Source organism: Aethalodelphis obliquidens, unplaced genomic scaffold (genome assembly GCF_003676395.1).
Source record: "Aethalodelphis obliquidens isolate GAN/ISIS:26980383/991018 unplaced genomic scaffold, ASM367639v1 scaffold2, whole genome shotgun sequence".
In the NCBI taxonomy this organism is placed as follows: Eukaryota; Metazoa; Chordata; class Mammalia; order Artiodactyla; family Delphinidae; genus Aethalodelphis; species Aethalodelphis obliquidens.
The window spans coordinates 55,609,638-55,753,816 of NW_020837946.1; the positions used below are offsets into that span (position 1 = coordinate 55,609,638).

The 144,179-nt window shown below is 39.3% G+C and overlaps 1 long non-coding RNA gene across 2 annotated transcripts; it reads left to right on the plus strand.

Moving 5' to 3' along the window:
* Window positions 1-5,980: 5,980 nt before the first annotated feature.
* On the plus strand, window positions 5,981-70,023 carry LOC113624822 (uncharacterized). Of its 2 annotated transcripts, XR_003434472.1 has the most exons (5): window positions 5,981-6,103; window positions 6,454-6,573; window positions 46,998-47,104; window positions 50,087-50,161; window positions 70,000-70,023. It is a non-coding gene; the product is annotated as an uncharacterized LOC113624822 (long non-coding RNA). The 2 variants fall into 2 exon arrangements; XR_003434469.1 differs by lacking the exon at window positions 70,000-70,023 and having other exon boundaries at window positions 50,087-50,197.
* The last annotated feature ends 74,156 nt before the right edge of the window (window positions 70,024-144,179 follow it).

The window sequence follows — 144,179 nt, forward strand, 5'->3', positions numbered from 1 at the left end:
AGTAAAAAGTCCATCTTTGCGCTTTCTGTTACTCGGTCAACAAAGATCCTCTTTGTTCATAAAAAGGAGACTTTAAGAAGAAGCATTTCTAAATCACTACTCAAAACAGTTTTTAGTAAAAAGTTATTTTCAAGGGAATAATCTACATCCTGGATCCTGAGAGTGCTGATTCAAAAGCAAAACAACAATTTTGGAGACTTGGGAATGTCTCATCTTAGAAAGTTAGTATTATCAAGCAGAGAACCATTTCTTTCCAGAGACCAACTTATAACCTCAGCCTGGGAAATAAGGGGCTTCCACTGGGTTCACAGTTTTCAAGTAACCATTTACTCGCAAACATGCTGACTCAGTGAATTGACTCAATCCATGGAGAGAGTGGCCATACTAGCCTCCGTTAGCTCCAGGAAATGTTTGTCCGCTACTTTGGAAAAAAGAGTTTGGAATGTTTGACCCAAACTCCTTAATTTCTATGTGTCTAGATGGATTTTTTGAAGTGGACAGACAGAATCTAGTTTATTATATTTCAGGATGTATTTGACAATGCCTTTGATTGAACAGTAGCTGGTCAACACACAAAGGACTACACACACACACACACACACACACACACACACACACACATGCGCGTGCACACACACACACACCCTCAGTCAATAGGCTAAACTAAAACTAAAGTTTTGCTTTATAATCAAATGGGGAAATTTTATCTAGGTAAGAGTGGGGAAGTCAGGCCTGTTGGCGAAATGAGTTAGGCAGTGAATTGAAACAGAATATAAGGTTATGTACTTTTAGCTAATAGGTAATTAAACTATATTGTTTGTGACACCTCATAACTTTGAATCCAGGTACAATTACATGGCTTGGAATCCTCCCACCCCATACTATCTATTCCAAAGTCATTGCAAATAAAATACAAATTAAATAATGCCCCAAATGCTTCCAACTTAAAATCTTGTTCTATAAGTAAGTCTAAAAACTTTAGGAGTCTGTAATGTCTGGGGTATGATGCTTAACAGAATGGATCACCTGCAAAAATATGGTGGTTTGGGACATGTTGGTATAAAGCAAGTAGAACTTGTTTGATTGGTGAGAACTAGAGAATATTGATGCAACTTTAAATTTCAGATAGTCTCAACTTAAATCTTCAGTTAAATCAAATGATCAGAACTCAGCAAAATATATGCAAATGTGAGATGAAAGGTGCCAAGATTTTTTCCCCTGTATTTATTTTTTAAACAACTCCTTAAAGAGTTACTACTCTTTGAGGATAAGGATATCATATTCTTTTTGAAGGGAAACATTGTACTCTATAGTGAGACTTGTACTGTCTTTTGTGCCATTATTAATACATTTCCTGTTTAAGGAAATGACTTTTTTTTAACATGATAGTTTAAACTTCAAAATAAGTGCTATTGACTTTTAAAATGTCTTATCTTACCAATGTCATTCTGGGCATGAAGAATAAAGTGTGGAAAATGGTTGTCACATTAATCCTATTGTCATGAGAGTCTCCTTTTTGAATGAAGTGGTTTATGTTTGGTGTCTTTTTTTTTGTGGGGGGCAATTAAGAGAGGGAAAGTAAGTTTTGTAGCTAAAACAAACAGACCCTTTACTTTTAGATTAATGACATTTAAAAATACAAATATATTTATAATATAAATTAAGATCTTGTCCTCATATTTACAAAGATCATACAAGTGTCCTCATACAATTCTATCTAATCAATTCTATTTTCTTTCACTTCCTTTTTTCTGTTCTTACTGCATTCTTCAAAACCATAATTTTATTTTATTTTATTTTATTTTTAAGAACTATTTTAATTTTATTTTTTTTGGTTGTGTTGGGTTTTCGTTACTGTGCGTGGGCTTTTCTCTGGTTGTGCCGAGCGGGGACTACTCTTCGTTGTGGTGCGCAGGCTTCTCATTGCAATGGCTTCTCTTTTCGCGGAGCACAGGCTCTAGGTGCGCGGGCTTCAGTAGCTGTGGCACGTGGGCTCGGTAGTTGTGGCTGGTGGGCTCCAGAGCACAGGCTCAGTAGTTGTGGCGCACAGGCTTAGTTGCTCTGGGGCATGTGGGATCTTCCCGGACCAGGGCTCGAACCCGTGTCCCCTGCATTGGCAGGCGGATTCTTAACCACTGCACCACCAGGGAAGCCCAAAACCATAATTTAAAATTTAACAAAATTTGAATTGCAATATTAAGCACAGAAAATAGGAATAGCAAAGGTTTTGTGGTATCAGATTTTTCATGTTATCTACTGAAAGCACATTTTACCAGTGAATGACATATATGATTAATGAGTATTTAATATTATTATTTAATAATAATAAAAGATGGATTCCACTGTGAAAATACTAACATTTGCTGACTGGAATCTACTTATATTTTCACTTAATTTATTCTAGTTCAGATATTTTTCAGTTATAAAATAAGCAAGGTAGTTATACTGTTAAAGTATACAAGTGTATTCTTTAGCTTTTTCCCCCTGTATATTTATATATTTAAAAAATCTCTCTCTTCCTCTCATTATTGAGGTCTTAATCTTAAAGGTTAGGTGACCCTTAGTTCTGAAAAGTACAGAGCATTATAATGAATAATAAATTATAGTCTGTGGAGTAACTGTCTTAATTGTGCATTAATAGTAAGAGCTAATATTTATTGCATACTCATTTGTGCTAGGCAATGTGCTAAGTGCTTTAGGTACGTTAGTTCATTTAGTCGCACAAGAAAGCCATGGGTTACTTTTACCCTCATTTAATAGGTGAGAAAACAAACTTGCGGTTGAGTGACTTACTGAGTCTCCCACAGCTGTTAGTGGTAGAGCAAACCAAGAGAAGAATATCAAGGAGTAAGGAACAGTCAACAGTGTCAAATGATGTAGAGAAAAGTTGTTCACTGGATTTAGTAACTAGAAGGTAGGTCCCTGGTGACTTGCTAGAGCAGTTTTGGGTGAATGGTTCAGGAAGAAGCCAGTGGGATTGAGGAGTGACCAGGGATGAGTGGGAAGGAAATACTGTGAGTGCAGTCTCTGCATTTTCGCCTTTTCTATTCCCTGTGGTGATTTCTTCCTCTGCTTCCAATCTCAGGGAAAGAAAAAAACACTTCTTGGGCAATTACTGGAAAGCAGTACATTGTGTAAGCTTCATAGTGACCCTGTGATATAACTATGGTCTTCATTTTGTAGGTGGAGAATGGAGGATTTGAGTGGTTTATACACCAACCCAAGGCCCACAGTTGGCAAGTAGCAGGGCTCTAGGCCAAATTCACGTCTCATTCCAGAGCTCACATTCCAACCACTGCATTTGTCTAGAATTTAGTTGTCTTCATGCTTGCTCTTTTCTCCTTTCTTCCCAAATCTGCCTGCAGTCATAGAACTAATAAACTTATTCTCACAGAAGTACAAATAATAGATAAAGCTTAACGTGTTCTCTTTCCTGATGCATTTTTGGAATGATCATTGGATGTGCTCATTTTACACTTTAATAGTGTAATTTTAATTTTACATTTAATATGTTACATTGTAGGAAATATACAAACAGAAAAGTGAACACAGCATGAGTGTACAATTTGAAGTATTGCCAGACCTCCAGAAATTTCCTGGTCTCCTTCCTTATCCCATTCCCCCTCCTCTCAGAGGCAACCACTAGCCCAACTTTTGTGGCATTATTTCCTTGTGTTTCTCTGTAGTTTTCTCATCTTAGTTATACATCCCTAAGCAACATAGTTTAGCTTGGACTGTTTTGGCACTTTAGGTAAATGGAGTTATGTGTATTCTTCTGTCTTGCTTCATTGCTCAAAATTATACTTTGAGATTCATCCATGTTGTGTGTGGTATTACTGCATTAATTTTCAATGCTGAATAATATTTCATTGTATGAATTTACCATGTTATTTATCCATTTTATTGTTTAGGGACATGTGAGTTCTTTCTAGTTTTGAGCGATTAAGACCAATGCTGTCCTTTTCTTGATTAAATTGAAGGCAAGAAGCTCTAAGAACGCACTTTTAAACATTTTAAAATATTTTAGGAGGTTGGGAGCCCTTTCCAATTCCCTTGAAATGAAACCCCACAGGTGGTTCCTGTGGGGTTCCTGATTTCTTACTCATGCGGCCAAGCTTGAGGACTGAGGGGCATTTCTAAATTAAAATGTTTAAAGAGGTCAGGTGAACTGAAAAAACAAAGAAACAGTTATTACCAGATCTCCCATTTCCCCTAGCTCTTCCACTTCATTGTTGCAATCTTAGCTAAATGCAGTCAGCTTGCATATTTTCCTACATCAGTCCTTTGATCAGCAAAGTAATTTCTTTTCCTTCCTCTGTACAGATCTTTTAATTATAGTAAGCTCATTCTTTGAAGAACAAACATGGTAAAAAATACGAACAACTTGAATAATTTTCAGTAACTATCTAAAATAACTGATTTTGCATGGGATCAAATAACTACTTAATTTTTGCAAAATGAATCATCCAAATATAATACAACCAGTAATAAGATCACAGTGTATCATATATTTAATAACATAGACAAATAACAAAATAACAAAATAGGCAAAGTATAGTGGAGTGGTTCAGCATATAGGCTCTGGAGACAGACTGAGATCAGATTCTGGGTCTCCCTTTTTACTACCTATAACAACTGGGTGAATTTCTCAACCTTTCAGACTCAGCTTTCCTGAGCTATAAAATAAGGACAGTAGCAGTACTTATTTCATAGGGCTGTTGTGAGCATCCAATAAGAAATGTATTAATTGCTTACCATAGTGTCTACTTTAGCAAAGTTCAATGAATGTTAGATACTGTTGATACATTTAGCCTACCAGAAGGGCAGAATAACCAGAGGATTTATTAACAGATCTTTACAGATAGTCACCTACTTATGTCATAGCTATTATTCAACATTTAATAGGCTCCTCTACTGTGCTAGAGGTTGTGGGTCACACAAAAGAACGATTTGTGGAGATAAGCATTAGGAAATCAGAGACAAGTGGCAACGCTAAATAAAATACATTTGGAAACATAAAGTAGGAAGTGATGGTGGATCAGTCAGGAGTACAGCTTTCCAGGAGTTGTATTTTGAATCTGATATTAAACTGAGTAGTAGACATAACTTTGCCAAGGAGAAAGTTGAAGTTCTGTCATCCAGAAAATATTTGTGTGCAAAGAACAGAGAGGAGAAACAGTAAGACCTCTTTTCTGAGGTGTTAGGAATAGGTGATGTTGGGCTGAAGAAGGGAGAAATACTTGGTGGAGTATTTTATGAGCAGCATCTTTAGGACTCATGTTATATATTAGGTAGTAGGAAAAATAAGTTTCAATTCTATTTGGATTGGCTTAAACTATAAACCCTTAAGGTAAAATGTAACTGTACAGTATCCAATTTGGCAGATTATAGGAAAATGGTAATATTTTGGCAAAATAAACTTTTCATATTTTCCTTTTCATAATAAGTGTATAATTAATGAAGTACTTGACATTTCAAAGACTTAAGATTCATATTGAAAAACCAGTTGTGAAATTCCTGTAAGTCATTTGAGTTTATATTCTTCTTTTCCTTTATCTTTAGAAATGCCTCCTTTCCTACTGCTTCGATTGTAGTTTGAAGAAAAATTTATTTTATAGTTTGGCTGTAGTAATTGTTGTCCAAATTTTATATAACCTCCATATTCTCTTGACGACTCCCCAGATCAATAGAATCCACTAGATGGCGCCCAGATCTGCCGCTGTGTCTTGCCTCCGCCGGCGGCAGATCTGGGAACAGCTGTGGATTGTCTAAGAGTGGCTGGAGAGGTCAATACGATCCATGTGTAGCAGCTTCCTTAAGGTCTGCTCCAAAATGCTGTTAAGCCTGGTGCTCCTTCAAATTGTTACTGTAATGGAATCACCAAATATGGTCAACGATGGTGTGGTTTTGAGTATGAGAAAGCCTGCAATTTTGCCCTCTGAGACTTAGCCACAAGCAGGCAGACAGGCATGAGCTGTAGTCCACAGCCTGCTCACGGGCAAATAGCATGCTGGCGATTTAGAAGCTACTCCTTGATGCCAAAGTATTGATTTAGGCAACAACACTTCCATCTATGGGAAAGGGAAAAAGAGACAAGAAGAAGGTATCTAAATGGGAGAGATTATTTTAATATTAGCTTTCATGCAGGCAGTAATCCTCTCATTTCTGTCAGGCAGTTGAACACTCTGCTTGATATGCAAAATCGAGGATATATTCTGATGTAGATTTCAGAGAGTAGGAAATGAGGTTATTTTGTTTTTCTTTTGAAATAGCACTGGGCAGTTTCATTTATTTCACATACGAAATGCTGAAGGCTTTGTAAAATTATTTTATACTTTATTAATATTCTAAAAGGGACAGATCTCTTCTTTCCAATTCAAAGTAGTGGATAATGACTTTGGCAACATTTCCCTGCCTTTTTCAAGTTTATGGAAGCCCATTTCTCATCATTAGGCTGAAGATGCAGAATAGAAAGGATGAGCCTTATTCTGGAGCTTGTCACATCACATCAGTGTTGCTACTTAGGTGATTAAAAAGAAGCAGCGGGATCTTGGAGAAAACGTCTGACAAAAGGTAATGGAAACCCAGTAACGGATGAAAATCCTTGATAGATTAAGCATAACTGGCCCGGAAAACGCTCTCTACGAAGTACAGGTGTGCCTTTTAGCTCAAGAGCAAACATAAGACTCTATTCTGAGGCTCTTAAAAAACTTGACCTGCTCTGGCCCCACAAACTAAGGTTTATTTGAAGCTCCCTGAAGTTGATTAGACCCAGGAGGAGGTGTTTTTCTGCAGTTTAGTTTAGGAATTCAGTGGCAGCCAAGTGCTTAATGCAGCTGCTAGTTGGCAGGTTCAATGGTATGGAACTTCTTTCATTAAAAATCGGCAGGCTCCTTTTAATTTTGGTCAAAATAGATATTGTTATTTTTCAACTTCCTGTGGAATAAAACAGAATTATTTTCCTTTCTTGTACTTGCCCAGCACTCTTATACCCATTCCCATCCTCTTCTGTCATAACAATGGAAGGGTTCAGTAAGTATTCTTAAAACTCTCCCTAGGATTATAATTTTGCCTTAGGGGTATACAATAGTTCAGTATAATTTTTAGAAAAAACATAATTTCGGGTGTATGGAAATTGTGTAGTAGTCACAGAACCTTCTCTTAAAAATGTATTAGTTAATAATTTTTGTAGGCTAGAAGTAGACAAGGGGCATTATATTCAATTCTAGAAAGTATTTTGCCTGGTTGTTCAGTTTGTTTATTGTTTTGAAGGGGGAAAATTGATATACAGTTTAACCCAGAAGTAAAGTACTTTTTCTAAAATAAAACATTTATTTTTATTCATTAAAATATGGTATTTCAATATGCAACTAGGAAAATAATGATTTCTGGTACATTACTCGTGAAAAACCTGAAAGTGACAAAAATGATGGCTGAAAAGCAGATTATGGTTAACCATATAAATCTCTAGAAGTAATATACTTTTCACCTCTGGGTGACACTGTTCAACTGCTTCTTGTTTTTTATGATTGTTTGAAAACCTGATGCTTCCTGTAGATGTATTCTTAAAAGAATCTATTAAAGAGACATTTCCTCTATCTCTAGTTATCTGCTAAATAACTTTTTGGCACATGGATGTAAATTCAGTATGGTTGTGATTTGCCATTTTAATTACCAAATGATGACCAAATAACATTTAAGATTGTTTATATGGGCAGTTGGCCAGGTTAAAAGCCTGACTTCATCTCCCGGGGAAATGAATCTTGTACTTACCTTTTTGGTAGCTGTTTAACTAGAAAAAGCCATTGAAACACAAGGGAGTTTTGGTTTAAATTTGTTGCCATTTGTAGACATGATTTTAATTCTACACATATGTTTCCATAGAAATCAATTTTATAAAAGGGGAATAATAGGTAGACTTTGGAGGGATTAATCTATTAAAATAAAAATTTAAGACTCTAGCATTGTTAATTGAGATATTTTTCACTTAATTTTTAAAGCTTAACTGCTTCAGTAGTTCCATTAAAAAAGCCCTATAGGGCTTCCCTGGTGGCGCAGTGGTTGAGAGTGCGCCTGCCGATGCAGGGGACAGGGTTCGTGCAGCGGTCCGGGAAGATCCCACATGCCGCAGAGCGGCTGGGCCCGTGAGCCATGGCCGCTGACCCTGCGCGTTGGGAGCCTGTGCTCCGCAACGGGAGAGGCCACAACAATGAGAGGCCCGCGTACCGCAAAACAACAACAACAAAAAAAACCCTATAGAAATCTTTCTATATTTTTTCAGGAATCTTAATTCTTAAGTGATTATTTTAATAATTAAATATAATAACCATATTTGTAATTTTACTAAATGTATGAGTAAGCTTTTCTTTTTACAAACTAGGCAGAGAGTTAGTATTCTGTACCAAGAAACAAATGCACACGTTTGGTTGGTTTTTAAATCTCCAATTATTTATTTTAAACTTGGGGTTCATCTGAAATGCCAGAAGAAGGGGTTATAATGCCAAAGTTAATTTTGTTTTGTCATATACAAAGTAGTTAATCTAAAAATTATTGATTGATATTCTACCTCTTTTAACTCTTTTAGGACTCAATATTTAAAGCAAAACTAATTTATCTAGGTGTTCTACTGCACAAAATTAATTCTACTGGGACTGGTCCAGGCCAAGCCTCATTATGGAACAGTTCTTCTTGCTGAACTAGCCTAAGCCTGATTCTTACCGGGATACTTTTTCAAAATTATTCACAACACAGAACTTAACCCTTGAGATGCTGTAGAACTGACTTCAGTATTACGCTTATTAGGCCATTTGATGGTATCAGGGGTACATTAAAATGAAAGTATGTCTTACCCTTGTTGGCGCTGAGACTCTTACATTAGGCAACTGTATTTGTGTATATTGGAGGGATTTTTTAGTTTTGTGATTCATATACCAGGGCTGAGGTAGTCATTAAAAAACTTTTTTTCCCTTGTCTAGTATGTTTCACCATAAACATATTGCTGACCCTTTTTTCCTTTATACATAAATGATGAATTTACCTCTTTGCCTGGTTGGGTGTATAGTTGTTTAGATCACCCAGCATGTTTGATGGACTTTCTTTGCTCAAATGTCTGGCTGAATCAGTTGGTTATTTTGGTGTTTTGTACATACATAGAGCCCAGGAGTATTGCTGTTAAACATCAGTTTTTGCTACAGCTACAAAAGTAGTTCAGCATCATGTACGCTTTCCTTGTGTGTGTGTGTGTGTGTGTGTTTGTGTAGTTTTCTTTTAATATCTGTGCAAAATATTGGGGAATGGATTTTTTATTTATTTTATTTTTATACATTTTATTTGGAGTATAATTGCTTCACAATACTGTGCTCATTTCTGTTGTACAACAAAGTGAATCAGCCATATGCATATATATATCCCCATATCCCCTCCCTCTTGAGCCTCCCTCCCACCCTCCCTATCCCACCCCTCTAAGTTGGGAATGGACTTTTTAATGTCAATTTTTATGTTCACTTTTTGCCTGTTGTGTAGTGGCTCATGAGGATTTTCCACTGGAGAATCTCTTGCACTTTAAGGTTCTTTGCTCATTATGGGCGTCTCACCAAATTTTTTCATTAAAGTAGTTTTCCTTGTTCAAAGGGCCTCATTTTCTGTTAGAATGTTACTAATATGGCACTATGTATGTGTATGTGCATGTGTGTGTATATATATATATATATTTGTGGCTGGTAAAAATATTTATTTGGTGGTAGTGAGGAGGCACTGAGCCCCAATCTACCTGTGAGGTTTTCCACAGAGAATCATATGGTGCAAATTTGAGTACGGGTAGGTGTCTTTATGATGGAAAAGCAATAATTTAGTCTCTAGTTGGCTGCTTGATCTATATGCTAGTAAATCAACACCTTTCCCCCCACACCCAAGAACAGACAGATTTCCATTAAATTAGTAAATTGACTTGTTGCCTCAGTCTCACATAGATGTATACCAAGAGCAGGTGTTGCAGTTATGTTGTGAGATCTAATTCATCAATTTAAACTCATTTTATCTGAAATACAATAAAAATTCCTAAGTTTTCCTAATGTAAAAATAGCCTAAATCAATTATTCTAGGCTATCATTAAACCACACTAAAAAACAGGATTAATAAGTAAACCTTTAGGTAATTCAGTGGTGCTTAATAAGGATATCCCATTGGTTTACGTAAAATTAAATTGTAAAAATCACCAATAGAGATCCTATTGTTTAAAATAAAGTAAGCTTCTTAAAAAAGCTTTGTAAAAACATAGATTGGCCAGTGAATTCTCCGTCATATAAGAGACTTAATAGAAACCGCTGCCTTGTGAAACTGAATTCTCCATCTGTAATGTGCTTCTGTTATAAATCCATTATAAAAGGTATTTACTTAGGTAAACTGCTAAGGTAAACTGCTTAGATTACCACCCCCATGTTCTTATTAGCCTACTACATTCACTAAGAAAGAATAAAGCTCTATACTTTGTGGACATTTAATAAATGTTAATTTTTTAATTAACAGTTTAAGTATAATCTCCAAATAGATGCAGATCTATTTTCTTTCAAACCCTTTCTCAGTAAGTAACAGATTTATGGTTCTCCAAAGAAAATGTGCTTAGAGCTTGGAAGGGAACATTTTACAATTATTTTTCCCCTGCATCTTCCTTTTGCAGATATCACTAATCCCAATCAACAGTGAAGAGAAAACTGAAAAAAAAAGAACACCCCCCTGCCCAGTTTTCAATTTATTTTTTATTTCAGTTGGAAAATCCCCACTGAATGAGTTAAAAAAAATTTAAATGTATCCTGGGAACATGCCGTTCAGGATTTTGGAATGGGAACTTCAAACGAAGTTGGTAAAGGAGTCAAATGCGTAAGTGGAAACTCTGAGGAAACTGGCAGTGAGAGACTGGAAATCAGGCAGTCATTTACGTTTCACTCCACCACCCTCGGCAAGAGCGAGTACAAAGCAGGGAGCTGGCACGGCCTTGAGTCAGAAGTCTCAGGAACTGAGCTGAGAGAGATTCCCAGCATCTGTTTCCTCAACTATCACCCAGAGGATACTGGTGGTAAATCACAGGGAATAAAAATAGCCTTAGAAGTCTAGTTCCAAACAAATGAGACATGGTGGATATTTGATAGTGGTGTGGAGTCTCTTCTCTCAAAATTCTTCATTAGCTAATTAACAAATATATTTTTATTTTTACATTAATGAGTTATATTGCTTAAGCCATTCATCAAAATGTTGAGCAAAATCTTGATATTTTTATTGATCTGAATTGAACTATTACCGAAATGACACGGTACTTGATATTAAAATCTGAACCTTGTAGTTGTGTAAAGGTTGGTCTATAACCAATAATCACAGATGTTAAAGCTTTGCCTCAGACACAAAAAACATGTATTTCTGAAATTTTAAAAAACCCTGCAAGCTTCTTACCATAATGTCAATTGCCGGTAGACTGATAAGATCGCTCTGCATTTTGGCTGCAGGAAATTTTATGGCTAGACTCTTACAATTTAACACAACTTAAGATCCTTTAAGGCTGTATTTCACATATAAGGAAGTATTTCTCAGGTCTGGCTAGACTTGTAGTTTGATATTAAGTTATAGCTTCAGATTTTCAACAAAACAGCTTTAATAGATGAGATTAGCAAATGGTGAAAAGTTCAAAGCATTTAATGGAATTGATCTACTAAATTAGCATTGAAAATTTTTAGTGGCTATCTTAAATATACATTATTATCATGAAAGAATTAGTCCAATTAAGCCTTTACATTTGGAAGATGCCCAGTCTGACCTTGTTCTATTCAATGTGAAAAGTGAGAGGGTCTCTGGGCTTATTTAAATTTGGTGCTAAATCAATAGGTTTGGGGACCCTTTCACTGCTTTTTGGAAAGGAAAAGAAACCCAAAGGCTCTTTATGTTGACCAATGGGTCATTAGATGTTATATATTGCAAATAAAAACAATGGCCAAAAAATAGAAAAATATAACCTTCAATAAATAGGTCAGAAGAATCAACAAGGGTTGGGTTGTTTTCTCACTATTTCTCACTACAACTGTATATTACTGTGTATACTGAACACATTAGTTTCATTTTGAAACTGAAATAATTATATCATGTTTAATATCAGGTTTTATTTAGAACATTCTGAATTAATAAATAACCAGCTAATTAAAAAAGAATCGAAATCTATGCAAATGTATATAAAGAAATAATTATGGCATTTTCCAGAAATCTGCTTTCTATACATCCACAGTGTATTTTATATTCTATTGATATAGACCTCTATGACACCTTGAACATAAATATCATGAAAATAAAATTGAGTTTTGCATTTTCAGCTTAATTGTGCAAAGCTTCTGATGATGGCTGATTACTCATACTTATCATGAAATTGTGGGGTCCTGGCTCTGGAAGGGGCTTGCTTTCGAGAGGCCAGCTCCTTAATTCACAGGGGCTCATGTGTAGCCTTCATCACTGGAACCAAGGAGCTAGCTCTTTTGTGAAAGCGTTCAGCAAAATATATTTTAGTTTTGTTGTTGTTGCTGTTATTGTTATTATCCATTACAATATTTAATGGTTCATTTCCCTAATCGAGGTCTCAGACCCAGCCATTTTGGGACATTTCTAGTGGAAAAAGATATATCCTTTGTGTAAGATGTCTTTAGAATTTGAGAATTGTAACTAATATACCTCCGGCTTTCTCTTCCAGAAATTGAATAATTCAGTTCTATAAACTGAAAAATCCCATTTCATTTATCAACCCCCCAGCATTTCTAACTTCTCCCCTGAATGGTCAGCGAATTATTCATATCCATCTAAAATTACAGAACTCCAGGGGGGAGATTAGTGCTTTAGAGGGGTATACTGAGGAAGATGGGAAGATGATTTCATTTGTTCTTAAGGATTTATTGAAAGACTCCTCTTGCCAGAATCTGCTAGGTGCTGGGAATACAGCAAGGAAAAAACAAACTTGAGGGAGAGAACGACTTGCCAACAAATAATGGCAATACAATGTGCTACTGCTAATGTGAGTGTGTACAACGTGCACTTGTATGTCATAGTCTTAATTCCATATCCATTGTCAGAACAGTATTTTAAGCTGCTATTTCAGTGTCTATTGGTAGTCTGATTTCTATCCAAATACTTTATTTCCCACAATCCAGGTATACTTGCAGCACATTTTTCATACTAAGTTGAGGTCTGAATTTTGCTTCTGGATGTTTGTACAGTTTCATCTTCAATTGTTATTTTACCTTCTGAACACCCTTTTTCGCCTGCCCGTTGTTCAGTTTGTTGTTACAAAACATCATCTGTGATCTTCTACATTTAAATGTGTTGCTTATTGCTTGATAGCCAAAGCTGTAGTTAGCTAATGGACAGTTGTCTGCTCCTGGTCATATTTTCCCAGCCTGTCTTATAGGACAGGATCAAAAGCCTTCCTAAAGTCAAGCTAGGTTTCATCAATTTATTTCCTGTGACCTGCCAGGCCTGCCACTTTGCCATATAAGAAGATGGCTGTCTATTACCAAGACAGGACAAGTTCTTTGTGAAGTCATATTGGTTATTCATGATCAGATAATTGCAAAAACCCTCAAGAGTTCTGGTTATTTTGGTCCTTTTTTCAGTCTTTAGGCATCTACTCAGTTCTCTGATTGTTACAACCAAAGTAGAGACAATAATTTTGTCATTCAGTGTTGTCAGATGGAAAAAATCAGAGCAAGGGCTATCTGAGAAGTGGACAAGCTTTATTCATCCTGGTCACAATCTGTGACGTGTCCACATTAGCCTCTCATAGTCCAGCACTATTCATGGCATGATGCAAGCTTTTATTTGGTCACCATGGGCAGGTTTTCTACATTTATTGGTATGTAATACATAAGTCAGGTTTATTGTAGTAAAATAGGACATAACAGATAACAAATTGATAAACAAAACAAAACAACACACAAACCACCTGTAACACCCCTATCTAAAGATTAGGATTGTTAACATTTTGGTATACATATTTCTGAGTTGTATGTGTGGGTCTTTGTGTGTAAAATGCATATATTAAACATGCATACTATTTTGGAGCTTCCTTTTTTTCACTTAGAACTATATAGAGTTCATTATTATAAGGTAATTATATCAAATAACCATAGAAATTCAGCTTTTTAGTACCAAATCTCAATTGTGTGTTTTTTTCATTGTTTAATAATACTTCCCTAATTCCCTGAGTAAAAAGAAACCCCTCCTTCATACATACCTTTCTTGTGGCATTATCTCTTTTTAAATTTAAGTAGATCCCTCTTAGTAACTGTGGTCTCTTAGAGGAGGATCTGTACATGATTTATTCTTATGTTCCTTAAATTTTAGCTGCATAATAAATATTTAATAAATGAATAACTGAAATCTAGCAATGGGAATTGAAATCCTGAAACTTTGTGTTTTGATTCTTAGAGTTCTGCCTCTGCTTTTATTTGGTAATTCAGTTTACTCAGGGACAGAAGGAAAATAAAGCAATTTCTCACTTAGCTGGTATGAAGTATACTGCAGAAGGCAAGACCACATGGCTGAAAACAGTTTCTTAATATTAACCTTTTTGGATGAAGCTCTTTCTGATATACTACAAAGCTTTATTACTCTTTTTAACAAGTGAAACCTTAGAGTAAATGTTTAGAAAATACAAAAAAAGAAAAAACAACCAACCTATAATTCTACTACCCAGAAATAAACCTTATTATTATTTCAAGGTATGCCCTTCTAACTTTCTTTTCTGTGTATTCTTATGCATGTAAAATATCATTTTCACTTATATTTTTATTAAAATGGGGTCATAATGGTTTACTATTTATAACTTCTTTTCTTCACTAATGTAAACATCTTTACATGACAAATGTATGCCTAATAACCAATGTTGATGGTTGTATAGTATACTAGTATGGTGATATACCATAATTTATTTACTCTATCCTCCCCTAATTGGGTATTTAAGTTGCTATCTACTTTATACATTATACATTACAAACAACATTGTAACAAATAACCTGGTTCCTACATCTTTGGGCACTTGTCAAGGAAAGGTTTTAAATATCCTCTTTTAAACTACCAAAGGTTAGGTAAGCTTATAGTCCTTTTTCCTTTCATCTCAAAATAAAGATAAAATATAGCTTATTTAAATTTCATCAGTGTATAAGACAGCCTGAGATTTAAAAAATTATTATTGAACCAGGGCATGCTACCCTAATTTATGGTAATAGAATTATTTTCTGTCTCAAATTGATTCTAGAAGACTTGTTTGGCTACATTTGATCTTTTGTGGCATGCAAAGTGGCCTTCTTTCTCAGTCATATAAGAATCTAAATGTTCACATTTCCTGGAAGAAGTTGATACCTAGCTAAATCTTTGTGTAATTTTATAAAAGTATAGGTTTGTGGGGAGATTGGTTTCTGTGATCAGCTCAGTTCCCCAGTTTTCATTTGTGAGTGGGGACAGCAGGAATCACTCTTCTCATAGGATGGTGAGAGTAACACTAATGGGAACAGCAAAATCACCATAGCTGGCTATGAAAATGTGGGCAGTATTACAGCACTGCCTTCAGTTAGAAAATGTGATGCAAGTTGCATCCATACTTGTGGGAGTCTTCTGTTATGCTTTTTTTTTAAAATTTAATTTAATTATTTTTTTATACAGCAGCTTCTTATTAGTTATCTATTTTATACATATTAGTGTATATATGTCAATCCCAATCTCCCAATTCATCACACCACCACCCCACCCACTTTCCTCCCTTGGTGTCCATACATTTGTTCTCTACATCTGTGTCTCTATTTCTGCCTTGCAAACCGGTTCATCTGTACCACTTTTTCTAGATTCCACATACATGCATTAATATACGATATTTGCTTTTCTCTTTCTGACTTACTTCACTCAGTATGACAGTCTCTAGGTCCATCCACCCCACTACATATAACTCAATTTCATTTCTTTTTATGGCTGAGTAATATTCCATTGTATATATGTGCCACATCTTCTTTATCCATTCATCTGTTGATGGACACTTAGGTTGCGTCCATGTCCTGGCTATTGTAAATAGAGTTGGCAGGCAGATTCTTAACCACTGTGCCACCAGGGAAGCCCACATGACTCTTTTTGAATTATGATTTTCTCAGGGTATATGCCCAGTAGTGGGTTTGCTGGGTCATATGGTAGTTCTATTTTTAGTTTTTTAAGGAACCTTCATACTGTTCTCCATAGTGGCTATATCAGTTTACATTCCCACCAACAGTGCAAGGGGGTGCCCTTTTCTCCACACCCTCTCCAGCATTTACTGGTTGTAGATTTTTTGATGATGGCCATTCTGACTGGTTTGAGGTGATACCTCATTGTAGTTTTGATTTGCATTTCTCTAATGATTAGTGATGTTGAGCATCCTTTCATGTGTTTGTTGGCAACCTGTATATCTTCTTTGGAGAAATGTCTATTTAGGTCTTCTGCCCATTTTTGGATTGGTTTTTTTTTTTTTAATTTATTTATTTTTTATTTTATATTTATTTTTTTTTGCTGTGTTGGGTCTTCGTTTCTGTGTGAGGGCTCTCTCCAGTTGCGGCGAGTGGGGGCCACTATTCATCACGGTGCGCGGGCCTCTCACTATCGTGGCCTCTCTTGTTGCGGAGCACAGGCTCCAGACGCGCAGGCTCAGTAGTTGTGGCGCACGGGCTTAGTTGCTCCGCGGCATATGGGATCTTCCCGGACCAGGGCTCGAACCCATGCCCCCTGCATTAGCAGGCGGATTCTCAACCACTGCGCCACCAGGGAAGCCCGGGTTGTTTGTTTTTTTGATATTGAGCTGTGTGAGCTGCTCAAGGAGATTAATCCTTTATCAGTTGCTTCATTTGCAAATATTTTCTCCCATTCTGAGGGCTGTCTTTTCATCTTGTTTATGGTTTCCTTTGCTGTGCAAAAGCCTTTAAATTTCATTAGGTCCCATTGTTTAGTTTTGTTTTTATTTCCATTTCTCTAGGAGGTGGGTCAAAAAGGATCTTGCTGTGATTTATTTCATAGAGTGTTCTGCTTATGTTTTCCTCTAAGAGTTTTATAGTGTCTGGCCTTACATTTAGGTCTCTAATCCATTTTGAGTTTATTTTTGTGTATGGTGTTAGGGAGTGTTCTAATTTCATTCTTTTACATGTAGCTGTCCAGTTTTCCCAGCACCACTTATTGAAGAGGCTGTGTTTTCTCCATTGTATATCCTTGACTCCTTTGTCATAGATTAGTTGACCATAGGTGCATGGGTTTATCTCTGGGCTTTCTATCTTGTTCCATTGATTTATATTTCTGTTTTTGTGCCAGTACCATATTGTCTTGATTACTGTAGCTTTGTAGTAGAGTCTGAAGTCAGGGAGTCTGATTCTTCCACCTCCATTTTTTTCCCTCAAGATTGCTTTGGCTATTCAGGGTCTTTTGTGTCTCCATAAGAGTTTTAAGATTTTTTGTTCTAGTTATGTAAAAAATGCCATTGGTAATTTGATAGGGATTGCACTGAATCTGTAGATTGCTTTGGGTAGTATAGTCATTTTCACAGTATTGATTCTTCCAATCCATGAACATTGTATATCTCTCCATCTGTTTGTATCATCTTTGATTTCTTTCATCAGTGTCTTATAGATTTCTGAGTACAGGTCTTTTACCTCCTTAGGTAGGTTTATTCCTAGGTATTTTATTCTTTTTGTTGCAATGGTAAGTGGGATTGTTTCCTCAATTTCTCTTTCTGATCTTTCGTTGTTAGCGTAGAGGAATGCAAGAGATTTCTGTGCATTAATTTTGTATCCTGCAACTTTACCAAATTTATTGATTAGCTCTAGTAGTTTTCTGGTGGCATCTTTAGGATTATCTATATATAGTATCATGTCACTTGCAAACAGTGACAGTTTTACTTCTTCTTTTCCAATTTGTATTCCTTTTATTTCTTTTTCTTCTCTGATTGCCATGGCTAGGACTTCCAAAACTATGTTGAATAATAGTGGTGAGAGTGGACATCCTTGTTGCTGATCTTAGAGGAAATGCTTTCAGTTTTTCACTATTGATAATGATGTTTGCTGTGGGTTTGTCGTATATGGCCTTTATTATGTTGAGGTAGGTTCCCTCTATGCCCACTTTCTAGAGAGTTTTTATCATAAATGGGTGTTGAATTTTGTCAAAGGCTTTTTCTGCATCTAATGAGATGATCATATGGCTTTTATTCTTCAATTTGTTAATATGGTGTATCACATTGATTGATTGTTATTCTTGATAAAAGCACTTGCTTTTGCCTCAGCTGTTGCTTTAATGCTAAGCAATGTTTATAGGTAAGCTCGTGTTTATACCAGATCAAAACATTTACTAAATCAAAACACTTGCAAGAAGGAGGATGGCATAGTAGGGTCTCTGGGTATGGAGTAGGAAGATTAGGAATTCCAGCACATTTTGTGTTGTCATACTGACTAAGTCACATAGCCTTCCTGGCCTTAAAGTCTTAATCAATACTACAAAAAACTAATATTTATCAAGTGTTTACTAAATGTTAGATTCTTTCTTAGTTCCTCCCAAATCCCTAATGAGTATTTATATTATTTTATTTAATCCTCAGGAAATGAATGAGGTAAATGTCATTGTTACCCTATTTTACAGATGAGAATATTGAGCTTTAGGAGATAGTCTACTTGATCAACTTAACATAAAAGAAGGTGATGGAGTCAGAATTTGAATCCTGACCATCAGGTTCCAGAGTGTGAGTTCTTAACCACGACACTGGGTTGCCTGTCTCTTTTTTAAATAGAGGGGTAGAACTTCTCAGTCCCTTCTGTCTGTAACTCATATGAAGCTCTAACTTCAAGTATTTCTGTTAAAAGTGAAAAATGAACTGACTTTTGGATGGATTATATACACCCCCAAGCATCCACATAATCTGCCCTTTTAAACTTTTAATCCAGATGCTTTACCTTCTGTGTCTCCAGCCTCTGTGTTCTGACACTAGTCAGGTCCAGTGGGCTCTTTGGCCTCCACAAAGCAGGCAAAGCCTCTGCTTTATAGGTCTCATTGGGAAGACGTTCGTGCAGTAAGTGGTATTGGATTCGAATATATCTACCTTAGAAGGAGGCTACATGAACCTTGCTTGAGACTGTGATCTGATGGCTCCAGGGAGCCAGTGCATAAGAGGATGAACTGTGGTGTCGAAGAAGAAGCACGGGATGGGGGATGGTTGGCTGGGCTGTAATGCCAATGCTATGGCTCACTGGCTCTGTTGCCTGGGCAGGTCTTACCCAGTCTGTGCTCAGTTTCCTCTTAAATAAAACAAGGAGTTTGATATTGGTTGCTGGAACAATGATCTCTGTGGTCATTCCCAAATTTGGGGTGTCTTGGTCTCAGGTAGCCTGGGTCCCTAGGACTGGGAGTTTTGTTTGCTCTGAGTGACTACAGCCACAGTGGCTAAAGGAAAATCTTTGTCCTGAGGCTATGCTTTATATCATTGTGATGCTCAAGGGCAGGGCTAGGGGGTGGGTGGGTATTGACATTAATGCTGAGATTTTTTTTTTAAAGCTTATTTAGATATATTGGTACATTTTATTCTTTCTTAAATTCTTAAACTGGTCTTGTGTTTGTACAAGCAACACGCATTCCTGTGAACCTATTTATGTTTTGGAATTTCAGTAGAAAGAAATGCTGTCAGTTAATATTTGAGGTCGATAAGGCATTCTGATAAAAAGGAGTTACTTTTGTTCTTGATACGATTCTAGAGTAATTAAGAAACAAATACGGTTATGCTAATATAGTCATCAGGAAACTACCTATAAAGAAAATTCTTTTTTTTTTCTTTTGGCTGTGCCACACATCTCGTGGTATCTTAGTTCCCAGACCAGGGCTTGAACCAAGGTCCCAGCAGTGAAGGCGCTGAGTCCTGACCACTGGACCACCAGGGAATTCCCCAAAATTCTTGATATTTGGTTTCATAAAATATGATTCTTAGCTATTTGCCATATTCTTTACGTTTTCACTATTGGAGTTAAGATATTTACAAGCCTCAGAAAACAGTAACCTTTCTATAACAAAATGATAAATTGTTTAAAATATTTAAATTTTATTTAAATTTATTTAAATTATTAAAAACCAAACCACACTAGTGTAATATCTAACAATTCTGTTGACATACTCTCTTCTATGAGAAATTTGGAAAACAAATTTCCAAATAAGCAAGTGTTTGGAAAGCAAGTATTTCCTTACTTGCCTGTGTACAAATGGCTAATTAATCATTTGTTTTTGAACTGGTGTGGATCCAGAAATGCTTCTTAAGAGAAAATTCTGGCTCAGCCTGTAGGTTCTCCTTGATCCAACTCTGCATGTAGTGGACTGACCAGAATCTTGTTCAGACTCCTCAGTGTTTCCCAAAGATATCAATTTTACCATCAGCTCATTTGGTTGCTGATGCCTACAGATTCACTTCAACCACCAGTCAGGAATATTTGTGTTGCAGGTCACTGCCTAGGAGTACCTCTTGTTTAACGCTTATCAATTCTTATCAGTTTAAAGGGCGGGTTGGCAAACCTTTTCTATAAAGGGCGAGATAGAAAATATTTTGGCTTTGCCAGTCATATGCTCTCTGTTCCAGCTGTTTAACTCTGCTGTTGTGTAGTGCAGAAACAGCCATGGATAATATATAAGCAAATGAGTGTGCCTGTGTTCCAATAAAACTTCATTTATGGAGACTGAAATCTGAATTTCATATCATTTTCATGTGTTGCAAAACATTATTCCTCTTTTAAGTTTTTTTTCAACCATTAAAAAATGGAGAAATCTTTCTTACCTCATGGGCCATATGAAAACAGGTGGTGAAGTAGACTTCACCTGCAGGCTGTAGCTTGCTGAACTTTGATTTAGAAAATTGAAATTATGAAGAAATGTTTGAAAGACACAAGTGATCATTTGTGGATGAAAGCGTTCTAGGTTCTAGCCAGTGGCATGTGAGCAGAAGTGATGTATTGTTACTTCCGGGCTTGGCCCATAAAAACCTCTCATACATGATTCTCTGTGCTTTTTCTCTACGTGTTGAATATGGCAGGGCCTCAAGATGGAAGGAGCCTGGTTCTCATTTTGGATTTACATGAGTAACAAATAAACTTCTATTCCCAAATTTCCCAAATCTCAGTGTTCTGAGATTTTAAGTGTTTCTGTTTCAGCAATTTGTGTTATCTTAACTAATATGTCATTAATTCTAACAGATATTTTTGGTTTGATTCTTATACTAATTTGGACTCCCAAAGACTACGTGCTTGGATGAACTTTTTTTGGGGTCTCCTCCTCTCCTCTTCGTTTTCTCCTCACATCTAACTGGGTAATGATAGACTGGGTTACTTTCCATGTTCTAGGTGATGATAGTTTGGGGCCCATTAGCTTTCACTGAGAGCTGTTACAAGAAACAAGACACATGGCTTTACCACAGAGATGTTGGTGAGGGAACTGTCCCTAATTTGAAGCCCACCTGAGAAATTCCTTTGGCACTCAGGGCCAGGAAAAGCTTATCTTTCCCTGAGAAACTTGTATGTTTTCTTATCAACAAAGAGAATATCATTGAATGTGCCTGATTGTATTCCCTTTTCCCTTTTCCCTCTGGTTGCCAAGAAGCTCAGAGCCAAATTTTTGGCTCAACATTAATAACTTTGTGGAACCCTGTGGCCTACATATCTGCATTCTCAGTTTCCTCCTGGTCTTGACCTTCTATTCTGCTCTGTGTTTTCCTTGTTCCTGATTTTTTGGTTATTTATATTTTTCAGTTTTATTGCTTGTTTTCTTGTAAGCTTCCTCAGATCCTTTGTGGAACAAGGTGGGGTAAATAAAAAATGGCTTCAGCTTAATAATAGAATACAGCAAAAGCATTCCTTAATCACCAGTTTAGTCATCTGGGAACTAGAACTTCAAATTTACTTTTCAGGCTCCCTGCTGAGTCATTGTGTCTCATAGTTTGGTGAAGGGATGCTTTTGCAATTATTAAAGCTGTAGGCCTTCACATTTTTCCATTCTGCCATAAAGGAAAGAGAATGTCATTTTACCAAAAGTTCTTATTTACCATTTAAAATGTAGAAAGATGACAGATAACTTGACTGACAGATGATAGACTGGGAAAGGATATTTGCAGTGTTTAAAGGAAACAAATAATTAATATAAAGAATTATAATTTGCAGGCCTACTACAAATTAACATGAAAAAGATAAGAAACCCAACAGAGAAATGGTGAAAAGATATGAATAGGTTATTTTTGCAAGGGTATACTGGAAAATATAACAAGTATAATGTGAACACATGCTGAAACTTAACAGTGATCAGAGAACAGCAAATTTAAACAGGTTATCACTTTGCAAAATTAAAAGGTGGACAGTAACAAGCATGGGCAATGGAAACCCCCAAGTACTGTTGGTGGTAGTCTGGACTGTGTAGCCATTCCTGGAGAGCAACCTATCAGTATTTAGTTAAAGTTTGTAAATGTCTTATGACCTCTCCTAGGTATATATTCCAGATAAATTATGCCATAAGTCCAGTAGGGGATACACACAAAAAAGTTCCTCACAGTCTTGTTTGTGATAGCGGGATGTTTGAGGCATCCTATGTGTCCATCACAAAGGGAGTGAATGAATAAAATGTGGTAGTTGCAGATTTTGCAGTAGTTAGAAGATGTCTATATAGATTTACAGTAACATCCTATGATTTAAAAAAATGGTGTTCAGTGAAAACTGTATGAGAGAGTGATATCTTTAGCATAGTACTATTTATACGCATTTAAAATAGCCACAAAGAAAATAACATGACATAATTTAAAGGGATTCAGACAAATCAAGTTAATGTATCAAACCCATTGGAGTGTGTATGTATAGAGTAGAAAGGAGTAGGAGGGACAGATGATCATCTACCATGAACTCAAGTAACTGTACTGCAGTTAAAAAAAGAAGTATGTGTCTTCCTGGTAGGAAGTGGGCACTGCAGTGCTGCCTTTCTATATCCTAAGATATCCAAGTCTTCTATGAGAATTCACTGATGACAGCAGCACAGATTTTAAGAGTGCATTCAGATTCACCCTGATGCCCCATCCTGCTATTGAAGGGCATCCCCCAAATCTTCTATTTTGGGAGGAAGGGTTTGTATTCTTTCTTTTTCAGAACCATGACCCTGAGAGAGTCTCTCCTAGATCTGGTCAGGATCAAGGACCAGCCCTGGTTCCAAAACATCAGATGTGGGTGAACAAGCAGAGAGGAACTGAGCAGTTGGGGCTGAGTCACCAGACAGTGCCTGAACCAAGGGTAGCTGCAGCTGGGGATGAGATGAAGCAGACAGAGGGGGGAGGAGGGTGAAGGTACAGGCTAGAGTCCAAGCAGCTTGGTCATGATTTGAGGAGAGGGGTGTGAAGGGCTGGAGTAGGCAGAAGGGAGAACAGAGGAAGACTGAAAAACCTGACCGGGTTTCCTGCAATCCTTCCCTCAAGTCACAGATGGGCTTTTTTACTGACCCAGTTTCTCTTCCTGATGAGGCCAGTCACCACAAAGACCTTTTCAGAATTTAATGGTCTCTTTAAGCTGGTGGGCCTCAATCTCATTAGAATCATCTGGGAAGCTTTAAAAAAAAATAGAATGCCTGGTTCCACCCACCTAAGACCAATACAATGAGTCTCTAGGGGGTTGAGGTGGTTTAGGGTAGGTGGGCTTGGGCCCAGACATATGTGATTTCTTTAAAAGTTCACCGTGTGATTCTGACGCACAGTGAGGCTTAGAACCACTGCTTTAAGTGCTCTTACTCCAAGAAAACAGGATCATTCACACCTTTTGAAATTATTTTAAATTAGAGAATTTTGCAACCAGACAATACTCTGGAGTAGTGCGTGTGAATTGCCTGGGGACCTTGTTACAAGGCAGATCTTGGTTGAGGTGGCTGGAAGTGGGGCCTAAGCTGTGGTATTTCTCACAAGCACCCATGTGATTTGGGGGCTGCTGGCCCGAGGGGCACCTTGAGCACAGCAAAGCTTTAGATCTAACAGTAGTGGGATGGAGGGAGGGCTGACTCTGTCAGGCCCCAGGCTTAGTGCTTCACAGGCATTGAATGCTCGTAAGCCTGTGAGAGAAGTACTGTCTATATTTCCATTTCACAGATGAGAAAACTGAGGCCTAGGGCAGTTCAGCAACTTGCCCAGGATCTGTAATGCTGGTAAGTAGCAGAGCCAGAATTTGAATGTAGGCTGACCGTTTTCAGAGGTCGTGAGCTTAACTACAGTGTAATACAACGGCAATGGCAGGATGGGGCATCAGGGACTTGCCTTGAATCTGTGTTTGTATAACAAGTACATTGTATTTACAAGCTTGAATATTTGAGATGGTGCTGGAAGAGGGGGATAAAAATGGAGATTACAGACGGGCTAGAGAAGGTATGAACAAACCTGTAAATACATCTGTCTATGCACTCGGTTAGTAGTTGTCTACTACTTAAATAATGTGCTACACATGGAGAAAAAGGATAAGTCACATGAGTCCTTCCTCCCAGGATTTCACATTCATATATTTGAGTAGTAACCGTGCAATGTATTGTGCTTCAATAGAGTTCCAGTAAGCACAGGATGGAAAACATGTCAGAGAAGGATTCACATGGAAGCAAGCTACATGCATAGAATACAGAACAATGGTGTCAGAGGACAGGGATAAGATTTCAACGGTACTGAAAGGACAGCTCCCGGCAATGGGGGTGCAGTGTGTTTTTGTAGGAGGAGATCCAGAGTTTTACTGGAGACCCACTCTCAGGAAAAGCTCTAAAAGGTATTTCTAAAGGTGTCTAACTGACAAACACATCGAAAAATCTGGTTTCATATCTCTAAGTAATAGTAACAGTTTGCTATGACAGCAGAGAAAGATTATGTTGGTTATGGTTTGGTGTACTAGTAAGGATAGGCTAGTTGTGCTTGCAATAAAAATAATGCCAAATATCAGTGGCTAAAACAAGAGAGGTTTATTTCTTGCTCACCCTTCATGTCCAATGTAGATTGATGTGTCAGTGGGCGGGGCATTCTGCTCCATGTAGTCATCTCCTAGAGAGATGGCGATTTCACCATCTTGAGATGTGACCTGACAGTACAGTACTTCCTAAAGTGGAGAACGGCTGAATATTGGGGAATGTTACTAATGTCTGCTAAAGCCAGTCACTTCAGCTCCACCCATGTGACTTGGAAATAAAAGGGTTGTGCTTTTCATGCATAAAGAAAAAAATAACTTCATTACTATTAGTCATTATTCTTTTTTAATATTTTAATATGTGTAAGATTGTTGCCAACCAGCTTTTTACTTAAAAGAATTAGGAAGATCAGTCTTCATTAATATTAAAACTATTGTTTTTAATAGCTTCACTTTGAAATTAAACTATCAAGGCTATTACTTGATACAGCATGAATATGAATTCCAACCACCAACCAGTATGATGATTGTATGACAAAAACAATTATAACCGAATAAATGTGCCCCTGCTGAGCATCTAGGGATTATAAGAGCAACTTCCATTTTGAACCTACCCCAGTGAGCTGGTTTACTGTGTGGGACAGCAATACAAATGCAGGCATAGCACCACATTTTGAACACAAGATGTATTTGCTATTTTTTTTTAATTGCCCTTGAAAACTCTCACACACTATTACCCCATTCCTCCTCTGTGCTCAGGAAACATGGGAAAAATTTGAGGAGCAGAAAGGGTAGAATCTATGGAGGAAGAAAAAGGAGATGGATTTGTAGGACTGAAAATATGCTAGAGAAATAGTGGACTGCCCTATTTCTTCCTTCTCTCCTTGGTTGACACTTCAAGTGGTAAAGGAACCATTATTTCCCTGCCCTCTGGAGACTAGTTCTGCCCAATAGACCTTTCTGTGTCTGCTGTTAAATATGATGGCCACTAGACACAGATGGCTATTGAGCACTTGAAATGTGGCTAGTGCAATCGAGGAATGGAATTTTAAATTTTACTGAATATAAAAAACTTAAATAGCCTCGTGTATCTAGGTGATAGGGGAGAGAGAGGCTGTTTTTATTTCTGCTTTCTTGGTGTAGATTTATCTGCATATTATGACTATTTTATCTGTCACACAGGGAGTTAAGGATGAATTTGGCCAGTTTTTGGGTGGGGAGTCAGGGATGTGTGGACCTAGCTGAGATGTGAGTTTGCTGCAATGGTCCCCTCCCTTAGCCTGTGCAGCCCAGGCTCCCATCATGAACAGTGGGGTCTAGGGGACCAAATGGTGCCCAAAGACTTTGCAGACATAAAAGTTGGGACTATTACATGGCTCTCAGACCTGGTCCTTTTTAAGGGAAGGCTGCATGTTTGTTTATGGGAAAAAAGGAAAGAGGCAAATGAACCTAGTGTGGTAAACTTTTAATGTAGCATCACATCTATTTCTTTGTAAATATATTTGGGTATAAAGTCTTTATTGTGCTTGAAATTCTTATTAAAAATGCAGTGAACTTTAGTTTGCACATTTGTAGCCTTTCTTTCCTCAAATCATTCTTATGTAAGAAATGATTTTTTTGATGATAGTTGTTTAATGAAAGACCTGGGCAGTTATTGAAGGGAAGCTAATATCATCAAACATTTATTCAGTGACTCCTGTGTGCTGGTGATGTGCTAATAATGAATGGCACTTCGCAACACTATTTATTTTTTAGAAAAATGACTCCTTAGCTGTAAAGTCCTCATGAGTGTGCTTCCTGGAAGCCAATATACTTTTCTACTCTTGTTTTCCGTTCGTTTTGGAAAGCATTTACTTTTATTACACAAGAGTAAAAATTAGTGCTCGTATTAAACAATTTAATGATCCAAAGTGCTTCAGACCTCACATAGCCTGACTAGCCTCCCCTAGACCCTTGAGCAGAGGCTAATCAGAGTGCTTTGGTGAGATGCTTGGATTTTATCTTGGGACTTAACATGAAGGCAAGAGAGTGAAGAGAGGTAGGAAAGCAAGTGTGATTCCAAAATAATTTGATTTAAAAGAAGGTAGAAATTCTTGCTTTCTGAATTAAAGCTCTAATTCACCTTAAATAAACTTAGCGCAAAGGAAGTTCTTTCCAAAACAACCAATGACATCAAATTTTTTTTTCCACCAAAGCATACATATAAACAGGAAAATTATTTTTCATTGGAAGGTTAATTGTTGACACCACCATATTTACACTCAAGTGCAAGACTATTTCTAGTTCCACCCCTTGTAACATTCCAGAGCCTACTTTTGTTTTACCCTGACATTGTCCCAGCATAAGATTCTGATATGCTAATTACTTCTCCAGATCATACCCTTGGTTCTGATGCCATAAGACAAGTAGTAAAGGTTTAGTTTTTGAGTTCAGAATAATTGGATAATTGGCATCATCCTGTGACAAGTTTCCCCTTTTCCTGAGGCCTTTTGACTGATGTCCCTATTGTTATTGTTGGAGTGGCTCAAGCCCCATAGAGCTATGACGCAAAACTTGATCTTTGGTAGAAATGCCTTACACATTTATTGCCTCCAGGAAACCAAAGGGCAATAAAGCCATGTTCCAGATTGAGATCCTGGCCTTTTGCATCATGACCTAACCTGTTCCAGGTGAAAAATAATTTCATAAGAAAACTTCTACTTGGGTTCTTGCCGTGATTCTTAGTCCTAACTGTACATTAAAATCTCCTGCAGGACTTAAAAAGACCACCATCCGAGCCCCACCTGAAGCTTGTTAAAAAGACTGATTTTGCGGTCCCATCACATACCTACTGATTTTGGATTCTCCATAGGAGGGCTTTGGGTATCTGAATTTTAAACAAGACTCCCAGATGATCAGGGAAATCTGGTCAGCTTGTTTTTGGGTGTTGATCTTAATATATTTTCAGATGAATTTAGTTGTCCTAAAGACATTTCTAATGTTGGTGTCTTTTTTTGTCTTCTTTTACTTATTCACGTATGAATGCTATCAAAGAGGAGTTGTTTAACAGAAGAGAAGGTTTAACATTTTTATCTCTAGTCAAACCAAGTCTGTGATCCTAGGGGGTGATTTTTTTTTTTTTTTGCGGTACACGGGCCTCTCACTGTTGCGGCCTCTCCCGTTGCAGAGCGCAGGCTCCGGACGCGCAGGCCCAGCGGCCATGGCTCACGTGCCCAGCCCCTCCGCGGCATGTGGGATCTTCCCAGACCGGGGCACGAACCCGTGTCCCCTGCATCGGCAGGTGGACTCTCAACCACTGCACCACCAGGGAAGCCCCTAGGGGGTGATTTTTATGTATTAAAAATAAAATTTGTATTTTCATATAACAGCTTTCAGCAGTGCTAGATAGTGTGCTACAGCTCAGAGCCCAGCAGAGTGGCCCTCACCCTCTGTTTAAGAGGAGCTTGATACTAATGGAGGATTGTCTTGGATTCTTATACTGTGAGACCAATTAGTCATTCCATCTCCAAATGAAATGGCAAGGGATTCATGATTTCACCCATTTCTTCCATTCAGCAGATATTGTTTGAATGTCTGCGATATGTCAGTCTCTGTGTTATGTACTAGGGATACCAAATAGAAGAAATTGGGGTTCTTCTCCCTAAGGAACTGGTAGACTAGAGCAGGGGTTCTCAAGGTGTGTTCTTGGACCAACAGTATCAGTATTCCTGGGAACTTGTTGAAAGTGCAAATTCTTGTGTGCCACCCTAGACCTTCTAAATCAGAAACTGGGGGTGGGAGCCAGCACGCTGGTTTCACAAGCCCTCCAGGTGATTCAGATAAAGTTTGATACCCACTGGTCTCTGGAGGGAGCATCCATTTAGCAGACAATTGAGTACACTGTGACAGGTGCAGTGGATATGGGAACGGGGTAGAGGCATGAGGGGAGGCCTCCGGGAGAAGGCAGTGTTTGAACTCTCTCAGGATAGTTGGTGCAGAGAGGAGGAGAGGTGCTCCTGGAGAGGTCAGCAGGGACCACACTTAGGAGCTGGAATTTTGCTCTGAATGCAACGTGGAACATTTCTGAACCTATAGTTAGGTCATTTGCACTCGGTATCATCTTTTGGCCAAACTTTCAGCTGAGCTGTGCTGGGTTTGAGCTCTGTGCTTCAAGTACTCCCTCAGAAATGGTAAGTTAGAGAAATATAGGCATAAAAATTCCTCTTACGTTAAAAAATCTAACATACTAGGAGTTAAACATTTGTTGAATAAACAAATAAATGAAAGAATGGAGAAAGCTAGGACTTGTGAAGGTAAGGAAAGTGTATGATGGCAGCATAGCAGTGTAAGCACTGGTTTCTGAACTAATTGAAAATCCCATGGTATTAGAAAGATTATGTAAGCTTTCAGTGGCTTAATCAAAGAAAATAAGTATCTTCCCCAGGAGCCAGAATACGAAGGCTCAGAATCACCAGGTAGGAGGGCAATGGTAAGAGTAGCAGTGAATCTCTCTGCAGCTCCACCTGTCACATCCGCGGTTTTCCTGAGTTTGCCTCCACATTTGCACAGTACCGTTACTGAGAACTGATGTATTCCAGGTACTGGACATATAATATTTTTAATATAGTCACCAATGCTAAAAAGTAGATGTTGTCACCCCATGTTTTGAAAAGAACTAAGAATCACAGGACGCTAGAGTCTAAGGAAGAAAAGGATTTCCAGAGATGACTGGTATAAACATTGCTGTTCACTCAGGGTCAAACTGAGTTCAGGGTCAAACTGGGGTGTAAGGAGGGTAAGTGACTTCTTCAAAGTCAATATGCTGGTGACTGGAACAGCTGGGATCCAAAACCTGGTCTGTGGAAGGAGAATTTGTCACACTGCTCTCTGCAACCAGAGGGAGACTGAGTGTCCTGCCCCAGGAGATGGCCTGTTAAATGTCCAGACCTCTAGGATGCCTTGTTCATTCTTCACTGACACCACGAGGCACTTTCCTTTCTGGGCAAATTCAATTTTCACAAAAACCTGCCTCATTCTACTACACTACACATATATCTAAATTCATGCAAAAGACACAAATTGTTTGTTCTCAAGTACAATAAACATTTTAATTTAACCTTTTCCTGTGTTGTAGTTAACCCAATGATTTATAGAACTTGTTTTTACTTTCTCCATCCAAACAATAAATGATTGTTTTATATTTATAGCAACATAAGGAGCCATCTTCACAGATCTCAATAGCCAAATTTTTCATTTAATTGCCCCTAGTGTTATATGACTTTTTATCTCTTCAAATGATATGTGGACCAGGTACAAAGTGGGCTGACTTCTCATGACTAAGAATTTTATAAACTGAATTTAATGATTGGGTTTAAGTCACTGCATATGTTGAAAAAACAGAAAGGTATATACGTACGTATGTATGTATGTATATGTGTGTATACCAAAAGTCTTTTACTGCACATTCTTTTTATTTATTTATTTATTTATTTATTTATTTATTTATTTATTCATTCATTCATTCATGGCTGCGTTGGGTTTTCGTTGCGGTGTGCAGGCTTCTCACTGTGGTGGCCTCTCCCGCTGCGGATCCCGGGCTCTAGGCGGGCAGGATTCAGTAGTTGTGGCACGTGGGACCAGCTGCTCCGCAGCATGAGGGATCGTCCTGGACCAGGGCTCAAACCCGTGCCCCTGCGTTGGCAGGCGGACCCCCAACCACTGTGTCACCAGGGAAGTCCGTACAGCACATTCTTGTACCTAGCATGGATTATGTACCATGTATTATAGGTTTTTGTCAAAACTGAAAGAGGAGGGTAATAAATCACATATTAAAAAAGCCTTGCCCATTTAATTCTGTGTTTTTCTTCCTATAGTTAGAATAAACAATGAAAGAGTTAGATTTTGGTTAAAAAATAAAACCTTCTATAGTTTTATTTCAAAGACTATTGGCAAAATTTTATAGAGACATGTTTCCTAACTTTTCATCTGTGTTCTGGTTTATTTAAAAAACATGGCATGATACAAGATAAACAATAATCACTTTCTATCTTTTCAATTGGATTGTAAGCTTCTTTTTTTTCTCCAGACAATTGTAAATATGTTTGCTTTTCTGTAATCTTCTACTATAGCAAATTGTGGGGAAAATATAAGAGACTCAGAGGAGGAGGAAATCAAGAAAAATAACACCTCTTTCAAATATGGGGGCAGCTGTTTCTTGTATGTATGATGGAGTCTCCTGGGGACCAAGGAAAATTTGAGAAAGTCTGCCCCTGTCTCTAGCAGCTCTTGTCATGATGGATAAACTACAGATTGACTCAGCACAGCTCAAGAGAAGAGTTTCCTCTCCTTTCCTTATCCTCCTTGCCTTCTCTTGGTTAAAATCAGCGGACAGTAACTCAGATTAAAACCCACTATCTAGATATAAACAACAGTACTGATTAAATGGATCACTTTGCCAAGGGAGATGCAGCAGGAGTGCCCATTTTTCATTCAAATGTTCCAGCCTAGTAGAAGTAGCTTCCAGCTCTAAATATATTGAATCACCATTAACCTACTGGAAAAATAGGAACACAAACACATACTTTCTTATTAGATGAACATGGCAGGTTGTCTGATAATGCAAACAATTAAATGCAAGAATTTATTTATAGCTCTCAAAGGGTCTTGACAAAATTTCTTCTGTCAGAGAAACACAATTCCTTTCTCTTAGAGCAGCCCAACTAGAATCTTGAGATTCGAATCCTTTGGAGTTTGGAGATGTGTGTCGATTTGTTTGTAATGGATATTGGTTAGGATGATGCATAAAAAGTAAATGTTCTAGGTCCTTGCAGCCCAAAGAATGACCCAAGACCAGCAGCATCTAACATCACATGGGAGCTTGTTAAATCGCAGAATCTTGAGTTCTGCACCCTCCACCTACTGAACTAGGATCTGAATTTTAAAAGCTCCCCAGGTGATTTGTATGCACACTAAACTTTGATTAAAGTTGTTCTAGCAATGGTTCTCAAACTTTAACCTGGATCAGAATCTTTTGGAGGATTTATTAAAATGCAGATTGCTGGGTTCCATCCCTAGAACTCAGACTCAGTAATTCTGGGGTACGGTACGAGAATGTATGTTTCTCACATCTTCCTAAGTGATGATGATGCTACTGGTCCAGAGACCACACCAAGAACCCCTGCTCAAGGCAGTGCTGTCTGTTAAAATTATGCTGTGAGCTGCATGTGTAATTTAAAATTTTCTGGTAGCCACATTTTAAAAGTGAAGTGTGAAATTATTTTTAATAACTTTTATTTACTTCAGTATATACAGAATGTTATTTCAACATCAGATTAATATAAAAATTATTTCTGAAACATTTTGCATTCTTTTTTGGTAGTAAATCTTTAAAATCCAGTGTGTGTCTTATACTTACAGCATATCTCAATTCAGGTTAGCCATATTTCAAATGTTCATTCAATAGCCACATATGGCTGGTTAGGGCTACCTTATCAGACAGTGTACTAGGGCACTGGTTTTCAAATGTTACTTCAAAGACTTACCGTTTGTGAAACTTTTACTGACCTTGGGAGAAATGAGAAACATAAGCTCAATTTACTCAATTTAAATGATTCTCCTTTATTCTGAGATGATCTTTCTTCATTTTTGCTGCTGAAATGGACTCTTTAATGCCATGATTGTCAAAGTGTGGTCCCCCAGACCAGCCGCATCAGCATCATGTGGGAACTTGTTAGAAATGCAAATTCTTGGGCCCTAACCCAGACCTACTGAATCAGAAATTGCCAGTGGGGCCCAGCAATCTGTGGCTTAACAAGTCCTCCAGGTGATCCTGATGCATGCTAAATTTTGAGACCCACTGCTTTAATGAAATGATGGTGATAAAATGTGGTAGCTTTTAATTATTTTTTAATAACCATAATTGGCAAAATAAGAAATTGTCGGTTTTATGCTAGTCGTTAATTAAAACATGTATTTTTTTGTTGGTTTATGAAACCTGAAAGTCAGAAAATCAATGTACTGAAGGTTAGTTAAATAATATTTTCTGCTTCTGTGGATAAAATACAGTTTAAAAAATAGGGAAAGACCAAAATAGGAAAATAGGGAAAATAAGTGTGTATATAAGTATACAAATGAGTCCTAGAAAGTCAGTGCTTGGTTCTTATTAGTAACACCTTTATGCTATTACTGCTGGAAAATGAATACACTTGCTGAACAACACTTGCTAAGAAAATTCACATTTCCTATGCAAAATAGTGAAAATGAGTCAGAAAAAAAATCCCATAAATATTGATGATCTCATTCTCTAGCTCTCTGGTAATTAGTCAGTATTTGGCTTTTATTGCTACAAAAGTTCTACAAAAATTATAATGTCTGGTCCTTAAAAAGTAAGGAAACAAAACCTTTTACCAGTTGTTCATTTCCTTTTAGAAACATTATATAGCATGAAGTTAGCATATTAAATTTAGTTCCTGCCACCAATTTAGTGGGAGAATATTAAAATGAAGTAAAGTGAAATATGAAATAATATAAGGAATTAAGCATGAATGATTAGACAGGTGGAAGCAAAAGGAAATCTAATAACCTAAGGAAACATGTATGTGTGCCCAGGGATATTAGCTCAGGGACTCAGAATCCCAGACATGGGTTCAGTTTCTGTCTCCATATGTGATGTTAGCCATTCTTTTCTAAGGCTCAATTTTTCTAAATATACATGAATTGCAATGGCAGAATATGTCAAGACTGTCAATTAGTGAACCAATGTTCTTGAAATGTTTTATTTTTTAAAAAGTATTTATTTATTTGGCTGCATCGGGTCTTTTTTAAAAAATTTTATTTATTTTATTTTTGGCTGCGTTGGGTCTTCGTTGCTGTGCGTGGGCTTTCTCTAGTTGTGGTGAGCAGGGGCTACTCTTCGTTGCAGTTCACGGGCTTCTCATGGCGGTGGCTTCTCTTGTTGCAGATCATGGGCCCTAGGTGCATGGGCTTCAGTAGTTGTGGCTCACGGGCTCTAGAGCGCGGGCTCAGTAGTTGTGGTGCATGGGCTTAGTTGCTCTGCGGCATGTGGGATCTTCCTGGACCAGGGCTCGAACCCGTGTCCCCTGCATTGTCAGGCAGATTCTTAACCACTGTGCCACCAGGGAAGCCCTAGTTGCATTGGGTCTTAGTTGCGGCATGCGGGATCTAGTTCCCTGACCAGAGATTGAACCTGAGCCCCTTGCGTTGGGAGCCCCAAGTCTTAGCCACTGGACCACCAGGGAAGTCCCTTAAAATGTTTTAGATTCCTGAGGAAAATGGGCCTAAGAACTCCAAAGCATTATTATTTCCCTTTTACAAGAAGCTCCTGTTAGGCCTAATCCAGAGGAAATTCAGGGATATAAAGAGAAAATTGACTAGTTCTATTGTTCTGTGTGAATAAGGTACTTACTTCTACTTAAAGCTAAAATTAGAACTCTCCTTTGTAGTTTGGAGGTCTATTAGACCTCTGGATTTGGTGAGTGGCCATTTCAGCAGCAAAAATTTCTAAAGCTGGTGCCAAGTAGATCATTCATGTGGAGACTATGAAATGGTGCTGTCCAGCATGGTAGTCACAAACCCCAGGTGGCTGCTGAGCACTTGAAATGAGTCTAGTCCAGATCGAGATGTGCTGTAAGTGGTAAATACACACTGAATTTTGAAAATTTAATATGAAAAAAGAATATAAAACATCTCATTAATCATTTAAAAATACTGATCAGATGTTGAAATGAGGCTACTACAAAGTTTAATATTACATATTTGGCTTATGCTATATTTCTATCAGACAACATGGCTGTAGAGTAATATTTCTTGAGTATTATGAATGCTGTTAAGAATAAAAGGGATGTGATATAAGTTTTAACATGCTTTCAGTGACTATAAAAACCTTCACTGCTTAATTGAAACCTATTGCTAAATAAACAGGGATTATGCATAAAAATACTTCTTTCAGTTTTATCATAGAGAGAAACCTCAAGTTCTGTGACTCCCTTTTACAAGTGCAAAAGACAAAACTGGAATAATTATTATTCTAATTCAGGAAAAAATGTTTTTGTCTGAAAAATTCAGATAATCAAGGCATATGTCAAATGTTTTTAATCTTATTTTTATTATAAAATATAGCAGGCATACAAAAAAAGTATAAAAATGTATGTGTACAGGTTAAAGGAAAATAAAATGGATTCCTCTATTTTTAGCAGCCAGGCTAAGAAAAAAAACATTACCGTATCCCAGAAGTCCCCTGTGTGTTCTTCTCCTTCTCTGGAAGTAGCCAAAGTTCTGAACTTTGTTAATCCTTTACTTACTTTTCTTTATGGTCCTCATTGCCTATTTGTATGTTCCTTAAACATTGTATTATTTAGTTTGAACCATTTAAAAACTCTTTATAAATGAAACCATACCATACATATTCTCTGATGACTTGTTTCTTTTAATTTAACATTTTATTTTTGAGATCCATTCATGTTGGTTTATAGCTATACTAAATTTTTATTGCTGTATGGTATTTGATTATGAAAATATACCACAACTTATTGATCTAGTCTGTTGAATGCATTGAGATTGTTTTCCAGTTTTCACTGCAATAAACAATGCTGTAATACACGTCTTTCTACATATCTCCTGGTGTCCATATACAAGATTTCTCTAGGGTATATACTTGGGAGTGGATCACAGAGTATATATGCAAGCTTAATTTTACTAGGTAATGCCAAGCTATTTTCCAAAAATGTTGTACTAATTTACATTCTCACCAGCAGAGTATGAGCATTTTCATCGCTCCTCAATCTCATGAACAGTTGGTTGTATCACACTTCTTAAGTCTGGCAGTTTTGGAAAGGTCTTCCATGTGTTTAATTTCCCTGATTTGCCATGAGGTTGAACATCTTGTGTTTGTGGGCTATTTGTGATTAATTTTTCTATTTGGTTGTTTGTCATTCTTGCTGATTTGTAGAAGTTTAAAAGTACATTTTGCATTCTGTTACATAATGTGTTACAACTATCTTCTCTCAGTTTGGACTTGTCTCCTCACCTTTTATAACACTTTTTGATCAATAGAGGACATTAATTTTAATGTAGTCAACATTTCCCTTTGTAATTTGAACTTTTTATGTCTAGTTTAAGAACTCTTTTCCTACTTTGAGACCATAAAGATGCTCTACTATATTGTCTTCTGTTTTATTTTCTTGCCTTTCACATTTAAGTCTATAATTTACCTTGGACTGATTTTTGTTTACTGTGTGAGGTAGGAGTCTAATTTAAGTTTTTCATATTGAAAACAAATTGTTCTACCACTACTTACTGAGAAAAATATTCATCATCTACCGCTGATCTGCAGTAGCACCACTGTCATATGTTAAATGGCAATTTATGTGTGGGTTTGCTTCGGAACACTCTATATTGTTCCATTGATCTAAGGTTCTATACCCCCCTCCCTTCTTAAAAAGTATCATATTGTATAGCTCTTCATTAATTAAAGTCTTCTTTAATATCTGTCAGTAAAGGTATATACTTTTCTCCTTAAAGGTCTTATATATCTTTTGTTAGATTTATTTCTAAGTACGTCATATATATATATATATATATATATATATATATATATATATTTTTTTTTTTTTGGTACGCGGGCCTCTCGCTGTTGTGGCCTCTCCAGTTGCGGAGCACAGGCTCCGGACGCGCAGGCTCAGCGGCCATGGCTCACGGGCCCAGCTGCTCCGCGGCATGTGGGATCTTCCCGGACCGGGGCATGAACCCGTGTTCGCTGCATCGGCAGGCAGACTCTCAACCACTGTGCCACCAGGGAAGCCCAGTACGTCATATTTTTGATGCTATAAGAAATGACATCTAATTTTTTTCTGCTCATTACTGGTATATAGAAATACAATAGACTTTGCATAATTATCTTACATTTAGCATATTTAACAAACTTGTTATTTTAACAATTTATATTTGTAGACAGTCACATAATTTTGGAATAATGATAGGTTTGTTCTCTTTCTGAAATTCTTTGCTTTTCTTTTTTTTTTTAATAGCATTACTCTGAGGTATTTTTAAAAATTAATTAATTAATTTATTATTTATTTTTGGCTGTGTTGGGTCTTTGTTGCTGCGTGCAGGCTTTCTTTAGTTGTGGCGAGCGGGGGCTACTCTTGGTTGTGGTGCGCGGGCTTCTCATTGCGGTGGCTTCTCGTTGCGGAGCATGGGCTCTAGGCGAGCGGGCTTAGTAGTTGTGGCTTGTGGGCTCTAGAGCACAGGCTCAGTAGTTGTGGTGCACGGGCTTAGTTGCTCTGCGGCATGTGGGATCTTCCTGGATCAGGGCTTGAACGAGTGTCCCCTGCATTGGCAGGCGGATTCTTAACCTCTGCGCCACCAGGGAAGTCCGTCTCTTTCTGAAATTCTATACATTTTATTTCTCTTGCTTTATTGGACTGGGCTGGACCTCCAGTTTAATTTTGCATAGGAGTGGGGATATTAATGTTTACTGCATGTCAGGTCATTGCCAAGTAATTTACTTGTATTTTTTTTCAATTATCACCATTTTATAGATGAGGAGTCAAAGGTTTAGAGAGTTACTTGCTCAATGTCACTCAATAGCCACCAATCAAATATCCAGAGAGTGCGTTTAGATTTAGGGTAAGATAATGGTGTTTGGTGTCCTGTCATGCCTGCTTTGCCTCCTCATGTACTCAACAGAATAGTTCTGAAGTATTAATAACAACAACTAATGCTTGTTATGTACCAGACACTCTTCTAACTGCTTTACATCCATTACTCACTTAATCCTAAAAACAACCCTGCAAGGTAGGCCCTATTATTATCATCATCCCCATTATGAAAATGAGGAAACTGGAGTTTAGAGAGTTAAAGTAACTTGCCCAGAGTTATACAACTATTGAATAATATGTGGAAAATCTGGTATTTGAAGTCTGCGTGATCTATTTCCATTGTCTGTGTTCTTGCCTACCATGCTATACTGCTTCTCAAAATGCGAACCAAGACTTTTTTGAGAATGTAAAGGAGATTCTGCTTTGTGATGAAATCAGGATTTCTTGCTAACAAGTAGCCCAGTCATATTCACCAGAATCAGGGGGTGGTTAAACAAGTGAGGGGATAAGGAAAGAATTGGTATCATGTTTCAAAACTGTTGATCTTAAAATGAATTGTGGAATGAAAAGGCTGTCTGTCATTGCCAAGATTGATAACCCCTGAGAAAACTGTTGTGTGGGGGAACAAATGTACAGAATGAAGAGATCAGCAGAGAAAAACAGCTCTCCTGAGACCCACTGTCAATTTCTTCTTGTGCTTCCTTTTAGACAGGTGAAAATTATCTGGTGGGACAGAGGAGAGTTACTAGAACTCTTGTGTATGTTACTAATCTTAGAAAGAGCATTCCTAAACTACTCTCTCATTCCTTGTTTGTAAGGGCCCAAAAGATTAAAAATGGTTAAATTATTTTGCAAGCCATTTGTGACATCTTTAAATATAATTGGTTCTGTTTGCCTGGTTTACTTACTCATTTACTCTGGGAGAGTGGACAAATGGGAATTTTAGGGTCATAATTTAAATTATTTTGGTGAAAATTGATACCAAAGGAAGAAATATAATAACTTGTTCTAATTAAAAAATTATTTCTCTTAAAATAATAAACCCAAAACTTTAACCAAAGAGCCCTTCTCTAGAGGAAACTAAAAAGGTATTTTTCTTCTTCCAAAGTTAGTGCCTTTGTTTAGCTTTTCAGTGGGGTGATGAATGTATATGGGGATCTCTGCTTGAGCCTGGGCTAGAGTTTAAATATACGTGGACACATTTGGTAGATGCATGGGACAGCCCTAAAGAAGATTTGTAAGGGGGACTGGGGAGCTTCCAAGGAGAGAACTCATTTTAAAGAAAGGAGGAGCCAGGCATGCCTGTCCCAGTAATAGAGTCTCACTACACATCTCTGGCACCTCTGGTGGCAGAAGAGCAGCAGTGTGGTCTGGTAGAGTGCAAGCTTGGTGACATGACAGCAGTGCCTGGTGAAATGGAAGTGCTCAGCAGATGTTGGAGAGAGCCACCACAGATGTTGTGAGATTATTCAAGAAAACACCTGAATTCCAGAAGTACCTGACTTCAGAGAGCACTTGGACCTCCAGAGGACTTGAGAACACTTTAGAGGGTATTGAGGTCCTGCTGGATGGAGGCTGGGGAGGCCTGGGGAAACTCAGGGTGCATTCATATTTGTACAAGAAGATTTTCAGTACAATTAGAGGTTACTATATATATATATATATATATACATATACATATATATAGTTGATATATATATATATCATGTTGCTGAATATGTAGATGTCTTACCATTTAGAGTCTTTAAAGAGCTTTTTTAAATGGTTAAAGCTGGTCAGAAGGTACAAACTTCCAGTTATAAGAAATAACAAATAAGTTCTGGGACTTCCCTGGTGGCACAGTGGTTGAGAATCCGCCTGCCAATGCAGGGGACGTGGGTTCAAGCCCTGGTCTGGGAAGATCCCACATGCCGCGGAGCAACTAAGCCGGTGCGCCACAACTACTGAGCCTGCGCTGTAGAGCCTGAGAGCCACAACTAATGAAGCCTGCATGCCTAGAGCCACAGGCTCTGCAACAAGAGAAGCCACGGCAATGAGAAGCAGCGCACTGCGACGAAGAGTAGCCCCTGCTCACCACAACTAGAGAAAAGCCCGTGAGCAGCAATGAAGACCCAACGCAGCCAAAAATAAATAAATAAATTAATTAATTAAAAAAAGAAATAAGTTCTGAAGATATAATGTACAGCATGGTGACAGTATAGTTAACAATATATATTAACAATATGGTTAACAGTATAGTTAATGATACTGTATCATACATTGCAAACTTGCTAAGAGAGTGGATCTTAGAAGTTCTCACCACAAGAAAAATAAATTGTAAGCATGTGAGATGATAGATGTTAAACTTATTTTGGTAATCATTTTGCAATATATACATATATCAAATCATTATGTTACACATGTAAAATGAATACAGTGTTATACATGAATTATATCTTAATAAAACTGGGGGAAAAAGTTTCTAAGCATTCATTAATTGACACCTCACTGATTTGAAGTTTAGCATTGTTATACCGTATATATTCTCAAGCTCTGTACTTGAAAATAGAATCAGAAAATATGAGTAAGTTAAAAACTTTATGGTAATGATCTTTTAACATTTGGATTTTATTACTTTTCATATGTTATTGGGTAGAGAAGGCTTTGAGGAAGAATGGCTAGTGGGCAACAAAAAACAAATAAGTTGTTTTAAAATTGCCACTGATTAAATAAATGAATATTTTTCAACACCTGTTTATTCAATAGTGCATTTCACAGAGTGACTGGTTAATAAATATTTGCTAAATAAATTTTTCTGATAAGGCCATGGGGCCTCAGGATGCTTAATCGGTCAGTTTCAGGTCACCTAGCAATGCAAAGGTTTAAATACAAATTAGGAGGACTAAGCTTTCTAGCGTGAGATCAGAAAAAACCATGAACATGTCAAAGATTGCAAAAACATATAATATGAATTTTTTTGTTAACCCCTTTCCATATATTATGCATCCTTTGCTACAATAGAAACCAATGCTCTGTAGATTGTGGTATAAACTTTTCTTAGTAGTTACTTTTTATCAGTATTTCTGATTTCCAGAGCATGTCTGATTTATATTTAATTTTATTTGAGCTTCACATAATTATCCAGGGAAATTCTTGTTAGCGTTGACAAGAAGATTTGGGAGGTCCACAGGTGCCCGTTTCTCCTGGGAAAGTTGGGAGCAGGGAGGAAGGCCACAGTCAATTCCACATGAAGACTGTGGGCGGGACTGGGTTAACTCTGGCCACATCAGGCATTGTAAATTTTCATTTCATTACCATTTGGTTTAACTGAAATAATAGAAATAGAAATTTTATTGCAAAATGAAATTTACCTGTTGACTATTTTGACAGAAAGTGGAGACTGCTAATTTAGGAGACTCCATGTTCATTTTTACAAATCATTATAGTAACGTTATAGTCCAATTAGCATTTATGAAGTAGCTGTAGTGTCGAGATCTATAGAATGATGATTTGAGAACTTGCATAAGAAAAGGATGGGCCTGAACTCAGTGTCTTTCAGAACTGTCACAGCAATACTGTGTATTTTCCTTTTTTATAACTTGTGTTTTGCTTGTTTTGGACTAGTAATTGAAATTTTGAAATGTTCTTGTATTGCATTATTATACTGACAGTGCTGATTGAAAGCCATCTTAGAATTTTGAGGAAGATTTGTTAGAGAGATTGCACTGTTTCACTCTTCTACTTTATTCTACACAGAGTCTTTGGGAAAAGCCCAAGAAAATTACCTACCTAGGTTTCTTTAATGTCTAAAATGTCTATAATCCTCTTTATTTGGAAAGTCTATGAAATATGACTACACTGTAAACTATATTTTATCAAGCCTTTATATCCTGAATCGGAAGGCATTTCTGAATCTCTTTTGGTTTTTCTGTTCTTGCACTCCACAGTCTTAAGCACTGGCTCCTTTATTTAAACAAACAAACCCAATTAAACAAAAACATTTTCCCATAATTATCAAAGTGACACATGCCTATTAACATAACAATGAAATAAATTATCCATAGTGCCATTTCTCAGCGATAACTACTGCTATGACTGTGATTTCTTTCTTTCTAGATGGGGTAGATGTATAATTTTTCATTTTCTTTTGAACATTGGCTTTGCAAGGGGTCCATGAGCAGTCGCTGGCTCCCCACTGGTTCAGTGTTACTACATCAGAAATGGATGTTACTTTTCATTGGCTTATTTACTCCTAAGACCTACTCAGAGAAGTGGAGTCCAATTATTATTGACTCACCTCCTTTCTTATGCTTAGGGAACTAATAGTAGGAATTGAAACATTCTTTAAGCCAAGTAATGCTGATACATGAAAGTTTTCTCTAATTTATTTGCTGAAAGCAGAGCATTATCAACTAAAACATGTTCATTATGACTAATGGTCTCTTCCTAAGGGAAGATAATCACAACAGTATTCTTAAGAAAATTCTCTATCTAATTGGGGTCAAACTCATGTACAGTTTTGTGTCAGCGTTTTCACTCAACATTGCATTACCAGCATTTTCCATGTCACTAAATATTTTTCAAAAAGATTATTTTTAGTGGCTTCGTGAAATTTATTGAATTGGGAATACCATCATTTACTTGACTAACTTTACTATATTTGGATATTTTGGTTGTTTCCATGTTTTAGAAACATTTTTGCTTTTATAACACTGTGGCAAAAATACTTGTATATAAACCTTTGACCTTATTTAAGACTACTTCCTTGAGAATATATGCTTTAAGGATCCAGTAACCTCTTTTTTTTAACATCTTTATTGGAGTATAATTGCTTTACAATGTTGTGTTAGTTTCTGCTTTATAACAAAGTGAATCAGCTATACATATACATATATCCCCATGTCTCCTCCTTCTTGCATCTCCCTTCCACCCTCCCTATCCCACCCCTCTAGGTGGTCACAAAGCACCGAGCTGTTCTCCCTGTGCTATGCGGCTGCTTCCCACTAGCTATCTATTTTACATTTGGTAGTGTATATATGTCCATGCCACTATCTCACTTCGTCCCAGCTTACCCTTCCCCCTCCCCATGTCCTCAAGTCCATTCTCTACGTCTGCATCTTTATACCTGTCCTGCCCCTAGGTTCTTCAGAACCATTTTTTTTTTAAGATTCCATATATATGTGTTAGCATACGGTATTTGTTTTTCTCTTTCTGACTTACTTCACTCAGTATAACAGTCTCTAAGTCCATCCACCTCACTACAAATAACTCAATTTCATTTCTTTTTATGGCTGAGTAATATTCCATTGTATATATGTGCTGCATCTTCTTTATCCATTCATCTGTCAGTGGACACTTAGGTTGCTTCCATGTCCTGGCTATTGTAAATGGAGCTGCAATGAACATTGTGGTACATGAGTCGTTTTGAATTATGGTTTTCTCAGGGTATATGGAAAGGGCATTGACTTTGACATCAAAAGGATCTGGATTTGAATCCTAGCTCCACCATTACTAAATCCTGTTATCTTAGGCAAGTTACTTGACCTAGTTAGTCTCCATCCTTATACATAAAAATGAGGATAATAGTCTTTGTCCCCCTGGACTATCTATGTGAATGCACCCAAGACAATGCCTGATACATAGTATGTTCTCAGGAAATGTTAGTTTCCTTTCTTCATCAGTAACTTTGATTCATGAAAGGTGTACTTTAAAAAGCAGCAAATGCTATTTTTTATATTTATACAACTATAAAGGAAATTCAGAGAGAATTTAAAACTGAGATGTGATAAGTATGAATATGTGCAGAGAGTTTGTGTAATCCTTGCTCTAACTGTACACTGGAATACAGAGCCCCATAGGCCTGTGTCTTCTTTTCTTTCTTATAGGACTTTAGGTTGTAGCCACTAACAGAAGGGTTATAAAAGTCAAGTGCATCTTTGGTGCCATATAATGTGTTGGTTAAGGTAGTCAACAACTAGGAACCTTAAATGAAATACTATAGCTCCTCTCATGCTTTCAGGGCCGACATCTATTAGGCACAGTAGATACAGTGCCGAGGGCCCACAATACTTCTAGGGGCCCATGAAATTGTTTTAATTTCTTTTAAAATCAGAAGAATAAAATAAGGTTTTAGGTTGAAGAAAATATTTCAGTATATAACATTAGTATATACATCCTTATACCAGTGCAGTTGAAAAGTATAGTTATTATTATTTTTTTTTTTATTTTTAATAGAGGGGACCACAAAAGTCATAAATTAGCCCTAGACGCTTTAATAACGTTGTAGACTTTCTCCCAGAAAGCACATCTCTTGAGCATGTCAGACTGAGTAGTTCTGAGATACACCAAGAAAGGAGGCTCATTGGGGTGGTCAGAGACCTATCCACTGCCCGGATCTTTTTGTTTTTATTCCTGGCTCCACGAAAAGGTAGGAGATAAGTCAAGCATGAAAACAAAACAATAAAAACAAATATTTATAACAAGCCTCAGAGCCTCCTAATGTAAGATTAGAATCTTGGGAGCAGAGACTTCCCTCTTATCACAGACTTATGTAAATTTAATATATAAACTCCATGAATATTAATGAATTTGTAAAGGAAGGTTTTGGGGAAAAAACTTCAACCACAATCACACATACGCAAAAAAATTGGTAATCTAATTTTGGCTGAACAAAAGAGAAAATATGAACTGCTTGAAATAAGATATGTAGAGTAGAGCTGACTTTCTGAGATATGGAAAAGCAGTTATTATGAGAAGAAAGCTGTGGAGCACAATATCTCAGTATAAAGGACACCATGTAAAGTAGGACATTTGGTCAGTAAATTCAGTGACCTCAGCTCTGCCTCTTAGGAAATCTTGTAGCATTAAAGGTGGAATAATGTGGAGATCAGCCACTGTAATTCTAAATCAGCCATTCCTGAGAACTTGGCTCTGAGAGTCCACCTTAATCTAAAAGGCAGCCTAAGTAGAGGGGGCTGTAAATTGGTGAGAGAGGAAAGCTCGAAACTGTTTTCTCCCACCCTTGGGTTTGTGAGCTTTACTTTTCAGTTTAGACTGATCATTTTAGGTTAATAATTCATGCTAATAGTTGTGCAGTGGAGGCTACACAATATTGTAAAGCAACCATACTCCAAAAAAAATTAATTTTAAAAAATTCATGCTAACAATAGCTAGTGTATTAGGAGCACTTACTATGTGCTAGACACTGGGCTAAGCACTTCACGTGGTTGACAGTTTACTCCTCACAGCCACCCTGTGGGGTAGGAACTATTATCATTCCCATTTTACAGGTGAAGAAATGGAGCTTAAGGAGGTTGGGTGACTCTTTTGAGGTCTCACAGTTAGCCAGGGGCTGTGACTGGACACTGGAGCTTGCATTCTGACCTTTGCCATTACCCCAGTGGAACCCATCTTTGCAGATAATATAACCAAAATGCAAGAGTGTTAGGGAGTGTTATGGGTTGAATTGTGTCCCCTTCCAAATTCATATGTTGAAGTCCTTACCCTAGTACCTCAGAATGTGACTTTATTTGGAGAGAGGGTATTTACAGAGGTAATCAAGTTAAAATGAGATCATTAGGATGCACCCTAATCCAATATGACTGTTGTCCTTACCAAAAGGGAAAATTTGGACACAGAGACATGCATAGAGGCAAGACATTGTGAGGAGACGTAGGGAGAAGGTGGCCATCTGCAAGCCAAGGAGAGAAGCCTGGAACAGATCCTTCCCTCACAGCACTCAGAAGGAAACCACCCTGCCAACACCTTGATTTTGTACTCCTGGTTTTTGGAAAATGATACAATAAATTTCTGTTGTTTAAGCCACTCAGTCTGTGTGTGGTACTTTGTTATGGCAACCCTAGCAAACTAGGACATCTTTTGTGTGGAGTAGTCCTATAACAAGATAAGGTCCTCTATTACTATTTTGGATGGCCTGAGCAGACTCCTTATTCTCCTTGTAGGTAGAGAATTACCACATGTAAGTAATAGATTTTTTTCGAGAATTTTTGGACGAACTGAAAATAAAAGTAGTCCAAAGATTTGGGGTTAAGAGTGTAAGCACCTTGAACTGCTAATTCATGGCAAGTAAGACTTGGTACATAGCAGAATTAAGTTGTCTTCTATGCTTTTCAAATAAATGACTTCTTTAACATCAGATATTATGTTATCCAAATACTTAATGGTGGTAATGGTGATGGTAGTTATGGATGGAGTTATCTGTCCTTAAGGACATTTGGACACCCTTGAAGCAGAAAGAAATTAGACTGAGCTGAAGTGTTTTAATCACAATTAAAGATATGTCCAACAATACTGGTTCAGATTACATCAGATGCAGAGTTATTCTGGCCCAAATAATTCAGTAGAAAGTTTGGTAGGATAGTAAAAAAAAAAGCTTTTTTTCTTCCCCCAGGCAGATGAATTTAAACGATTTCTTTGTAAGACCAAGTATTATAACCACAGTGCTGCTCATATTATTTGCATATAAATAATTTATTTGCATACTAATGAAGGAAGTAATCTGTTCTTCCTAAATTTCTCCCTCCTTCTCCCATAACAGTGGACATGATACTCACATTTTGTTAAGGAAGTTAGAGTCATCCCTAACCACCTTCCCATAGGTGACCACCTAGAGAACTCACTTGATTTTTGAATGTTTCCTTAGACGCTTCTGTTTAATATTTATTAATTCTGCTAGTCTAGAGAGGCTTCAGCAGTCTTCTCTAGAAAAATCAACTGTTTTTTCTTTGATTGACGTTTATTGTTTAGCAATACTAGAAATGAAATTCACAGGTAAAAACAATTCCTAAAAAAATTATATACTATTACATATGTCTTCTTCAAAGGCAACCAGTGATCAAAAGTTACTTTTTTCTTAGTTGTGATTTGAAAATACAGGTAGGATATATTTAATTTTAATTTTGATAGTCATATTTGACTAGGAAATGTACTATAAAAGGACTTTCATTGTACATGATAAATGTATCAAGACACCTCTTTTGTGCCACCTCAGATTCTCTGGCCTTTATGTCTCTCTAGAGCTCTGAATTTCTTCTTCCACTCCAGTTGCTAGATGGCAACTTATGGTTGCGGGATATAATAGATGGGAGGAAGCTAATGGTTAATTTATCTCTCTTTTCCACCCCTTGATGGACAATACCAAGAGAAAGCTTTCTGTATAGCTTATCCCAAGAGACTGTGTCTCTTTGTGAAATGACTAATTTTGTAACACAATACCTTGTATGTGCTTCCCAATCTTACCTGCTTCCGTTCTCTTTTCTATCACTCACACTGCCCTGGAATTATATCTCCCAGTAAAGCTTAGAATTTAAGACTTGCCCCAGGCTCAATTTTCAAGGAAACTTATTCCAGGACACTAAAAGTTCTATAAATGTTTAACAAATTGAAATGAATAAAAAATAAAATCTGAACCAAATGGGGGCTTTTATTTAATCATTCTTATCTTTCTGTACTTCAGAACTTGATGTGCACCTGGTGACTCATTCGTCTTGTGGCTGCCTCTGGATTCGTGAGTTTGGTGCCTAGAAAGAAATAACCAACAAATCAAAGTCTATTTCTTTGATGGTAAGTGGTCTACCAGATGACTCAAAGAGAAGTAACATTTCCAAAAGGCTGATTTAATAAGGGAAGAATATGGTGAATGAATCTGGGTGAGAAGAGAATAGTCCAGACTGTGGGCCTGAAGCCCAGCTTTTTCTCAAAGACATAGCTTACGTCTCCATAAGTCATGACCATTTTCTCCTGTTAGAAAAACTCCTACATAAATTAGGTTTTTATTCTTCCTTGAGAAGAAAACAGAATTATTTCTCTAATAACATTCAAATTTCAAATAATTTGTGATGTGTATATGAGACTTGAAAGATCGAAAATGTGAGGCCGCTCTGTTAAAAGGACAAAAGGAAAGAAGGAAAATTTAATTTTTTTTTTTACCAATCTCTTGCCTTTAGTAACTGGGATTGTTAGGAACTTCCATAGTAACTAAAGGAAAATTGTTTAAGACATTCAAGATGCTAAAAAAAAAAAAGAAAGATACACAGCATCTGTCATATATTTTAGTGCATGTTAGTACTCAGAGCCAAGACGTTTGTGCTCTTGGGAAAAAAATGCAGACATTATTATTACTTTTATTGCCATCACCTTATTAATAATAAAGAAGATTGTTACAGAAATGAAAGTAAGGAGGCACCAGCAATGCTGACCTGTGTGAAACCTTTTGTAATTCAACGAAAAACGACAAGATGAGATAGCATTTAGAGTATTATCTATTTTTTGTGTGTATATGAAATTGGGGTCAAGTAATTTTAATTGCAGGTAACTTTTTTAAGGACTATGTAGTCAATCATATCCATAGTAAATGAGGAAAATTATAACTTTATATAATTTGGCAACTGAAAAATATGAAAAGGAAAGCCTTGATAGGGAACTTAAAAAAATCCTGAAAAGTCTGCTTTTATCAAGATACACATAGGGGAGATTTATTATAAATCAACTGATCAGACTATGACTTATCTTCAGGGATGTTACTGGAACTGGCTATTTGAATCTTACCATCACTGGAGGTAATGATCTTTTCACTGACCATAAAGATGTTTCAAAACAGTGACATAAGCTGCACCTTGGCAGAGTCCACAGCGGCCACTGCAGCAACAAATGTATTTAAGTGTTTAGTCCAGCAAAGATGTGATGTTCTTCTTGCTTTTACTTCTGCTAGAAGGGCAGAAATGAAGAAACATTCATTTTGGCTACATAAAGTCATTACAAATGAGGCAAGAGGGCAGAAGAGAATAAAGAGCGGTCAGCCCATCCCTGTCAGGGGGAAAATTAAGAGAAGTTGTGGTGCTTCATGTCCGCAGAGGTGGAATAAGTAGGATTTGCATGTGCATCCACCACTGTCATTTCTAGACTGGCGGGAACCCTGGACTCACACAGCTGATCTGGGCAGGGATTGTGCTCCCGAGTTGCATCAGTGTGTTGAGTTCTAAGAGCCATATGTGGGACAGAGAACAGACAACATTAACAGATTTCAGGTTCAGGTAGAGGAGAAAGAAGAAGAAATAAAATATAAAGGCAGACAATTCAGTCCAGACTCCTCTTTAGTGAAGAAATCCCTCTCATTGTGTCCTGGAAAAAAGTATGGCCAAGAGTATAGCCCAGTGGGACCCTAATATCAGCCTGTGAATTAGCTGTATCAGAATCTATCAGGGAGCTTTAGAAATACACCTCCCAGAGGTTCTGATCCAGTAGGTCTGAAGTAGGACTTGGGACTCTGTATTTTAATAATTCTCTTCAGGTGTTAAAGCCAGTCATGTTTGGGAACCTTTGATTTGAACTCTACTTATGCTACCAATAGCTCATTACTATTCTGTTCCTGGTTAGCTGACCTGGTTATAAATTGCTATCTTGTGTCAACAAAAATCTGCGTCTTTAAGACTTCCATCCATTTTTTGGTTCTCTCTGGGTCTTTTGAAGTAATTTAAACTTCTTAGATCAAGCTGAAGAATTTGAATTTGTGGTGGAACTAGTCATTGTAGGTTTATGATCTTATCTAGCAGCAAGGTAGTCTGGGAGCAGAGAATGTGAACAATGAAGTGACCTGGATTTGGGGATTGGAATGATGGACGATCAGTGAACTGAAGGATTTTAGGATGCTAGAGAGGGTGACCATCCATTGCTGAGGAGACAGTTGAGGCCTTCAGAGCAGGTGTGCACTGGTGTATAGTGAGCTGCTACCTGAACAAGGGGTCCAAGAGGGCGCTAGGCCCATGGTTAGCTGGCCTTACACTGATTTCCCAGGCCTGGGTGCAGTAGGTTCTCAGTTGGTATTCTTTTGACTGACTGATTATTGCAATAGGCAGATTAAGTAGATATGTGAGAGGAACGTGCCAGAATTGTGCCAGAAAAGGAAAACTGACTAGAGATTTCAGAGGTAAGCAGTTCTTAGTGATGAGAAAATCCAAGTGTGGCTGAAGTGTGATGGAGTTGAGGATGAGAGTTGTTGAGAAATTTTCTAGTCATCAGCTTGGATGATTCTGTTACTGAGAATGATGGCTGAAGATTGGGGAGAGAGAGCAACTGTGACTCAGATGCTGAAGTATTTGAGCAAAGTGTTTGGAGGTGATATGGATGTGAAATAGAAATGGAAAAGAGGATGCAGAGAGCATGGAGGGCAAGGTCCTGGCTCTGCCTTGTGGGTGAGTTTGGGCAAGTCACACATCCATTCTGGACCTCCGTATTCTTTTGAGTTAGTAACCTGAGATACAGTGATCATGTATGTAAAAGCTACTTTGAAAAGATAGACAATCTGTAAGGGCTGTCCTAGTTTTGAGATCATGTAACACAACTGTAGTTATTACACCATATCAATGTTATGAGATGCCATAAAATGTATTACAGTAAAGCTACAATTTCACTTGAAAGAAAAATATCTAAAGCCACTACTCTAGCCCAAGCAGCCAAACAACCGTTAAGCTAAGTGACTTTTATCTCTGAAATTAGTAGGTCAGGTTTGAGGAAGATGATTCTAATATTTCTTTTTCTTTCATTTAGCACATGTTGGCACCCTTTGAAAGATCCAGAAATCCACATATTGAACATGAATCTAGGGCTGCGATTGCTGCAAAGGTATCTTCCACAACTTGATTTTCTATAATATCAATTACTCAGGTAAAAATATGATACCACTATATGGTCCTCTGATTCTGGTATTTGGTTTTCAAATTTGTTAGAATTAGTTATAATTCTGTTAACTCTTAGTTCTGGAGACTAGACATTTTCTTCCAAGGTTTCTTTACATATCTCTTGAATCGTGGCTCCTCTTCTGACTTTGGAATATTCAAAACTCCATCCAATCTAGGGGGAAAATGCAGTTACAAAGATTAGTCTAAGCATTTCTTACATTGGCTCTACTTTATATGGTATTGCTTCTACTGTAGAGTACAATCTCAAAATCTCACACATATCCAAAATTGGATTCAGATATGATTTCTATTACTTGGTCTCTTGTCCTACATTTCTCATACAGTATTTGCCGGCTAGTCCTTTAGGAGGTTCCAAAGCTTAAAACATATACTTTTGGCAAAGGAAGGAGATATTCCCAGATTCATAGTGTTCCTCCTTGCAGTATACTTGAGAGAAAGCAAAAGTCCATTTCTAAGAGCCCAGTCCTTGGCAGAGGCATTATTTATGGCCTAAGAACATCATAAATGCTGTAGATTCTTTATTTAAACCCTCCCTGAATGGTGTTGGTTCTAAGAAGCTGGAGGCCAGAGGTGAAGAGAGGAAAAACATTCTTCTGAGAAAGATGAGATCAATTTTCCAATGTTTGGAAGGATTTTGTCAATTTATAACTAACTCAAGTCTAATGATAATCACCATACACATCTATTATTCTCAGCAAAATATGATACAGAACTGTTGACTGCAAGTTATTCCAAACCCTTTTGCTAAAGAAATAACAAATATAGAAAGCTCAGGGAAATCCTGTACCTAACAGAAGAACCTATTTGGGAACCAGACATCCCAAGACAGATCTGGGAAAAAAGGTTATCAAATTGTTCTCTGTGCTTTGAATTACAGAGATTGAAAGTGAAACAATGGTAGCTTGCATAAAAGGAGACTAAACAATGGAAAAATAATTTTGGAAGGCACGAATGATAATCTTTTGTATTACTTTGGCATTTTTCCTGGTCCTACATTGCTGTAATATGGCTGTGCCATTTCCTTGCTCTGTTTTGCTCTCAATTTTACATATTGAATGTTAGGGGTTGAATTGTGTCACCCATAAAACATCTGTTGAAGTCCTAACCCCCTCAGAACATGACCTTATTTGGAAATAGGGCCTTTACAGAGGTAACTGAGTTAAAATGAGGTCATAAGGGTGGGCCCTAATCCAATATGACAAATGTCTTTGTATAAAATAAATTTGGACACAGAGGTACATGTACATGGAGGGAAGATGATGTAAACGCACAAGGGAGAAGACAGCCATGTGAAGATGGAAGCAGAGGTTGGAGTTATGCTGTCACAAGCCAAGGAATACCTGGGGCCACCAGAAACTAGGAGAGAGCCATGAACAGATTTGCCCTCATAGCTGTTAGAAGGAACCAATCTTACTGATACTTTGATTTTGGATTTCTAGCCTCCAGAACCATGAGCCAGTAAATCTCCTTTAAGCCACCCAGTTTACGGTACTTTGTTATGGCAGCCCTAGGAAATTAATACACTGTACTTATACCAAACCTAGGAACTTTCAATGTTTCATCCCATCCTTTGCTGCCTATTGGGAAGTAAAATTTCAGACCCTCTAAAATGCCCTTAACTCTATCCTCCACCCAGTTTCTTCTGCACAGTTGTAGATGAATGGCAGGTATATATAGTCTCTGTTGGGTGGATTTTCACTTGTTCAGAAAGATTGAACTGTATAAGTGATGTGAATTGCATGTGAATTGTGATACAGATTACTTCATGTCAGGACCAGTAAAACCTTAGACCTTAAGCGTCTCCCGGATGAAGGAATATTGACAGATCTTAACTATGGGGATGATGTTGTGATAATAACCAATTCAGAGTAGAATATTGCTTTTCTCCAAAGAAGATTCAAACAGGGAGTCAATAACATGAAACTTTACAACATCTAGTCCAAGATGAAATATTAGTTCAGGCATCGTCTAATCAAGATTGTCTTGCTCCCTGTGTTCTTGTGTTGGGAAATAACTTAGTTCAATATCTTTAAGATTTATTCATCTTGTGAATTTGCACTGATCACATTCATTGAAGTGCAGAGTGGAGCCAAGAACTGTATTTCAAAACTGAACTGGTGATAGGCAGACTGTGTTTCAGCCCTTGGAGTAAATCCACCCGTATTAAATATTGAAGTGTTTCTTTATGATGCTCTAGAGACATTTTCATCATGCTGTATTCTTTGTGATATGCCAAGCCCAACCATAGCATTTGAATGCTTTTTTAAAATAGGTAGATTCTCTTGGTAAAAGTTACTTGAAAAGCTGGTATGAATGAATGACAGAAAATACCCATGTGGACATTTAAAAAATATAAATAAAATATACCTAGGGAAAATATAAATATTTTAACTTATACATGTGTATGTATGTTCATACTCATATCCATACATATTTTAAGTCCAGTTTATATATCTGTAGAAAAAGGAATTCATTTGCATGCTCATGAGTCCTTTACTTTATGTCATCATAGTCCTTTGTCAGATATTGTTAACCACCATTGCTACTACTGGTAGTGCTACTCTTACTGTAGTTACCATTTAGTGGGTATTTACTAAGTACCAGTGATGTGATAATTGCTTTGTCTACATAGAACCTTTTAACCCCTTTGACAGGAAGTATATATCTTTGTCTCCATTTTTCAGACTAGGAAACTAAGGCTCAGTGATATGAAGTAGCTTGGACAAGATTACACAGTGGTGGAGCAGGGATTAGAAATCCAGAGCTTTTTGACCCCAAAGCTTGTGTTCTTATCTACTTTGCAATTCGGTCTCAACTGTACTGTTGGGAACACAAAACATCCTATTAGGACAGGTAAAGACCCTACTCTGAGAGCTCAGTTCTAAGTTGGCAGAGATCGGTGCACAGCTGACATACATACAAGGAAACAACAGGAGTGCCTCAGGGACTGAATGATGCAAAAGTAGCACTAGTGGAGAGAGAAGCCATTCCTGGCACTAAACAGCCAGCACCAGCGCCTTTTAATAAAAGTAATGAGGACTCAGTCCCTTAGTGTATACCTCATGCAGCCATGGATGAAGGCTGAGAACCTTATGTAACGAGGGCCCTGATCCAGGAAATGACCATCCAACACAGCACTGCAGGGGACAGGAACATGCCGAGCGTGCAGAACAGACAGAAGGCTAGCAAATTTGGGTGACTTGAGACGAGGAAATGGGTGGCATGGGAACAGAGACAGCTCTCTTGACCACCATTGGCTAAGAGGAGGAATTATAAGTTAATATAAGAAACGCATATGGAACTGTTTAAAATCATGGCCATGAATCCTTTAACACTCTTCTCATGGAGAGGTAGGGGTCTGTGTCTCCTCTCCTTGGATCTGAGCAAGCTGGTAACTGCATCGGCCAAAAGAATATGATGGAAGTGATGCTATGTCACTTCTGAGGCTAGTTCACAAAAGACCACGCAGCTTCTACCTCATCACTCTTGAGCCCTGAGACTCCAGGTAAAAAGTCTGATTACCCTGAGGCTGCCATACTGGAAAGGTCGCATACAGGTGCTCTGGCCGATAGTCCCAGCTAAGTCCAGTGTTACAGCCATTTTCCTTCCCCTGTAAGGTGTCAGACATGTGATTGAGGCCATCTTCCAGCTAAATATAGCTGAGTAATCACCATCAACATCACGTGGAATAGATGAATCAATAGATGATAAGCTCAGCCCGAATTCCTGATAGATAGAATCATGACTCATAGTAAAATTGTTGTTTTAAACCATTGGGTTTCAGAATAATTTATGTAGCAATAGATAAGTGGAACCCCTAGGTATGGAATTCATAGTTCATTAACCATTTCTACTCATTAACCTGGTGGAATAATTGCATGTGGAACTTTGGGGTGAGATGTAGAACAACAGGGGTCTCCATCATGAGTTGGATTGTGAGGTCTCAGAATAGGTATCGCAGTGTTATTGAATGACGTTGGTTATATAGGAAAGCAGTCTGCCTGGAAAAGGAATAGATCGTGAAAGTGGAGACTCAAGTCCTGGGCCAGATCTTTGTGGTTTGGACTCTAGCTTTAGTTCTCCTACTGATACACTGTCAGAACTTGGGCAAGTCTTGCAAACTTGTTAATACTTGGTAATTATACCTGCTCTACCTACCACCTAGGGGAGGATGTGACCTTAAGAAAAATATGAGCTAGTATTGTGAAAGCAATTTAAAAAGTAGGAAGCACTGCAAAAATGAGTTACTTCTCGGTTGATTCAGAGAGCTTATTTATACTGCTGCTTTGACTTATCACATTGTATTCCCTACTCCTTGCACCTAGAATAGGACAGAGTTTATAGTAGGTGCTTGATAAGTAGTTGCTGAAATGGCTTCTTAGAGTTAACACTAGATAAGGGAGAAGGTCTAGTTAGAGACTAGTGGAGACTTTTTATAATGTTTGTAGTATAAAAGATGTTAGACATAATCCATTCCCATCCATCTTAATTTTCTAATGCACTCAATAGAATACCATATATTTGAACTTGACAAATATTAGTAAAAAGCCAGATGAAGCCTGTCATCCAGTGGTTGCAGTGGGTACAATACTTACCAGTTCTGCCTTAAAATAGTAGAAAGCGTGGTAAGAGAGAAGGATAATGAGAAGAGATAGAGATGTGCATCATTTCAGTGATTAATGAATACAGCATTGTCCAAAGTTTATTGCCTGGAAAATCAAGCTGCTAAAAACACTGGGTGTCCGATACTGACAGAATGCCTTGGATCCTCTAAAGAGCTACAGAGGAAGTTCACAGGCCAGTGTTGCCTTGTATGGTTAAAAGAATCACTGTGAGCCTCTCCTGTTTCAGACCCCATTCCAGCTGCTCAGGAGAGTAGATGTGTAAAAGATGCGGTCCCTTCCCTTGGGGAGTTTACAGTCTAGAAGGAGGGCGCTGCCTTCAAGTTGTTTTTGTACTTCATCTGTGAAACAATGTTTTAGATGCTCTCCTTTCCCTGCCCAGTACTTTCTTCCTTCTAGAATTTGGGGAATCTGCTTATAACAACAGAAAGCTACTGGGAAGTTGTACAGATGGGGAGAGCCCTTCCTTCCCTTTTCTTCATCCTTTTGGCACTCAGTTCCTACTCTATCAAGTAAGGATCATAGTTTCTTTACTGTCTTTGGAGTAATTAAAAAAATCCAGAATGCATCTAGAACAATGCTTGCAGTGGCAGCTGGGTAAAATATCCTCCCCACAATCTCCCTTTTCCCTTCAAAAGTACTGAAGCGTTCTGTTTGTCCACAATGTTCTGAAATTTGTGCAGCCCTCACGAGGATTAGGGATATATTTCTGTGGTTTGATTCAGTTCCTTATCTCTCTGAAGTAGGGAGGTGGATGAAAAGAATTACTTGTATTGCAAAATTGAAAGAGTGTCTAAAGACTCTTTATCTCCAAATAGCTCTCTTCTGATGCCCTGAAATTCCATCAGAAATCTATTTCTTGGAGGTATTTGGTTTTTAGACTCCCTATTAAAATGCAAAATTTCTCCAAACCAGAAGGGGGCAGTGGAGTGTAGTGAAAATGGGAGTAAGTTTTAAGCCATACAGACCTGAGTTTTAAATACCGAGTCTTCCACTTTGTTGCCTTGGGCAAGTTATTTAACCTCCTGAGCTTCAGTTGTGTTTTTTTTATTTTTTCCATCAAATGTCTTGGACGGTTGTCATAAGGCACATAAATAAGGTATGCAAAATGGTAGACAGTCAATGAATGGTGGTTATTATACATGAGCTATGCTATCACAACAGCTTATCAAAACTACCATAGGGTAGGTATACAGGGAAGGAAGAGCCAACCAGAAGAGTAAAGAGGGCCAAAAAAGGAAGGTGGGCAGGCCTTCAAAATATTGCCTGAGTCATAATTTGTCTAGAGCAAGGGATCTGTGAATTTGAATGGGAAAAACGTAAGTATTTTCACTAAATTCTAACTGAAATTTAACATTTCCTTTTATTATGTATATACGCAGCAAACCCCAATTATATCAGCAGTATCTGTGAATTTTTCACCAAATCATAAATTTTCTAATAACATATTATAGTCGTTGCAGATATTTCAAAATACTTTGTATACTAATCACTACTTTAAACTTATGATAAATATTATTCTTGCTCCTGACGCTTGCTATTTAATATATTAATAAAAAAGCACAAATACTACTATGTCACAAAATTGCTTTTAAAAATGTTTTTATAACAGTATTTCTAGATGATTGTCTCCTTTTGCAATCTTACTCATTTCTTATGTGTATTCTGCAAAGGGGTCCATACAATCCCACTTCCAAAAGAATTGAAATCAGGATACTGAAGAGACAGTTGCACTTCCAAGTTCACTGCAGCACTATTCACAATAGCCAAGATATAGAATGTCCACTGATGGATGAATGAGTAAAGAAAATGAGATTTATATATACAGTGGAATATTATTCAACCTTAAAAAAGAAGGAAATCCTGCCATTTACGATGACATGGATGGTTCTGGAGGGCATTATGCTAAGTAAAACAAGCCAGACACACATGGACAAGTACTATATGATCTGACTTATCTGGGGAATCAGAAATAGTCAGATTCATAGAAGCAGAGAGTAAAATGGTGGTTACCAGGGGCTGGCAGAGGGGGAAATGGGAAGTTATTTTTCCACAGGCATAAAGTTTCAGTTATGCAAGATAAATCAGTTCTAGTGTCTATAGTTAACAGGATTGTATTGTACAGTTAAAAATTTGTTAAAAGGGTAGATCTCCTGGTGGTCCAGTGGCTAAGACTCCACGCTCCCAATGCAGGGGGCCCAGGTTCGATCCCTGGTCGGGGAACAAGATCCCACATGCCGCAACTAAGACCAGGTGCAGTCAAATAAATAAATAAATAATTTTAAAAAGGGTAGATATCCTGTTAAGTGCTACTACAATTTTAAAAAAAAGTGGTGCAGCCACTCTGGAGAAAAAAGGGGTTGCATAGACATTACTGGATGGCTAAAGGCGGCCATGGCACAAAAAAATTAGAGAAATTTTGTCTAAAGCAAAACCAGCTGGCTAGTATAGCTAATCAGAGTTACTGAAGAAATTATCTCCTTTTCTGAGGTTTATTGGTAACAATAGAGATTCTTACCACTCTGGCCTTCTATAAATCAAGCAAAGGGAATGGGAGCTATTCTATATATTTCTATCTCTATCTCTCTGTCTCTATCTCTATCTCTCTGTCTCTATTTATCTCTGTCTCTATCTCTCTATATCTATGTAGTTTTTTCTTCTCATTTTCACATCCAGGAGTGATCATTGTGGACAAATATGAGAATTGTGTCAATTAAATGCATTACAAAGAGAAAGTTAAAAAGAATTGTTGCTGTTTGACGTTGAATATCATCTCTCTTTCTTATGAGTGGGAAGTAAATATTAAGTTAGTACTGTGGGGAGATTGGGACAGACCAGTTTATTATTTTTACCGATACAGTTGAGATGCTCAGTCTGTTCATTACAGTCCCCTCATCTGTAAGATGGTCAAGACATATGGAAAGTGCTTTGGGGACTTTCTGCCTGGCTCCCATAGCTTCTCCCTCGACTCTTCTGGGTCTTTCAGGCTAGTTTTATTTGGGGGTAGCTGAAGGGATACTGAACACTAGAAACAAAGTCTCCTCTCAAATACTGTGATTGATAAAGCATTATGGCAAGGCTAGGAGACTCAGGTATATGGCTGGGTGCAGAGAGAGGGATAAAGAGAAAAGACCAAGAATTTCCACATGCAGTTGACCTGGAAAGAGCTCCAGACTAGTGGAATTCCTTCCTAGACTAGTGGCTTCAGTCTTTTTTGCTCATGTAGTCTGTAAAATAATTTGGAAAGATCCTTTGTGAGTTGACATCTAAAATTTTTATCATAAATTTAAATAGTTATAAAGTATATTTTAGCTGATATACTGAATATTATATCCATGATTAAAACTGTATTTTCATCAAAACTTTGGAGCTGCAGATTTAGCTCATTAAATTTATGGAGAGTGTCCATCATATAAATTAATTGGCAAAGCTAGTCCTTATTGTCAAACCATTCTGCCAAATTGGACTTACTTTCTGTCAGAAAAAAACATCTTATTTCATTTTTTAATTCAAATGAATGTGTTAGTATGTGACCCTTTGGAACCTTCTTGCTTCTGGATTCCTACTGTAAGAAACGAAGGAAGGAAAGAAGAGAGTGAGGGAAAGAAGAAGCCAAGAAAGAGGCTTGCCGTGAGTGTTTCACCTCCCCTCAGTGTTTCTTTTTGAAACGCTCCTGCTTTTCTCTCAAAGGACCCTCCCTCAGGAAGAAGCTCTGGAGGTTTTCACACCTCAGGACAATGCACCCGAGTAGGACTGTGGTGGGTGAAGAGTGTGCTTTTCTTTTGCAAAGTAGGAAAAGGATTACTGGAGGAGTGTGCTTTTCTTTTGCAAAGAAGGAAAAGGATTATTGGAGGAAAAAGAGTCCTTGAGACATGATTTTAGCAGTTTCATTTCAGGAAAGAGGACATGTGGAAGTTGAAGATTTGGCAGTTGATTCCCCAAAGCTCTCCCTTCCCCTGGAAAGCCCTCAGAAAGTCTTCATGCACTAGGGCAGATGTCGCTGCACCCCAGTTTGAAGACCACTGAGCTACTTCAACTCATTTATTGCAATTTGCCCCAGTTCATCTTGATAGTTAGTGGCAGAGACCAGAACAATCTATGGGTCTTGAACTCTGCGCCACTGTATCCATCACTGCCCCAGCGTGGCCACAGGCCATTGGAATTGAGGTGGGTGGATTGAAACACTGTCACCCCAGGAATTAACCAAATTGAGTAAATTATTATTATTTTTCTTTGTAAACTCCACATGGTTAACCAACATTTTTTGTTTCACAAAACATTTTTTGTTTTTCTGATTCTTTCTGAAAAACACTGCCTTTGTTCTTACAATCCCGCTGAGAAGGAGGGGAACACAACTTCTCATTTCTATGCAATCCTTGCCACTGAGCAGCAGTGTGGAGCGAAGGCCTCCTTTGCAACACAGGAGTCGTTTATGTTTGGCACGCGCAGAGGCTGAACAAACAGATAGATCTCTTCCTTCGTGTTTCCACACCCCAGTGGAGTGGGAAGAGGGTGTCCCATCAGTACAATAGTTGGACCAATTGCATTTTTCCCCACAGGTGCGAATTTGCATGGAAATTGCTGCTCTGTGTTGGCAGGACTCTTCTAAACATTTCACCCAAAGAATTATACCCAACATGGGAGTGTGCCCTCTGAGCTGTATCTCTGTTGGATGAGGAAAGTGAAATTCCTCAATGAGAAAGGACTTGCCTCAAGTTTTCAGATTCAGGAATTACCAGCGTAACACTCCAGCAGATTTTATGGTCTCCTGAGTTGTCTGTGTAAACGTTGTAAATGCTGGGGTGGTGCAGGAGTCAATGGGGGTGGGAGGTGGGTTAAGGATTTTGATCTTGTGTTAATGACTGGAGGATGTGTTAAAGTATTTCCCCAAATTCTCTGATTGTGGCAGGCAAAAATACTGACTGTGCTGCAGTTTGGAGGAGGAGCAAAGTGGGAGCAGGGTAGGAAGGAAAGTCAGGCAAAATAGTGCAGTGACTGCCACGCCTCCCACCTCAGGTACCTCGTCCCTGCCTCGGTGGGGCCTCCCGCCAACGACATGGCCCCAGGTCTCTCCTTTCTCCTACCACCTAACCTTGCTTTGAGGAGTGTGCCCAACATCCGACATCCGGTATTTATCCCTCAGTATGGATTGAAGTTTACTGAAGCTTTTCCTGGGACACAGTCTCCTGTACCTCGGAGATGGAATGAAAAGCTTGGCTTGAGGTTTCAGCTGTTTTGAACAGGTGGGGACATTTTCAGTTTTTATTGTATTTGGTAAATCTCCGTATGTAGGTAATTGCCTACTCTCTCTAGACTCAAGATTGGCCCTCTTTTGACACCTCAGTCTTATGAAATGACCAGAAATTGGGTCTAATCCAGAAAATGAGGGGTGAAAATGTCTCAGTGTTGGTGGAGTGTCAGGTTGCTGAAGTGCTAGATGAATATCTAGAAAATTCCTTCAGAGACCTTCCAGCCATGGCCATGGTTCCTCACAGAGGGTTAGAGCCCCAGGAGGTCCAAGGAGGGCTCCAGGCACCACTGTCAGCTAACTCCAAAGAGAGAGGTCTGAAATGTTAGCAGTTTTATGGAGTTTGTGGAGAGGAGGAGGGGCATTTGGGAGCTGGAGTGGTTTGAACAGGGGAAGCTGACAGGGCTCTTCACTTCAAGAGCTTAAAGAGAAAACACAGCATGTATATGAGGTAATATTAAATAGGAATAAAAAAATAAGTTCAATCAAGTATGAACCTTTGAATTATTAATACGCCTGAAGTTCCCTCGGGACAGAGGAGTCTACTGGGTGGCTTTTAATCCGAGGTTTAAAAGTTTTGCTCATTTTGATTTTTCATAAATTGCTTTATTTGATGGGGGGTTGGGTCTTTTTATATAATCATTATAATGGAATTTGGATAAGTGGACAGCATTAGAGAAGGGAGTGAGGGTTTGGATTGGAGGAATTAGGATGATGTGAGTGGAAGCAAAAGAAGAGAAGGTAGAGGAAAAGCCAAGGAGGAGGGGTAGAGGCTGCAGGGAGGGTACAATTTAAAGGAACAATCTAGTGGAAGGAAAGAAGCAGCTAATCTTAACGTTCAGGCATCAGGCAGGGGTTGCAGTCCATAGGTCACATCTGCATGTCCATAGGCAAGGGCACACATAGTTTAAAAATATATTAAAATTGTCAATAACATTTAAAAATTGAGATATTTCACATTAAAATGTGGGTTTATGAGTTCTCTGGGAAAATCAGAGGAGCTGGCACCACTGACCACAATCCCACAATGCAATGAGAGGTGGCTGGCTCCTTCTGCTTAGGCAGGAGTTCTACAGTTTGCATGTGCACTCTTGTTTGTTTGTTTGTTTTTGGCCGCACTGCGCAGCATGTGGAATCTTAGTTCCCAGACCAGGGATCAAACCCACGTCCTCTGCATTGGAAGAACGGAGTCTTAACCACTGGACCACCAGGGAAGTCCCTACCTGTGCACTCTTGATTGCTGCTCTCTTGGTCACCTCACTCATTTACATCATCTGCTCTGCCTGTGTGGCACTTAATTTGTAAGCTCTGGACTCAGCCTGTCTTGGCCTAGGGAAGGGAGGCTGTCTATTGCCTGGCTTCCCAAGGGAACTGCTCATCCCTGCTGATATTCCTGATGACTAAAGGATGATGTCAGGAATATCGTCCTTTAGTCATCACTGTAAAGGACATCGGTCCTGGTTGCTTCCCCTGGCACTCATCATCACCTGCTCTCTTTTCCAAGCATAGCTCTTTAATAGAGACCTTGGGCTAGAGTCTCCAGAAGGCTGAACCTTAAGTGAGGCAGGGCATGGACATGGGTTGTGCTGCCATATAGTATATACACGAGCTTTGGAGTCAGCAGCGAGGGTACTTGGTTGCCTGAATTGACAGCCGTTATTTTAACTCCCCAAGTACCTTCTGCTCAACACCCCGTGCCACCTTCTTTATGTCTTCTTCATACTCTTGAATGGTTGATTCCTTTCTTTTCTTTACCAATTAAAGTATCATAATTCAGGGAAAGCTAAGAAAATGCTAATTGGTACAAAAGAATAAGCAAATGGTATGTAACATAATAGTAAATAGTCAATAGTAATGGAATATAATGTGAATGGTGTTTTCTGGATTGGTTGGAGAGGAAAGGCCCCCATGGGGCAGGAAGGGTGTTCTATTGGGCAGTAAAGGGATCAAGCTGTAGACATTTAGAAAAGGTCTTTCAGGAGAGAGGTCCTCCTACAATTGAGTTGGTCAAGGCCTGCTGCTAATGTCTATGGATCTTAGAAAGTAAAGAGTATACATCAGAGTGGGATATCAGGAAAGCTAGGGAAATGTATCATGACATCAGGGAGGACCCATATGGTGGTCACAAGATCTTTTGAATGTGCTTAAGATCAGAAATTGGAAATGGTGCTTTAGGGAAAGGAGTTTGCCAGCCTTAAACACAAATACTGAATTAATAATTTCTATAATAATTGTATTAATAAAGCTGTGAGAAGAGTCATTGTCCTATACCTTCAGTAGTTCCATAAGTGGTATGAAAAGTAAATACGTAAATTATACAGCATGCCGGGAAAATCATGCACCTAAGAAATGCATCTAAGAATACGCAGATGTGAGTGGGTGAAAAATCAGACCCATATATCTTATTTATTCTCATATCTGTGGTACTGTGAATTCCATGCTTTGACATTGTTATTATTTTAAATGAACATATTCCTATAGCTCTACATTATGAGGTGATTTAGCCCCCTCTTCCAGCAGGGGCTCATAATGGGTTAGTAGGCATTGCAGGCACTCAGATTAGCTTGTCCAGGCTACCCGAATTCCAATCCTGTCTTTGCACCTTCCTAGCTGTTAATCTTGGGCAAATTACCTAATCACTCTAAGCTAATTTCTAAAATGGAGATAAGAATACATAATACATTGGGCTGCTGTATTAAAGGGTAAGTATATCCTTTACATATTTATATGGGGATTAAAGTATAAACAGGTAACCCCCACAGATTAATGTATGAGACCTAGTTGGTCTCAACAAATGGTGGCTTTTATTATGAGGTGATGATTTGTGCTGCTCTTCCTGAAAGCCCTTTTGGAAGGTCTCAGATTCTCTGGGTCAAACTAATTATTAGCCTATCAAGCTGTGTAGCATCTGGATGAGACGAGACTATACCATTTTATTCTCTCTCAACACGTTTGTAAAGCATCCATAAAACCTGTGTTTACTGAAGAACCCCAGTGGGTAAAATTAGTGACGGGAAAGGCTAAAATGGATGGTTAGCACCAGGTCTGAAATATCAAACAAAAAAGAAGAGAAAGGCTCTTTACAGCCTCTGAGCGTGTGGTTGGTGGAGAAGGAAGGCAGGACAGAGTGGAGGTGCCTGGACTTCATGCTGGGTGCCTGCTGCTTGTGCTAGGAGGGCGGCTGGCTTGAATGACTTACTGTGGTTTGACCTTCCACTACAGCCTAGAAGCTAAATGAGCCTAATTAAGTGAGCAAGCAAGCAGACAAACACTGCAACATGGGGAGTTGTAAGGGAACCCACTGGATTGGGAGCTTTAAAAGAAACTTTAAGGCTGGGGAAAGGAGGTTCTGGGGAGCCGCCCAGTGACCAGGGAAGTGGCCTCGGCCTTGGCCTTGGCCAGCAGTGGCTATTTGTGTGTTCTCCAGCATGAGCAGTGAGTGGGGATGGGCAGAGGATGGAAACACAGTCCAGGCTAGAGACACCTGCTGGGGTCAGTGACCCTGCCGGGTGAGAGCAGCTCTAGCCCAGAGTGAGGGATGTGTGGTCTCTGCCGGTGAAGGAGCCTTCCTGGGCTCCTTAACTTTGAACAGAAATTTCTTCTAATGGTAGTTGATTTTCTTCTAATAAAGTTTTTTTTGTGTGTGATTCATGTGGCCAATACGCTTGCAAGTGAGGGAGTTGGTGTCAACTTATTGGGCTGTCTAAATTTCCTCAGGTTTCTGAACAGGGCTTAGACTATGATAATGCTGACCCGACCCACTAGAAGGTATCCTGAGAACCAAGTACAAGTGTTAGAGTTGACATGTTTCTGAGATTAATGGGTTACCTGGAGCTGTAGCAGCCGGTCATCCCTGTCTTATTTTCCATGCCTCTGCCTCCCTTGCTCCACTGGCTAAATGTAGATGACTCCCACCTGTGTGTTTGGACCAGCACCAGTACCTGGGCCAAACTGAGAAAAAAAAAAAAAAAAAGAGAGAGAGAGAGAGAGAAAGAATATTAACTAAATTATTAAGACCCTCCCTCCCACTTGCCCACTTCTGTGTGGGCTTAGAAGCAATCACACTCTGTGGATTCCAACCTGGGGGTCCAAAGCGTGACTTATGGGCTGCAGTATCCTTCTGTCCCAGGGTTCTCGATGTGCTCCGCGTTCTTAGTTTCCCCCGGCACATTCACTCTCCACACTTGTCTACCCTGCTTTTGCTCTGAGGGACTGTCTTGTGTGTCCTGCATCAGCCGGGCTCGCCCCTCCCCCTCCTCTGCATCCAGCCAGCGAAGAGCAGAGCAAGACAACGTGTGGTATTTGTTCCTGGGCTCCCTCCCTGCCAGGCCCTGTGTTGGCAGTGGCTGTGTTCCTCCGTAAAGGCCACAGCTTCTGTTTGCTGGCTGTCTCCCATAGCCACAGCTGGTGACTCTCTAGGTCAGAGCCCCTGAGGGACAATTCCCCCCAGCTCCTTCCCCTTGACCCTTCAGGCACAGGGGCAGTAACTCCTTCTGCTGCCCTGTTCCAGTTCCAGAGGACATCAAGTCCCTTGTTGGTTTTCTTTAACCCTGCCCCTCCACTGAAAATCATCCCTTCGTGAAACTCTTCCTTTCTCTTTCGTGTATGCATCTGTTTTCTTCCAGGACCACGAATGATCTGTCACTTAAGCCCTCGATGCCTGTGTGGCTACCCTGGTCCCAGGTTTATCCCCCTCGCTCAACTCAGTTAATCCAAGGACGGGGCTTCCATTCTCAGCATCATGGGCTTCCTGCTTGCTTCTCCCTAAACCAAAGCACACTTGACTAACACCTGTCCAGTCCCTCCCTGCTGAGTGCTGGCTTCCTCTGCTGGACTATACAAACAGCTCTCCTAGAGCCATGACCACAGCCTCGGACCCCTAAACACTGAATTGCTTCTGCTTCTCTAGTTGCTCTTTTCCCCCCAGACCTGCTCAGATACCCTCATGCCCTCAATGCCTTCATCATGAGGGCTGAAACCACAGCACTCCTTCCCTTGCTGTAGAGTCCTCCCCACCACCTTCTGCTAGTCTGGCATCTTCCATCCTCCCTTGTCTTAGTGAGTCTGTGTCGTCGATGGCATCCCATCTCTCCCTTGTATCAGCCAGAACTGTACTGGAGAGCTGTCTTTCTGAGGTTTTCAATTAAATAACTCAGGCAGAGGAGGAGCTTTGGTGCTGCAAAAATTGACCTCTGATACTGCCCTTAAGTTTGGAGTGAAGATTTATGAGGTGGAGCTGAAGAGTTAAACTATTTTTCTCAAAAATCTGAGGCAGGGACTTCCCTGGTGGCACAGTGGTTAAGAATCTGCCTGCTAATGCAGGGGACATGGGTTCGAGCCCTGGTCTGGGAAGATCCCATATGCCACGGAGCAACTAAGCCGTGTGCCACAACTACTGAGCCTACACTCTAGAGCCCGTTAGCCACAACTACTGAGCCCACATGCCACAACTACTGAAGCCAGCGTGCCTAGAGCCCGTGCTCTGCAACAAGAGAAGCCACTGCAGTGAGAAGCCCACACACCGCAACGAAGAGTAGCCCGTGCACAGCAACAAAGAGTAGCCCCCGCTCGCCACAAATAGAGAAAGCCCCCTCACAGCACAGCCAAAAAACAAACAAACACACAAAAAAACTGAAGCATTTGCCAGGGAACACAAAGATATCATGTTTTACATCACCCTGATTTGTTATAATACTCTATGTTTCTGAAATATTTTCCTAAAATTTGTAAAACTGAATGAAAATGTATAATAAATATAAATATGTATATATGACAATCTATTATAGTACACTGTATTTATAAAATATATATTTTCTCCTTATCCAAATGTGATTGTGTACTCTTAGTCACTGAAAACTTTCAGGGCAGAAGGTACTGAACCCTCTCAGCTAAGAAGCATTAGCCCACCTCTCTGCCTTGAGTGGAGTATATTCCGCAATGTACATGTTTATTTTCTGCCATTTGATCTAAAGAATACTTTTAACCCCATAAAGTGACATAAAGCCACTAAGAGAGAGTTTTGGACTTGCTGCAAAGAAACACAAGAAAAATAACACCCTGGGTGTTTGTGATTAGAGGAAATTTCAAGGAAGTGGTTGGGGAAAAAAGTCAAGTAGGGATGGGTGGGAGGCCTTTGCCATCTTGAGGAACCTCAAAAACTTCCCTGCAGCCTTAGAGGATCATCCAAAACCGGTAGGCATGGTAGCTGGAGGAAACAAGGCAGGAGGCCTATCATGACTTGAAGGGTGTTGAAGAGACCCGAGGAGGGTCTATCTGTCTGTAGATGATGACTTTGGTACTAAGGTGGAGATGTTATTCATCCTGCAAAGAGACTGCTCAAAGCACTGGTTCAGCCAGAATGCCCATTTCAAGCACTGTACTGACCCTCTGTGCCAAAAGGGTTCCAGGAGCCATTTCTTTTCTGCTCTCTGTAACAGTTACCTTGAGTATGTTCTGATAAATGAAACAAAGGGAAGAAATAGAATTTCCATTTAGAGCTAGCTACAGCTATGCAAAAGAACCAAACAATGCTAGCTCTAGCTTTGCAGAAGAGGCCAAAATAAGTAGCTGTCATGCATTCATCAAATTCAGCACTCTCTCTAGTATTAAATCAATCCCATCAAGGCAGTTTTATTGCTGATGGATAAATGGATTGAAGGAGATGTATAGCTTTAAAAGGGCTTGCCATTTGGAGTAGGAAACATGCTGTGAGGCCCATGGCTTGGCGCCATTCTTTCAGAGCCCAACAGTATTTACTGAGTAGCTTCCAGTTCTGTTGCTCCTGGGCTTACTTTGTTGAATTGCACTATTTTAAGAGTATTCTATTTTCCAAGGACTTAAGATCAGACTCAGAACATTTCCATGATTCTGGTGAGTTGTAAAGAGCCGTGGTCATTCTAATGACCTACGCTAATGTGTAGGCCAGTACTCACCTTTGCTTAGTCTTTTGGTAACTGTAGTGGAAGGAATAGTATCTGGTCTAACTTTATTATAATAAATTATCGTGTTGTTTCTCTAATTAGCAATTCGACTGTTTAAACATGAGTGACACATTGGAGTCTCTCATCTCAATTATTATTACTGAAATTTAAGTAGGAGTGACTTAAAAAAATAGGCTCCTTTTTATGTATAAAGACTAGCAAGGCATAAGTTGTGTCTATTTCCTGGAAGTGATGATGAGTTTACATTGATCTACTTATTTTCTTTCATCCAGTCATCATGCTTGGATAATAAATGGCAGGGGTTTGTGAACTCACCTGAGGCACATGAGAAGTGGCTTCTTTAGCACAGTGAGTTGAGAACAGTGGCTCACCTAAGTCCAGCTGCAAAGAGCCATGTTCTATTCCCTTGATTGCCTGTGTCTCTAGGAGTACTTGTGTTTTCTAGGGATTGGCAAACTGAGTAGAGGTGAGCAACTGGAAACCAACTATCACTCATCCTTATGGAATGACTTTTTCTTTAGTCCATTGCAAATTTATTACCTTTAAAATGACATTCAATATACTTTTTCAAGAAATTTTAATGTGAGACAGTTTGGGTGAATGAGCAGAGTTTCCCAGTATGTTCCTTCTTAACACAGCCTCCTTTCTTAGGAAGGAGCCAGCAATGATGAACCAGATAAAGTCAGTGTGTTAACACTAGGCAATCCAACATGACCAAATGCAGGATGTTGAATGTTGGCAGAAGCAAAAATGGCTGACTCATAAATCAGCAAGGGTTTTGTAAATGTCTCATGTACTACAAACTACTCTCTTTCTGGAAACCCTGACATATTTATTCTCATTCTCCCTCTGTCTCTATCTCTGTCCATCTCTTTCTCTTACACACACACAAGCAGAGTTTTGAATAATTACTGGCACTTTTAATATTTCATTTTATTATTATGGGATCCTAACCCTTTTATTGACTGTGATAACTGCCTTAGTTCTAATCATTCCAAATTTGAGCTACTTTGTATGAAGATTAGAACATTAATTGTTTTTGAATTAGAACAATAAAAGGAAACAATCTTTATATGGGTGGATTTATGATATAAAACTAATTATCTCATTAACCTTACCTACAGAACCATTAGCATGGTCAAAAAAAATACGGGACAGTATCACATTTCAGTATACAACATTTTAAAAAATAATTCGTAGCTAAATAGGAATAAATTTTATTTACACAAATTCCTTTTTAAAAAAATATCTGATAAGTAGCAAGTAGCTAATTATTACAATCTTTCATTTTTGTGTCTAGAAAGTATCTGTAAATTTAGCAAATTTGGTCCTGGGATTTCCTTTGGCCCTAAGAAAGTCTTTTAGCTTTTACCTCAGTTTTCCCACTTGTAATGTGGGGTATCATTTTTAGAATCACAAATTTAAGATAATGAGAAGTGTTAAGAGATGAGCTTAACCAACCATATGCCTTTATTTTATTTTAATTTATTTTATTTTTAATAATCATGTACCTAACACTCAGATGAAATGACTTGTCCATGGTATCATAGTTCATTGGAACTTTGGGAGTTCAGAGGGTCTTTCTCTACACCAGCTTGGCCTGAGCTTTCATGAAAACAGGGGTTTCTTGGTGACAGCAGGTATTCCTGGCAGGGGCCATGAGATTATTCGCCCAACAGGTCTCATCAGCCTGCCTATGATTTCATCGTCCCTGCAGTGCTTTCTTTTTTTTTTTTATTTATTTTTTATACAGCAGGTTCTTATTAGTCATCAATTTTATACACATCAGTGTATACATATCAATCCCAATCGCCCAATTCAGCACACCACCATCCCCACCCCCTCCGGCTTTCCCCCCTTGGTGTCCATACGTTTGTTCTCTACATCTGTGTATCAACTTCTGCCCTGCAAACTGGTTCATCTGTACCATTTTTCTGGGTTCCACATATATGCGTTAATATAAGATATATGTTTTTCTCTTTCTGACTTACTTCACTCTGTATGACAGTCTCTAGATCCATCCACGTCTCTACAAATGGCTCAATTTCGTTCCTTTTTATGGCTGAGTAATATTCCATTGTATATATGTACCACATCTTCTTTATCCATTTGTCTGTCGATGGGCATTTAGGTTGCTTCCATGACCTGGCTATTGTAAATAGTGCTGCAATGAACATTGGGGTGCATGTGTCTTTTTGAATTATGGTTTTCTCTGGGTATATGCCCAGTAGTGGGATCACTGGGTCATATGGTAATTCTATTTTTAGTTCTTTAAGGAACTTCCATACTGTTCTCCATAGTGGCTGTATCAATTTACATTCCCACCAACAGTTCAAGAGGGTTCCCTTTTCTCAACACCCTCTTCAGCAGTTGTTGCTTGTAGATTTTCTGATGATGCCCATTCTAACTGGTGTGAGGTGATACCTCATTGTAGTTTTGATTTGCATTTCTCTAATGATTAGTGATGTTAAGCAGCTTTTCATATGCCTCTTGGCCATCTATATATCTTCTTTGGGGAAATGTCTATTTAGGTTTTCTGCCCATGTTTTGATTGGGTTGTTTATTTTTTTAATAATGAGCTGCATGAGCTGTTTATATATTTTGGAGATTAATCCTTTGTCTGTTGATATGTTTGCAAATATTTTCTCCCATTCTGAGGGTTGTCTTTTCGTCTTGTTTGTAGTTTTCTTTGCTGTGCAAAAACTTTTAAATTTCATTAGGTCCCATTTGTTTATTTTTGTTTTTATTTCCATTACTCTAGGAGGTGGATCAGAAAAGATCTTGCTGTGATTTATGTCAAAGAGTGTTCTTCCTATGTTTTCCTCTAAGAGTTTTATAGTGTCCAGTCTGACATTTAGGTCTGTAAACCATTTTGAGTTTATTTTTGTGTGTGGTGTTAGTGTTCTAATTTCATTCTTTTTTTTTTTTTTTTTTTATTTGCAGCACGCAGGCCTCCCACTGCTGTGGCCTCTCCTGTTGCAGAGCACAGGCTCTGGGCATGCAGGCTCAGCGGCCATGGCTCACAGGCCCAGCCACTCCGCGGCATGTGGGATCTTCCCAGACCGGGGCACGAACCCGTGTCCTCTGCATCAGCAGGTGGACTCTCAACCACTGCGCCACCAGGGAAGCCCCTAATTTCATTCTTTTACATGTAGCTGTCCAGTTTTCCCAGCACCACTTATTGAAGAGACTGTCTTTTCTCCATTGTATATCCTTGCCTCCTTTGTCATAGATTAGTTGACCGTAAGTGTGTGGGTTTATCTCTGGGCTTTCTATCCTGTTCCATTGATCTATATTTCTGGTTTTATGCCAGTACCATATTGTCTCAATAACTGTAGCTTTGTAGTATAGTCTGAAGTCAGGGAGCCTGATTCCTCCACCACCGTTTTTTTCCCTCAGGACTGGCTATTTAGGGTCTTTTGTGTCTCCATAGAAATTTTAAGATTTTTTGTTCTAGTTCTGTAAAAAATGCCATTGGTAATTTGATAGGGATTGCATTGAATCTGTAGATGGCTTTGGGTAGTATAGTCATTTTCACAATATTGATTCTTCCAATCCAAGAACATGGTATATCTCTCCATCTGTTGGTATCATCTTTAATTTCTTTCATCAGTGTCTTTTAGTGTCTTAGTTTTCTGCATACAGGTCTTTTGTCTCCTTAAGTAGGTTTATTCCTAGGTACTTTATTCTTTTTGTTGCAATGGTAAATGGGAATGTTTCCTTAATTTCTCTTTCAGTTTTTCATCATTAGTGTATAGGAATTCAAGAGATTTCTGTGCATTAATTTTGTATCCTGCAACTTTACCAAATTCATTGATTAGCTTTAGTAGTTTTCTGGTGGCATCTTTAGGATTCTCTATGTATAGTATCATGTCATTTGCAAACAGTGACAGTTTTACTTCTTCTTTTCCAATTTGTATTCCTTTTATTTTTTTTTCTTCTCTGATCGCCATGGCTAGGACTTCCAAAACTATGTTGAATAATAGTGGTGAGAGTGGACATCTTTGTCTTTTTCCTGATCTTAGAGGAAATGCTTTCAGTTTTTCACCATTGAGAATGATGTTTGCTGTGGGTTTGTCGTATATGACCTTTATTATGTTGAGGTAGGTTCCCTCTATGCCCACTTTCTAGAGAGTTTTTATCATAAATGGGTGTTGAATTTTGTCAAAAGCTTTTTCTGGATCTGTTGAGATGATCATATGGTTTTTACTCTTCAATTTGTTAATATGGTGTATCACATTAATATATTTGTGTATATTGAAGAATCCTTCATCCCCAGGATAAATCCCACTTGATCATGGTGTATGATCCTTTTAATGTGTTGTTGGATTCTGTTTGCTAGTATTTTGTTGAGGATTTTTGCATCTATATTCGTCAGTGATATTGGTCTGTAATTTTCTTTTTTTGTAGTATCTTTGTCTGGTTTTGGTATCAGGGTGATGGTGGCCTCATAGAATGAGTTTGGGAGTGTTCCTTCCTCTGCAATTTTTTGGAAGAGCTTGAGAAGGATGGGTGTTAGCTCTTCTCTAAATGTTTGATAGAATTCACCTGTGAAGCCATCTGGTCCTGGACTTTTGTTTGTTGGAAGATTTTTCATCACAGTTTCAATTTCATTACTTGTGATTGGTATGTTCATATTTTCTGCTTCTTCCTGGTTCAGTCTTGGAAGGTTATACCTTTCTAAGAATTTGTCCATTTCTTCCAGGTTGTCCATTTTATTGGCATAGAGTTGCTTGTAGTAGTCTCTTAGGATGCTATGTATTCCTGCGGTGTCTGTTGTAACTTCCCCTTTTTCATTTCTAATTTTATTGCTTTGAGTCCTCTCCCTCTTGATGAGTCTGGCTAATGGTTTATCAATTTTGTTTATCTTCTCAAAGAACCAGCTTTTAGTTTTATTGATCTTTGCTATTGTTTTCTTTGTTTCTATTTCATTTATTTCTGCTCTGATATTTGATTTCTCTCCTTCTACTAAGTTTGGGTTTTGTTTGTTCTTCTTTCTCTAGTTCCTTTAGGTTTAAGGTTAGATTGTTAATTTGAGATTTTTCTTGTGTCTTGAGGTAGGCTTGTATTGCTATAAACTTCCCTCTTAGAACTGCTTTTGCTGCATATCATAGGTTTTGGATCATCGTGTTTTCATTGTCATTTGTCTCTAGGTATTTTTTTATTTCCTCTTTGATTTTTTCAGTGATCTCTTGGTTATTTAGTAACGTATAGTTTAGCCTCCATTTTTTTGTGTTTTTTATGTTTTCTTCCCTGTAATTGATCTCTAATATCATAGTGTTGTGGTTAGAAAAGGTGCTTGATATGATTAAAATTTTCTTAAATTTATTGAGGCTTGACTTGTGACCCAAGATGTGATCTATCCTGGAGAATTTTCTGTGTGCACTTGAGAAGAAAGTGTAATCTGCTGTTTTTGGATGGAATGTCCTATAAATATCAATTAAATCTAACTGGTCTATTGTGTCATTTAAAGCTTGTGTTTCCCTATTAATTTTCTTTTTGGATGATCTGTCCATTGGTATGAGGTGTTAAATTCCCCCACTATCATTGTGTTACTGTCAATTTCCTCTTTATAGCTGTTAGCAGTTGCCTTATGTATTAAGGTGCTCCTATGTTGGGTGCATATATATTTATAATTGTTATATCTTCTTCTTGGATTTGTGCCTTGATCATTATGTAGTGTCCTTCCTTGTCTCTTGTAACATTCTTTATTTTAAGGTCTATTTTATCTGATATGAGTATTGCTACTCCAGCTTTCTTTTGATTTCCATTTGCATGGAATATCTTTTTCCATCCCCTCACTTTCAGTCTGTATGTGTCCGTAGTTATGAAGTGGGTCTCTTGTAGACAGCATATATATGGGTCCTGTTTTTGTATCCATTCAGTGAGACTGTGTCTTTTGGTTGGAGCATTTAATCCATTCATGTTTAGGGTAACTATTGATATTTATGTTCCTATTACCATTTTCTTAATTGTTATGGATTTGTTTTTGTAAGTCCTTTCTTCTCTTGTGTTTTCCAGGTAGAGAAGTTCCTTTAGCATTTGTTGTAGAGCTGGTTTGTTGATGCTGAATTCTCTTAGCTTTTGCTTGTCTGTAAAGCTTTTGATTTCTCCATCAAATCTGAATGAGATCTTTGCCGGGTAGAGTAATCTTGGTTGTAGGTTCTTCCCTGTCATCACTTTAATTATATCATAACACTGCCTTCTGGCTTGTAGAGTTTCTGCTGAGAAATCAGCTGTTAACCTTATGGGAGTTCCCTTGTATGTTATTTGTCATTTCTCCCTTGTTGCTTTCAATAATTTTTCTTTGTCTTTAATTTTTGTCAGTTTGATTACTATGTGTCTTGGCATGTTTCTCCTTGGGTTTATCCTGCCTGGGACTCTCTGCACTTCCTAGACTTGGGTGGCTATTTCATTTCCCATGTTGGGGAAGTTTTCAACTGTAATCTCTTCAAATATTTTCTCGGGTCCTTTCTCTCTCTCTTCTCCTTCTGGGACCCCTATAATGTAAATGTTGTTGCGTTTAATGTTGTTCCAGAGGTCTCTTAGGCTGTCTTCATTTCTTTTCATTCTTTTTTCTTTATTCTATTCCACGGCTGTGAATTCCACCAGTCTGTCTTCCAGGTCACTTATCCTTTCTTCTGCCTCAGTTATTCTGCCTCTGATTGCTTCTAGTGTTGTTTTTTTTTTTTTCTTCTGTATGCGGGCCTCTCACCATTGTGGCCTCTCCTGCTGTGGAGCACAGGCTCCGGACGTGCAGGCCCAGCGGCCATGGCTCATGGGCCCAGCCGCTCCACGGCATACAGGATCCTCCTGGACCGGGGCACGAACCCGTGTCCCCTGCATCAGCAGGTGGACTCCCAATCACTGCGCCACCAGGGAAGCCCTCTTCTAGTGTATTTTTCATTTCAGTTATTGTATTGTTCATCTCTGTTTGTTTGTTCTTTAATTCTTCTAGGTGTTTGTTTTTTAATTCTTCTAGGTGTTTGTTTTTTAATTCTTCTAGGTCTTTGTTAAACATTTCTTGCATCTTCTCGATCTTTGCCTCCATTCTTTTTCTGAGGTCCTGGATCATCTTCACTATCATTATTCTTTTTTTGGAAGGTTTCCTATATCCACTTCATTTAGTTGTTTTATCTTGTTCCTTCATCTGGTACATAGCTCTCTGCCTTTTCATCCTGTGTATCTTTCTGTGCATGTGGTTTTTGTTCCACAGGTCCTTCAGTGCTTTCTAAATTCAGTGACAGTGGGGAGGTTCAGTCTTGCATTGTTCATGTGCAGCTGGTCCCCTGAATTTCCTTGGTAGTCCTTCTCAACATCTCAGACATCTCAAGGAAACAGAAGCCATTTCTAGCTTATGTTGTGTAAAACAAGATGATTGTTAATAGGACCTTCTGGGAAACTGCCAATTTTGGTGTAGAAACCTGGTCCCAATTGTGGTTTTTCTATAACTAGATCTGCTGTTATCTGTAGCCTTGGACTAATCATGTGGCCTCTGGGCCTCACCTGTAAGGAAATGATACTCCTGTCCACCTCAAGGGTATGGTGGTAATGGAAGGGAAACCCCAACTCCCTTGTTTCCTAGTGGTGTGTGACCTAGGGGTAGTTACTCAACCTCTCAGTGCCTCACTTCCCTCATCTATAAAATTCGGATAATAAAACAGTATCTACGTCATAGGGTTGTTGTGAAGAATGAATTACTATATGTCCGACACTTAGAGCAATGCCTGGAACATAGTAAGCATTCAATATATGTTAGCTATTATTATTATTATATAAAATTGCTTTGAAAGAAACAAGTATATTAAGGTAAAGAATTATTTATTAGTACCTAAATGACACATATAAGAATTGGGTTTAAACACATTTCTTATAATGTGGGAATCCATCGATACTTGTAGCAAGGACTTGTTCTAGATATTACTTCCTCTTCATTTTCCTTTCCTCCCCCCCTCCTTTTTATTGTCGTTTTTCCTCTTCTCCTTATCTTCTATTTTTCTTCAATTCTCTGGAAAATGAAAAGTGATCTTGAAGGGGGAAGATTAAATTCTTTCAACTCCTCAGAAAATAGAGGCTATAAAACTGCAATATAATAATGCTAACAATAAAAGTAATATGTAGTCAAATTTGCAAGCAGTGAAAACAAACTTAGCTCAGCTCAGTTTTTGTAGTGGCTGATGAAAGCCTACAAGTTTTTCAGTGATTTGCAGGATGCAGAATGCAGTTCAGATTGTAAGGCATCCCTGCAGTTTAGTAAAATTGTTGGGAGTGAATGGGGAAGGGCTTTTTCAAATGTTTCTCTCCCATGTATTTGTAAGTTTGAAATGACACAGAAGGTTTATTAAGTAAATAGATTAAAAATGTGTTCAACTGTGAATGATATATTGGCTGAGATTAATCGTATGCATACAGACTATCTGGACAGCCATTTTAAGAGTGGGTGCTGTAGAGGCTGACTCTGATAAGGATGTGGGCTATGTGTAACTGAGACTACTGAGAAGTGACTAGGAGGCATTTGGATAGATATCCTACCAGTTCCTGGCATGTGGCTTCTGTTTAATTTACACAGCTGGTTATTTGAAGGAGGACTCTGCAGGATACTCTGCCGGCTGTCTGTAAATAATGGATGGTCCTACATAGAAAAGAGGACTCCAAGACCACCAGTCAGTGATTGGTGCCCACTGCTACCTCCACTTCTGTCTGTCTACCTATCTATCTATCTACCCATCCATCCATTCGCCAATCCATGATCTCAGAATCAATTGAGTTCAAAGAGACTGTTGTAGGAATTATCAAGAATCCACACTAAGTGTCTTAATTCACATTAAGGACAAACTGTGAAATGTGTTTGGATACAGTTAATCTCAGTGGACTGATATATTCATAGTTTAGTGGAGAAATCACTCATTTGCAAATTGAGAAAGTCCCCATTAAAGCTGTGTGATTTTATTGATAAGAACAATCCCAGAAATTACACTGTTTGAGCAATAGTATACATGTTTAAATCTCTCAGGAATGTGTTTATGCAGAGAAGAGCAGCAATGGCCTATTGTACCCATAATCTGTGTGTTAAAGAGCCCCGCAGTGCACATTTACACAGCAGACCATGGCCTGACTTCAGTGGCAATGAACTGTGGACTGAATGCTCATTGAGAGCTACCAGGCACTTCCTCTTACTTGGTAGTAATAGCTCCAGTGGAACCCTTACACACTTACGATCCTAGTGTAACAAGCAGGATGGAATGAATGCATTTCTGCCTTTACTTTGACAAAGTTGTTGTTAGCTTTTCCTTTTAAAAAGGCTCATTTCCATGGGCATTAACTAAACACAAGAATTCCCAGAAATCTGAATTGAAAAGGAGAGTTCAAATCTATACTAACAATGCTATTCAGAATTTAGTCATGTTATAATATACCATATATCATATAATTGGCAAATATTGCTTTGGTCTGCAGACATAATTAACATAAGCTAGCCATTAATAGTGTGATATATGATCCAGGAGTCTTTAAAAGCCAGCTAATATTTATCTCTAATGTGCTATAATCTTTACTCACATCACAAAGCATTAACAAAGGGTATATCCTTTAATGCTACACTCCCAAGGGTTTACTTGAACTTTTTTTCTGGTTTAATTAGCTTATTCATTTTAATTAAAGTACAGTGCAACATTTACATGGTGTTTAATCTGAAAGTTAATCCTGTTTTCTTAAAAGATTAAGTACAGTAATAAATATAAAATAATGGTGGCTGTATCTCATAGGATTGGTACTTGGGCTACATGAACAACTTGTGCTGGAAATAGCAGAAACATAGATTTTCTCTAGTATTCTTTTGTTAAGACATTAATGTCACAAGAATAGCTTTCTAACCAATTAAGAGCTTCCATAAAAACCAGATTCCTACCCTGCCCTCCGACTCATGGATTTGCACATCTTTTGAATTTGAGGTGGAACACCAAGACCTGCTGCAGTGATCCTACAGCCTGTATTCATGTGTTTATGGACCACTCCCCTCCTAGAATTTTCCCCTCCTACACCTAGTTCATCTTGACCAGGGAGTCTGACTTTTTCCTAGAGACAAGCATGCTTGTCATCAGCATTCTTTTTTAGCCTAACTCTTGCTTTTGCCTTTGGCAAATTCACTGTGGGCAACCTGTACAGCACACACCCCATACCTCAGTTTCTTGACCTCCACATTGATGATGGCTTTCTCTTCCATTCTGACTTAGCCACTCACTTCCATAGTCACTTTCTAGACTTATTGCCAGAGATTGCATTACCCTGAAGTCACTTACTCAAATATGCCACTCTTCAACCCCTACTTCCTTTCCTCCCTGCTTTCACTCAGCAGTACTTCATTAAGACCTCTAGTCCATCAACCTCTCCATTGTCAATCACATTCATGTTATCAAATTTAATTGACACTTTTTAGTTCACATCCTAATTTTTTTTTTTTTTTGTGGTATGCGGGCCTCTCACTGTTGTGGCCTCTCCCGTTGCAGAGCACAGGCTCCGGACGCACAGGCTCAGTGGCCATGGCTCACAGGCCCAGCCGCTCCACGGCATGTGGGATCTTCCTGGACTGGGGCACAAACCCATGTCCCTTGCATCGGCAGGCGGACTCTCAACCACTGCGCCACCAGGGAAGCCCTCACATCCTATTTTGCTTTACAGCAGCATTTGTCAGAGATGTCAACTCTTGCCATTTTGAAATACCTTTTCTCTTGGCTTCAATGACACTATATTTAACTAGCTTTCTTTTACTACACTGGCCTTTCTATCCAACTCTGTCTTAGGAACTTCTCTTCTGTTCAAACTCTACATAGAATATCTCAGAGCTTGGTCCTAGACTTTATTTTTTTCTTAAATCCTAAAGATTCAAAATCCATCTATATGGAAACACAGGTCCACGCAAAGACTTCTACATAAATGTTCGTGGCAGCTTCATTTACAATAGCCCCAAACTGGAACCAACCCCAAAGTCCATCAATAGGTAAATGGATAAACAAAATGTACCATCTATACATGGATGCCTTATGCTAAGTGAAAGGAGACTGACATAAAAAAGTACATACTTTGATTCTTCTTATTTAAAATTTTAGAAAATGTAGGCTAATCTATAGTGACAAAAGCCAATCAACATTACTTGAGGCTGGGAGCAGAGGGAGGGATGGTCTGCAAAAGACCACGAGGAAAGCTTTTGTGGTGATGAAAAGTTCTGTATCTTTATTGTGTGGTGGTTTCATAGGTGTATACATCAGTCAAAGCCTATGAAATTGAACACATTAAATAGGTGCAATTTATTGTAAGTTATGCCTCAATAAGGTTGGTTAAAATCTGTATGCTGACAGTGCTTGCATTTGTGTCTTTAACATAGATCTTTCTTACGAGCTTCAGACTGTGGATCCAACTATTCAGCTGACATGACCATTTTGATATTTCGTAGGAATTTCAAACTTAAGTCTAAAACTGAATCCTAGATTTATTCTCCACAGTCTTTTTGTCTGACCTCAATAAATTGCTGTCTCAAGGAGACCTCAAAATACAGTGGCTTAAATAAAACAGGAATTTATTTCTGTTTCACAGGGTAGTCTAGAGATAGGAGAGCCAGTGCTGGTAGTGTGACTCTACATCCTAACCCCAGGATTCCATTTCTGGGTTCCAAGAATGCTTCAGTCTTCATCATATTCCACCAGCAGGGGCAGGGAAAGGGTCAAAGGAGTGCCTGCACATTTCTTTTTTAGAGAAAAAGTGTCAAATGGCCATTCTTCACAACTAGGGAGGCTGGGAAATATTGTCTTTATGTGATCATGTGTTCAACTAAAACTTTATTTCTATGGTAGAAGTGGAGAATTGAAGACGGAGCTTCCGGCTTTTTGGAGGGTGTATGGGGACTTGGGCAAATATGTTTTTATAGGACCCCTATCTATCTATGCAGTTTGATTACAAATATATTACAAAATCCATGGGCCTATGTGAAGTAAAGTGATTTATTGATGAAGATTTAGAATAATGGTTATAGAAGAGGTCCTATTTGTGTATTGTCTAGTCAGTGCAGAGGCATCTCTTCATGTTCTTTATTATTAATTTCATTGTTCCTGGCTAATTTTGTATCTCCCATGCAATAAAAAACTGGCAGTATTGTTATTACTCACAATGACATGACTCTTCAGAACTTTTGCACTGAAACGGAACACCTAACTGCAGTACCCTAACACCATTTATTTCAATGCTGGTTATGTTATTACTCATGACATGGTGTCATTTACCTTGCATCCTTGCATACTGGCTTTCAATGACTCTCTGATTATACTGTGCTTCTTTGATGACTACAGATGCAAGTCTTACCCAGGGTATGCAGGAAAATGCAAATGATCATTTTCTCATAGTTCTAAATTTCCCAGTCTTAAGTTTATGGCATAACTGTGGCACAACACATCTTCCAACCATGTCTTTTCTTGAGCGCTTCAGGTTGGAATCACTGTATTCATAGAATATGATCTCTTAAAATGTTGGCTGCACTTCTGCAGGGTGCAGGGGTGAGGGATCCATGGTTAGGGAGGAGCAGTCCATTTACACAAGGAGTGTCCATCCTTCATCCTTCATCCAGCACAGCTTAAGACTGACCTGAGAGAGCATGACATTGCCACATCCACGAGGGCAAGAGAAGGCACTGATTGGAAGGGTGTGTTGCTGTCAGGGAGCAGTGGTCTTGAAAACCTTCAGAGGGGATAGTCACTCCTGCTAGAGGACTTGACAAGTCTTTCTTTTCCTCTTTGGTTCAGCCCAGTGATGCAGGCTGTTCTTCTCTACTTGTAAAAGTAGCCACCAGCCACCTTTTATCCTGCTATTCTTTTTTTCCAGAAGATAGCTATAGAGTGAGATACAATGTCCTCAATCTCCTGACTCCCAGCTGACTTTGAAGATAAGCACCCAGTCCCTTTAATGGTAAAGGTATGGGATAACAAGGGGAAGGTATAAACTTCTAGAAAAAAATGACTAAGTTCTCATGATCATGATTCCTGGGCTAGATATTGTTTCTTTAAAGTGTGTTAACTGGAAGCCCCTTTGGACTCTTACTCTTAGATTTAATTTCTAAATGTGGAGTTTCTCAAGGCATTCTAAACACAGAAGACTTCTTCAGCTTCTTTAGGAAGCGCCGTCTGGGCCTGGCCAACCAGCCGTGGCAGAATCACAGTTGTCATTTTATTTCTAGTGAACAATGTGCAATCTGAGGCCTGCAACACCAGGTCTTCCCCCCTTCCATTGGATGGTAGCCTCACACAGTTTTGAGTATAAAAGTGTCAGTCTGTAGATGTCAGTGCAACAAGACTAATGAAATCTGTCATCTGTTATGTTTTATAATCATTATCCTGTGGTGCCTCTCAGCAACATAATGGGGGAATGATTGTTTTCTCCATTTTAAAGATAAGCAAAATGAGATGCAGAAAGATTAAATAATTCTCCAAAGTCTGTCTGACTCCAAAGAACTCAAGTGTTTCTATCTCAGTTGTTCTCTCAAAGGGAAGGAATAAAACACAGTTTATGCATCTTACCCTGATGCCACCAGAGAAACAGGTTTAGAGAAATTTTGACTAGCTAGTGCCATATTTCTGTTTCATAGGCTACTTGTTCTTGGAGGTTGTGAGCTGCAAAAGGAAATATACCTCCTTTGGAGATTAAGCTGGACACAGCCTGGCCATCTGCTCTTTTGGCAGGGGCTGACATAGGCTGCCTTTATGGGTAAGGGAGATGGAGCAGGGCATGTCACTGCCAGCAGTGCTGCTGGCCGTGAGGCATGGAGGCAGACGACTCCTAAGCTGACTGATTGCTGTCAACATCTTAGAGTCTGTGGAGCAGACATAGTGAAAATTGTACATCTTGAAGGAAAGGGATGAGGTGGAGTCTTGACAGCAGTGAAGCCCCAGTGGTAGAAGGAGACCCCGTTTGGGCCAGTATCGCTGTGAGGTATTATCCCAGGTGCTGCGGTTAGAATAATAAACAAGAGAGTATGGTGAGATAGAAAGACATTAAGTTTTAAGGCACATATTTATTTAATTACAAGTATGATCAACTCCATAATGAAAAAGTAGAGTGTTCTTTGATAGCGTGTGGTGGGGAGATCTGAGTCTGGGCTTGGAGTGGGTTTCAGGGAAGTTTTTCCTGAGAAAGTGACATCTAGAATAAACCTTCTGGGTTGTTTGTAACAGACCCTATAGATTGCTCACTAAACACCCACTTCCCTTCCCTTTCCTTCCTTAGAGGATCGCTCTCCTCCATTAATATTTTCATGTATCCACCTTTCTCTATCTAGCCATGTGCTGCAGGGGAGGTGACCCCAAGATACTGGTCTTGATTTATCTGAGTCAATAATGGTGTTCTCGGTGCCTTGCCATTGATTGGTTTAGGCATGTGTTAGGGCATATGTTATGATTTTGGCTATTCAGACAAAGAAGAAGTCTGTTAGACGGCTTTTGGGAATGGTTTTCTCACTCTTTACAAGGAAGAGGTGACCTTTTTTGCCTCTGAATGTTGTCATGTCTGACGTTGAGTGGAGCTCGCTTGAGGACAAAGCCCACTCACCAAAAGCAGAGCAGGAAGATGGAAAGAATCTTGGTTTCTGTTGGCTTCCTTAATTGTATAAGTCAACATGGAGCACCCCTGGCTTTGGAGTTTTCAATGTATTCATCATTATGTGAGCCAGTTGAGTTTGAGTTTTTGTTTCTTTGCACCTGAAAAGATAACAGGAGTTATCCAGGTAATGAGCGTGAGTGGGGAAGGCCACACGATCAGAAAAACAATGCATGCATAGCCTCGAAGTGGAAATAGAAAGTAGTCCCATATGGTCAGAGAGGAGTGAGGGAGGAGGAAGATGAAGCTGTAGAGTTGGTGGGGGTTTGCTCATGCCACTATCATCCCTGGACATTAGCTAATAATTTATATTTGGACTCCTTACAGACTTAGGCTTATAATTCTTCATTTGTTTTGGATGACTCCAACAGAACACTAGATGATTCTTGCTTTTACTTCTGTATAGTAGAGAATGGAAATAATTGTGTACCTTGGTGGTCTACAATATGAATAAAACTCACTAGTAAACACTCAATTCCCTAACTTACTTGGCTTATGTAACAATAGCCTGAAGTGGCTCCTATATTGTTGCTCCTGGGCTCACTATCTAGTGGGAATGCCTGAAGGTTACCCAGTCTCAGTGGTTCTTAACACTTAAGTATTTTGGGCAGTACTTTAGAGGGTAGTTATGCTAGTTGAGTTTATTATTATGAAGCTGGAGATCTTCGAATTCTTTGGTCTAGAGATCTCAGGGAGAACCTGGAAGTTCCATAAAATAATGAGGATGGAAGTGCAATGGCCCTTGCAGAGGAATTCCCATGTGGTCCTAGCAGGTGAGAGAGACCCAGAGAAGTAATAGGTCCAAAATATAGCTCCTGGGGGTGTGGTTTACAAGAAGCTAAAGTAACTTCGACAAGAGACCTGTCTGCTCAGCTCAACCTTGCCCGTTGTCTTTGGCTCTTCTGCACTTTAGGGTCTTTGCTCATTTCTCACCAGACTCCTCCTCTGGCTATCTGTGTCTTCTGGCATGTGAGCCTGCTCTGGATGATAGCCTGCAAGATTTGGACTCTGGATTCCCAATGTAGTATGGTGTCCAGGAGCTCAGGCTTTGGAAGCAGATGCCATTTAGAAGCTGTGTGAACTTGAGTACATTATCTAACTTTTCTGAGCTACCGTTTACTCATTTGTAAGGTGGTAATAATAGTAGTACTTAACTCAGAAATGTCGGGAAAAGCAAATGAAGTAATCTATGGCAAGTGCTCAGCACAGTACAGATGTTCAATCTATGACAGCTAGTATTTAAAATCATTATTGCTTGTCATCACTGCCATCAGTATTCGTGGGTTGGGTCCTGATCCTCCTAGGAATGCGGTATGGAGGACCCTGTCACCTTTGCCATCGTCATGATTAATACAGTGCCACAATACAACTATTTATTGAGCTAGGTACCAGGCACTCTACTAGGGTTTGGGGACTGAAGAAAGCAAAAACAAACAAAACGACCCCACAGTTTTCTAAGTTCCAGAAGGAATAGCTTGGCTTTACCATGAGCATTCATTTCTCGCAATATCATCTAATCCAAGAATATCATTGTGATTGTTAGTCTGAATTTTAAAAACTGTGACTGTAAAAATCTTTCAAAAAGTTTCCTTGCAAAATTTTTTTTTGATTTTTCTCTTTGTTGGGTATGTTGAACCACCTAAATCTACAGATTCATTACATGTGCCTGATATTCAAAGAGGTTGATTGTTTTCCTTTTTCTTTTCTTTGGTATATGGACCCTTCTGGGATGTCTCCAGCATAAGCACAGCTCTGAGCAAACCATGCTTTGCAAAGTCAGTTATTTGTTTTACTTCTGCCAGAATATTGAAAGTTTGCCTGGTGAACATTCCCTGAAATCAGAATGACTTATTATCAGGCTTCCTTTGCTTTTGATCCTGCTGCAGGATGGTGTGTTTTCCTAATGATGCAGAATCTCTCGTTAAGTTCAGGAAACAGGATATAAGGATAAGTCAATTGACTCAATTTATGGACATAATAAAATGGTCCCTATTACCTTCAGCAGTCAAAGCAAGACAAGGTGAAACACAGTGCTGTAAAGTTATTATGACAAAATAGTATTTACCTGACCAAATAAAGTGAAAATACTGCATTTATTTTTGAAGCAGCATTTCAGACATTATGACCTAAAATTAATAGTGGTAGATGGTCATTTATTCTGTCGCACAGGGATATTGCAGAGTTCACTCAAAGCCAGGAATATCTGCTATTAAATCACGGCAAGCTAAAAAACTTTTTTTGAAGTATTTCCTCATGTCTGCTCTATGTCTACTGTCGGCCCCACCGAGCCAGTGTTAACAGCTAAGGCATTTCTTTTTCCATCTTGTAATATAATTAAAAACAAATTTAGAAGCAGAAAAGATGTTTTGTATGTCAGAGCCCTGTTAGTTTGGGGGAAGGCATTGGCAACGCACACAGCTGTTCCTGACAATTATAAACTCAGGAAAGAAAAGGGGGGAAAGAAACCAAATTGACAAAATATGGTTGCTTTTGTCTTCCAGTGGGAAGCAAGTCCTTGGGGTGGCTATAGGAAAAACAGATGTAAATCAATTATTTTTAACCTGTTATATTTTAGAAGAGATGGACATGAAGCTAAGGGGATATAGAAGGTTTCAGGTAGTTAAAGACATCTAAGGAGTACATATGGTATTAGTAGCTTATGGAAATACTTGAGGTTTGGGCTAAATTTCGGTTTATTTTGGCTTTTGGTAATTTCCTAGACTCTGGAGTCTATAGTCTAAAGTGATTTTGTGTTTCTGAGTTAAAATGGGACTATGACTTCAGATTAGGTAAGCAAGACTTTGTAGGCATAGAGCAGACATAAAAAGTCCTAAGTATTGCTTTGAATATTTAGTCATCTGTTTGCATATATTGATTGTGAGTTGCAGAGTGACCAACAATAAGATTCTTTGAGTCTTTGCTAGCTATCGCCTGCATAAGGCCTACTGCTGACAGCTCATTTACTATTGCATCTGGCCATGCTTCCTTCACCTGCCCCCCTTCCAATCCATTTTACCCCACATGGTTTTTTCTTTTTTATAGTTCTATCTACTCCTAACATTCTACATAATTTACTTTTTATGTTTTTTTTTTGTTTGTTTGTTTTACTTTTTATGTTTGATATTAATTTTCTGCCCTCACCATCTCCCATGTAAGGCTGGGATGTTTGATTTGTTCACCAATTTATCCCAAGCATCCAGAGTAGTGCCTAGCACGTAGTAGGTGCTCAATAAATATTTGTTGAATGAATGCATTATATCCTTCTTTTGCCTAAAATATGATAATCGGTTTCACTGGCCTTGTGATAAAGTGTAATATCTTTGTGTGGCCGACATGATCCAGATCCTGATAACCCATCCAAATATATTTCTTTTCATTTTTCTCCTGAATGGTTCCAGCTCTACCAAACCTATTGGCCTATTCTGTTTGTGGGTTTTTGCACATGTTGATTCTTTTGCCTGGGATTCTCTTTGCCCTTTTTATTCCTCATTAACTCTGATTAAGTTTTTAGAACTCAGCTTAGATTTTTTTCCCAGGAATCCTTGCCTGGTCTTCTAAGTCTGGGTTAGGAGCCCCTCCTGTGTGTCCTAAAGCACATTACACTTCCCTTATCATAGCACAATTATATTGGTAAGGATTGCCCATTTGTCTCTTTCTCCTTTAGGCTATAAGCTCTATGGGGGCAAGAGCCAGGACTGCCTTGTTCATAATTTTCTTTGTGCCAATTACATGGCCTGGCACCTTGTAGGATGTTCATTAAATATGCATTGAATCAATGAATCATGAAAGGAAGGGTATATAACACAGATATCAGCTAGGATCATCCTACCCAATATGATCTGGGGAAGGCTGGCCAAGGCTGCCCTTGTCTAAGGTATTTGGACTATCTCTAGGGCTTATTACTTTCTGCTTCATTTTCCCTTTTGCATTGAATTCTTATTGTCCCTTAATTTAGTATAGTGTAGTATAGTGCATGTGGCCTTGGAGCTCCACCACCTAAGCTCAAATCCCACCCCTGCCATTTACTAGCTTGCTAACTTCTTTCTGCCTCAGTTTCCTTATTTGTAAAATGGAGATGATTTTGATAAAACACCTACCTTGTGGTCCCTCGTAAAAATTCAATTCATTTGTACACGTAAAGTACAAGGAACTTAAGATATAGTAGGTCTCAAAATTTTAGCTCTCCCAGTCAACTAAATAAACAAGGCTGTTGGATTTATCAGGGTTTTCATTGAAGGTTTGCAGGTCCCACGGTCATACCACAGCAAATAAATGAAGATATCTCTGTTGGGAAAAGTCTTCTTGACCATCCACCATCAGGATTTCTCTCCAGTGTACTTCCCAGCAAAGGGCTCTAGCCTTCGGCTCCCTCCTGGCCCCTGTCTCTTCCTCTTCTCTGCCTTTGCTTTTCCATAACCTACACCTCTGTGCCTCTCTCCACAGTGACGGCTGGGAATGCCCAATTCTTCCCTCTGTCTCTTTTGCAACACGGTTAAGCTCTACTGCTCCAGGCTGTCTTCCAAACTGGACTCCACACCCATCTTTAATGTATATAAAGCTCGGGCCAATGACCGGGCTATCTCCAATTTTAGTAGATGCTCATCTTCCATTTAATAGGGCCATTTTCCTTTGGAGGCAGCTGCAGTTTTAAATGGCAAATTTCTTTTCTTCATTACAAGGAGAAGGAAAAAATAATGGTAGGTACCTTAACAGATATGTGCATGCATGCGTGCGTGCGTGTGTGCGTGTGTGTGTGCGTGTGTGTGTGTGATGAATAATCATGATCTTTGGGAAGCAGAAAACACTAGGGGCTAGTCAATCCTCAGATTTTGCTTTTGAGACAATGCAGTTCCCTTTTGCATGAATGGCACTGGTGGAGGCCTCTTACCCCAGAGAAGCATCCTTTTGCTTTCCTCCCAAAGAAGTCCTTGCCTAAGTGCTATGTTGTAAGCAGCCACATTAGCAGAGCTGAGCTGCTTAAACATTGTAAATGCCAGCAAATAAAAGTGTCAGCAGCCAGGGCTGTGGGAGGCTGGCAGGGCCTGGAGTTTAGTGCTGCTCTGTCCAGATCAGCATTTCTAGGGGGCTGGTTCATATCCAGCCCACATGAGTAGTGGTTCAAAGTTATTTCCTGCTGATGGTTCTTCCTGACCCCTGGAAAAGGTGTTTGGAGGTCTCTAGCCTCAGCCCACCAGGAAGGAGGAATACCTGCTCAACTTGAACTGCCCTCTCTCTCCAGCAGATGGCCCCATCCTCGTTAATGGATGGCATTTTGAATGGTTGGAGGGAGCTTCCCCACCACTGCCTATACTGATAATAGAATTTTTGTATTACTTCTCATGGGACCCATAATCACATGAAAAAAAATGTAAGAAGACTTGCGTTCTTTTCACCACTGGATGTATTTATTTACAAAGAGGGACTTTAAATGGCCAGGGGCATATACACTTACTGGTAGTAAAACTCCTCCTCCAGGGTGGTAGTGAATCCACCCTGTGATTCACTGAATTCTGGGCTGTGTGCTTCCCTCAGAATTGAGGGTTTGTAATATCACAGCGCTCAGAGGGGAGTTTCGGCCATTTCTGTCTTGTGCCACTGGACAGATGATTCCTACGTTTGGTGAGTTTGGCAAAAGCAAATAGTGTTTTAGGCCGTAAGGTACCTTTTACATTTTAATTTGATAGACAAATGCAGCTTTGGCCCTTGAAATTGACCATGTGAAAGAAAATACTTGTTTTTGTGTAGTGGATATTCAGTGGTCTGGCTCCCAAAGCCTATACACCCATGGCAAGGTCCTAACTATGCGGCCAGGGAAGTTTCACCAGGATGAGGTCTCAGGAGAGGCAGAAATCAGAGCCCCATATTGCTGAGCGCTCTCTATAATGGGTGTGTTAATGGCTTGGAAATCACAGACGGCCATTTCAAATGATGTTTTCAAAGAGTTTTTAAGACATGAGAAAATGCCTCAGATAATTAGTAAGTGAAGGAAACAAGTAGGATGCAAAATATACACAGTATGATCTAAACTCTGAAACAATAGGTATTAAGAGGGACATACACCAAAATGCCCATAGTGGGTGGCAAGCTTAGGAGGCTATTTTAGTCTTGTGTCTATTAATAATGTCCAGTGATTTCCAGGTTTCCTAAAGTGAGCAAATATTACTTTTAAAATCTGCATAAAATAAATGTTTATTTTAAAAAATAGAATGGAATAATCTACTTCTGTCAGTGCCAATTAAAAAGGGTTTAAATTTTTACAGTGAGGCGAAACCTATTATTATTCCCTTTTATCATTCTCTGTTGGGAGGTAAAATGACCTCAGACTATGTTAGCCAACTCTTGTGATTTGCTGTGTATATGTTCACTTCGGAAATATTGATGTTTTACATATGACCTGGGTTAGCACATTTGTGACAGATACCAACTTTTTTGGGGCAAATCAGAACCACTTGGTTTTAGCTTTGATGCTAAAGCTTTTATCTTTTTATCTTAGAGCAGTGTGATAAAATTCTATAGGCAAAAATTACAAGGTAGATGTGTATAGGACATATACTTACATAAAATAATTTGCCAGGGTTATTACTGTTATAATAAAATCTTATTTTAAAAAAGTAATCAAGTAATTAAATATCCTAAGTTGCTTAGCTTTTATTTGTGACATTTGACTATTTTAGAGAAAAAAAGCAAGTTTCTTTACTGAATAACTCCAGTCTCCTTCCTATTTCTCTCACACTAATATATAAGGTTTTAAGGGACAGTTTATAAGATATATCCTTCGGTCATAGCTATTCATCACAATTTCATGCACCTTTCACATCTCCATTTAAGTTTTAAAATAAGAATTCTAGAAGTGCATTTTGGCAACAGATAATTTCATAACATGTTTGTGAAAAAAGTGTTCTGTGCTCAAAAACTTTTTAAAACACTATGTACTATACTACCTCCCAACTCCATTCTCAATTCATATACTTACTTTAAGTGCTCTGAAATATTCTGCAGCAAAGAAATCCTTTAAACTCTGTTTAAACCCGTATTTCCTAAACTTAACCAACCAGGATATTCAGAAATACTATTTCCAAAACAGTGCAAGAAGCCATACCATCAAAGAAACATTAAATGGCTTTCATTTATTTATTTATTTATGGCTGCGCTGGGTCTTGTTGCTGCATGTGGGCTTTCTCTAGTTGTGTTGAGCGGGGGCTACTCTTCCTTGCAGTGCGTGGGCTCCTCATTGCGGTGGCTTCTCTTGTTGCGGAGCATGGGCTCTAGGTGTGCGGGCTTCAGTAGTTGTGGCTTGTGGACTTCAGTAGTTGTGGCGCACGGGCTTAGTTGCTCCGCGGCATGTGGGATCTTCCCGGACCTGGGCTCGAACCCGCGTCCCCTGAATTGGCAGGCAGATTCTTAACCACTGCGCCACCAGGGAAGCCCTAAATGGCTTTCTTTTGCTGTACTGAAAAAGAAGGAAGAGAGTACACAGATAAAATGAGCAGGCTTTTCTATAAAAATAACTCAAAAAGGGGTTTTATGCTTAAGTCACAACCCTCTGCCCCAAGCCTTTTGATTAACTGTAGAATTCCTCGGATTCTTTTTTTTTTTTGCGGTACGCGGGCCTCTCACTGTTGTGGCCTCTCCCGTTGTGGAGCACAGGCTCTGGACGCGCAGGCTCAGCGGCCATGGCTCACGGGCCTAGCCGCTTCGCGGTATGTGGGATCCTCCCGGACCGGGGCACGAACCCATGCCCCCTGCCTCGGCAGGCGGACCCTCAGCCACTGTGCCACCAGGGAAGCCCTCTTCCGATTCTTAAGTGACTGTAGCAACCATTGCTTTAATTCAGGTCAGAGAAGCACCAGAAGCCAGAGTATAGTTCTTGGCCATCTCTGATCATTTCAATTTATTCCCTAACTTAAGGGTAATGCTTGCAGTAGCCGCAGAGTTGATCTATTTGGTATAGAATGTAAGCACAAACATCCTGCTCTGGAAACACTCTCTTTGTGTTTCTTTCAGCTTGTCTATTTTGTTTTGTCTCAGATCTCAAAGTGACTATGTGAGCACAAGAGGATCTCCTCTTAACACCATTTGCTTATCATTTATGAGGGTAGGTCCTTGGAGGTCCATTCTAACAGGTACATGCTTGGCCTGTTTAAAGGATGGTTTTTAGACTTCGCTTAGCAGCAAAACTTTGGAGACATTATTTGAAAATGTCCATGAAGTCTTCTGGGCCTACTTTGTGATACTTATATTTTTTTCAAAGACTGTGGCTATATTTGTTTGTGCAGTACCTAATGTACTGGAATCTTCCATTATTATCTCCTGATGCTTGTGAAATCAGTCCCTGCATTTACTGAAGTGTGGGCAAATCCATAAACAAAGAGAAGTGGTTGGGATGTCACAGTTGTTTTACAAAAGGTATCCATGACAAGGCTAATTGATTCAGGGGACTTTGTTTTTAATAAAGGAACAGAGATTAGTTTACTGTCGATCTTAATTATTCCATCCATCAACCATTTGTTGCCCTGGGCAACTGGCATCATCTTTGCTGCTTGTTAATTTTAGCTCATTTTACTTACTGAGGCTTGTTTCCTTTGTTTCATTTTTGTGGATTTGGATGAGGAAAGAAGGAACTGATGTTTCTATGGATGAGATTGTTAACTGTGCTCTGTTGAATTCACCAACAGAAGACATTTATTTCTCTTTTTTTAAAAATACTGCTTGATTGAAATTCATAAACTATATGTGTTTTGGGGTATATGTATACAGGTGAACCAATAAATGAACATAAATTATATGAACCTGTAAATGAACATAATCTGACCTACTTGCAAATAAGCCAAAATGAGTGAAGAGAAAGTATAATTACTATCCCCAGAGGATGTTTGGTCAAGGTCTCAAGAGTCCTGAAGTTCTGGCTCTAGGAATTAAAATATGCTCAGTATTTTTTAGTTATGTTACTTTTTTTTTTTTTTTTTTTTTTTTTTTTGCGGTACGCGGGCCTCTCACTGTTGTGGCCTCTCCCGTTGCGGAGCAACAGGCTCCGGACGCGCAGGCTCAGCGGCCATGGCTCACAGGCGCAGCCGCTCCGCAGCATGTGGGATCTTCCCGGACCGGGGCACCAACCGGTGTCCCCTGCATCGGCAGGCGGACTCTCAACCACTGCGCCACCAGGGAAGCCCTAGTTATGTTACTTTTAAATTGGTTTTTCGTTTTGTTTTGCTAACCCCCATGTACCCACCTTTCTGCACATATCCCCAGTGCATTCGTGTGCCTTTATGTATCTTTGCCCTGTCTGCCTCTGCAGAGCACTCTCTTCATGAACCACTTTGAATATATTCAATTTGGACAGAGGAGCCTTCTGATTGGAGCCATAGGTGGCAGGAAGAGAAGCAAAAGACAGGCGAAATGCAATAAGATACTTCCAGAAAAAGAACAACTGCATGGCTAAGAACACTGGGAACATATTTTGAGATTTGGTCCAAAAGTACAACATAATAAAACTGCATTTAGATTTTCACTTGTCTGGGAGGTAAACTCAACTTATTTGGAGACAGCTTAGCTTATGTTGGGGCACAGATCGCAACTGCTTGGTACCTACTATTCCTTCTTATTGTCTTACATTCTCAGCATGTGACTACACTGTGTAAGTCTGATCATACCTATGTAGAGTTTTCTAGGGTAATCAGATAAAACTCATAACAGGCTAATCCGTCACATTTGACTGATATTTCTTCTCTTTTTTGTAGCATGGCAGTCACCTAATAGTTCCCAAGTTACATAAATGACTCCTGTCTTTGTCAGATATCCTCTTTGTTGCAAGGAACAGAAATTCACTTAAGGAAGCTCAAGTCAACAAAGTGCTGATTAAAAGGGCATAGAGTCAATCACATGGAACCCAGTTATGGGAAATGTAGCTGGGCTTCCTGGAAACTAGAACACCATCGAGGAGCTACTCTCGATCTCTCTGGTTCTCTCTTTGGGAGAGAGATTCTTATCTTGCATCTCAATTTTTTCTATAAATATATTCTTGCATCTCAATTTTTTCTTGCATCTCAATATTTTCTATAAATATACTCCATTCTTGCATCTCAATTTTTTCTATAAATATACTCCATTCTCCTCTGTGGCAGATAAGCTTTCTTTGAAAGATTCTTAGGTTTTGCTCCTTCAAAACTTATGCCCACATGGGGTCTGGCCACTGCTCTACATGATCTCAGTTTCTTACCTATCACCATCTAATGGACTCTCACTGACTTTTTAGTTCTCTTATTTCAAATGAAGGATTATTGTTGATCTCCCCCACCAGACTATAAGCTCCATGAAGGCAGTAGCTGTAACTGTTTTGCTAATCAATATATTCTCATTGCCTAGCACGGTTCATGACATGTAGCAGGTATGCAGTGAATTGGTGAGTAAATGATAACTCCAAAATTTGGATCTCCTGAGGTTTGTTTCTGTTGTCTGATATATTTTCATCTCTTGGTTTTGGTTAAATGGTCTCCTGTTGAGTGCTGAAAATTGTATATGAAAGATTGAAGAAATTGTTTAAGGGTCTAGATGATGTTATCGTTCCCCAGAGAGGATATGCTTTTGCTTCTGATCCTTGGACAGAGTTATTAGGATAGAGGCTAATTACCTTAATCCAATCTGAAATTGAGCTAATTCAAATTTGTGTTTCAGTCTTTACAGAGATGTCCTTAGGGTGTGGCCCTTCAGTGATTCCAAAGGAAAGTTTGGGGTATTTCCAGGACCCTTATTCTAGGTGAGGCCTGAACTCTGATTTTTTATCTCAATAGTAGAAAACTGAAAGAGAAAGCTCTTCTCAGCTTTTCAGCCTCTTTGCCACAATGCCTCAAGAAGAAAAGCATTGCCAAATGTCAGGTTAATCTCTCTGTGCTTTCCTTTCCTTCTCTCCAGGATCTTGGCTCTCAGGTCTTGCTACCTTAGTAGCTATTTTAGTTTATTTTAATTTGCGGTGGGGGGGCTTCCCTGGTGGTCCAGTGGTTAAGGATCTGCCTTCCAGTGCAGGGTTCGATCCCTGGCCGGGGAACTAAGATCCCACATGCCACGGGGCAACTAAGCCCGTGCGCCACAATGAAAGAAACCGCATGCTGCAACTAAGACCCAGTGTGGCCAAAAATAAAATAAATAAATAAATATTTTAATTGTTGGGGTTTTGTATTTTAACTCATCTGGTTGTTCTTGGCAAGAGGGTTGGTTTGATATAAGTTGAGTCTATTACAGCCAAAAGTGGAAGCCAACTGTTCTAGAGAAAGAATCCAAAGGGCCTATCTTGGATTAGGTGTTTCTAGTCATTTCATCAGCTCCAGCCAAAGGGAATGGGATACTGTAGTTCTTGAAGAGCTACTCTGCTCCAGGCAGGGCAGGCTAAACTCATGAGAGGTTATACATGGCAGGCATTGTGAAAGGTGTCTGCTTCAAATATCTTTGTCATCATCGTTATCATCACTCTTATTAATGCCTTGTTTTTAAGGCATTTATAAAACTCTGATTTATAAAAATTTATGATTTATAAAACTCTGCAACTTGAGTTTTCTCCTCTCATTTCAGTCTTCTAGGGTCTGTAATTGGTATTTACGTTAACGTTTACTCTAATACCCTGCAGTGTTTAATCATCCCTCATTTTTACCATTGTCATCATCAATAGCCTATGCACCTAAAATATAAACGTCCTAGATCTGATAATGACCAGTTTTCCATTGTTCTCAACACGGTCTCTTTCTACTTCTCCACCCACCCCTAGACCTCCTCAAGCCCCAGGGCAGGAATGGCCAGTGTTTGGTCATTACACCACTTCTCTCTCTACCCTCTTCAACTCTCCTATTGTTCTGCTACTCCCAAAGGTGTTGCCCATGTCTGCCTGGCTGAAGCTGGCAGTTCGTCCACACTTGAGCCCACGGGAAGGGGAAATGAGAGAGAGAAGAGTGCAGACTCAAATTTCTTAAGCTTTAACTTATGTTCTCAGTATGCATTCCATTTAATTCTTATTACAACCCTATGAGGTAGGCATTGTCACCTTCACATTTATAGATGATGGAACTGAGGTTAGATAGGGTAATTTCCTCAAAGATACATAGAGCTTATTAGTAAGTGGCAATGCCAATATTTGAATTATGGAGTCTGATCTCAGAAATACTACACTATGCTGCCTCCCTAGATATATATACTACATGTTAAAATGTTTATTTTATGACTGTCCACACAGTAAGAAAAATACATGGGAAAGTTTGGTTTTCTGTAGGAAAAGGGACTGTACGGTAAAAGGTTAAATCAGCACTTCCTTATGTGGGTATTTACTAAACTGCTGTACCAAAGTGCAGTGGCTCAGTCAACACTGATGTTCGTTTCTCTTTCATGTAACAGCCTAGAGGAAGGCAGGGGTCTGGCATCATCCAGGAATTGAGATTCTTTCTCTCCTATTGTTCTGCTACTCCCAAAGGTGTTGCCCACGTCTGCCTGGCTGAAGCTGGCATTATGTCCACACTTGAGCCCACAGGAAGGGGAAATGAGGGAGAGAAGAGCGCAGACTCAGATTTTTTAAAATGCCATGAGCTGGAAGTTGCACACATCACTTCTGCTCACATCCTATTTATAAGAATTTAGTCACGTGACCACACCTAGCTGCAAGGGAGGCGAAGGCATGTAATCTTTATCTAGATGGCTCTGTGTTTTGCTAAAGCTTACAAGGGGATTCTATTTTTAAAAGAGAGAAGAGGAGATGAATACTGGGGGACAGTTAACAGTCTCTGACCAATTTCCAAATTAGCAACACAAATAATATATTTATGAGTTTGGAATTTTTAGAGTTAGTTGGCATTGGTTATAAGTGATTCTTTTCTTTATTTCTAATAAAACTATCCTGTCTTGTATATAATCAAGATAACCAGAATAATACTTTAACTCAAAGCAGGTTCTATAGTCTAAATTATATTAAAACCAGAAAAGATTCCATGCCATTGTTTTATAGCAAAAGGGATTATAAATACCATTAAGATAAGCTTCACTTTAAGGAATATTTATGGATACACCTTGTATAGGGCACCTGACTGGATATTTGGAATTAGCTTATAGGAATTAATTATAAACATGCTATTTCTTCTTTATTTGATTTGTAAGATAAGATTGATGTGTATACATGCAGAACAAAAGGGGATTTAATAACAGGGTTCAACCTTACACCAAGTAGGCGGTCTGATTTAAAACAAACACAGCACATCAGCACACAAGCTCATAACTCTAAGCCTCTAGGCTTGATTAGCATCCTTAGGCAAATTAAGATTTCTTAAGCCCCCTAGGGGTAGGGACATACCGAATGCAGTTACCTGAGTGCTCACAGCCAGGAAAATGATGACATCTAGGACTGCAGTTTTTACTTCCAAAGAATGTTTGCTTTGGAAATTTCTGTGCACGAATGTTGATGAAAATTCACAGTGGTCCCAAGTGTCATGTAAAACAAAACACCCTTTTGGGTGCAGCAAGCCTCTGAGTTACTGCCATTTGTCACTATTTGGTATGGCTTGGTCTCTGAAGGCAGGGCTTGTTTGTTTTTCTCACATAGTTTCCACAGTCCTGCTTGCCTGAAGCGATCGTTAGTTTTAGTTCATGGACCAGGAAGGAGCTTCTCTAGGTATGGGCACTAAAAATCACAGAACATGAGGCTGTAAGCATCTCACACAGCACAGTCCAGCAACTGATGGACAGATGAGGGAATTGAGGTGCTGGGAAGTTGAGGGGCTACATCATGGCTTCCTGGCTAGTACAAGACAGCTGGGTCTAGAACCTATGTCTCTAGACTCCTAGTCCAGTGCTGTTTCCCATCCCCACTTGCATTTATTAATTGCAGATATTAGGCAGTTTGGGAATTTAATCAAAGACCTATCTTTCTGTTTAAAACCCATTTAGAGTCTAAAAATCCTTGGATTCTCTAGTGAATTAGGAATTCCCTGGCACAGGTAGTCTGTCCCAAGGGCCCAGAAGGTCTCAACTTGACCAAGGCTCTTATTTAGATTTGGACATTATTTGCAAGTGAGTTATCTATATCCAGTCATTGTAATTGTATGGATGTGTGTTTAGCACATTAATTTGTTAACTCTAAACATTTAAGTGCCCTCAATTTTTATAATTGTCTTGGCATAATATAGTTTGTTTTAATAAAACAGGAGCCTGGACAATTGGAAGTTACAGGGGCCTCATGATCTTTGAGAGATGTTTGGGTTGATGCCATGTGCAGGTACAGAGTTGAGGCGGAATAAACATTTGTTGAACTGAGTTTGAGTCCTGATCAGGGAATTAAATCTCTACTTGGTTGCTTTGCTGTTGCTTTCAGTCCTGGGGAAAATCAGCAAAGTACAATACAGGACCTGGTATGAAGACATGGACTTAGAATACTAACTCCACTTATGAGTTATGTAGCCTTCAACCAGTCATTTATGCTTCCAGAATCTCAGTTTTTTCATTTGTGATGTGGGGATAAGATCACTTGCTTCACAGTAGCGTTGTGAAGCAGGGTTATATCTTCAAGAAAGACGATGTTTGTGCAAATCTTTTAAAATGGGAGGCGCTACTCAAACGTGAAGCATATTGGTTTTTGTTACTACTGTGGTAGCTTTATTATTATATTATTACAATTGTAGTTGATTTCCAGTTCAGTGGCCCATGTTCTAGTAAGTTAGGTTGTTGCAAACTAGATGAGAAAAGGTACCACGCTTGATTATAGGAGAGTGCGTTTGGCCCATACAGTCATACAGTGATCTGAGAACCTGACATCCAGCAGTGTAACATCAGACCCAGGATACCTTTGTCAACTGATGGGATACCTTCTTTGGATAACCCCTCACCCGCACCCCCCTGCCCACCAAACTGCTGGGGAGGTGACTCATTAGTTCAGAATCACCCCACCCCCACCCCAGGAAATAAGCAGCAATAAGTGATACGTGACCACCAGCACGTTCCTCTGGTCTCTAGAATACCTGTTCTCTGCAAACCACCTTCATCTCCTGAGGTCCACATGGCTGTAGGAAGGTGGCCAAGAAGACAAAACACTGTCCTTGAGCAGCCACAGGGACTTCCCTGTCTTCTGAACGTGCATGACAGCGACAGTCTGAAACCCTCATGCTGTCTTGGTTGTCTTGTCTTCTTCTTCTTCTTTTTTTTTTTTTGGTAATAAAATCTCACAAACACGAAAATTTGGGAACATTTGTTCTAGACATAAACTCTTCCCTCCAATAGAGACCCAGTTCCTTATTAGAGCTCTACCTTTGTCAAGGTTCTTACGTTACTCTTGCTGATTAAGATGGGGAGACATTCTTAGTAGAGCTCTGGCAAGGAAGGTGCACATGTAAAAGTTCAGAGGTCACTAAGTCCCTGGAAGTCCAAGTCTTTGAGGGATTCATTGTGTGAGACACTGAGGCAGGAGAGGGCAAGGGCCAAATAGGCTAGCCTTGTAGACCAATGAAAGGAGATGGCCATGGTCCCTGTGGGCAGTAGAGAGCCACAGAAGTGTGTTAAGCTGGATAAGGCTTGCATTTGATCCCTCTTCTCCTTCTCTGATCCTTTGCTTCGAGGCCCACAGAGCTCCTAGGCCTCTGCACATGGGAACCAGAGAAATGACATCTAAAGGCGTATGTTCCGGAATAATAGCTTAGTGGGGTAGAAGGGCAAGTGATTTCCTTGAAAGGGAGAAGTAATAAAGAGGTAGATTACTTTTGGCTTTATAGCAGAGGGAAGATTAAATACTTTGAAGTCAGAAGAAGTCAGTCAGAGACCCTGTTGTCAAGGTCCAGTGTGAGGGGCCATGCCCAGAAGTCTTCCAGGAGCCTGTCCATGGTCACATATGACTCCCACCAACTGGGGCCTGCACTCTGTGAGAACAAGTTCAATTCTGATCAGCCGTGACCAGCTCCATCTCCAGTCTGCCTGCGCTTTTCTTAGTCTAGAAAGAACTGAGCACTGCAAGCTAGCTTTATGTCATAGCAAAGCTGGCCCGAAGATCAAAGGAACCTGTACCAAGACCGTATGGTTACCACAGGGAGTCACTGCGTGATCCGGGTTTGTCCTGCATCGTAGGTAAACATTCTTGGCCTCTCAAGACAAACACAGCTTTTGGCATTGAAAATGGTTTTCAGGTTTACATGTGGGCGTGTTGGTAGTTCTATAACAAACATGAGCCATAGAGGAGGTCCATCCTGAAAATCATAATGGGGACGGGCTCTGTGTAATTAGAGGTATAAACACAAAAAATGGAGTAATTTGAACTAATCTTTGATGAACTTATTTAATATAATTAGGCTATTTTAGCAAACAATATTGTGATGGAATGAACACCTTAATCTACAAACTGGAAAAGAAGCGGGAAGAGCCAGAGAACTTGGAATGATTTCATAATTTTGCCTGGGTCTGGCCCTGGTTTCTTCTTTTATCCTGAGAACCAGTGGGAAGGAGCTTTCCTTTTGGAAAACGCTAGCTGAGGTGTATATGTGTGTCCTTCTACCTCCCTGACTGATTTTAGCCCAGAACACAGGGACTGCTTTTGTTACATGAAATTAGTAAAAAAACAGAAGAACATATTCTGCAGGGGCAGTTTGGGTTGGCTGATAGATTTGTGATGTTGCCTTGAGAACTACTCTTCTTCCTTTTCATTGCTTCAAAGAGTAGCAGTAGGACCCAAAGTGAGAGTAACAGGGAGACAAGGAACTTCTCTCACCTCAGGGGGTGTCCACTGATAGAGAGTGACCTGCCTTTTGGGCAAATCAGCTAATGCTTTGGCATGGTAGGCAGGCATCTGTGAGGGATGCAGAGAAGGGCATTCTGATATAGATGATATTGCTGGAGGATAAGCTTAGAAGAGCTCTAAAGTTCCCTTTAATTTGAAGGGCTTAGCACTCTGGAGAAAGGGAGAGGAAGAGAGGGTGGGGAAAGGAGGGGGGAGGGGGAGAGGGGAGGGAAGGAGGGAGGGAAGTAGAGGGACAGGACGAAGAGGAGAGAGGGGAGGGGAGGGAGACAATTAATTCCTTTCCTAATTGTAAATATGCCAGCTGAAGTTTAGAGAGATTATTATTTCAACTACTGAGTGAAGCCTAATTTAATTTCCTTTTGATCTGTTCTCTTTTTTTTTTGTCCTTTTCTCAGTTTGCTGTGGCTACTCCTCCTTTTACTTTTCTTTCTCCTTTTTAAAAGAAACTGGTAAATAGAAGAATTTGAGTACAGTTTAGTACAACGCCATTGGAAAAAAATCAAGAGTTTATTTTATCTGGGGATTTTAGAAACACCGACTCTGATAGAAACCATGAGAATGTGCTGTGGAACAGAACTGTAAAACGCATAGTCAGTTACACAGGTATTTTAAATCTGATGGTTGTGGGGGTGTGATTTGATTAGGTAGTTACCCTTGTAAAGGAGTAACTTAATCTGTGAGACACTCCCCCAGTAGAAAATTCATACTGCCCTGGTTTAAAATAATTTCTTCACAAATTGCACTTAAAAATAATTGGAAATTTAAAAAAAACAAATCTAATTTTTCAATAAAAAAATCAACTTTAAAAATTCCTCCCTGGTGGTCCAGTATTATTAAATATTCTTCTGGATTTTTTTATCTTGCTTTATTGGAAGGAGAAAAACAATTATCTGTAAATGTAATTTTTAATGCATGGTAATAAAAATAAATGGCATAGTTCTGCTGCAGTTCACCTAAATCTTCTTCCCTGGTGGTCTAGTGGTATTAAATAATCAGTACCACATGTATTCATCATTTGCTGACAGCAAAAGAAAAACTTTGGCATTTTATTGTCTAAAGAAACAGGCATGATGCTACTTAGGCTTCTGGGGCGACATTGCTGATGGTCTGTGAAGAAACCTTCATTTTCCTTGCTGGTGGGGCTGTGCTTTTTGTTAATTTACACGGCAATTAGTATGGAACCAGAGACAGGCATTCTTTACAAGGTTGATATGAGTTCCTCTTGCAGGTTGCCCTAAGAGTTTTTTAGCTTTTTTGCTGCATTAATTGGGGCAACGAAAATATATTATATATTGTTAACTCTGTGTTGGGTGGGAAACTATTGCAGTTGGGTAGCACCAAAAAATGAGCACTGAATAAGTCCTCTTTGCAATTGTGTTGAAGGTGAATTGTTAGCAATCTCAGGAGAACATCTCAACACACACGGCAAACTTTAAACTTGAAAATTGATTCACATTTCTGTTATGTGTGTTAGAAAACATGCCTTGTTTCCTCTTGTGAAAAAAGACACACTTATAAAAGCTTAAGTAAGAAAGTTGTCAGTGCCCTTGTTGGGGTATGTGATAAATACAGTGGTTATCTACTGTACTGGAAAATACATTGGTTGTCTGGAGTACACAGATGTGATCTGTATGTCACATTTTAGGAGGTACAATGAAAGGCAAAGTGATCTCATTTGCATACATATTTATTTATACATATTTATTGCCAAAGCAATAAAATCACTTCTTCCCTAGAAATACATGCCTTACATAATTGAAGTGATTGGTAAAAAAGTAGAGGCATGATGGTTATGAATGTTGATATGTTTAATGAGGTGACTTTTGTCCCCTGATGCATCAGTAGAGGGAAAATGGAGGCCTCACACCAGTTGTTATTTCTGAGGGGGTGGCACCATTTTATAGCAATAAGCCCTCGTACAGTGTTGAGTTCAAATCCTATTACCCTTCCTTATTAGCTGTGTCACATCAAGCAACTTAAACTGCCTGAGTCTTAATTTCTTCACTTGTAAAATGGAGGATAAGAACACGTACCTTATGATGCTAAGGATTGAGTGAGTGATCTCTTGGCACAATGGCTGGCACATACTAAGTGTTCAGTATTTGCTGGCTTAAAAAAAAAAAGAAAAATTATGATGTGAACTACCACTTCCGATGTTTTGGGGGAATTTGTTACTTTAAATTAAAAAAAAATTCTTCTCAAAAATTACTCTTGTCTTGGATCATTCCATAAAAATGAGATCTTTTTTTTTTAAAGGGAGATAGTAACCTTGTAAATTCATAAGCTTATATGAATCAAGAAAATTAAATCAAGAAAGAGCAACACTCTCTGAGCTCATTTTCCTTAGAAGTTCCTCAAACTGCCTTCAGACCTACCTTATTTTGACTACCTTAAGCTATGGAAAGAGCAAAATGTAGACATTTAATGTCGTCTCAAATGTCCAGAGCTTACCATGCTCCGAAGTGTCTAGAAATAAGAAGTACTCCTTAGGTTGTTATGAGATGCAACTTTGATTTCACAATTTTGGGAAGGTGTGATAACTCAAGGAATTCAAAGCAGAGCTGCAAAACAGACTTCACCTTTCCGGGGTCTTAACACTCGCCCTCCTTGAATTGGACACATAGCGGGTGGTGCGTCCTTCTTCCTGAGAAGTCCAACTACATGGGCTGGGGACATTTGCCTCCTCAAAGAGTTTCTCCCACGCCAGCAGTATAAAACAATTAATTTTAACTCTGATAGAAATCTTCAGTTTGTAATGGAAAACATGTGTGCTGGGGTTGAGTGCAGTTGCTGCTGCCAAGCTGTGTGTGGCAAGAGTGAATCTCCACTGAGCTCCAGAGCATTCCTGACTTTATGGCAAGTCTCTCCACTGGAGTCCTTATTAATAGGCTTTAGGTAGGTGGCTTTTTAGTGATCGACTGCAGAGCAAAAAGCTTTTTGTAAAAGGTTTGAAAGGCAGCATTCAAGCCCTGGAGGGAACAGGTTTTAATTTTGTGGTGTTTTGATTTTAAATGATATTTGACGGTGTGGCTTTGCCATTAAATTTCTCCAATTGATGCTAGCAGCATCCCTGGACTTGTGAGGGACACTACCTCACAATGTAGCAATTACTGATTTATGTTTCAGTGATAAGAATGTGTTTTATTGTGGTCATAATATTTGTTCAATTTAACTACTATGTACTGTAAAGTATCATAAAAACTTCTCTTCTGATCAAATGTTATGAGACAAAGGATCATGAGCTGCTCTTGATGCATGTCCTCTCTGTCCATGCTATCTGTGGGCATGCCACCACAAAGAGAGGACAGACTATGGTCCTGAGGGTGAATTTCTGCATCCTCCTACACATATTTTAAAGTCAGTTCCCAATATAGGTCGTTTAAGCATATCTGATGCTTTCTTATCATTTGTTGGACTCTTTCTCAAGACTATTATCTATCCCTTTATAAAAAAGTTTAGAAAGACTCTTCATTTCTCATGGCTAGATCTCAACTTCTCATCCATCTTTCCCCAGACAGTCTCTTGGGAAGTTGTGAATCTCACTGAGTTTTGCTGTCAACATTTGAACCTGACTTAGGTTCATGTATATTCCATGACCACAGCTAAGGAGAAGGGAAAACCAAAGAGATCTTTCTTATCTTTTATTTTGATCTTTTATTATTAGGTACCATGGTGAACCTCAACTAAGTAGGCAGGGCTATTACCTCGATGCTAGATCACCACACAAGTTCTAGGGAAAGGACTTCTCATCTGTCCTTAAACCGCCACTGTTGGGAGTGATCTCCCTTGGTTCAGATTCTCCAGCAGTTCTCCATAGCCCTCTGAGTCAAGTCTATGCACCCTTAGTGATCCAGCACCTGATTATGTCTTTAGGCTCATCTCTAGGACTACCCCACTTCACCCTCACTATCTGTTTTACCCACTACTCTAACCTCCAGTCATAGGGAACTACTTGAATTCTCCAACAGATTCACCATGTCATATTCTTCAAACCCAGCATCTTCTGAGAAGCCTTTCCTGCTGCCTCAGTGAGCTTCAGTAGCATCCAGTGTGGACCAACTGGAGCTGGGTAGGTGAGGGAATACATTAGATACTGCAATGGAACCATCTTAAGAGGGTTCTTCTAGGTGCCAGTCCTGTCCATTTCAATGTGAAATAGAACAAGAAATTATTTGTAAGCCTATTTACCTCTCCTGATAGAATGAAAAGAATCACATTTTCTGTATATGCTGTATTCCCTCTTCCATCTAGGACTGAGCTGAGACTGGTTTGTTTCTCAGCAGAACCTACTGAGGAAATCCCAGGATTGAGGGAGAAGAGTAAAACTATTTTATTGTGTAGTTGTTGGGTATTCCTTTGTCCCTTTTCTCCTGCAAAATGTGGTGACTTGTATGCTGGGTAGTGGAAAATTCCTTCATTGTTCAGGCCTAGGTAAAGAGGGAAGCACAGATGCAGACAAGGATGAGACATGTTCAATGGCAGGCATTGCTTCTGGGCAATAATTTGTATTTATCTTTTGAGACTATGTAGATATTTATGTTCACAAATGAAGAGTTTACAAAGCTGATCCCTCTATAGGTTTTAAATGTAATTTTTGTTAAAATGCCAACAGTTCATTATGTTTTAAAAATTAATTATTGAAAAAAAAATTAATTATTGAACCTCTAATAACTTAATTTGTAATCATTAGGCCTAATAGTCATGGAGGGATCATGGAAGGGAGTGGGGAGATAGACTGAGGCAGGGTAGCACTGTGGTAAAGCAGTGGGCTCTGGAGACCTGCTGTGTGGCCTTAAGCAAGTTACTTGGCTTCTCTGTGGCTTAGTTTTCTCATCTATGGAAATGGGAAACGATAAACATATCCATCTCACAGAGTTGTTATGGGGAACTTATGTGTTAATTCATGTAATGTGCTTACATCAGTATCTGACTGTTTAGTTTAGTTTAGTTTAGTTTAGCTAATACTTACTGAGCACTTTCTATGATATTTTGGTCACTTATTTATTTATTTTTTAAAGCATCTGCTTGTCTTTAAATACTTCTAAAGAAGTACCAACCATGTCTGTTCTCCCCACTAGACTCTGAGTTCCTTTAGCTGTCTTTGTATCTGTAGCACTTACTGTGCAGGAAACATCCATAGTTATTTCTTGAATGAATTAATGAGTCAATGGTAGTGAACTACTGCTTCTTCCTGCTTTCTCCTTCATTATGGAAGAATGAAAAAGGAGTGTGAGTTCTGCCACAGTGTATGATTACTCTCTGGGGGTTGTCCAACCACAGCAATTAACAATTCACAAAGATGATTAATCTTACACGGCTGTGCTAGTAAAATAACTTTGATAGGCTCATTGAACGGGAATTTCCCTAAAGGGTCATAGAAGCCATCTTCCTGCTTTTGGGCAGGTGGTTCTAATATAATGTAGGAATGTTAGCTGTGTACTGTTTTTAATAAATCTCCAAGAGAGAGAATTTCTTCTCTTCCTTGGTGCTAATATATAATAATTTAGTGGCCTATATCTCTTAGATAGGAATGTCAATGGGTAGTTTTAAAGGCATTAAAGATTTAGGTGAATTACAATGAAAATGAATGTCAGACTTTGGAATGAATTCTCATTCAAGTAGCTGTCTTTCCTACTTCAGAAATTCTTTGAAAATAAAGCTTGATAAGTATCAATCCTATGTTGTTTAACTGGAATCCTATGTAAGAGGTCTATTGATATACCGATTGATGTTCCTGATCCGGTCTTTATTGAGTGCCTTCTCTGTGCTAGGCACCAGGCTCTCAGGGCTAGGCTATAGTAGTGTGTACTGTGCATATGGTCCCTGCCCCTTTGGAGCTTGTACTCTAATGATAAAGCTAGACTTTGAACAAGCAATTAAAAAGGCACTATGTATTTTACAGAAGATCTTGGTCAAGGGAATCTTTCTGGGAGAATGACCTTTAAAGAACAGAAAAGGGGAGAAATTCACTCAGACAAGGATGGAGAACTAGGCAGGGGTCAGATCATGCCAGCTTTTACAGGGCACATGTGGTGGCATTGGATTGCGTCCACTTAGCTAAGCTGAACCGTATGTCCCAGAAATCCCTTGCTTGTATGACTCTGGGTTGGTTAGGCCGCCAAAGACATTTTGCAGGAGATTTAGAAGGCAGAAGTGAAGGACCAGCCATACTTTTCATGCACTGAAGGTTGGTGCAGGGCTTCCTGTGCTGCGGCGGATCGTGCATGCTGTCTTAGATCCACTAGCTCACCTTAATGGTGTGAGGCAGCACCTGGATCTACTGCTCCTCAAGCTCCCGCCAGATCTCCTACTTCAGCTTCTTCATGTCCTGGGCCATGAGGGAACAGCTGCATGGCCAAAGTTGAAATTGGAGGTAGTGAGAGGCAGACGTGGGTTCCAATTTGTCCTTGTGGATTCCAGTTCATCCTCATGAGTTGCAATTTGTTCTTGCTCTCATCCACATCCAGCTGGCCTTCTGATCACCAGCCTTTCTGATCTATGATAACTTCAGGCTCAGAACTAGATACAGAGGCAATGGCCAAGATAGACTACCCCATCAGCTCCCACAATTGTGTAAGGCCTACTCCTTCTACGAAAGCACTTTCTTTATGATAGTGGTTCTTCTTGTCTGGCTGATATACCATGAAAATAATTTTGATGCCCTTGAAACCTCCAAGTGGAGGTGTTTTTGTTTCTTTCTCTTCACTTCTGACCAATAGCTTGTAATGTATCCATATGGCATTTTGTGTTGTTTTTTTCCCCTTCTCCTTCTTGAAATCTCTCCAGGATTATGTTACACAGTCTCATCTCTGTCAATTTCTAATATTTAGGTATAGGGTCTTCTCTGCAAAGGGAGAAGGTGGTCATCATTGACCTTGCTAGGTTGTCTTCCTCATCTTTGTCCTTACCTGGGCCTCTTAATGGAAGACAAAAGGCAATGCAAGATGAACGTCCACAGGGACATCTTTTTGTTTGGGTTTTCATGGATTGTGATCACCAAGAGTTTCCTAACCTGCTTCTAGAGGAAAAATGATTGTTGGCCTGAACTGTCCAACCAACCCTTTATGTCTTGGAGGATAAAGATAATTAAAATGGACAATAGTGATTTTCCATTTCCTCTGGCTGGATATGATATTAATACCCATGACCAAATAGGAATTTATTGATATCAATTTTCATAAGTCACCTACCAAGTTTGGATGCAAACCAGTAACCTCAAACTCCCCATGTACAAAGCTGAACTCTTACTCGTTCCTTTCAAAAATCTGCTTTTTCTCCAGTATTCATTATCTTAGTTAATGACACTGGTATTCATCCTGTTATCCAAACTGGAAACTTGGGACCCATTCTTGCCTCATCATTGGAGACATAGTATCCCATCACTAACCTCTAGATCCATAAACTTCATTTTCTGTTCTTGCCTTACCTTCCTTCCTCTGAATAACAAGTCAGACTGGTCTAAGTGTGCTGGTTTATTTACTCATTCATTTAACCAACCTTTGTTCCTACTGTATGCCAGCCAGTGAACAGAGTACTGGGGATGCAAAGCCCAACAAGTTGGAGTCCTTATGTTACAGTTTATATTTTAGTGAAATTATGGACAAATTATTAGGCAGTTGTAATCCAGAGTGGGAACACGTGTGAAGGAAACCTAACCCAATCTTAAGGAATCCGAAAGGCTTGCAGAGGACTGACATAGTAAGAGTGAGAAGGTGAGGGGATTTGGAGGGGAGGGAAGGAAGAGAGGAATTACTTTTGCTAAGGAGACAGGATTCCTCAGAATCCTCTATTCCATGGGAGCAGGGAAATAGGGGAAGTCTTCAGCTTGTTCTTTCTTTGAGGTTTGTTTGGGATGTGTTTTTTCCAATATTTTGCATCTAACTTTGTTTCTGGATGTGTGTGTGTGTGTGTGTGTGTGTGTGTGTGCACTTACCTATCTCCTTACCTCTTTTTACCTATTTCATCCCTAATGTCCTCAGACCACAGAAAAAATTGAATTAGATAGGGTAAGATGCTGGGACTGGATTCAAACATGCTTTAATTCTCTACAAGTGCCTGATTATGATTTAAGGGAGACACTGATTAAAAACACAGGGAGAATGGGTCTACATTTTAAGGCACCAACATGCAGGGGCAAATGTGCTTGAAAATGATAGTTCAAAAAACATTGCTCCTGAGGTATGTATGCAGCTGTGATTGGCAAGAACAGCACAGAGATTTTTGTGTCAGTGTAGGACAAAGCTGAAGTAACCTGATATAGACAATATGAGAAACTTCCCTGAGATTTCCAAGGAACACTCAGGTGATTCAGATGCAAAAGTCCACAGAGCCCAGTTTTAAGAAACAGTGCTCTAAAAGAATCAGCTTAAAATGAGACATTTAATTTCTTTTTTTTCTGTGTCCCCATGGAATTGTTTTCCATTCGTTTTTGGCTCTTCCTGAAGACATTTCCACGTGACGACATAGGGAGAGCACATTTGCAAATCACATTCAGGGTGGTGAGAGATAATGAAATTGAAGTGTCAGCAGTTTGCAAAAGGAAAGCTTTTTTTTTTTTCCCTCTCAAGCTCTGTTATTACCTTATTCAATTTGCACTTTATTTTGAAGCACATGTATAGAAATAAGCAAATTATTAATTCAAGCTTGTCTTCAATTTTGTGCTTGGCCTGCAAACCTCTAACATCTCTCCCAGTTCCCCAGGTGGACTGCTGAAGGCTTGGTGATAGGCTGAGGTGGTCATATTCATTATTCAATATGAGCTGCAAGCAATTTGATATTTCACGCGAGCATGTGGCAGAGCTGAGAGAGGGGTGGGGGAAAGTGTCATTCAGGGGAATACAGTCTAGGCTGCTACCATTTTCATGTTTAGCTGAAGGCTTAACATTAGCTGTGGTCACAGATTCCAAGGATAAGGATAATTCCATTGAGAATTCTGGTTACAACCAGGTATTTTTGTCTCTGTGACCTGTCCTATTTCTCCGCACAGGAGAGCACATCTTGAGCCAGGCCATATGCTCAGCGTCACAGGGCTTTGTGTGTTCCATCTGGAGCACTGGGAATAATGAGATCCTGAGCAGCAAAGGGCAGAGTTCCTGGAAAGCAGCCATACTTGGTGGAGGTGGGGAATGCTCATGGCCCGCGGCTCCTGGGGCTCTGGAAGCATTTCTAGATGGCGTCTGCGTCATCTGTCAGCGCCTCCATTCCACTGGTGGGCACTCACACCGTTTGAAAGAGCTCTGGACCTTATGCCCAGTTATAAGAGAAATGTGCCCACAATCTTCCTTCCTCACACAGCTAAAAGTGTCTTTTTTTCTGCTCTGTAGTTGTAGGTTGCCACCAGGCTTTAGGATTACAGAATGTTAGAACAAAAAGGTCATTAGAGTTCACTTGTTTTAGTGTCCCCATTTTTACCATTTGGAATCTTGGGGTTAGAGAAGTTAGGTGATTCATCCAGGGACACACAGCTAGTTAGATACAGCCCAGGGACCAGATACCAGATATCTGGATTCCGCAATTGAGTGATCTTTCTACTAAGAAAGCAATACCCAGAACACCTGGAGAGCTCAATTTATGTGCGCCGACAATGAAAGTTTTTTGTAATCTATCATATTCTCCCCAAATGTTCAGTCCAAGACATATTCATTTTCAAAACCTTCACCATCAGACCTCAGCAAATGCCTTCTTGACTATCTGAGAGAGCGTGCCTGCAGCTTTTGGAGTTCTGGAAGCTGAATGCCTATGCCACCTCCCCGCCATGCTTTCCCTGTGTTTTGTGGGTGGATGGCTCGGGTCTTCCATGGCTGATCTGTTAACTGAGTAATATCAGGGGTCACTTTGGGATGAGAACAGTCTGTGTGTTTAGAATAAACAATGTAAATTGTTACTGAGTTATCAGGAAAAATTAAAATGAAAGAAGTCCTCACCCCAGCCATTTTAAATGGTTTCCTTAAGCAACAGGCCTGTGGTTGAGGGTCTAGGTTGCTCCTCTGACTTACTTTCCTTGCTGCAGACTAAAACGACTACTTAACTGGCAGGCAAGGACACTCAGGGCACAGACAGTGCAGCTAAATAGTACAGGAAATAATGGTGTTTTAGCTGAACTGCTGGGGCAAATTAACACAACACTATTAGGGTAAAAAGTGAGGTTAGAAACAGGAAGGCTTACGAATCTACTTTCCTTAGAGCAATGTTAAGGAGCTTCTGAATTCCCATTGTGTATTTGCTTTAGCTCTCAGTTTTCATACACACACACACACGCACACACACACACACTTGCTTACATAGACATCTGCACACATACTCACATTCACTCACACAGTTGTGTGTTATTGTCAGACTCTAGGTGCTTTTATTGTGTTTATTGTCAGACTCTAGGTGCTACTCTAAAGCAGTGGTTTTCCCAGTGTGGTCTGCGGAAACCTGGGGGTGCTGAGATTAAGGGATTCTGTAAAATCAGACTGTTTTCTTTATAGCATTAAAATATTATCTGTCTTTCTCTCATTTTTCATAGTGTACAGTGTTTTCCAGAACACACAAAACAGGAGCAGGTGTGAGAATCTGGCAGTTTTAAGTCAGAAATTAAACGGATGTGCAAAGATGTATAACAATGTCATATTCTAGGTAAATTTTGTTTTGTTCTGCAAAATGTAGTCATTTACATAAAAATATGTTATTTATATTAATGTGTAGTGGGGTTATTATTATTTTAAAATGAATCAACAGACATTTTTACACATTTCTCAGTTTAAATTTCTAATACGGTAAATATCAATAGTTATAACTCATGTAAACAAAAGTTCTTTGTAGTCCTACATAATTTTAAAAGTGTAGAGGAGTCCTGAGGCCAAGCATTTAAGAATTGCTTCTCAAAAGTGATGAGACTCTCTCTCAAACAGACGCTGTAGCATACATCAAGTGAGGGTTTCTCCTTTCAAAACAGTCACTTTGAAATCCTATATTCCTAGTTTAGTGATGTCATTGCTCAGTCCACTTTTAAATCTTCCGTTTTAGAGCTGTCTTGTTGGCCAGTTTTTTATTTCAAACTTTGTTTTTGATCCATAATGCTTAATCTCCATTGATAACCTACATTGCTAATCAAACAAGGCTTCAAATGACTTTGGATTCTTTGCAACAATAAAATCCATCACTCAAGGGACCAACATGTGCAACCAGTAACGTTGTATTGTATCAGAAGGATATACCTGAGTTCAGAATGCAGCTCCTTGAAAGGAGCTACAAAAATGTTTTGATAAAAGCAGTATCATGGGAATTACATATCTTTCTAGGATTCTGCTTTGAGGGAGATACCTTTTGTTGAGAATGTTTAAGTCCTGCCATATTTTTCAAAACTTGATCTCATTATTTTATAGATTTATCTCATAGCTCAAAAATACAGGACATACACCCACATGGAGTTTTTATTTTCAAGCTGAGTGCATTTTTCTATGCTACAATAAAATCTTATGAGTTGTCATATATCTTTTTGGTTGAGTAATAACTTTATCTTGTTTTCAGTGCTCTGTGATAATCTTCAGAAATAGATGAGTACAAGTGAATGCCTCACCCCACTGATGTCTCATCGACCTTCCATGGGACAGGAAGTCTGTTGGTGCTACTTTTATTTTTATTTTATTTTTTTAGTTGCACTGCATGGCTTATGAGATCTTAGTTCCTCAGACCAGGGATTGAACCCAGTCCCTCGGCAGTGAAAGCGCTGAGTCCTAACCATTGGACTGCCAGGGAATTCCCCTGTTGGTGCTACTTTTAAAAGGATGCATTACGTTTTCTGTGTTGATGGGAGCCTGCCTGGTGATTATATTTTAGAACAATTTGTACACTTCCTGGGAAAGAAAAAAATGGTAGTGTGCTTTGCAAATCTTTTAGGAAAGAGAAATCTCAGCATTTCTTTTTTTTTTTTTTTTTTTTTTGCGGTACGCGGGCCTCTCACTGTTGTGGCCTCTCCCGTTGCGGACCACAGGCTCCGGACGCGCAGGCTCAGCGGCCATGGCTCACGGGCGCAGCCGCTCCGTGGCACGTGGGATCCTCCCAGACCGGGGCATGAACCCTCGTCCCCTGCATCAGCAGGCGGACTCTCAACCACTGCGCCACCAGGGAAGCCCAGCATCTTTTGTTAGAATCAACTTTCACTCAGTTGTGTAACATCCTTTGCAGGTGAATTACCCAGGGCAGTTTTGGTGGTGTCCAGGACAAGACTGAAGGGTTAAATGCAATCATTACTCTGAACAATGGAGGATTACCTATTCGGTCTTTTAGAGAGAGACACAGGGTATTGATCCAGTTCTGCTGTGAAGTTCTTTGTTTATCAATGAATTCTAAACACAAAACATCTTGAAAATGCCTTGAAGATGTAGGAGCAGAGGCATTTTCGGAAACATCAGGGATAGGCAGGCTTTTGAGTTTAAAAATGTAGGAGCCTACACCTACATCACCGAATTATCTAATGTTAGTACTATTTTTAAAAAATGGGAAACTACATGGGTTGATAGATTATAAACTGACTCATCCATTTACCTGCTTGTCTTCACTTTCCCACTTCTACCATCGCAATCTCTGGCACATGTGATTTACTTATAATGTGCTCAGTGAACATCACTGAAAACAAAAGAGGAACAGCTTAACACTTCTTACAGTGTTTATTTTCTTAAAAACATTATATACATTAGAAAATTATTTTGTGTGTCTATATATCATTATATATTTTGTATTCTTATATAGATTATATTTTATCACTTCTCAGTGAGACACAGAAGCTCAGGTCAAGTACTGTGGTTATAACCAAAAGCTAATGTCAGAGTTGAGATTCAGTCTTTTTGCCTCCAAAGCACAAACTCTTTGCATTACATCAAACTGTTTTTTTCCCCCAATAAAAGAGTCAGTTGAAATGGAAGTTTTTTGTTTTTGTTTTTAAGTGAACTAGTTTAAGCATTATTCTGAAAAATATATCGTGATGAACTGTGATGGTATGTTATGTTTCCCCATAATATACTGCTTAAGGTCATGACTGGATGGGTGATCATTGATTAGAGGATGGGGAACCTAGATATTTCCCTGGGGAAGGATCCACTTATTAATATGCATTTAAGGTTCCTCCATGTCTTTTCATGGCTTAATAGCCCATTTCTTTTTATCACTGAATAATATTCCCTTGTATGGAGGTACCAAGGTTTGTTTACCCATTCACCTCCTGGAGGACATCTTGATTGCTTCCGTTGTTGGCAATTACGAATAAAGCTACTCCTAACATTTGCATGCGGGTTTCTGTGTAAACATAAGTTCTCAACTTATTTAGGTAAATATCTAAGAGTGTAACTGCTGGGTCATATAGTAAGATTATATTGAGCTTTATAGGAAACTGCAAAATCAGTGTTGTTTTTTTTTAAAATATTTTAACATCTTTATTGGAATGTGATTGCTTTACAATGATGTGCTTGTTTCTGCTGCATAACAAAGTGAATCAGCTATACATATACATATATCCCCATATCTCCTCCCTCCTGCGTCTCCCTCCCACACTCCCTATCACACCCCTCTAGGTGGACACAAAGCACTGAGCTGATCTCCCTGTGCTATGCGACTGCTTCCCACTAGCTATCTATTTTACATTTGGTAGTGTATATATGTCCATGCCACTGTCTCACTTTGTCCCATCTTACCCTTCCCCCTCTCCATGTCCTCAAGTCCATTCTCTGTGTCTGCATCTTTATTTCTGACCTACCCCTAGGTTCTTCAGAACCATTTTCTTTTTTTTTTTTAGATTCCATATATATGTGTTAGCATACAGTATTTGTTTTTCTCTTTCTGACTTACTTCACTCTGTATGACAGACTCTAGGTCCATCCACCTCACTACAAATAACTCAATTTCATTTCTTTTTATGGCCCAGTAATATTCCATTGTATATATGTGCCACATCTTCTTTATTCATTCATCTGTTGATGGACACTTAGGTTGCTTCCATGTCCTGGCTATTGTAAATAGAGCTGCAATGAACATTGTGGTACATGACTCTTTTTGAATTATGGTTTTCTCAGGGTATATGCCAAGTAGTGGGATTGCTGGGTTGTATGGTATTCTATTTTTAGTTTTTTAAGGAACCTCCATACTGTTCTCCATAGTGGCTGTATCAATTTACATTCCCACCAACAGTGCAAGAAGGTTCCCTTTTCTCCACACCCTCTCCAGCATTTATTGTGTGTAGATTTTTTGATGATGGCCATTCTGACTGGTGTGAGGTGATACCTCATTGTAGTTTTGATTCGCATTTCTCTAGTGATTAGTGATGTTAAGCATCCTTTCATGTGTTTGTTGGCAATCTGTATATCTTCTTTGGAGAAATGTCTATTTAGGTTTTCTGCCCATTTTTGGATTGCGTTGTTTGTGTTTTTGATATTGAACTGTATGAGCTGCTTGTATATTTTGGAGATTAATCCTTTGTCAGTTGCTTCATTTGCAAATATTTTCTCCCATTCTGAGGGTTGTCTTTTCATCTTGTTTATGGTTTCCTTTGCTGTGCAAAAGGTTTGAAGTTTCATTAGGTCCCATTTGTTTATTTTTGTTTTTATTTCCATTTCTCTAGGAGGTGGGTCAAAAAGGATCTTGCTGTGATTTAAGTCATCGAGTGTTCTGCCTATGTTTTCCTCTAAGAGTTTTTATAGTGTCTGGCCTTACATTTAGGTCTTTAATCCATTTTGAGTTTATTTTTGTGTATGGTGTTAGGGAGTGTTTTAATTTCATTCTTTTACATGTAGCTGTTCAGTTTTCCCAGTACCACTTATTGAAGAGACTGTCTTTTCTCCATTGTATATTCTTGCCTCTTTTATCAAAGATAAGGTGACCATATGTGTGTGAGTTTATCTCTGGGCTTTTTATCCTGTTCCATTGAAGATCAATGTTTTTTAACTTAGAGTTTCAGAGTAATGGGGGAAAGTTGAGCTGGCTGTGCTTTGCTGCTGCTCCCAAAATTTAGACCAGAGAAGTTCTGATTTTATGAACTTTATTTATTGAGTTTCTGAGTAAGATTGCATTTACAAAAGGATTCTGCTGCTAAAAAAACAGTTTGAAAGCTGTTGAATACCTAATGTGCCATTACAAAGGTTCGTTTTCCCCACCTTCTCCTCTACTTTTGATCTTGACTGGGAGTACAATAGGTGAACTTCATTGCAAGGCAGGTAATTAGTAGGACTTTTGAATGTCACATTGCAGTAGACCCAGCGCTGATCACACTGGTGAGAAGGCAGACAGACCTCTCCTGGAGAAAGATAACATTACAGTCTGAGAACAAGGAAATTGTCCTAACAATAGCATATGAGAGTGCTCTGCAGCAGAACATAACTCCCCAGAGGCTTACAACTATGCAGTTATTTGTCTAGATAAATACACACACCACCCACTTGTGTACACACCACTGATGACTGATATGTACAGCCTTAATTGACTCTTTTATGTTGCTACAGAGACCGTGTCTTAGTAGTTGGTAGTGTAGCCTCAGGATGGGTTTGAATCCTAGTTTCACCACTAATTTCCCATCTGACCTTGGGAAATGATTGATTCTCTCTAAACCTCAGTTTAGTTGTCCATAAAATGAGGTAATGGTAGTATCTACCTTGTAGGGTTGTTGTGTGGACATAATGAGAAGATATATGTAAAGCCCAATTTCTAGCACATAGTAAGTCCTCAGTGAATGCTAGACATACAGAAAACTACCTTTCTTTTTTAAACTCCCACATTTTGGTCATTTTTCCCCAAATGAGGTTCCAGAGGTAGGATTAAGTAGGGTGGTGTTTAATAGCCTTCATGTTATCCCACTCAAGAATCCCTATCATTTTGGCAACTGGGTTTATTTAACCCCCATCCACCACTCTCCTTACTTTTCCAGCTCAGTCCCTCCCAGATTTCAGTTCCATTCCTAACTCCAGGCAGATGGTTTAAAGGAGTCCAAGGACATGTGCTCATTGATCTGCTTGGTTGGTTTTTGCATCTGGTCTCATTCTGAGCCTGACAGTTCAGTTCTTCTGTGGCTGAGGCCCTGCCATGTGTACCTCTTTCTGAGTGATATTAGAAGAGTTTTTTTCCCCAGTGTTTTATTTCCTGCATTGTTTCTTGTCTCTGAACTGAAGTTCTCCCCATAGCTGAGTCATCATAAACCTGCACGCGCACACACACACACACACACACACACACACACACACACACACGCACACCTTTAATGACTCTCATTTGGCTGTAAGCTGATCACCTGCCATGTCCTGCCTAGACTGGAACACCAGTTGGCACTTGTTCTAATAGTTTTTTTTGCCTTTTATCCTGGTTTGGAGATGGCTTCAGCTTCACCTGCGAGGTAGTCATCCCTTGTAGCCCAGCTCCATTTTTTTTTGACTTCTAGACTTTGATGTATCTTGCAATCTATTTGCTGGATGTTGACTCTCACTCTTTCCTAGTCTGACCTACTTGGATCCATTACTAGAACCTGAGCTACTGACCACAGACCCCAGTGTTACCAAAAGACATACCCTATAGATCTTATAAATTGATCAAAGAGGTAAATTGTGATATAAGGAGTGAATTATTCAGGACTTTGGCAGGAAACAGATGGCATATTCAAGATGGGTGATTGAGGAGAGATTAACAAATAGACTATTTACAATTGTGTGGATAGGGTTTGGGAAAAGCAACTAAGCATAATGTATAACTGCTGGATTAATCCCAGCACAGAGGTATTACACCACTAGGCCTGATGGAGCAGGGGAATAAGTAGTTACTGGAACTCAGAGAGAGACAGAATGTGTGTTATAAGGAGAGGGCTGCTTGACAAGTACTGGGGCCTTCAGCTGAAGCAAGCAGCCAGCACAAAGCCACCATGCCGGGAGGCAGTCAATAAAATAAATATCTTTATCTCATTCTCTTCCTTCCCTTTGCTGATACGCCCAATACCTGAACCCACCTGAATGCCTGAGAGCAAGGGAGCCCACTGATTCAGTTCACACAGGTTACCCAGAGTAGTGAGAAGAGTAGAGAGTGGGACCTGAAGGGGCAAACAGAAGCAAGGGGTCCCCAACTATGCATAATATCTGGACATGGATGGCTCTGTTCTTTGTGAACACTGAGGGTAATTATGTTGCTGTTAGTATTAAGGACATTCTGCACCTTCTTAGTGACCTTATGGCTTATAATGACTCTCTTTGACAGCTGACTACCATTCAGGAAGAATTATATGATATCGCAGATCCAGGGCTTTGGCAATAATAATAATGTTGTTTTGACCCTAAACTTTGTATGATAGGTCAAAGGCAATAACATCTTGGAAATAATGCTTTGAGGATGGGAAGAGAATCTATTGTTTTATTTATGATTATTAAGTAAATTTCATGGGTTGAGTCACACAGTACTCCAAAAAAGTTTGTTTCATCAACTTCCATAATACATAATTTTATGCTCATGTACATGTGTAAAATCTCTATTCAAGGGTGTGCTACTTAAAGAAGAATCAAATGGGTCCAAAAGAAATCTAGTTTTCAAAACAGGTAAATGAGCGGGTTATTTACACCAATAAATGTTCCTTGCTTCTCAAAGTGATTGAGTATATGTTCCATTAGAGTAGCAGAATCACAGTAATTTTTTTTTTTTTGTGATACGTGGGCCTCTCACTGTTGTGGCCTCTCCTGTTGCGGAGCACAGGCTCCGGACGCGCAGGCTCAGCAGCCATGGCTCACGGGCCCAGCCGCTCCACGGCATGTGGGATCTTCCAGACCGGGGCACGAACCCGTGTCCCCTGCATCGGCAGGCAGACTCTCAACCACTGCGCCACCAGAGAAGCCCAGAATCACAGTAATTTAACATGAAATATGACTTGATTTACCAGAATGTAATTTTCAAGTCTTTGAGTAAAGGTAGACTGATACTAATAATATGTGTAAGAATGAATACTATTTAGGATTAATAGTAACTTCATAGACTCTGTGGTTGGAAGGGTCCTTGGAGTATATGGTGCACTTACTCAGCTAATGCCTGGACCCCTTCTTCTGTACCCTCCAAAAAGGTCATCCGAGCTATGCTTGACATTATTTCCTCAACAAGTAACATTTGTCATGGTTCAGATAAACATAGTCTTAATTTATCATAGTAATATGGCTAATTCCATTATAATTGTCTATTATTGAAATAGAAATTTACTAGTGTATGAAAATAATCAGGTTTGAACTGCAAGAGTTCTCATTTGCATCAAATACTTTTTAATTGGGGGATGACAGGGTAGGGGACTGGCTGAATTGAGATGAAGCTGATGAAAGAGACCTTGAGAGATGAGGGGCCTAACATCTCACTTTGGATAGGACCTTTGATGCCCATTTTACAGATGCTCGCCCCCCACTGGTAAGTATGATGCCCAAGGTCATGGAGTTGGTGAGCAGGAACTTGAACTCAGAGCACCCTCCACCGGGTCAGCCTTCCTTAGATGAACTTATAAGGGGCAGGAAGGGTGAAGAAAGAGGCTTCCCCTGGCTGGAAGCCTTTATTTCATAAGGTGAAAATGGAGCTGAATATTGCTCAACATTGGTCTGGTACTGAAACACGTGGACAGGGTTCATTCTCATTTCTAGGGAAGGAAACGAAAGGCCTTTATGCGTACCTATAAATTCTGCCTTTTACAGTAGCCTAATGGAATGAAGAAGTTAAAAATAGCCAATTTCATTTTCCTACTGGATACAATTGGCTGGTCAAATGTATCAGTTTGGTAGATTCAGCTGATTGAATTGAAGCTAGCATCCTGTTTAGCAAAATATAAACGTGGTTAATATGACTGATTCTTTTCCTCCATTTTGTGCATATTATCAATATAATGGCTTCCGCCTTTGCTGGTAATTACTCCCCTCAAGCTCCCATTCTAACTTGCTGAAGGCAGGCCCAGTTTTGGAGAAGGAGCTTAGGTAGCAGATCATGTGATAATTCCCTGAAGCCAGGCTGTTGATGATCCCTGGCCTGGCTGCCTTAAAATTGCTGGGGTAGATTGCCAGGCTGCCCTCTGGAGATTCCAGCCCTGTGGAACAGACCAGTATACGATCTCCCCAGATAATTCTGAGATTCCTCTAGGTTTTGGGGGCTAATGATCAAAGATTATGTTTCCAAGGACTTAAAATTCCAAATATAGTTTTCTCCTCAGCCTTTAAGAATCCTCTGAAAAAATGTAAATGTTCTGGCAAAGTTAATACTTAAGGCCTTTCATCTTGTAGGGGAGAGCAGTGGGGCTGGTGGGTGGGACAGCAGAGAGACAGTGGGGTAGGAGGAGGTGGAAGATGGTGGAGAGGAGGCCTGAGGAATGAAGACTCGGGAATCAAAAAGTCCGGGGGGGGGAGAATCAAAGAGGAACTTGGCCCATTTGACAAACATGCTCAGGGCCAGCTCTGGATGAGTGAACACAGCTTGTAACCTTTGCTATCCTACTTCCTTTGAGATGAAGATGATAATTATAATAAGTGGGGTAGAGGGTTGTTAGCTTTCAAGAATTTGTATGGTATTGTGATTTTTATCCTCTTCTCAACCTAAGAAACAAAATGAAATTGAACAGTTAAGCAAACTAACCAGCAAGTCTGAGTGCTGAATGCAGTCTTTGAGAACTTTTATTAGAATTTATTAGATGTGAAAGTATCCAACTGCATCCTGAGGAGGCCACTTTTGCAATTTGATAGTGGAAAGTTGAAGGTTCCAGTAGTGAGTATTATATTTTTCTTAACTTTGAATAAGGTAAATATACAATAATTGAGTATATTCTACAGTCCTAAAGGAAACAGTGTTCTCATGGCATATGTGGTGGGAAAAGTGGAGTGTTGGTGAAATCCTGAAGTTCCTCAGTGTTTGGCCCTGGTGCTGGCCCCAGGCTGAGGCTGCAGAGATGGACCAGACACAGAGCTGCCCCCTCTCAGCTATGAGGCCAGCAGCCTAAATGGCCAACAATGAGCAGTTTAGTTAGTTGAAAAATATTGTCATTTAAAAGAGCTACTGATGGGGAATTCCCTGGCAGTCCAGTGGTTAGGACCACTGCAGGGGACATGGGTTCAATCCCTGGTCAGGGAACTAAGATCCCACATGCCGTGCAGCATGGCTTAAAAAAAAAAAAGAAAAAAGAACTACTGATGCTCTTGCTCAGGAATTGGAAAGAAAAAAGACCTCATTTTCTCAAGTATTTGAACAATTTTTAGGGTATCTGAGATTTCACCCCAAGCTTAAGGCATTCACTTCTCCTTGAATTGTGCCTTGTCCCTTTTTCTTAAGACCATGACACATTAAACTGTGATTTACTCATCTCTGTAATTAGATGTAGTGATTAGAATCCCCTTTATCTTACTCTGCAGTTTCACTCTATGGGGAATTATGAAAGAATAATAGGTAAAAAGTTCAGAATGGGGGAAAGAATAAACAGAATGCTGAATGGTAAAAGGAGACAGAATGCTGAATGGATAATAAAATATTTAGTACTTTTCAATTAACTGTTCTCACGATTAGTACACTAGTATATTATATCATAAAAATCATGTCTATTAATTTTTTGCAGCCATTATCTTGACTGTGATTTACGCCCCTCAAATCATTAACAATGTCATTCCAAAGTGGATAGAGATGAACGTCCTGGAGAGAGTTCAGGGATGTAATAGGATTATCGTTCAGGCACACGGAGAGATTGAAGACCAGTGAATGGAGGGCAGGGGGTTTGAGAGTGTGGTGCTTGGTGAGAGGAGAAAATAGAAGAGGAAGGCACAGAGCCCCAGGGTTTGAGAGGCAAGCCAGTCCCTTGGTGCTAGAGTAGGGGCAGAGAGCCTTAGAGAAGGCAGTGCTGCCGTAATCCGTGGAAGACTTGGATTGTGGAAAGACCAGTGACTTGGAGAGCATGGCTTTTCCTCATGGTGGAATTTCGTACGCACAGGGAGAAGATAAATATGTGTGTGTAAGAGTCCCCGGGGTCCTATCGGTTGCAGTGAGCATTCCTGTTCCAGGTTATGCTGAAGGCTTGAGGGCAGCATTTCCATCCAGTCAAAGAAAGGGCTGTGACTCTTCATAAATAGTTCTCTTCTTGGGAAAATGAGATAAGCTGTATCACCAGAATAGTGTTAATCAAGTAGACTAGCGAAACCCCAGCTCTGTAGGGTAGTCCTGCAGCCGTGCATTTTTAATTTACTCATGGAAATCCCTTTCCTTTGTATTATTTACCTGTCTGGGTGTTTATCTTCAAGTACTCAGTTAATCAATATTGAATTCGTCAATCTATTATTGGTTCTGCATCATTAGAGCCTTGAAAGTATCTTTTGGCTATACTTAAACATCGGAATTTTATTACTATTAAAAACAGTGCCTGGAAGATATTTATTATTTTTTAGGTTTTTTTGTCGTCTCACTGGTACCTGGGACAACCATAGGGCCTTCGTGAATATAGAATCTATTTTAATTCAGGGTCTGAAATTCTAATTTTCTATCTGGGCTGCTCAGAGTGCACATTGGAGGTGGGCCAGTAAGTCCTCTTTATATTTATATTGTGCAAGTCAATGGTAGAAGCCAGAGTGAAAATCCTCTAGTTTTTAAATTTTAAATAGGCCTTTTCCAAGTGAGGTTTGGCTGCAAGACCTATCCTTTTAAAACAAGTTAACCTGTACAATTTCATAAGCAGGAAATTTAGACTAACTAATCAATCAGACAGCATTTTTAACAGCTTAGTATACTAATGAGTTAACACCATTTTTAAGCATAACATTTCTCTCTACTCTAATACCAGCCATGGAAGTCAGCATTACTGCTCATAGCCTGATCTTGAAAGACTAGACTGAAACCTCAAGAAATTAAAAAAAAAAATTTGATAACAATGTTTTATAATCCAGAGTTCAGGTGTTATATTTTTCTAGATTACTGTCTTCCTAATTCCCATTATGAGATTTTATATATACATATAAAATATAATTATATATGTATATAAATATATATAATTTAATATTATATATTTATATGTAAATAATATAATATATAAACACATTATTTATAATATATTTAAATAATATATATGACATATAATTTACATAATTATAAACTTATATAGAATAATATATAAAATTATATAATTTTAAGTATATAATCATATATTAAAATAACATAATAATATATAAAATAAATTTTAATATATAATTATATATATAAAATTATATGGCTGTCAATGGATAAATGGACAGTGGTCCAACCCACACATGGTCTCACTTTCATGATCACTTCTGATTGCTCCATGTGAATCGAATCATGACCATTGTTTTAGTCTTTAGAGTCTACAGTAAATGGCTTTGCTGGTGTTAAGTTCTGGTCATTCATGTAACTCTTGAGTCACAAGTGACAGTGGAATCAAAGTCCCTCTTATGGTCCCCATGCTTCTAATGATTGGAGCTCCTTTTCAAGATGTGGTGAAATCTCCTTAATGGAGAACTCAGCAGCCTGGCACTAGCTGTACAAGTTATAAGAAATCTGTTTACAAGAACGTTTATTACAGGACAGAAACTCTGCAAAGAGCATACATCCTACAACAGGAAAATCATGAAGTTCCACTGAGTCTGGGAAGATGCAGCCCACAAGCCTTCCCTGAAGCCCTGGATGAAGACTGTTTTTCCAGGGCCTCCTGTGGTCACAAACTCTTCCACAAAGTTGGCAGCAGCCACCTCTGCTCTCATTTTCTCAGTGGGCATGCTAGACCAATAGTTCTCAACCTTGGCTCTATATCAGGGTTTTCAAACTACAAATTCTTAAGCCCTACCTGTGGAAATTCTGATCTAGTCCTTGGGGGTGGGACTTAGGCATTAATTTTTTTTTTTTTTTTTTTTTTTTTACATCTTTATTGGAGTATAATTGCTTTACAATGGTATGTTAGTTTCAGCTTCACAACAAAATGAATCAGTTATATATATACATATGTTCCCATATCTCTTCCCACTTGCGTCTCCCTCCCTCCCACCCTCCCTATCCCACCCCTCCAGGCGGTCACAAAGCACCGAGCTGATCTCCCTGTGCTATGCGGCTGCTTCCCACTAGCTATCTACCTTACGTTTGGTAGTGTATATATGTCCATGCCTCTTTATCGCTTTGTCACCGTTTACACTTCCCCCTCCCCATAGCCTCAAGTCCATTCTCTAGTAAGTCTGTGTCTTTATTCCTGTTTCACCCCTAGGTTTTTCATGACATTTTTTTTTTCTTAAATTCCATATATATGTGTTAGCATACGGTATTTGTCTCTCTCTTTCTGACTTACTTCACTCTGTATGACAGACTCTAGGTCTATCCACCTCATTACAAATAGCTCAATTTCGTCTCTTTTTATGGCTGAGTAATATTCCATTGTATATATGTGCCACATCTTCTTTATCCATTCATCCGATGATGGGCACTTAGGTTGTTTCCATCTCTGGGCTATTGTAAATAGAGCTGCAATGAACATTTTGGTACATGACTCTTTTTGAATTATGGTTTTCTCAGGGTATATGCCCAGTAGTGGGATTGCTGGGTCATATGGTAGTTCTATTTGTAGCTTTTTAAGGAACCTCCGTACTGTTCTCCACAGTGGCTGTATCAATTTACATTCCCACCAACAGTGTAAGAGGGTTCCCTTTTCTCCACACCCTCTCCAGCATTTATTGTTTCTAGATTTTTTGATGATAGCCATTCTGACTGGTGTGAGATGATATCTCATTGTAGTTTTGATTTGCATTTCTCTCATGATTAGTGATGTTGAGCATTCTCTCATGTGTTTGTTGACACTCTGTATATCTTCTTTGGAGAAATGTCTATTTAGGTCTTCTGCCCATTTTTGGATTGGGTTGTTTGTTTTTTTGTTATTAAGCTGCATGAGCTGCTTATAAATTTTGGAGATCAATCCTTTGTCAGTTGCTTCGTTTGCAAATATTTTCTCCCATTCTGAGGGTTGTCTTTTGGTGTTCTTTATGGTTTCCTTTGCTGCGCAAAAGCTTTTAAGTTTCATTAGGTCCCATTTGTTTACTCTTGTTTTTATTTCCATTACTCTAGGAGGTGGATCAGAAAGAATCTTGCTGTGATTTATGTCATAGAGTGTTCTGCCTATGTTTTCCTCTAAGAGTTTGATAGTTTCTGGCCTTACATTTAGGTCTTTAATCCATTTTGAGCTTATTTTTGTGTATGGTGTTAGGGAGTGATCTAACTTCATACTTTTACATGTAGCTGTCCAGTTTTCCCAGCACCACTTATTGAATAGGCTGTCCTTTCTCCACGGTACATTTCTGCCTCCTTTGTCAAAGATAAGGTGACCATATGTGCGTGGGTTTATCTCTGGGCTTTCTATCCTGTTCCGTTGATCTATCTGTCTGTTTTTGTGCCAGTACCATACCGTTTTGATGCGGTACGCGGGCCTCTCACTGTTGTGGCCTCTCCCGTTGCGGAGCACAGGCTCCGGACGCACAGGCTCAGCGGCCATGTCTCATGGGCCCAGCAGCTCCGCGGCACGTGGGATCCTCCCGGGCCGGGGCATGACCCACGTTCCCTGCATCAGCAGGCAGACTTTCAACCACTACGCCACCAGGGAAGCCCCAAGCATTAATACTTTTTAAAAGCTTCTCAAGTGGTGACTTCAACTTCCAAGAGCAGAGTTAAGAATTATTACCCTAGGGAGTTTGAAAGAAAGGCTAATATTATCTTATTTGCACACCCAACAGGTGACAAAAATTTGAAGACTCACCAAGGAGTAGTATTTCCTCATAGAGTATCAAATGCCCTCCTTCCAGCAGCCCTACTCATTTACAGATAAGGTGGATAAACCTTCTACCTAACTCTGGTGTCCTTCCTACCTCTTAACAATCAACACTGATGTCCCTTCCCTAAGGAACTGCCCTCTTCTAGTCTATAGGTGTGCAGATCATCCCATTACTCACTGGTTGAACTCTCACTTCCACTGTCAGAAAGCATTCCAGATGACTGAATTCTGGTTGTTAATCCCATCTCAGATAAATGGGATGCTCAGCAGCTCTTAGGCACATTGATCCTGCCTTCCCCAAGGCTGGGAGAGGTCAAGCTCATGATCCATACTCTTAAAAAGCATGGTCATATTTCTTTGAACCATGTCTAGCCTAGGACCAGCTGGTAGACATTATCCTGAGACAAAGAATAACTCACTTGAATAAGATACCAAATGTTTTTTGATATCTCTAGAAAAGGGTTTCTCAAAGGCAACACTATTAACATTTTAGATTGGATAATTTTTTGTTGTGAGGGCTGTCTTACACATTGTGGGACGTTTAGCAGCATCATTGGCCTCTACACACTAGATGCCAGTAGCAACCCTTCCACCCAAGTCAGGATAATCACAGATGTCTCCAGACATTGCCAAATGTCCCCTGGGGGGAAAATCATTCCCAGTTGAGAGCCACTGCTCTAAGGTGGAACTTTGCAAATTAATCATTATGAATCATAGCAGGGGTCAGTGTTCACTCATGTTGCATTCCACTCCCTTGTTACTGCTTTTAGAATGGTGCACCTTTCGCCAGATTTACTGGAGTTCTGCTTAGATGTTGTCCTAGATCTGTTAACCTAGGAAACAGAGGTGGAGATTAGCCCAAGGGAGGTTTGTTGAGGGATGTTCCCTGGGACACCTGTAGGGAATGAGGGAAGAGGATTGGGTAGTAGCAGATGTTGAACTGCTAGACAGTTATCCCAAATTGAGGTGAAGTAACCAGACCTTTGAACCCTCGCCAGTCATTGAATTTGGGCTCCCCCCACCCACCCCCCTGCCACCAGGGTTGGTGGCAAGGGATAGGGGTTAACCTCAGTGAGGCAGCTGTCTTTAGTCAAGGGGAATTCCTGCACAGGGACTTGGCTGTGATCTGGTCAGGGGTCAACACTCCAGAGAGCAGAGTCTTTGCCCTGAGAGGTGATCTGGACAGTGCACCACAGGTTAAAAGAAAACAGTTTTAATTCATTTTACTGATGCTTTGAGGCTGAGCATGTGATAACATAGGAAATGTAGTCCATGAGTAAATGGACTGTGCTGGAGACCTGTGATGGCTGAAACCTACATAAGGCATGTGTATAAAGGTTTTTCTAATGCAAAATGTGCTCTTCTGGTTTCCTATACTGAATGATCTAGTCTTTACCTTGACCTATCTCAGAGCCAGCAATTACATTAGCTAAAGCACATTTTGAATAGTATTGAAAGAACATGATCCCCACAGAAAGGCAGATAATGCAAAGAGGTGACCTATGATGGATGATCACTGACATTGTTTAGGCAAAATGTCACCTGTCACCATTATGGGTCAAAAGTATGTAATAAGAAGATTGCTTATCACAACAAACTGCTGGGAGCATTGCTGGGCAGGTTCCCATGGCTACAGAGGCCTTGGATGTTGCATATTTCATGTTTAGAAGTGGCACGTTAACAACAGCTAAACATTGCTTTGGAGCATGTAGCTGCATGCTTAGAAAGTGATATTGTCGGAGTGATGGGTTAAATTTTGTGCCGATCATGCATCATTCAATAATGCTAGGGAGGCTCAGAGGCTCACAGTTAGCTCTTGAAATTGGTTTCAGATACACCAGAGGGAAGGAGAAGCAGGAAGAGAAGGGGAAATGGTGAAGAGGATGAGAAAAAAAAGGAGGGAGAAGAGATTAGGGGAGGAGGTAATAAAGATGATACTGGAGTGAGTGCCTAGTTCTAGTAAAAAACAGTAGGTTTCACTGGCATAAGTCTTATATATCTAGAATATTTTATATTGTTTCATTTGACACAGGTTTTTATTATGAGTTTGTATTTACTCTTCATTTCTTACTCACTACCAGACAAATACACACACACACCCCTTATTTTTTTCATGACAATAACAAACAACCCTACAAAATAATCTATTCTTTTATTTTGCTCTTCCATTATACTATTCCCAGTAGTGTTTTTATTCTGTGGATGGTTTCTGATTTGTTTGGATCAACCCCATGCTTCGTGGTGGCTACATAATTACTATATGGAAGGGTCTTTGGAGTGGCTATCTGATTGGACGGGGTGGGAAGGGGGAATGGGGACATTGTCTTGAGGCGGCATTTGCATAGCAAGCACACTATTATATGTACTTATTGGAGTCACATGGGAGGAGGCTTATGGAAATTACAGAGGACCCCTCAGCCCCAAGCCACCCTTGGAATGGCTATGCCTTTGGGAAGAACAAGCGATATTATTTTTACAGAAATTGGGAACTGAACCAAGCTTCTTATTACCAAGGCATCTGCAGGATGTTCTTTATCAGAAGCCACCAGTCCCTTCCCAACCACCTGAAAACACTTACCTGGAGGCTATTTTCATGGCATAACTAGTCGTGGTGATGGAATTACCACTACCACCTCTGCCATCATTACCGTCCTGTTCTGCCCTCCCTAGGGACACAGCCCCATACTAATTGCCATCACCCTTTCCCTGAGAGGTTAGTGCTTTTTGGGGCAGCTTGCCTGGTATGTGACATGAATCTTTCAGCCTGGTGAGGAAGCGGAGAGGAGGGACTGGAGGTGGCAGCTACAGATGGGTAGTCTGTGGGGAGCAGAGTTCAGCAATTTAGAACTCAGGCAGCCTGGCTCTACTGTGTGGGCTTTGGTGAGTACTTTTTCATTTTATCAAACAGCACTCTACCTCCTTCTCCACAACCTCCCACAGCCAGCCTTCTGAGCCGTGTGGGAAGACAAAAACAGCTGTGCACGTTAGTGGCTTCAGCTGTTCCCACAGCAGCGCTACACTGCGGTATCCCAGGAGTCATCAAATATTTAGGAGGAGGTTGTAGACCTTTGTATCATGGCCAGAAATGCCATGTGCTCAGGTTTGGATTCCACTGGGTTCTTGTTCATGTTAGCAGAAAATTGTGAGAAAAAGGAAATGACTCTTTTACCAAATTGTATGGTGCTATCAGATCAACTGTGTCTTTATGCTCACTATACAATTACAGCTTTTTGGTTTCTTGTTAGGGAATAACTAAACAAGAACAATACTGGAATAAGAGTCTATCTCTCCCAGATGAAAAACACTTAAGGATATTTCTCATTATAATCTATTCATTAAATGCCGTAGCCTGGCCCTCTGGGGAGGGTCACGCACTACAACCCATACTGGAGATGAGATTGTGTGTTTAGAGTTGGCCTCGGCTGATGAATGTGGAAAACTACAAGCTGCCTGAAAATTCCCTGGTGACTCTGGATGCTGGAAAACACAGCTGGGGATGCCGAGAAGCATGTAGTATTACAGAAAAGTGTGGTCTAAATTTCCATTAAATATTTTCTTTCAGATGTGTGACTTTTTGCAGGGAGATATATATATTGATAGCTCCTGTAATCAGGGGCTAGAATACCCACTTTGGGTAAAGTTTGTTCTCAATTTAAAGTTGTTTTTTTCCTTAACACAGCTAAAATACCATGCTTAACACAGCTAAAATGATTTTAGAGTTTTGTCTTTTCTGGATGACTTGGAAAGCCAATCTTCATTGTAGCTTAATATTATGTCATTGGTTCAGTGTCAGCCAATGGGAAGATTAAGTGGAATTCCATAATGGCCTTCTTTGGTCCAGTTCTAGTCAATGTTTCCTTAATCACTGGGATGATGGAATAGAAATCTGCTCATTAATTTTGCCAATAAAAACAACTGGGTGGGATGGCTTGTATCTTGGAAAGCCAGTCTTGAACTGTGTAAAAAAAAGAAGAAATGGGTAATTGAAAACTGTAGAAGTTTAGAGGGTAGTTACCAAGTAATATTAGAGAGAACCATCAAACTGCACAGCACCAAAGAGTACCTAATTCTTGGGGCAGAGATATTGCAGAAAATGACCTGAAGGTCACAACAGATCCAACTGTAGCAAATGGAAAACTCAAGATGTATGTCTTGGAATAACCAGGTCAGCATCTGCATTTCCAGTGTTCGACCTTTTGACTGTTGCCTGGTTATGAAACATTTACTCTGCACTGGGGATAGTGAAAACGGATCTCTTTACAATTCCGATGAGGGCTGGTGTTGACTTTAAGAAATCCAGCTTGCAAAGAGCACTGGTGTAATGGTTTCAATGGAAGAAAAGACCTAACTAGGTATATGGATTTAGAGTAGGAAAGCTTCAACACCCTCAATTGAGTCAAAGATTTGGATCCTGTTCAGACTTTGACTCTAATTAGCTGAGTGACCTTGAACAAATCCTCCAACATTTTGGGTTCTCCATTTTTTATCCCAGAAACAAGAAGTTGGGTTAGTACAGTGATTCTCAGTCTGTGGTCCTTAAGAGAGTAATTTAAGTCTGTGAACTATTTTCAGTGCTTTAAAAGACCTAAAGCAATAGTGTATTTCCTATTAAGGAGGCCATGTAGACTTTTATTTAACAAATGCAAATGGTAGATGAAAAATTTTAAAACATGAGTACACATAGGAAAAATAATAAAACTCTTCTTCTTGGTAATCAAAAAAATAGGAAGCATTTCAGCCTCTAAACTAAGGCTTATGAGGACCCTGATTGCCAGCAGAACTGAGAAGCCTGGAAGACACTGCATCTGTACTGCATAAAGAGGGAACTAGGGAAGCATTTTCAGCGGGCAGGTGCACTTTGGTTGCAAGATTAGAAAGAAGGAGGTATCACTAATACTAGCTATGTGCCAGCCACTCTTCTAAATGCATTAATTCATTTAATCCTCAAAACCACCTTGTAAGGTAGGTACTGTCAACATCCCACCTTGAAGATGAGGAATCTGAAGCACAAAGGTAACACTTATTAAACTCATTGTTAGCAACTATTACGAATAACCTGGATTATTCCCAGTGATATGTGTCCACTGATGCCACAGAAATGAGAGAGATACATAAAGAGAGTAAAAATGGGGCCTCTCCTCTTCAGCCTCCTCTCAAGGATGTAATTAAAGGCTCTGAACTAGAGGACCTTTGTTCCAGGTGAGCCTCTGGTATTAAATACCTGTGTGACCTTGGGTGAGTCATCCTACCTTTCTGAATCATAATCTCCTCATCTGTAAAATGGGGTGATATCCTTGCCCAGTTACACCACAGGATTACTGGGAAAATATGGAAAAATCTTCAAGTGCTTTGAAGATGGTACAAATATGGGAGAATGAGGGATGACTTGCCTCAGTGGAGCTGCTCCCCAAAGACATAAGTCATTCATTTAACAGACGTTCATGATGTGCTCATTATGTGGGAGCAGAAGGAAATGAAGATCTTAGGGTAATCCTTATCTCCTCTGTTGAGACGAAAAAGTGGCCAGTGATTCTGTTGCTGTTTTTTGCTCAGATATTCTTGCTGTAAATAATATCTTTAGATGGTAAAGTGTCCCAAGTTTGCTGTAACCTAGTTTCCTGCCATTAGTTCATGGTCTTCACTGGTGAGTGTCTTCATTTTCTTGCTTCTGCCCCATTACCTCCCAATGGTGTGTGTTGTCATCACCCCTTAGCTCCAGGATCAGTTTGTGGTCTGTGATTGATTCTACTCCATTCTTATATCTTGTCCCTCCTTTCCGGAAAATTAGATCAAATACTTCAGGTGACCAGTATCAAGACCAGCGAAGAAGTTTTGACGTCCCCTTTGAGAGATAGGGTGGGCAGGGTCATTTGTACGTGCAGCTTCCTGTTTGTGCATAACCACCAGGCAGGTGCAGAGAGGCAGGAGTTCATCTGACTAGTTGGATGCTGTTTCTGGTTGTGTGATAAAAGTGGGATAGGATGTGAAGCCAAGCGGTTTCTCATTCTTACACACTGAGAACATGGTCTCATTTCAAATGAAATGCCCTCAGCTTTTGGCTGTGATAAATTATACCCATGTAATGCCATGATCTCTCAGGTCATAGGTAATATACTAATTAATGCCATCTCAGTATTGGAATCTCTATGGTGAGCTTGGAATCGAGAAGTCCCCTGCTTGAAATATAAAACCTCATTAAGGGCTCTTTTTCTACACTAGACCACGAATAACTGATACATTGCACCAGACCAGCACATTCAAGCTCAGCTGGAGAGGGGGCCGGAGATGCAGGGATGTCAGGGACAAGACGCATGTATTGTACCTGGGCAAAAAGGTTTAATTTTAAAAAGAAGAAGTCAAAATAGAGACCAAAAAGATCCAGGAGTTCAGAACGCAGGTGTCTTTAAAATGAATATGAATGTTAAAAGAAAATAAAAATACATCATTCGGTAGTTTAAAAAGAGTTCCCTATAACTAGGTGGGCTGAGAAAGAGCTGAGAACACACAGCATGAGTATTTCTTGTATTTTAACCTTTATGCTCATGATAGTACATGGTGCTTTTCTTTTAAATTACATTTTGTTACAGAGCTTAAGTAGTGAGCATCTCCTTTCTTTGCTATTGCCTGTTAATATCTATGAGAGAAACATTCCATGTTCTCTACATCTTTCAATATTTACAGCATCATGTATGTGTCCCCTTATGAAATTTTAAAAATTCATAATTATTCCTATAGTTGCCATGTTTGTTAGGAGAAAATATATCTTTATGGGAAGTGTAAGGGTTTGGATCTATTGAGAGACGCAGTTTAGAATCATGATTCTGGCACTTGCTAGATGTGGGAACTTGGGTAAGTACTTTACCTTGCCAAGCTCTGTCTCTTCTGATATAAAATGGGTAATAATATGCATCTCCAACACTTGGGAGAAATAAGTAATACAGTAGCTGTAAAAGTACCTGGCACTTGGCCCAGTAGATATTATTTCTCATTACATCTGTTTTTCTTAGCTTCTTGAATTCTGCAACAAAGTATTGTGTTTCCTGTAATTCATCATAGAATATTTATTGAATACTAAAAATACTATTGAATGAGAGAATCTATTCTATGTTAATACTAAAGACAAAAAATGTAACTTGCTTGCGTTTTTGACTTACCTTTATTCTGGGGCAGTTGATTATTCATCTTTGATAATTTTCTCTTATAGCTTATATTTCTTATAGCTTATTTTTCTATTGCACAAAAGTAATATCTGGTAGGTACTGCTATCACTGAGGATTAGTTCCAGGTCCAGTTATGAACTTCATTTAAATTTACACTGACTTGTTACTCTGGCTCAAGCCAACTCCAAACCATAGAGAATGAGTAATGCTATATATGCATCCTTCAGCCTAACTGTTCTTTATAACAATTATATTTTTGATGGGAAAACTGAGCAAAAATATCTGTCCAATGAATGCCTAAGATTACACAGTAAGTTCCTGTGAATGCTCTTTTCCATTTCCCCAGGCTTCCTTGTTCTTAGCAACCATTATCTCTTGCCATTAACTGTCTCTTTAAATGATGTATGGGGACTGGGAGAAAAAAGAGGAACAGGACGTGAAAATACTCTGAAGAATTTTAAAGAAATAATTAGGCAGGGCTAATAGGGAGAGCACTTGCATCAGGCTCTTGAAAGTTCTAAGGAAGAGATGCGCACCAATGATCATCATGGACAAGTGATTATCATAAGGCTAAATGGGGGTGTTGGGCAGCTCCAGGAACCCTCTGGGCAGTTACACAGTTGCTTTGACTTCCAGTGCTAACATGGCCAGAGCTCAGAAGGACATGCTTCCCTCCTGGGGACCTGCCTCCTTCTTGACCATGTGTCATTTACCCTGCCCAAGGAGTGGGTTCTGCTTGGATAGGTTTCCCAGTACACAGCACACAGCTTTTCTTTCTTTCTTTCTTTCTTTCTATTTAAATATTTATTTCTTTATTTGACTGTGCCAGGTCTTAGTTGTGGCACGCAGTATCTTCATTGCAGCGTGCAGGATATATATATATATATATATATTTAAACATCTTTATTGGAGTATAATTGCTTTACAATGGTGTGTTAGTTTCTGCTTTATAACAAAGTGAATCAGCTATACATATACATATGTCCCCATATTTCCTCCCTCTTGGGTCTCCCTCCCACCCTCCCTATCACACCTCTCTAGGTGGTCACACAGCACCCAGTTGATCTCCCTGTGCTATGCAGCTGCTTCCCACTAGCTATCTGTTTTACATTTGGTAGTGTATATATGTCCATGCCACTCTCTTCATCACAGTTTACCCTTCCCACTCCCTGTGTCCTCATGTCTATTCTCTACATCTGCGTCTTTATTCCTGTCCTGCCCCTAGGTTCTTCAGAACCATTTTTTTTTTTAGATTCCATATATATGTGTTAGCATACAGTATTTGTTTTTCTCTTTCTGACTTACTTCACTCTGTATGACAGACTCTAGGTCCATCCACCTCACTACAAATAACTCAATTTCATTTCTTTTTATGGCCCAGTAATATTCCATTGTATATATGTGCCACATCTTCTTTACCCATTCATCTGTTGATGGACACTTAGGTTGCTTCCATGTCCTGGCTACTGTAAATAGAGCTGCAATGAACATTGTGGTACATGACTCTTTTTGTATTATGGTTTTCTCAGGGTATATGCCCAGTTGTGGGATTGCTGGGTCATATGGTAGTTCTATTTTTAGATTTTTAAGGAACCTCCATACTGTTCTCCATAGTGGCTGTATCAATTTCCATTCCCACCAACAGTGCAAGAGGGTTCCCTTTTCTCCACACCCTTTCCAACATTTATTGTTTGTAGATGTTTTGATGATGGCCATTCTGACTGGTGTGAAGTGATACCTCATGGCAGTTTTTTTTTTTTGCAGTACGCGGGCCTCTCACTGCTGTGGCCTCTCCCGTTGTGGAGCACAGGCTCCAGACACGCAGGCCCAGCAGGCATGGCTCATGGGCCTGGCCGCTCTGCAGCATGTGGGATCTTCCCAGACCGGGGCACGAACCCATGTCCCCTGCATCGACAGGTGGACTCTCAACCACTGCACCACCAGGGAAGCCCGCATGGCAGTTTTGATTTGCATTTCTCTAATGATTAGTGATGTTGAGCATCCTTTCATGTGTTTGTTGGCAATCTGTATATCTTCTTGGGAGAAATGTCTATTTAGATCTTCTGCCCATTTTTTGATTGGGTTCTATTTTTTTTTGACATTGAGCTGCATGAGCTGCTTGTAAATTTTGGAGATTAATCTTTTGTCAGTTGCTTCATTTGCAGATATTTTCTCCCATTCTGAGGGTTGTCTTTTCATCTTGTTTATGGTTTCCTTTGCTGTGCAAAAGCTTTGAAGTTTCATTAGGTCCCATTTGTTTATTTTTGTTTTTATTTCCATTTCTCTAGGAGGTGGGTCAAAAAGGATCTTGCTGTGATTAATGTCGTAGAATATTCTCCCTATGTTTTCCTCTAAGAGTTTTATAGTGTCTGGCCTTACATTTAGGCCTTCAATCCATTTGAGTTTATTTTGGTGTATGGTGTTAGGGAGTGTTCTAATTTCATTCTTTTACATGTAGCTGTCCAGTTTTCCCAGCACCACTTATTGAAGAGGCTGTCCTTTCTCCATTGTACATTCTTGCCTCGTTTATCAAACATAAGGTGACCATATGTGTGTGAGTTTATCTCTGGGCTTTCTATCCTGTTCCATTGATCTATATTTCTGTTTTTGTGCCAGTACCATACTGTTTGATTACTGTAGCTTTGTAGTATAGTATGAAGTCCAGGAGCCTGATTCCTCCAGCTCCATTTTTTCTTTCTCAAGATTGCTTTGGCTCTTCGGGGTCTTTGTGTTTACATACAAATTGTGAAATTTTTTGTTCTAGTTCTGTGAAAAATGCCATTGGTAGTTTGATAAGGATTGCATTGAACCTGTAGTTAGCTTTGGGTAGTATAGTCATTTTCACAATGTTGATTCTTCCAGTCCAAGAACATGGTATATCTCTCCATCTGTTTGTATCATCTTTAATTTCTTTCATCAGTGTCTTATAGTTTTCTGCATACAGGTCTTTTGTCTCCTTAGGTAGGTTTATTCCTAGGTATTTTAATCTTTTTGTTGCAATGGTAAATGGGAGTGTTTCCTTAATTTCTCTTTCAGATTTTTTACTATTAGTGTATAGGAATGCAAGAGATTTCTGTGGATTAATTTTGTATCCTGCTACTCTACCAAATTCATTGATTAGCTCTAGTAGTTTTCTGGTAACATCTTAAGGATTCTCTATGTATAGTATCATGTCATCTGCAAACAGTGACAGTTTTACTTCTTTTCTGATTTGGATTCCTTTTTTGTTTTTGTTTTTTTACATCTTTATTGGCGTATGGATTCCTTTTATTTCTTTTTCTTCTCTGACTACTGTGGCTAAAACTTCCAAAACTATGTTGAATAATAGTAGTGAGAGTGGACAACCTTCTCTTGTTTCTGATCTTGGTGGAAATGGTTTCAATTTTTCACCATTGAGAAGGATATTGGCTGTTGGTTTGTCATATATAGCCTTTATTATGTTGACGTAAGTTCCCTCTGTGCCTACTTTCTGGAGGGTTTTTATCATAAATGGGTGTTAAATTCTGTCAAAAGCTTTTTTCCATCTCTTGAGATGATCATATGGTTTTTCTCCTTCAATTTGTTAATATGGTGTATCACATTGATTGATTTGCATATATTGAAGAATTCTTGCATTCCTGGGTTAAACTCCACTTGATCATGTTGTATGATCCTTTTAATGTGTTGTTGGATTCTGTTTGCTAGTGTTTCGTTGAGGATTTTTGCATCCATGTTCATCAGTGATATTGACCTGTAGTTTTCTTTCTTTGTGACATCTTTGTCTGGTTTTGGTATCAGGGTGATGGTGGCCTCGTAGAATGCGTTTGGGAATGTTCCTCCCTCTGCAATATTTTGGAAGAGTTTGAGAAGGATAGGTATTAGTTCTTCTCTAAGTGTGTGATAGAATTCACCTGTGAAGCCATCTGGTCCTGGGCTTTTGTTTGTTGGAAGATTTTTAATCAGTGTCTCAATTTCAGTGCTTGTGCTTGGTCTGTTTATATTTTCTATTTCTTCCTGGTTCAGTCTTGGAAGGTTGTGCTTTTCTAAGAATTTGTCCATTTCTTCCAGGTTGTCCATTTTATTGGCCTATAGTTGCTTGTAGTAATCTCTCATGATCTTTTGTATTTCTGCAGTGTCAGTTGTTACTTCTCCTTTTTCATTTCTAATTCTATTGATTTGAGTCTTCTCCCTTTTTTTCTTGATGAGTCTGGCTAATAGTTTATCAATTTTGTTTATCTTCTCAAAGAACCAGCTTTTACTTTATTGATCTTTGCTATTGTTTCCTTCATTTCTTTTTCATTTATTTCTGATCTGATCTTTATGATTACTTTCCTTCTGCTAACCTTGGTGCTTTTTTGTTCTTCTTTCTCTAACTGGTTTAGGTGTAAGGTTAGGTTGTTTTTTGAGTTGTTTCTTGTTTCTTAATATAGGATTGTATTTCTATAAACTTCCCTCTTAGAACTGCTTTTGCTGCATCCCATAGGTTTTGGGTTGTCGTGTTTTCATTGTCATTTGTTTCTAGGTATTTTTTGATTTCCTCTTTTATTTCTTCAGTGATCTCTTGGTTATTTAGTAGTGTATTGTTTAGCCTCCATGTGTTTGTATTTTTTTACAGATTTTTTCCTGTAATTGATATCTAGTCTCATAGTGTTGTGGTCAGAAAAGATACTTGATACGATTTCAGTTTTCCTAAATTTACCAAAGCTTGATTTTTGATCCAAGATATGATCTATCCTGGAGAATGTTCCATGAGCACTGGAGAAGAAAGTGTATTCTGTGGTTTTTGGATGGAATGTCCTATAAATATCAAATAAGTCCATCTTGTTTAATGTATCGTTTAAAGCTTGTGTTTCCTTATTTACTTTCATTTTGGATGATCGGTCCATTGGTGAAAGTGGGCTGTTAAAGTCCCCTACTGTGATTGTGTTACTGTTGATTTCCCCTTTTATGGCTGTTAGCATTCGCCTTATGTATTGACGTGCTCCTATGTTGGGTGCATAAATATTTACAATTGTTATATCTTCTTCTTGGATCGATGCCTTGATCATTATGTAGTGTCCTTCTTTGTCTCTTGTTATAGTCTTTATTTTTAAGTCTATTTTGTCTGATATGAGAATTGCTACTCCAGCTTTCTTTTCATTTCCATTTGCATGGAATATCTTTTTCCATCCCCTCACTTTCAGTTTGTATGTGTCCCTAGGTCTGAAGTGGGTCTCATGTAGACAGCATATATACTGGTCTTGTTTCTGTATCCATTCAGCCAGTCTATGTCTTTTGGTTGGAGCATTTAATCCATTCACATTTAAGGTAGTTATTGATATGTATGTTCCTATTACCATTTTCTTAATTGTTTTGGGTTTGTTATGTTAGGTCTTTTCCTTCTCTTGTGTTTCCTGCCCAGAGAAGTTCCTTTAGCATTTGTTGTAAAGCTGGTTTGGTGGTGCTGAATTCTCTTAGCTTTTGCTTGTCTGTAAAGGTTTTAATTTCTCCATTAAATCTGAGTGACATCCTTGCTGGGTAGAGTAATCGTGGTTGTAGGTTTTTCCCTTTCATCACTTTAAATATTCCTGCCACTCCCTTCTGGCTTGCAGAGTTTCTGCTGAAAGATCAGCTGTTAACCTTATGGCAATTCCCTTGTATGTTATTTGTTGTTTTTCCCTTGATGCTTTTTTTGGTGTGTGGTTTATTTATTTATTTTTATTTATTTTTGTGCATCCCTTGCTGCTTTTAATATTTTTTCTTTGTATTTAATTTTTGATAGTTTGATTAACCTGTGTCTTGGTGTGTTTCTCCTTGGATTTATCCTTTATGGGACTGTCTGTGCTTCCTGGACTTGATTGACTATTTCCTTTCCCATATTAGGGAAGTTTTCAAGTATAACCTCTTCAAATGTTTTCTCAGTCCCTTTCTTTTTCTCTTCTTCTTCTGGGACCCCTATAATTTGAATGTTGGTGTGTTTAATGTTGTCCCAGAAGTCTCTGAGACTGTCCTCAATTCTTTTCATTCCTTTTTCTTTGTTCTGCTGTGCAGTAGTTATTTCCACTATTTTATCTTCCAGGTCACTTATCCGTTCTTCTGCCTCAGTTATTCTGCTATTGATTCCTTGTAGAGAATTTTTAATTTCATTTATTGTGTTGTTCATCATTGTTTGTTTGCTCTTTATTTCTTCTAGGTCCTTGTTAAATGTTTCTTGTATTTTCTCCATTCTATTTCCAAGATTTTGGATCTTCTTTACTATCATTATTCTGAATTCTTTTTCAGGTAGACTGGCTATTTCCTCTTCATTTGTTTGGTCTGGTGGGTCTTTACTTTGCTCCTTCATCTGCTGTATGTTTCTCCGTCTTCTCATTTTGTTTAACTTACTGTGTTTGGGGTCTCCTTTTCGCAGGCTGCAGGGTCATATCCTGTTGTGTTCGGTGTCTGTCCCCAGTGGCTACAGTTGGTTCAGTGGGTTGTGTAGGCTTCCTGGTGGAGGGGACCAGTGCCTGTGTTCTGGTGGATGAGGCTGGATCTGGTCTTTTTGGTGGGCAGGACCGCATCTGGTGGTGTGTTTTGGGGTGTCTGTTACCTTATGATTTTAGGCAGCCTCTCTGCTAATGGGTCGGGTTGTGTTCCTGTCTTGCTAGTTGTTTGGCAGGGGGTGTCCAGCACTGTAGCTTGCTGGTCGTTGAGTGGAGCTGGGTATTGGCGTTGAGATGGAGATCTCTGGGAGAGCTTTCACTGTTTGATATTACGTGAAGGTGGGAGGTGTCTGTTGGGCCAATGTCCTGAACTTGGCTTTCCCACCTCAGAGGCACAGGCCTGACACCTGACTGGAGCACCAAGACCCTGTCAGCCACACGGCTCACAAGAATAGGAACAAAAAAAGAAAGAAAGAAAAATAAAATAAAATAAAGTTATTAAAATAAAAAAATTATTAAAAATATAAAAAAATTAAAAAATAATAAAAAAAGGAAGAAAGAAGAGAGTAACCAAACCAAAAAAAAAATCTACCAATGATAACAAGCCCTAAAAACTATACTAAAGAAAACCCCCCAAAAAACCAAAAATGGACAGAAGCCTATGACAGATGGTAAAAAGCAAAGCTATACAGACAAAATCACACAAAGAAGCATACACATATACACTCACAAAAACAGAAAAAGGAAAAGAAAATATATCTATATATAAAACAAACCCAGAAGAGAGCAACCAAATCAATAAACAAATCTACCAATGATAATAAACTCTAAGTACTAAACTAAGATAAACCTAAAACCAGAAACCAATTAGATGCAGAAAGCAAACCCCAGGTCTCCAGTTGCTCCCAAAGTCCACCGCCTCAATTTTGAGATGATTCATTGTCTATTCAGGTATGCCACAGATGCAGGGTACATCAAGTTGATTGTGGAGATTTAATCTGCTGCTTCTGAGGCTGCTGGGAGAGATTTCCCTTTCTCTTCTTTGTTCGCACAGCTTCTGGGGTTTAGCTTTGGATTTGGCCCCGCCTCTGCATGTAGGTCACCTGAGGGCATCTGTTCTTCACTCAGACAGGACGGGGTTAAAGTAGTAGCTGATTAGGGGGCTCTGGCTCACTCAGGCCGGGGGGAGGGAAGGGTACGGATGCAGGGCGAGCCTGCGGTGGCAGAGGCCAGTGTGACGTTGCAACAGCCTGAGGTGCACCGTGTATTTTCCAGGGGAAGTTGTCCCTGGATCACGGGACCCTGGCAGTGGCTGGCTGCACAGGCTCCCATGAGGGGAGGTGTGGATAGTGACCTGTGCTCGCACACAGGCTTCTTGGTGGTTGCAGCAGCAGCTTTAGCGTTTCGTGACCGTCTCTGGTGTCCACGCTGATAGCAGGGGCTCGCGCCTGTCTCTGAAGCTCATTTAGGCGGTCTCTTGCCTCTTAGGCAGGTCCAGAATTTTTCCCGGACTCCCTCCCAGCTAGCTGTGGAGCCAACCCCTGTCCTCTGCCTGGTATCCGATATCCAAAGCCTGAGCCTCAGCTCCCAGCCCCTACCAGCCCCGGTGGGTGAGCAGACAAGCTTCTCAGGCTGGTGAATGCTGGTCAGCACCGATCCTCTGTGTGGGAATCTCTCCACTTTGCCCTCTGCACCCCTGTTGCTATTCTCTCATCCATGGCTCTGAAGCTTCCCCTCCGCCACCCCGTCTCTGCCAGTGAAGGGGCTTCCTAGTGTGTGGAAACTTTTCCTCCTTCGCAGCTCCCTCCCAGAGGTACAGGTCCTGTCCCTATTCTTTTGTCTCTGTTTTTTCTTTTATCTTTTGCCCTACCCAGGTACGTGGGGAGCTTTTTGCCTTTGGGGAAGTCTGAGGTCTTCTGCCAGCATTCAGTAGGTGTTCTGTAGGAGTTGTTCCACATGTAGATGTATTTCTGATGTATTTGTGGGGAGGAAGGTGATCTCCACATCTTACTCCTCCGGCATCTTGAAGATCTCTCTGCATGCAGGATCTTTAGTTGTGACATGTGGGCTCTTAGTTGTGACATGCAGGAACTAGTTCCCTGACCAGGGATAGAACCCAGGTCCCCTGCATTGGGAGCATGGAGTCTTAACCACTGGACAACCAGGGAAGTCCCCCAGCACACAGCTTTTCTGCAGGGCACAGACTTGTTTGGCCTCTTCAGTGTCTGCCATAACTTTGGCTTGGGAACTATTATCACTCCAGAAATACAAATAGAGATTTGGGAGTCTGGCAGGTGGTTAGAGCCAGGAGGAGGGAATAGTATGAACAGAGGCACAAATTGCTGCATGGAGCATGTTTGGGGAACAGCAAACAGCTCATGATGACTAGAGAAGTGTTTCAGTTAGGGGTCTGTGAACTTCTAAGGGGCCATGAAGGTATTATTAGGGCAGCTGAGTTCTCTTTATGCATTATTATAATTTTAGTTTTATTTCAATAATAACCCTAAAATAATGAACACAAGCACATTTGGGGCTATCAGTGTGGCCATCTTCTATGTAATCTGCACTGAGCAGATTATATCATATTCATGGTGCTGTGAGTTTAATTAAAGCATCATGACTAGACACGCCAAATTGATGTTATTTGAATTTTATTGGTTTTGTAAGCTTACTTGTGTTTAATTTATAAATAGTTTTTGATTTGTGGTTGTTTAAGAGCTACATGTGTAAGGAGTTTTTTTTTTTTAACCAAGTTTTTGTTATTACAATTATAATAACAGTGTAATGAAATGTTTAATTCAACACTGGGTATCTGAAAGAATGTATCTCCTTTAAAAGGGGTTCCATATTCTACTCAAATTTGAGAAACAATTGGCTAGACTGGGAATTGGCAAACTTTTTCCATAAAGAGCTAGGTGGTAAATATTTTAGGATTTGCAGATCAAGAGATATTATGTTGGTGTTTATATAATAAAAATGAAAGCAAATTTCCACAATTTTTATTGATAAAATAATATAATAATAATAATATTTGAGTGTATATTTTTGGTAATATAGGCCTACTAATGAGCAAAATGAAATTTCTTTTAGGGGGAGGATAATGTTTCATTTAATTGGAGTTCAAAGTTAGTGTTCCCTATCATTAGATAGATTGCAGACATTCATCTGTGAAACTCATTCTTCGCTTGCTGATTATATAGAAGCAGAAGATTTAACCTGTAGGCCAAGTTTATTGATATTTGAGCAGAGTATAAGGTATGTGTTGGGAGTGGAGTAATTTATCCAACCTCTCCACACCTCTTTTGTCTTCTGTATGTTCTTCTATAAACTGGGGACATTAAAAGCAGCAATCTCTTTGGGCTGTTGTAAAGATAAGTGTGATAATTCATGAGAAGTACTTCAATCACTCTCTTATCATCATCATCATTAAATTTCAGAGAATATTTTATATTTACTTTGGAAAGTAATATAGGTCACAGGAGGATTTGAACAGTAAATAGCAGCTTTGGAGCTACACTCATAGAGTCATCTGGCAACAGCATGAGGGATGGATCAGAGCAGGGGAGGGCTGAGAGGGCCAGGAGGACAGGAGTCCAGTTAGGAGGTGTTAAAGTAGCTCTCAGTCTTATCATGGCTTGTTGGTACTTTTATCCATATTGGTTATATTGACTCCAAGCAAGTAGGGAAGACCAATTGTGGTAGGCAGAATGGCCCCAAAGACGTCCACACCCTAATCTACAGAACCTGCGAATATATTACCTTATATGGAAAAAAGAGACTTTGCAGATGTGATTAAGGTTAAGGACCATGAGATGCGGAAATTATCCTGAATTATTGGGCCCGATCTAATCACACGGGTCCTTAAAAGTGGAGAACATTTCACCACTGCAGAGAACCAGAGAGATAGCATTGTGAGAAAGACTCAGCCCACCATTGCTGGCCTTGAAGATGAAGGAAGGGGGACATGAGCCAAGGAATGTTAGCAGCTTCTAGATGCTGGAAAAGACAAGGGAATGGATTCTCTCTTAGATCCCCCAGAAAGGAATACAGTCCTGCCAACACCTTGATCTTAGCCCTGTGAGATTTGTGTTGAATTTCTGAACTACAGAACCGTAGGTAATAAATTTATATTGCTTAAGCCACCAAGTTTGTGACAATTTGTTATAGGAATAATAGAAAACTAATATACCAATACGGTCTAGTTATACATGATAATAAGAAAGTGGAATGAGAGGCTTCCAAATATGTCTAAATATTGTTATATTCCAAGTGTTTCCTTATTTTGAATTTGAAGAAGATAGTTGTTTTTATTAATAGACAGTTTTTCTTGACCCTACTGGATAACTGATAAACCAATATTTAAAGAATACTTGTTTGAAAGGCACCAAATTATTGGCATACATGGGGTCTTAGCTTGGAAGTATGGAGAAATTTACCCAAGGTTGGTTCAACAAATTCTACCAATAGTTCATGAGTACTTCATTTCAGGGGGGCTGAAAATGATTATTTTATAGTCCCTGCTAACAAACTAGTGAGCCATGCATGAATATGAGTAGCGATATGAACCAGGCATTTCAAGCTCTGAGTTCCTAAGAGTTCCTAGGAAGTAGGGGTGGTACCATAGCAGTTGAAGATGACCCCAGTTATTGGGGTCATCATTCTTGAAGATGACCCCAGTTCTTGGTCTTGAAGGATGAGCAGGAGTGATCAGAGGAGGAAAGAGCCAAGGCAGAGGTACCCAAGGCACAGTGGGGTGAATATGAGGAGTCCTAGGCAGTCCTGGAGAGCTCTGGCACTGACCTGGCCAGTCTCCCCCATCCCCCCATAGCTGTCATGGTCCTGTGGAGTTGAGTGGAGTGGAGGAGAGATATCCTGGCAGGTCTTGCTCTCTGAGTACTGCATCATGCCTTGACACACTCCTTGGCCTGTCTCAGACTCTTTTCTCCCCACATTGGTCTATTCAATATTTGGAAAAATTGGAAAAAATCCTATTATCTATAGAATTCTAACAAGTGTTTTCTTCTGTTCTGTAGAGGGAAGGAATAGTTAATTCATCTACCCATGGGTTTAATTAATAACAGGAAGTTACCTCAGTACTGGGGAGATAGAATAAATTGAAGGATATTTATGAATGTTTTATAAATTGATCATTTCTAATTAATGGAGTTGGACCTAAGAAGGTGGGAAGGTATGATGGCACCTGGGATAGATGAGGAAATGAATGAAGACAGAGATGTAAGGATGGGGAATGATGAGGGCCTTGATTAACTTTGACATTTTCTTCAGAGAGAGTCATGTCCTGGAGCTTCCTTTCTTGAGGTTGTGGATCTTTGAACTGTGGAGAAATTGCTAAACATAATAACTCATTCATTATCACATCTCTTAGCTGAATCTGTATAGTAACTCATAAAGCTGCCTCACAGTTTACATTTATGTGAGACACATACCTTATAAGATAGCTTCATGTATTTCCAGGTTTCCATAGAGTCTGAATGAAGAGCACCTGGTTCTTGAGCAAATCCTACTTTAGTGCCAACAAAACCCAACAAATCAGCAGCAGCAGCAGCAGCAACAATAACAAATACCTAGCATTTCTAAAACAAAGTGCAGTTTACAAATACCTCCATATGCATTACACCATTTTCTCTTGTTCATCTGCCTTCTGTGGCCAGGTGGACTATGTAAGAATGTTATCCGGACACCTGGTCACTACCTGGTGTAGGTCAACCAAAACTGTGATGTTGAGTTAACTACACCTTAAATGAGACCTATTCGTGGGGCTTCCTTCCTTGAGCTCACCTCACATATGATGGGTATGAGAGGAAGTCTGCTGGCCTAAGGCACAAAAAGGGCAAGGATTGAAATATAGAAGCAAGGAAAAGAATTCTGCATGTTTGTGTTGTGCTCCCGAATTTCTCCAGGAACAAAGGGTGATTCAGTTTATAAATAGGGATGAGACCACACATGCTAATCAGGATCTAAAATAAACCCTGGGACAACTCTGAGAGAAAGGTGCTCTGGCATGTTAGTTGTTAGACGTAAGGAGAGAACACCATTGTCTCCTTATGTGTCAGTAGCAACAAAGTAAAAGTAGTGTGAACATGAACATGTCTCATCTGCTGTTTCTGAATTCAGTCTGGTGACTGGGAGAAATGCGGCTGCTAAGTACTGGCTTCTAGAGCACACGAAGGCAGTTGTTTCCTAAGAATTCCCAGATGATTAAAAAAATTCAAAGATAAAAGATGATAAGATGAACTGAATTAAAGTAATTAGCTGAATAAGAAGCCTCGGATGGTTGTCCTGAGTTTTTGCTGTGAAGTACTTGTCTGCAATATTTTAAGGACTTAATAGAATTTTATTTTAAAGCCATGGCATTAGCACAGTTAAGCCAATCAATGTATTTTAATAGCCTTTTAAAGGTGCCTTTTTAATTGTGCTCTGTGGGAGGGAAAGGTACATGAAGACTAGAAAACATCTAAAAATGGCTTAGTCAGAGCTTTCAAAAACATTTGCAAGTGCAAATTTCTGGCTTGGTTTGATTGCTGTGAAAGTGGGGTTAAAGTGTGAGATCTAAAGGGCTATTCCCCAGTGAAAAAACGAAGACTTAACTTGTGTAGATTCACTCAGCTTGGCACCATAGCAAAATATTTGGAATCTGCACCATTTTCCCTTTAGAGCAGCAACAGTGAGAGTTGGGGTTTCTCTTAGAGGAGAATTAGCTCTATGCAGTTTTCCTGCCTTCCTCAGGGCCCAGGAAGGCCGGAGAACACTCGTGTTGCTCTTTCTAGAAGTCCTCTGATCTGAATGTTTGCCAGTGATAGCTTCAGTTTCTATAGTTAGAATGTGCCTAACATCTGGATGAGTAGCAAAAAGTACTATTAATGTTCCAACCTGCTTGTTGGCACAGTGCCTACGTTATTGGCAGAACCTTCATAGTCCATCTCCTTTTCTTCATAACTTACTTTTGTGTGATGTTTTATTGTTTAAAAAATGTTTTTATATATATTATTCTATGGGGAGCCCCACAATAGCCATGTGATACAAGGGAGTTATGATAAGTTTCTGTTTCATACAATGTAGAAACTGAAGCTTGGAAATATGGAGAGGTTTACCCAAGGTCGGTTCAACAAATTCAGCCAACATTTCACAAGTACTGTCGAATGCTTTGTGTGTCCCAGGGAGCTTTCAAAATGATTATTTTATAGTCTCTGCTAACAAACTAGTGAGCCACATATCTACCAAATCTTCTCACTTGTTCTCCAGTGCTGTTTCCATGAAATTAGGTTGTCTCTTGCATGTCATGTGGAATTGTTTGAAGAATTTACTTCTTTAAAAATTTTCAATCCAAGTAGTTATTGGTTTGGAGTTGCAACATAAAGACAGAGTGTGGTAGAGATAACTTGGGGGGATGAATTCACCAATAGAAAAGAGTATTTGGTCTTGCTTTTTGTTTTGATT